General features: G+C 33.1%; 1 protein-coding gene across 1 annotated transcript; it reads right to left on the reverse strand.

Moving 5' to 3' along the window:
• Positions 1-14,667: 14,667 nt before the first annotated feature.
• LOC143059094 (solute carrier family 2, facilitated glucose transporter member 5-like) lies at positions 14,668-111,478 on the reverse strand. Its single transcript, XM_076232581.1, has 15 exons — positions 111,397-111,478; positions 96,918-97,220; positions 96,367-96,491; positions 94,605-94,788; positions 86,344-86,477; positions 82,234-82,341; positions 74,670-74,806; positions 73,300-73,433; positions 71,750-71,890; positions 71,105-71,212; positions 38,342-38,436; positions 20,467-20,682; positions 18,915-18,984; positions 18,146-18,249; positions 14,668-16,520 (listed from the first exon to the last, which is right to left on the reverse strand). The coding sequence occupies exons 1-15, from the start codon at positions 111,470-111,472 to the stop codon at positions 16,356-16,358; spliced, it is 2,100 nt and encodes a 699-aa protein (XP_076088696.1). The 5' UTR covers positions 111,473-111,478; the 3' UTR covers positions 14,668-16,355.
• Positions 111,479-144,179: the final 32,701 nt, after the last annotated feature.

The raw sequence follows: 144,179 nt of genomic DNA on the forward strand, positions 1-144,179 counted from the left end.
TGCCACAAAAACACAACAAAACAAAACAGAAACCACAAACAGATTCCTTACACATAAAACAAGGAGATTACAAACATTTAAGTCCAAGAGAAAAACCAACAGGCTTTCAGTGTGACCCTTCAGATATTGATTCACAATGTCTAGTAGCCACACACAAAATGTAATAACTGCAAACACGACTAGCAGTAGCCCAACACCGGTGGCGAAAGAACTAAACTTGGTTGACAATGATTAGAGAAATGTTGATGAAGATGGTGTAGATTAAATTGATAATGATCCTGATAATAACAAGTCCGAAGAGGAAGACGAGGACGATGAGTGGGGTTCTAATTATGATGATGAAACGAGCAATTACAGAATTACAGTACTGATCCAGTTGAAAAAAAGCACTACGTGGTCTCTGAAACGGCATTATTCCAGTTACTCTCAGTATGACGAGAGTGTAGGTAACAGTCAATGCGTTCCAAAAATTGTTGAATTTAGTAAAAGAACAATAATATTTACATCATCTGTATGTGCTATAAGAATACGTTAACAAGTTGAAATCGCAAAACAGTCATGAAAGACTACCATGGGGAAATCTTTTATTTACAAGTGCAACAATGTTTAGGGGAAATGATACAGCTAAGATTGTAAGATTATTTTATCGAATGAAACTGAAATGCATAGTGAACGCTCGGTTAGAAGACTTCAAACAGCATACTCATCATCTGCTGTTATTTATGATTTCGACTCCCAGCAAGCTTACCTGTTGACTTCCTTGCAAGGTTTGTACATTTCTTCATAGTTACTAATAGTGTTACTTCGTTTCTTTTACGTAAGTCTATTTTAATTTCCATGAATATATGTTCATTCCTATACTTATTTTCTACCATTCTCATCTTAGGTATTTTGTAGCAGAACATAATATGTTTTCTGTACAAACTAATTTCATCGTTTATTATATAAATAAAAATGTTATAATCTTCATGTATTACACTCTTTGATATTGTAGATCCAGATAAACCAGTAGTACTTTGTGGCGATGGAAGGTGTGACAGTCCTTGCTATAGTGCTAAATATGGCAGTTACACCCTGATGGACTTGAACACAAATAAAATATTGGATATTTAGCTTGTTGAGGTTTGCATTAGTTTAACTCCAGTTAGAGTTCTCGATATCAGTTTTAAAATAAGGTATGTATAAATGATTCCAAATTAATACAGTTTAACATGAATACTATTATATTATATTTTTTAAACGGATTGATTGGTGTTGTCCAGTGGCAAGTATTAAATAGATATTACCAAAATCTCCTTTTTTATAAATTATTTTAAAAAATCAGTTCATTGTTTGTTTATTTATTTCCGTCCAATGCAGTAGAGGATCAACCAATACGGAATTGGGAGGACTAGAGAGGGGTTGGTCCCTTCATATGGTAACTCATCATATCGAAGTATCGACACTCTTTACATATAGACATGTACTACCAAGTCATAAATATGGCAGTTCTTATCAAATAGGCAATTTCTATGTATGTTGACGTTTGTTTTTTGTAGCATTACAGTGTTTCTGTCGTGCCGTGTTTCCCTCAGTTTTAGTGTGACCCGGATTTGTTTTTTTTCAATAGGTTTACGACTTCTGAACAGCTGTATCTTTACTACTGCTGTCTTTATTGTGCATATGTGATAACGCTGAGGCAATAGTGCCCCGCTTTACTTTGTTTAACGACTTCGTGGTTTCTTTTTAGATTGTATTCCTTGAACATTGGATTTTTGTGTATCTACATAGTTATACTAGAAATTTTTGTGTATATACATAGTTATACTAGTATTTTGTTTTGTATATACATAGTTATACAAGTATTTTTTTTGTATATACATAGTTTTACTAGAAATTATGTACAGTAAATTTGAAAATTTATTTTTTACAGTCCTACATTTTTGAAATTAACCTGTCACTTCAAGTATTATCATATGATAAGATATTTCCAAGATCTAATAAATAATGAAAATGATATATGCAAATCCGAAGAGTTATTTTCCCTTTGAATAGAAACATGGTTTATCGTAGTCTCTAACATTAAATATGACTAATAGTTCACAAGAATAAGATATAATGTAACACAATGTATATCTATTTTCAAATTATAGTCAAATATGATTAATAGTTCCAAATATATTTTCTGTCATTTGTCATAAAGTAATACAGATCTGCAACTTATCTATCAATTTACAACTTTAAAGGTAATGAAACATATCCTATAATAAAACTAGAGTATTAACTCATTTTTTTTTATACATATTGCACATTCCAAAAATTAGTTTATACAGAATAACAATCAAACCTACCACAAACAATTTATCAAGAAAAGAAAACAAGAGTGTACACGCTGAAATGTCTCGCCTTCTTTACTAATTATTGATTTTATGTTGATATTCCGAAATTTAAAGCTTTATTACCACTGTCACATAAACCAAGAAAACTAAACATTTACCAATGAACCATGAAAATGTGGTCAAGGTCAGATGAACCATGCTAGGCAGGCATGTACAGCTAACAATTCTTCCATACAACAAAAAAAATTGACCTATTGCTTAAAGTTTAAGAAAAACGGACCAAAACACGGAAAAAACTTAACACTGAGCAATGCACCGTGTATATGAGGTCAAGGTCAAATAAAATCTGTACGACTGACAAATAGATCATAAAATATTTCCATACACCAAATAGTAGACCTATTGCATACAGTATAAGAAAAACAGACCAAAACACAAAAACTTAACTATAACCACTGAACCATGAAACTGAGGTCAAGGTCAGATGACACCTGCCAGTTTGACATGTAAACATTACAGTCCTTTCATACACAGAAAATAGTAGACATATTGATTATAGTATCTGTTATATGGACTTGACCACCAAAACTTAATCTTGTTCAGTTATCTATGAAATGAGGCCAAGGTCAGGTGAAAACTGTCTGATGGTCATGAAGACCTTGCAAGGTACGCACATACCACACATAACTACCCTATTACCTATAATAAAAGAGAATTTAACATTACAAAAACATTTTTTTTTTCAAGTAGTCACTGAACCATGAAAATGAGGTCAAGGACATTGGACATGTGACTGACGGAAACTTCGTAATATGAGGCATCCATATAAAAAGTATGGATCATCCAGGTCTTCCACCTTCTAAAATATAAAGCTTTTGAGAAGTTAGATAACGCCGCCGCCGGATCACTATCCCTATGTCGAGCTTTCTGCAACAAAAGTTGCAGGCTCGACAAAATGTCATTTATCATTAATACCATGTCTTTTAACAATCTTTTAAATAAAAAATGATTATTTCCCTTTGTACAGAAATTTATTAATTCATCAAAAATTGAATTCTTTAGAAAGGGCTATAACTGAACGAGTTAGGCTAACATTGTGAAAATTGAAATTGACTTTCAGTTAATTAGTCACAAGAAACAAAATTTATATCAAAATTTGAAAAAATCATAGCGTTTTCATGTAAACATACCTTCATTTAAGGGAATAACTCATATAAGAAGCCATCTGACAGTTTTGAATTATATGGACAATTGGTAGATACCAACATTCTGAACATTTCAGCTGCATTAGATTTTCTCTACGCCAGGTAGTTTCATAATCCGGAAACGGTTTTCCGATGTGTGTTGGACATTTAACATGAACTCTCTCTCTTCCTGTTTAACGATTATATAACCTGCCATGCTTTACTATGTTAGTCAATAAATAGACAATATCTCAAGTCGTACATTTGCGTAGTGATTTTCCTTATTGGCGTGGTGGCAGCGAGATTACGTCCCACGTTCTTCGTACAAATGTGTGTAAGTCATTCCGTAATAAAACATTACTGTGAACACAAGTGAACGACAACAAATATTACCCCAACTTGAAGCATGGCTAGTTCCACCCGGGAACCGAAGCAGTGGTGCTTAACAAAGATTGAAACTGTGAACACTTTTGAAAACTGGCGCCAGAACATTATATACACATTATCTTTAGACAAAAACTTTGCACCTTTTCTTGTGTCTGGTACCAAATGGGAAAAGAAAACAAAAACAACAACTCACAGGGGGTTTGCAAATGATGAAGAAGAAGTCCCAGAAGCCAACAGAAAAACACGAGAGCAAAAAGTTAGCGTGCTAGAGCTTATGTTAGGACAGATTGCCAACTACTGCCCAATAATTTCTAGGAACACTATTGTTAAAAATTCCACATCGATCGACAACATTTGGCAAACCATCCGCCTCCACAATGGTTTTCAGATTACTGGTGCGCATTTTGTTGACTTTGATGCTATCCAGCTATGATTAGATTCTTAAAATATTGAAAAACAATATTTACAACTGTAAGTCCGCATAAATTTACATTCCTTCTAAATATTTGAAATTTTTTACGAAAATTTTCATATTCTGACCTTTTTGGAACTTCAATTTTATTTCAGTATGACGTCCATTTTCACTTCAAACTAGTATACATTTTTGTTTACAGGCAAGCTGAAGAAGGCCTCCGGGTGTGGGAGTTTTTCGCTGCATTAATGACCTATTGGTGGTTTTCGGTCGTTGTCTGCTTTTTGATCGAGTTGTTGTCACTTTGACATATTCTTCATGTCCCTTCTCAATTTTAAAATCAATCTGTAGTAGATCTTAATTGTGCCCGCTTTGAGCAAAACCTATGCTTTACTGATATTTGCCCATGCCAAGGAAGTGGTCTTTGTATTAATAAGTTGACCGATAAGAATGATGAGAATACAAGTGAAAATGAAGTTATGATATTCCGATATCGCAATATTCCGACACCTAAATTGTCTGACATCCCATTGGTCCGACCTGAGATTACTATAACACATAGTAATCTCAGGTCCGACGTTTCGATCATTTAATTGTAATTATGTTAATAGTTATCAAAGGTACCAGGATTATAATTTAGTATGCCAGACGCGCGTTTCGTCTATATTACAAGACTCATCAGTGACGTTCATATTAAAATATTTATAAAGCAAAACAAATAGAAAGTTGAAGAGCATTGAGGATCCAAAATTCCAAAAAGTTGTGCCAAATACGGCTAAGGTAATCTATGCCTGGGATGAGAAAATCCTTAGTTTTTCGAAAAGTTCAAAGTTTTGTAGACAGGAAATTTATAAAAATGACATTATTGATATTCCTGTCAACACCGAAGTGTTGACTACTTGGCGGCTTGTGATACCCTCGGGGACGAAACGTCCACCAGTAGTGGCATCGATCCAGTGGTGTAGATAGTTATCAAAGGTACCAGGATTATAATTTAGTACGTCAGACGCGCGTTTCGTCTACATAAGACTCATCAGTGACGCTCATGTCAAAATATTTATAAAGCCAAACAAATAGAAAGTTGAAGAGGATTAATGATCCAAAATTTTCAAAAGTTGTGCCAAATACAGTGGTAGCGCGTTCGTTCGCGCCCAATACACTTTCGCACCCAAGGTCCGTTCGCACACAATTTTGAATAAAATTCCGGTTGAATAATTAGAAAATCAAGATTTTGGTTTTTAATTGATTTGATGGAAATACTGCTAAGGTTATCTATGCCTAGGATAAGAAAATCCTTTTTTTTTCTTTCGAATATACATATTAACATAAGATAGCCAAATCAAAGGTCCAATAGTAGGATAACCTTGTACTTCGTTTGAAGCGCTGAAAAAAGCTATAAAAAAAGTAAATATATTAGTGCCAAAGTAGTCGAACGTCATAACCAGCGAAATTAAAAGTACAAAATACTTTGTAAAGTGTTGCTTGATTAATTAGATATCTCAGGATACAGGAAGGCCGACCAAAGTAAAATCAAACACAGTTTGACGTACAATGAGTGATCTTATTTTCCTTGTGATGTTTTATATCAAAATTGTCTATTTCTTGATATAAATATACTAGTAGCACTTTTATCATTTTTGTAATGTTACATGTAGTTACATGTACTCTTATCATGTCTGATATAGTGATGTAAACAAAATTGCGGTATGATCCAGACTCAACATTGTGCACTACAATAATAAAAAAAACTAATCTGTCCTATGGTTGTCTGATGTTGACGCGGTTGGGAGGCTTTCAAACTAACAAGAGACCATACATTTCTCCCATTTTAATGTAACGTAACGGTACCCAAATTGCACCTTTTTAGCCAAAATAGCAGAGGAAATCTTACAAAATTTTCGTAGAGACTACACAAGTTGTATTTTTATGATCCGATAGTATGCACGTCTTTCAACATAGGTAAATATATTTAGATATAAACAAAACGTTCACAGTATTTATCAACAGATGAAGTGTTTACTGAATAAAGCAAAATGTACTGAAACGTCGCCATGTGACGTCATCATTTTAAAATTAGCAAATACAATAGGTTTCAAGTATCCATTTCTTAAAAAAGAAGAGTAAGCATAGACAAATGTCCAATTGTTCAAAATATTTGAAAAAAATAACCAAAAGCTCTGTTATTCGACTTTTGACGATGCAAATTTAAGCATGGATGCATTCCTCATTACAGAATTATTGATGGTTTGGAGGTTAGTTCAGACCAATTTTTCTATGATTCCATATGAATTGAAAATCAAATTGGTGTACCTATATAATAAAGAAGGATACGGCTACAAAATAAACACAAAATGAAAATGTGTGTCTTGATCATAAACAAAACGTAGTTGAAAAAACTTTCAAAATAGGTGCAATTTGGGTACTGTCACGTTACAGTTCATCATGGGAGTTTTCTATGAAATTAAAAATACGTCATTTGTTAAATGTTCCACTTGCTTCAATTTTTTTCGGATTATATCAAATTTGCAGATATATGTTTGTAAATACGTGCAATCAGTTGATATGAAGGTCTTGTAAGATTCAAATAATGCAAGGGCGACTACAGATACATTTGTGTGACGTAATGGTTGTTTTTCAAAGACTCCCGAGAGAAAACTTTACGTAAAATACGTTACCGTTAAAATCGACCAAAATAAATTAATACTATCACAGATATATATGTTCCCTACGGTAGTACAGTATTACTATAGTATTGCTTCCTTTTTGCATTTGTTTTGACTCGATTTTTCTACTGGAGGCATCCATGAATTGAAATTGCACCCATGACCTTTGACACCGATTTTAAAAAAATGCACCTTAATTTCTTCTGACGACCGGGATATTTAGAAAGTACACATTCTTACCTTTCCAGTGATATATAGTTTAGCCGTATGTTAGGTAGGTGGATTAGAAATGTAAATTTGGCTCTTATATCACTCGCCTATTGGGCAAGGTGAGCTAAAAATCATTTAATGGTTGTTATGATTCTGTCAGAAAGTATTGAGATTTTCGGATTTCTATTTTTAGATATTTTAAAAATAACTGTGCAATATCATGTTTTCCAACTCCCTTTAAAAATTCAGTTGAACAGGTGACTGAACGAATCAATTAATAAGTTAGATTATAAAAATAATAACATTAGCTTATAATGTTTTTTGAGGTCAAATAAAATGCAACACTTTTTTGTTTGTAATCTTTTATTAATAGAAAACAAGACAATACTGATTCAATCGATGGAATGACCAAGAAATATGTAAAAGTAGACAGAAAAAAAAACTGGCTATGCAAAAACAATTATATAAACAACATTAAAAGGGATATTCAAATTTAAAAGTTGAAAAATAAACTGATAACGCCATGGCTAAAACAGAAAAAAAACAGACAAACAATAGTACGTAAAACACAACAAACAAAAACTGAAATATGGGGAACATGACCCCATCAAGAAACTGTTAACACAGATATATGGCTCGCCTATTTGTGATTTTGATAATGAAAATGTTGAAATTAAAATAGCAATACTTTAATATGTAAGTTATGCAATTATTCAGTCAATGAACCATGACTGAAGGTACATGGCTGAGTAATCTTGCCCAATCTCCATGGAAATGACATGGGCCAATGCTAATACAAATACCACTGAAATCTCGTAAGTTGTTCACTTTATAAACAAACATTAACTTGTAAACTATGTAAAAGTTTCAAAGTCAATGAACCATAATGAAGGTGTGAGGTTCTATAAGTTTCATCCAAATGAAACTTGCAAATTCCAATACATTTGCATACCAAATATCATTGGTTTTACATAAGTGTTTTTTTTCAACTGACCTAATCATAAATTAATACATGTAAACTAAGCAAAAATTTCAAAGTTAATAAACCATGACTGAAGGGGCGTGCCAAATCATCTCCATGAAAATCAGATATGACAATGCTTATACAATGAATACCAAGTTTTATGTACCTAGCACAAGTGGTTCTCCACATAAACTGACCTAAAACTTGGAAGAGCGATATGACCAAACAGGACCAAAAAATAATAGCCAAATCAATTTATGGTCAAACTTTTTCTGAGGGAGTTGAAACCTAAGTCTCTTAATAATTTATAAATTTATAAACAATGAACAACTTTAAAAAGGTTAATTGTTATAAATCATGACAGAACTAAAATTCTGAATACTAAGCTGATGATACCATCTGGACCTGATAATCCATAAGCAGATCAACCCAATTCTGTAAAAAAATTAAAACCACACTTTTGTGCAACCTATATGTGATAAGTTATTTAACATAATAGTTTTTTATGACTTTCTATGCAACCTGCCTTAAAAAAAAGAATAAAATCATAACAATATCTAGCAAAAAATTTCAAAAATATTGTTCCCTTACTTAAAAATGTGAAAAAAATAGATCTTGAACAAGGTTTACAACATGGCCTAGTTCATACTTTCACATTTCCCATTGTAACATGAAATCAGTGAAAATTGTAATTTGGCAAACATTCTGAATAATTCAAATCATAAAAAATATGTGACTAAGTTTTAAAATGTGACCAGAACATCATGGTAAACTATCTTTACCAAAATATTTGACCTGATACAAAAAGGACTAACAGAACACACAGACCAGAAAACATTATATATGAAAAGCATACAGCATTCCTTAGTGTTTATTTATCTGAAGGAATGAATAATTTACAATACTGAGGACCTGCCACAGAGTGCAAGTTGGATAGCCTTTTTCTTTAAATAATCAATGTATAATCAATGACATAATCAATATTTTCAAAACAAAGATAACATCATAGTTGAGATAAAAAGCAGGAGTAACATGTTCAAAATTCGTCAAATTCCAATCAAATCATTAACTATCTCAATCCTTTGAATTACAAAGCAGTGGCCCAATTCACAAACAAATATTACAATCTTAAACATTTCAGTATAACATTTAGCCTTCAAGTTTTTTTATGAAAAGAACCCCAGGGTGTATAAAGGATTTCTCTAAATATTGAACTTATAACATAAAATTTAAAGCTATGCTTATTTCAAAATTGGTATATTCATAACATAAGACAGGATACATAAAAATAAAACATATTAAGACAACAAAGAAAGCAAGATCTAAACATTTTTGAATAATAAATAGACATTTGAATATTTTCTGAATCTCAAACTTAAGGATGTACTTAGACAATGTTAGATGAGGTTTTGGAATAAATGGCAAATGTTTGGGGTTCTTGGTATTTTTCAATACGATACAAGGTAAAATATTTTGTCCCATAACACCTATTTTTCTTTTAGCATTTATATAAGACTTAAGAGCTCATAAAAGGTCATTTCACAAAATTTAAATCTTGGTTTTCTTTCTTTTGATTTGAGACCCAAATAATACCAAAGCAAATATAAGGTAAAAGTCAGAGTCAGCCTTATTCTGCCATATTTTATAAATCAAATATCTCGAAAAGGAGCTCTATGATTTATCAATATTTCTAGCTTATTTTGATCCTTAACTAAAACTCTTCCGGCTTAAAGTTTTAATTTTGAATTCTTTATTTATTTAATTTCACCTTAGACTATCTAAGTACATCCTTAAGCCATAAAATACTAATAGAACATAAAAACAAAATAAATATGCTACTTCTAAAATAAAGCAGGTACAAAATACAACTTGAAAAAAAATCAAATACAAAGCCGTCGATGGAATTCTATGATTGATTGATTGATGTTTAACACAACTTTCAACACTTTTGTCTATGTAATGGCAGTCAGTCTTCATTGGTGAAGGAAGCTGAAGTGCCTAGACATAATCTTCGGACCTTTGGTAGGAAAACTAACAATCCTAGTCATTTAAGATTGGAATAGAGTGCACCTGCCACATGCAGGATTTTAACTCACAACCTCAGTGTTGACAGTTTAGTGATACAGTAGTTCTACTACTTATGAATAAGAAAATTTGGTATAATTGCCAATGGGAAAACTCTCCATCAAAGAACTAATGCATAAAAAGTTAACAATTACAGCCTTCAACATTGACTAAAATATAACACCACTCATCTGAAAAGTCCCCTTGAAACCCTGTGATGATTGATTGATTGTTGTTTGCTTAATGTCTAGAGGCAAATATTTCATAAATGTTCAGGACCAGATCAAATGGACAGTAAATACAATAGGTAGTTCCTTTAGTACAACCTGTCCGAGTTAAAGGTTATGAAAATAAAGACTGCCACTGGAAAAAGAGTGTAAATTGGATTGGGAAATATTGCCGTGCAACAGGCAACCTACAGACCCTCAAAGAGTTTTTAAAATGTAGCACTTTCTGTACATGCGACATGGGATTTAATGTTCCTATTCTAAGTGGATGTGATGGAAAAATTAAATTAAGGAAGTTTACAGTTAAGGATGGTTTCACTGTAAACGTGTCTTTAAAATAACATGCTTCTTATAATATAATATAATAGCCAATCATAAAAACTCCCTTATGCAAAACAAATAACAACTATCTTTAATAGCATCTCCAGTACAATATAAAACTTCAAGCTTATTTAAAAAAAAAACCTCTCTAACAAAACTTAATACATAATCATTAAGAAAGACTTGTAAGTGATACAATATAGACCTTGCAGTTTTTGCTACTATATTTTTAAGATATTTTTTTGGATTTGAGCGTCACTGATGAGTCTTTTGTAGACGAAATACGCGTCTGGCGTATATACTAAATTTAGTCCTGGTATCTATGATGAGTTTTTTTTTATTAAAAATTTTAAAATTGAAGTTTTTGCAAGATCCATGTTCATTGTTACATGTTGGCATTATTGTTTGTCAACATAATATACCAGAATAACTCTCAGTATAAAAATGTTCACAAATATAATGGTTACACATTTTAAAATGTGCATAGAGCATAACATGACAGAATCTTGCCAGAGAGGAAAACCATTGAACACTTTCTGATATAACATTTCCATCTAAAATGTCTACACTTCATTAAAACAAGAGCATACAATTCAAAAATTTGTAAGAGTTCTGCAGAACCCAGTGTCTCACCTACTATTGCTGTTAATGGCAGGCTCAACAAAAATGAGGAAAAAACTTTTTAAAATATTCCTCTCGATACTATTGTTTGATTGTAAGAATTTTCTGTCCAAGTTTGGTAAAAAATCAAGGACAGTTTATGAATTTAATAAATGTTTTTTCCAAACTTTAACTGCAGACTGTATGTAATGTTAACTGAAAGAAAAACTGAGTCCATTTATAAGAAAAATACCGAAAAACAGGTACACAATTTTAACAAAATCTCCTTTTAAATACTAGCTTTTGATCATAAACAAGCATCTGTAAAAGTCTGGTACAAATACAGAATAGTTTAAGAAAGTTCACAAAATTTTAAAAACTTTAAGCACAGAGAGAATATAATGTTTCCTGGCAGAAAAAGTAAGTCTTTTTATAAGTGAAATTACAGAAAAACAGGTACAAAATTTTAACAAAATATCCTTCTAAATACGAGCTTATGATCATAAACAATCTTCTGTCCAAGTTTAGTAGAAATCCAGGATAGTTTAAGGAAGTTATTAAAATTTCAATAACTTAAACCACAGAGTGAATATTTGTGGACAACGAAGATGACAATTGATCCCTATCTCTCATTTTTTCGACAAAAACACAGCAGTTTCAGCATAAATTTAAAATTCAACAGCTGGTTTCAACATTGTAAATTTGATCAAGGAAAATAAAATTAATACCCTATATTTGGTTTGACTTGATAATATCATCAACATTGTATTACAATTTTCTCTTACTGACCTGAATTCAATTGGATAAGATTCCAATTTCAAAAATTAAAACTTTAAATAATAAGTCATGTGCTCACATTTGAAGAAAAAAAAATATGCCCAAATTCAAATAGGAGACAACCAGTATTTTATTTTTCATAAGTCCTTCAATGGTGTAAACTTTCCATTTATACACTAAACCAGTTCACAATTACACAGTACACTATTACACCAAACGAAAACAAATAACAACATTCCCTTTACACCATTCAACTTTCTAATCTGAATCATACATGAATTGCACCAATTAAAATTATCCACAAATGTAAAGTTTTGATGGACCTATTTTAACAAAATAACAAAAACGATTTCACATTCCTTATGCACACTTACATCGTTACCCTGCACACTTTTTATACAGAAGTTTACAACATTCAAGGGCTATAACATTGTTTTGAAATAAAAAAAAAATGCTACCCCGAGCACAGCTTGATACAACCACAGAGGTCCAACCCTGAACAGTTGGGGCAAAAATGGACACAATATTTGAGCTTGATATAGGTCTGAATATGGATTGTAATGAAATATTTGACACATAATTGGTTTCTGACACAGAATAACTGTAGTAAAAAAACTGAGAGTTGTTATATGATTTGAATTTATATTCAATTTAATGCTTTTGTGAAATAAACTGTCTTTGCAAATTCCCCCCCCCCCCCAAAAAAAAAGGACCCCCTGTTTTTTGTTATTCTTTTGTGCAATACACTATATTGCATATTGACCCCCCCCCCCCCAAAAAAAAAAGAAAAAAGAAAAAAAATCCCACTTTTTTTTTTTTTTAAATGTTTTATTTCTGATTTCTTTAATCTTAAATAGGAAAAATATACCTCCCCCCTTTCCATCTTTTCAAAAAAAAAAAAAACACCTTTCTTTCAAGATATGGTCATAATCTCAATTCAAATTTCCAGTGGAGTTTGCAATCATAATTACCCATTTTAATTCATCATGAAAGTCTTGAAATTTTAAGAGCAGTGGTAAGGGTGGTAATCCAACATTGTACACCATTGTTTAATTCTAAATTGTCCTTTAACAAGGATCCTCTGTTTTGCCCCAAATCCTAAACAGTTTGAATCATAACCCCTCAAAGCCAATCCTAACCATCCCTTTGTGGTATGGAAATATGTGGTATGATTTCAGAGAAATCCATACACTGTTCCATAAGTTACTGTCTAGAAAATATGAAAAAATGCTTATTTTGGTCCTTTTCTGGACCTTAATTCCTTAATTGTTAGGACCATAGCCCACAAAATCAATCTAAACCTTCCTTTTGTGGTTGTAAATCTTGTGATAAAATTTCATAGATTTTTTATTTAATTATACTTAAGTTATTGTGTGCGAAAACCAAATGTATTTGGACGACAACATGATACCAATATACTTGATATAAGACTGTAAAATTTGTTGTGGTCGTATTAAAATCTAATTGACGGCCCTATTATCAGTGAATCTCAAAAAATCTAAATTTTAAGATATTAAGCGGAATCATTTTTAAAAGATTGAAATTATGAAGTGCTACAGATAACTTTTTTTTTTTTTTGGAGGGATGAAACTGTAAAAAAAATATGTTTACTGACCAACAACCACATTCATTTGTGACATTATACCATTAAGACAATAAAATGTTTTATGCACAATTCTTTCATAAAAATAAATAGTAGTGACAGGCAAAATTTGATTTCACCTTATCACTTGCAAATAAATACATGTGTATTACAAATTTCCATTCATAAATCATTCCTTTTTCAACTTTTTTCATAACATTTTATATAAAATCATTTTATTCACATAACTCAATCTACAAATCATGTTGATTAAACGAGATCTTTTGAAAATATTACGAGCAAATTGATCATAATAACAAATAAGAGGAAAGATTTAAAATCAAATTTCTTTTAAAAATAAATCCTGGTCATATTGTTGTTTCACATAACAATGTCAAATACATAAACTTTGGTTCTTGTAATAAACATTTGACTAATATACTTCAAACATGATTTTTTTTCCAATTGAAAATTTATTTTGTGTTAAAAAATCATCAAATTATTTCTTTTTTTTTTAAATTGAGGCTATTTGTGGATGACATAGAGTGACATTTTGATGTCTGGTCTTTCAGACCTTTACTAATGAAATATGCCTGATGGTTACATTACTTGCCTTTTATCAAAAAGCTTTATTCATAATAACTATATATGATGATTTTCTATCTTGCTGTTATACAACATAAAAATGCATAAAATATATTGGTCTTTAAAAAGCAAAATTGCATATATATAATGTATTTTGATATGATATAAAATTTAAAAATGAATATGATATGAACTATAGAAATATGAAGCTCTGAAGAAATAAATCATTCAGAGTATCTATTGGGTTAACATTTTGTTTGAATTTTATACTGTGGATCATTATTATTCATTAAATACCAAATTTAGTGGGAACCTTTGGTAAAGGTCAACCACAAATTTAAATGTTAAAATAAGTACACATTTTTTTGGGCTCATATGCAAACTTTTGCAATTCCATGAAATCATTTATAAACAAAAATAATTATTTTCCCTGTTATTCACTAACATTGGTTACCAAATATCCAATTTCCATGTTATACAGTAACATTGGATTATACCACAAATATAAATAAATCTACTGTTATTGATTTATTTCTATAAATATAACAAAAGGTGTGTCATTATTCTTCAAGTAGTATGTTATAAAAAAAAAATTAAATGTTCACATCACATATGATGTTTATAATATTATTTGGGATAAAATCAAACAAGTACAATGTTGAAACAGCAACATATGTTTATAAGTTATCATCTTGAACATATTATTTAAAAGAATAATAACATTGGCCCTAACCAAAGAAATAAAATCTGGCAAGAATAAAAATCAAACTTAATGATATAATGTTATATTAAATAATGACTTATTGCTGTTTTCTTAATACTCAAATTGCAATTCATTCAAATATTTTCAGGTAGTGATAGGTTGTTCAGGCTATAGGCCTACAATGATTAAAAGCAGGAAATTTGGATGTTTTTATTGTGTTTTTATATTTACAACAAGAATGTGTCCACAGTACACGGATGCCCCACTCGCACTATCATTTTCTATGTTTAGTAAACCGTGAAATTGGAATAAATTCTCTAATTTCTTATTAAAGGGAACATGTATACTAAGTTTCAGGTTGATTGGACTTCTACTTTATCAAAAACTACCTTGACCAAAAACTTTAACCTGAAATTTGCACTATCATTTTCTATGTTCAGTGAACCATAAAATTGGGGTCAAAACTATAATTTGGCATTTAAATTAGAAAGATCATATCATAGGGCACATGTATACTAAGTTTCAAGTTGATTGGACTTCAACTTCATCAAAAACTACCTTGACCAAAAACTTTGACCTGCAATTTGCACTATCATTTTCTATGTTCAGTGAACCGTAAAATTGGGGTCAAAACTATAATTTGGCATTTAAATTAGAAAGATCATATCATAGGGCACATGTATACTAAGTTTCAAGTTGATTGGACTTCAACTTCATCAAAAACTACCTTGACCAAAAACTTTAACCTGAAGCGGGACAGACGGACGAACGAACAGACAGACAGACAGACAGACAGACGGACGAACGGACGCACAGACCAGAAAACATAATGCCCCTCTACTATCGTAGGTAGGTAGGGCATAAAAACACACCTCACTTGAGCAAAAATTTCCTTTCCAGATGAGAGAACTATCAAGGAATTTCAGACTTATTTCTAAACATCATATAACCCTTGGAGTTCTATAAGCATTTTAACCTTGATCAATAAAATATTAACCACCACACAAAATATTAACTATAGAATGGTTTTGATTGACACAGTTTGAGCAAGACCTACTTCCCTTTTGTTGCCATGTAGGAGGTCTCTAAGCATGCAAATTCCTTTATAAATCAGCCTTTTTTTTCAAATTGTTATACTGACCAGCAGACTTATTGTAAAAAGCAAGACAATAACATAACATAAACATGTAAAATTATGTGAAAGACTGTTCAAGTTGCAATGAAAAGCAAACTAGGAAATTACATATAAATCAAAATGTAAATCTTAAATAATTTAACTAATTATATATAAATCAAATAAAAAACTTAAATGTAAATATTTTGATAAATTCACCCTAAATGATAAAATATTAAATAATTTACACTTGATCAGCTCTATCAATTTTCAGGAGCAATTTTTTAGTGTTCTTTGGAACATTTCCTGTACTTGTATTATTTTCATGGACAAATTTATACAAAACCATACTACTCATTACTACAAATACAGCATACACAATGAAGGCTAATCCTTTTACTTCTGAACTCTGAAAATGAAAAAAAATAAAAGTTGATAAACAACAGAATTTTTTTTAGATAGTCATAGTATAGTTGACGATGTGTATTTTACTTAAAGTGTAATAGATTTAAATCAGTTGTCTGTAAGACCTACAGTGGAAATTCCCATAACTGAAGTTGGTGCAGCATAAAACATACAGATACGTGTAGGTCACTTATTATCCTAGATCTTAACTCAAAGGTAAAGCATGAATATCATAGACCTTAATATATCTTGAAGATATGAATATTAAAACTCAAAGTTAAATCAATAAATGTTGAGACCTGATATAGCCACTTTCATGAATTAAATCTTCATTCAAGTTTTAAAACCAAAAACTTTAAAATAAGAATTTATTGCTTCTCCATGTTAATTAAGCAAAAGGCAGTAAGGAGATAGAGTCAGATTAGGGTCTCAGGATGACAATGCTTACAGTTATGTAATTAAGAGTGTTATAACATTTCCTTTCAAATATAATTTTTAACGAATAGCACATGACAAAAGATCATTCTAGAAATTAGCAAAACAAAAGAAAGAAAGGAAGTGCTTTAAAATTTTAAACTGCTTAATATATATATATTATTAATATATATATATATATCTTGAAGATATATTAATATATATATATATATATCTTGAAGATATGAATATTAAAACTCAAAGTTAAATCAATAAATGTTGAGACCTGATATAGCCACTTTCATGAATTAAATCTCAACATTTATTGATTTAACTTTGAGTTTTAATATTCATATCTTCAAGATATATATATATATATATATAGTGTCTAAAAATAGCAACAATCAACATTCAATCTATCTAGGTGTGGATCAGTTTGTAAATAAACTGATGCAGTTACTAAATTAAATTATATAAGTGTCTAAGAATGTAACTTTAACACACTAATGAGTGTTATAAAATTAGTTGTTATATTTTATATATTATTCACGCAATATTTCGCTAAACATATTAGCGAAATATTGCGTGAATAATATATAAAATATAACAACTAATTTTATAACACTCATTAGTGTGTTAAAGTTACATTCTTAGACACTTATATATATATATATATATATATGCAACTCTTTGTGAGAAAAAATAGACAGATAAAACTAATACTGTGTTCTATTGATATACATGGAATAAGGTATGAACATATATTTTATTTCTCCTTTGTATTTTCTACAACAAATGGGACTAAGAATGAAGAGTCCCATTAAGTATGTTTCCATATAAGACTTGATCATGTTGAGAGACATGGATAAATTATTTAATTGCAAAGCAATAACTATTTTTAATAGATTTAATAAACTTAAATTGAGCTCGATTTTCATATTAAAGTAACTTCAGTGTTTTCTTAAATAATTAATCTTGTTTGCATTTTCCCTTATTTAAATTTGTACAGATAAAGCAAGTCATATGCGATAATTTTACTTTATATAAATTAGTTGCTAGGCAATCTTCCTTTCACTGTAACATTTTCTAAAATTTCTATACAATGGTTATCAACAAATACATATTTGGAGCGGCCCTCAATTAACTTATCATACCACCATGTCCTTTCACTTAAGTCAAACATGAAATATTAGATTCAAGTAATTAGATATTAACCTGCATGTATGGAAAAGAACTTAAGACTGCAAAATTTACAAGCCAATTTAAGGTCATGGCTCTTTGAAAGTACTTCTCTCCTATCATCATGTATGGCAGTGGACCTAAAATAAGATACATTGGTTATATCATAACAAATTAGTGAAATATTGACATTACACAACAAGAACAAAACAATGTTTTTTTGTCTGACTGTTAATGACATCTTTAAACTAAACTCATTGTATGTTTGAAGTGCACTTATTGAAATTTTAGTTTTAGATACATGATTTTTTATTAGTTGTTATTGGCATGATTTATTTGGTTTACAGTTTGATTTAAAAGAAATACCGACATAGCTAGATTATACAATTAAGTATAGACACAACATTTAAGCTTAAAACAGCCTTGAATTTGAATTGTGATTGAATATTTGATACAGCATGGGTTTGTGACACAAAATAAATGTGGTTAAAGAACTGAAAAATTTGAAATTGAATACTTGATATAAGTTTCATATAAATCTAGCAAGAATTGTACACATGAGTGTCATAATCATCAGAGACCAGACAGACAGACTAAGTATTTCCATGTTCCAGCTGAAGGACACCTACGGGTGCGGGAATTCTAATGCTACATTGAAGACCCATTGGTGGCCTTCGGCTGTTGTCTGCTCCATAATCGGGTTGTTGTCGCTTTGACTCATTCCCCATTTCCTTTCTCAATTTAATCCTAAAGACTTTGTGCAAGGTATAGTAAGGAGTAAAAATTCTTTAAATTTTTACTTTACCTAAACTCAAAGCAAATCCAATCACATACAGATTTATCAATATGGTCCCATAACCTCCTCTAGTTTCTGGCTGAAAGTTGAAGCATATATTGATTAATTTAACACTTTATTAGTATATTCTATTTATTTCTTCTTTCATTTTCAGTATTTTTAGTAATATACATTGATCATTAAAATATGAAAGCTTTAGAAGAGTTTAAATTTAAATTATGTGCTTTATTTTGATATTTTTTTTTTTATAATATTCTTTTTAAACGGACTATGTAATTGCAAAGAATAAAAATATTTTCCTCTTGATACTGTTTTTATTCATATATGCGTTGAAAATGCAGATCAAGGCTTGCATTTAAGAAACAAAATCTCAGTTCGTAACACAGACAAACTTTTTTATAGCTGAACTTGAGTATTTAAGGGACATTTCTTTATATTTTAAAGTTTCCAAAACTATGTTCACATGGTGAATTTGAATACTTGACAATAGGCAATAATTTTATTTTTTCACTGGATGAGCCATTTTCATACAAATGTGTTTAATATACTGTATCATTTCAAGCCTAGCCATAACCTGTCTCCTTGTTTCATTCAGAGTATAAAATCCATTCTCAAGCTACAGTTCTCCATATTTTTTTCTTTTTCTTATCCGACAGCATAATTTAAAAGCTATTCTTCTCATATTTATCTTAAAATTCTATGGTCATTTAATTACACACAAGAGTGCACACACTGAAATGTCTCGCCTTCTTTACTAATCATTGATATTATGTTGACAGTCCTAAATATAAAGCTTTATTACAACTGTCACATAAACTTAACATTAACCAAGAAAACTAAACATTGACCAATGAACCATAAAAATGTGGTCAAGTCAGATGACACCTGCCAGCTAGACATGTACAACTTACAATCATTCCATATACCAAATATAGTAGACCTATTGCATATAGTATAAGAAAAACAGACCAAAACACAAAAACTTAACACTAAGCAATGAACCTGGAAATAAGGTCATGGTCAAATTAAACTTGCACGACTGACATATAGATCATAAAATATTTCAATACACCAAATATAGTTGACCTACTGCACATACTATTAGAAAAAATGACCAAAACTCAAAAACTTAACTTTGATCACTGAACCAAAAAAATTGTGAAAAATGGTCTTTTCAGCGCAATAACTCCTTTAGGGCACATTTAACAATTTTTGATATTTCAACTTATTTGTAGATCTTACTTTGCTGATAATTTTTGCTGTTTACATTTTATCTTTATCTATAATAATTATTATATTCAAGGTAATAACTGAAAACTGCAAAATTTCCTTAAAATGTATAATGTATATTGTATAAAAGGCACAACCTGCATTTAACCCCAATGTTATTTTGATGTTGGCCTTCTTGATTAAAATTTGTAAACTTAAGATACCCTTATGATTGTGGAAAAGTTAAGTTAAATGTGGTGCAGCAGTTTCAGGATTTTTGTTTTTGTTTCAGGCCTTTTAGCTCTATGATGAGCTAAAATAGAGCTATCACTTCTAAATCAAGTTCACTTACTTCTACAAAATTCATTACAAGAGGTAGTCCACCAAAAGCTAAAATCATCATGATTAGGGGCAATATGAGCATGGTTTTCCTGGCAAACTTATTCACCATAAACACAGCAATGGCAGTTATAATAACATTTATACCACTTGTTCCAGTGACAGCTACTTCCTTTTGTTGTGTGCCAACTCCAAGTGTTATAAATATGGAACTGGAATAGCACATAATCTGCAAATAATAACAAGAAAAAATAACAAGAAAAAATAATCAAAGCGCTGTAAGCACTGTAGGCAGTTAACCAAAAACCAAGGCAAACATAATTACGAAAACTGTGGCAATGTTGCTTCAACATTTTTTAAAGATTTAAAAGAACAAACATTAAACATTCATATATAATTGTACATTTATGTTCATTTAATGAATTAATTATTAAGGCAAATAATTCATATTTTATTAAGGTTTTCAATAGCAACGCACATGACCATTCGTGGTCATGAGTCTTTCATGAGTCAGCAGTGGTACAAATTTGCAATGATTGCAGTTCTTCTAGTTGATCGTAATTGTTCGTATTAGTTGACTGTTAGTAGTTCAAGATGACTTTAGTACGAGCTTGTAAAAGTATGAATGGACTTGATTCCCTGGAAAGCAAACTGAGTTTGTGTTATACAGTACAAAAGTTATGAGACACAAATCAGACAAATGTTTACTACTACAGGGATCAATGGTGAGGTCTGACTGACCTGTCCATAGTAAATGTAAACGACTCCCACCTTCACCCCAAATCAACGATGTCTAAGTTTGGAATAAAATGACAGGTGTTAGGGTCTAGCAAAGTGATATGCATATGTGTCACATATGAGATTGACCTTGTATGTCATTCAATCTTTTCTGAAATGACAAACAGGAATGAATATGGTTTAGGCGTTGGTATCTCAATCTTTTGCAAGTTTTAAAAACACACACAAGAGGGTGTGGGGTGACCCTAGGGACTACCCCTATTTTTCATTTGATTCTTTATATTGTCCCATATATGAATATAATTATATGGTTTATGGGTGGGGATCTCGGCCGTTATCAAGTTTTCCAACAGGAGGGGTGGGGGACCCCAGTGACTTCCCCTATATTTCATTCGATTTGTTAAATTGTCCAATACATGAATATATATGGTTGAGGGATGGGGATAAAGGAAATAAAGATATGAATGAATGAATGTTTCTAAGTTATCAAACAGGAGTGGGTAGGGTGACCTTAAGGACCCTCCCTATATTTCATTTGATTAGTGCTCATACATGAATATATATGGTTTAATTTAAAGGTTGGGATCTCGACTCTTTCCAATTTCTCAATAAGGTGACTGCAGTGACTCCCCCTATATTTCATTTAATTTAGAGTTGGGATCCCAACTGTTTCAAAGTTCTTCAACATGAGGGGTAGGGTGACAACAGGGACTTCCCCTATATTTCATTTGATTTGTTATATAGTCTTATACATGAGTATATATGGTAAAGGGGTGATGATCTCGAATGTTTCCAAGTTCTCAAACAGGAGGGGGTACAGTGACCATAGGGACCCCCTTATAATTCATTTGATTTGTAATATTGTCCCATACATAAATATATATATTGTTTAAGATTGTGGATCTCGACCATTATATATTCTAAAACAGAGTGGCCCCACGAACTCCACCTATATTTCATATGATTTGTTATATTGTCCCATACATGAATATATATATGGTTTAGGGGTGGGGATCTTGTCCTTTACCAAGTTTTGGTCATTTTTGTCTCTTGTGGATAGTTGTCTCATTGGCAATCATACCACATCTTTTTTTTTATATAAGAAACTTCCAGCTATTTTAACCGACCTATCAAAATTGAGAAAGAAAAAATACCCCTTGAAATTGCAGTAATATGTTCAACTTGAAAAGCATTTAACATGCATTACCAACATTTATCACTGATGAAAAAAAATTATACTGTTACCAGGAACATATATATTGTTAGATAAACTGTTCCCAGCTGTCACAATGTATTGGATTTTCACATTAAAATTGGTGTACAAAATATTTTCTGCTTTTTCTTTCTTTTTCATACATTGTATAAGTCTTTTGGTTTTTAATTCTAGTGTTTATATTTATTAACATGCATAGATGCATAGATGTATTTTGTAACCTGTCTGGATTTTTTTAGTAGCCAAATCCGGGATTACCCTCATCCGCTTCCGGAATCGGATCCGATATTGTAATCTCGTGGCAGCCATTTTGGTTTCAATGTTGTTTTTGACAGATAGTGAGATACGATTTTACTCGGATTTACACATTATTTATCGGCGATTTTATGTAAAAAGCTAGCGGTAGAACAAATTGAACATGGCTGTCATTAATAGTAATGATGAATATAAGTTTGAGATCGTTTATTAGGAAACTTTGGTAAAAATGTTTGCAAAGTTATTTTTTTATATTATTTCAAGGTCCGTCGGGCATGTCGTGCGTAGCTAGTAACAAAGTAGAAAGTCCGACTGCAAAAGTGGAAGGTCACAGACCTTGGACCACCGCTAATTTAAACCCCTGCGTCCAAATTGAAAAGATACGAAAATTTCGTCTTCTTTTAAATTCAAAATTGCCGCCAACAGTTGAACTTACATATATATACGTAGTTGACTACGTATTGTCGACAAACAATATTCCTACGACTTTTGCAATTTGGGAAATCTTAACTACTTGTCTTTAGAGATTTTCGGCGATTAGATATGTCATACATTTGTTCTTTGACATCTTAGCCAAAAGCTAAGAGGATAATAAACTACATAAGGATTCCTAATGTGCTCTACTTCCTATGTGCAACTTCAAAACTTTTGGGAAAATCGACGATCATTTAAGGTTTTTCTGGTCATATTTTTTTGTAATTCAGAATGAAAAGTATAAAAAAACTGTCCAATAAGTTACAAATAATATAGTAGCCAGCTAGATTATAACAATGGCACGCATTTCAGCATTTATTGGGTAGCACACAAATCCAGAGTGCTCGCATAAGGCAGCTTAACTGCCTAAAAAACCTTAGGCCACGGTTTTTTAATTTGTTGGTTTACGGATTTTCCCCATGAAAAAGTCGGGTCGGTCGGTCGAGAAAAAAAAGAAAAAAAATCATCTTTGAAGACAGAAAAATATGCAAAATCAATATATATTTCACCTTTCTAACAATATGTTTTTATGCTATTTTATCATCATTTCTTAAATTTTAGTTCAATGAAATATTATTGCTCAGCTGTTATAAACATGGCATGACATTGTCTAATAATTTACAGTAAAAAAAGGGGGTGCACGGACAAAGACAAAATTAAATCGTCATTTCAGAAACAAGAAAAACAGATTCGCGTAGCTCTTAATCAATTCCGGAAAACTTGGTGAATAATGATCTTCAAGCACGAAAATTGATAAAGAAGAAAATGTAAAAACCTCGTACGAAAATAAGTTTCAACACACGTGTCAAAAACCTAATAGACTCGTCCACTGGAAAAACGAGATTATCGGGTTAATCTGTTGTCTCCCATTCCCGTTTTTTATCCAAATGGACGATAAATTTTTTATTATCTATGAAACAAGAAAATTCAAAATGATTTGTTAATATTCAGTACTTTAACTAGATGCCTTCACCCTGTCCACATTTGGACAAGTCTATTTCTATGAGATGATTATGCATCTTACAGACTGATGACAAATAAGGGGAAACAAACTTATTGTGTAATTGGTTTTAAACACAATTAAGTTTTGTTACGCAAAATTATTTGCGCAAACGACATTTCAAGGTCAGTTATAATTGATTTGTCTATTTTTAGAAACTTAAACTGGAAGTTTTATTTTTTCACAACAGAAAGTGTTATCAATTTTGTTAGTGATTCATGTATTTCATTTCATAAAAAAAGAATATTTTAATTATTTTTCAGGGATAATGCATTTGTTTGGGTCGGCGCGAATAAAAAAAGCATGAAAAGTCGATTTTATTTTTATTCTGGAAATCGGCAAATTGGGTCGGCAGATCCGTAAACCAACAAATTAAAAAATCCGGGCCTTAGTGAGCGCACTCACATACCCCACGTCCCCACATTGTCATTGGAGAAATAAAATATGTGTAAGAAAAAAAAATTGTATAAGAAAAAAATTGAATCATAATTTCCTGTCAATATGCACATCTACATAGTGTACATGTAAGATATCTGCATAGTTTGATGAAAATCAAAGTTGATTTGAAAAAGTTCTTAAAAAAATTAAAGTGTACTATCTCTATTTTGTCCGAATTGCAAATCCTAGGTTTTTTTTACCAAGATTACTTTAATTCTTAAATTTACAGCAATACAACAAAAAACTAAATGAAATGGGATTCAGTAAGCTTGATATATATCTAAAATATCTGCATAGTTTGATGAAAATCCAAGTTGATTTGAAAAAGTTATTAAAAAAATTAAAGTGTACTATCTCTATTTTGTCCGAATTGCAAATCCTAGCTTTTTTTACCAAGATTACTTTAGTTCTTAAATTTTACAGCAATACAACAAAAAACTAAATGAAATGGGATTCAGTGAGCTTGATATATATGTAAGATAGCTGCATAGTTTGATGAAAATCCAAGTTGATTTGAAAAAGTTATGAAAAAAATTAAAGATGCCTATCTGAATTTTTATATAATAATTTTTATTTTTACATATTGTAAAATTAAATTGTTTCATTTCACAGCAATAAATCAAACTACCTAATAAGCTTGAATTTTGTAAGATCAATATTTAATTTAGTTAGATGGGCTGATTTACACCAGTCAAAACTAAATTTGAAGGTCAAGACTAGTTGAGACAGGTCAAGACTGGTTGAGACTGAGTCGAGACTAGTCAAGACAGGTCGAGACAGGTCGAGCCTTGGTCAAGACCATTTCAGACTACACAGAGATCATCAAGTACTGAATCAGACTAATTAAGTAAAGTCGAGACCTAGTCGAGTACACTTAAGTACAGTTAAGTACAGTCGAGACAATGTCGAGACTAGTCGAGTAAAATGTGTGCTCGATTTTACTGGTCGAGCACAAAAACTGGTCAATTCAGACTCTGAGGAGTTTGTAGTGTGTCTTACAAAGTTTCATGAAATGATGTTGTGTGGTTTCAAAGGAGTTGCGATGACAAACTGTTGCAGAAGTACATTGAAGCAAAAAGTTCAAAGGGGCGTAACTCATAGAAAAAAATTGAATCATAGTTTCCTGTCAATATGCACATCTATATAGTATGTCCTTATTATCTAAAACGGTTTCATGAAATTTTGTTGTGTGGTTTTAGAGGAGTTGTGATGACAAAAGGTTGCAGTAGTATATTGGGCAAATAAGTTCAAAGGGGCGTTACTTCTGAAAAAAAATTGAATCGTAATTTTCTGTTGATATGCACATCTACATAGTATGTCCTTATTATCTTAAAAGGTTTCATGAAATTCTGTTGTGTGGTTTGAGAGGAGTTGCGATGACAAGAAACAGGACTGACGGACTGACTGACGGATGGGTTAAAAACAATATACCCTCCACAACTCGTTGCATGGAGTATAATAACAATTTAAGAAAATAGGGGGAAAAAAAAGACTGAATTCTTTGGTTAGGGTTAGGACAAATACGCTTTAAATTAATATCTTACTCCATAGTTCTTTGATAAAATCAATTTTTTGAAGCTATTTTGAAATCACATGGCTTTTTAGTTTAAACAGTACTTATTGATAAACCAGATGCTCCAGGGCACAGCTTTATAGGACCCCAGAGTTTGAACCCTGAACAGTTGGGGCAAGTAGGGACACAACATGCAAGCTTGATACAGCTCTGAATTTGGATTGTGATTAAATAGTTAACACAGCAAAGGTTTCTGACACAGAATGGATGTGGTCTAATGAACTTAAACATTATTTTTTTTTGCTTTTGAGCAATACACTTTGCTGTTGAATATTAATCCCCTAAAAAAAAAAAAAAACTGTAGAAAAATTCTTTTTAATTTCTGAAATCTGAAATGAGAAAATTTTCACCCCACCATTTTTTTTTCCAACTCCCCCGTTTCCTTATTCCAAAAATAAACTCAATTTAGCTTTTTAATGGAATTTGCAACAATAACTTCTCATTTAAATCTGGGAACAGTATATCTAACATATATGTTCCTGTTTAAATACATCATTTAATATCAAAATATAAAATGACATACAGTCATGGTTAAAATTTATATTGTTTATCATTCTAATATGACGTACTTCTTTAGCTTTGTAAACAACACTGTGATAAAATTCTCGATAAAATATACTTAGCGCAGACTCAGAGATAAACATAATAATGGCTGTTACAATATACTTCCAATGTAAATCTACATGAATTGGAACCTATTTGCAGACCCTTTGCAGATTTTTATTGTTTTAAAAAGTGCAATTAAAAAAAGACAAAATAACTTTTATTCTTATTCATATGCATAATAAAAAGAAGTAACTGCACAAGAGCTCGGGGAAGTCAACAAAATAAAAATAAAATAAAATTCCGCGAAAGTCTATTAATTTTTTTGGCGCATTTAAGTCATTTCAAAACATGACGTTATACAAATGAAACCGCTACAGTTGAAAGTTTTCTGTTACATGAACCAATCAGAATTTGTATGATATTGTATTAAAACTGATTTTTGAGGTAGGTTTTGTTTTATTTTCTATTCTATTGCATTATTCGCATATATTTACTCATTTCAGCAAGTCAACATGGCGGCTCCTTAGTTACAAAATGTCAACTTTGGATTTGACAGAAGCTTATGAGAAAAACATGTAAATTAAAAATGGCAATTGATGGGTTTGATAATTTAAAGAATTAAAAAAAAATTTCTAGCAGTTATTCACGAAATAACCTACGCAAGCTACATATTTATAAAGATATTTGAGCTTTATCTAACAAGGAGTAAAAAAGAACAGCCACACACACAGCATACCCATCCTCGCTTCAGTTTTTTAATGACCGTATTTGTCCTATTAGAATTGAAATATTTCATGGAAGCAATAGATTGTTGGAAATTTACACATGGCCTGGGCCATGATATTCGTTAACATTCGAATATCACATCCCAGGCCATGTGTAAATTTCCAACAATCTATATGGCTTCCATGAATTATTTCTTAAGTAACTTCTAAAAATAAATTTACAGCTATACATCTCAAGACAATCATCATTTCTTAATACATAATTTTCAAGCAGTGTAACAATGCTATGCTGTCAGAAGGGGACAATAAATGGCTGACCCGTGTTAAGAGAGAGCCATATCTCTTGCATGTAAAAGACACCCTTGTAGATTTTGAAAAAGAGTAGGCTAATGCCGCTACAAGGCAGCACTCACACCCGTAAAGTGGAAAGGGATTACTATAAGTTGCAAAACTTGTTTCCCAATCCACTATAAATAAATATGTTTAAACAAAAAGTAAGCAGTATAAAGGAGGTAATCAAGAAATCAAACATATATATAACAGTATTCTTTAAATTTTAGTTGGATTACCTCCCCTTCACTGCTTTTAAATTGTATTAATTGTCCTGCTGACCAGAAAAACCCTTGTTTTGCCCCTAATTATTATTGATTTCAGTCATAACCCCCATAACCATCACTTTGTAGTATGGAAACTTGTGGTATAATTTTAGAGAGATTTATACACTTAAACACAAGTTATTGACCGAAAACTACAAAAATGCTTATTTGGGCCCCTTTTTTGGCCTCTCACTTTTTGAAACCCCTCTTAAAGCAAGTACCCCAAAAAATCAATTCCAGCCTTTCCTTTCTAGTTAGAAACATTGTAGTATAATTTCAGAGAGATCCATAAACTTAATCACAAGGTATTTACTGTAAACTAGAAAAATGCATCTTTTTGGCGCGCCCTTTAATTAGTGGTCCATTATTTCTAAGTGATCAGGGTTATTAACCTCAAACTGAATTCAAGCCTTCCCTTCGTTACATGGAACCTTGTGGTACAATGTCAGGGAGATCTATACAGTTACACATAAGTTATTGTCCAGAAACTACAAAAATGCTTGTTTTTGGCCCCTTTTTGGCCCTTAATTCATAGACTGTTTGCCCCATAACCCTTAAAATAAATCACAACCTTCTACTAAATGGTACTGAACATTGTGGTACAATTTCAGAGCAATTGAAATACTTAAACACAACTTATTGTCTTGAAACTAGATAAATGCTTGTTTTGGCCCCTTTGGGCCCCTAATTCCTAAACCGTTGGGACCATTAGCCCCAAAATCAATCCCAACCTTCATTTTGTAGTTATAAAAATTGTGTTTAAATTCTATTAATTTCTATTCACTGATACTAAAGTTATTATCCGGAAACCATCCGTCTTTGGACGATGACGACGACAACGTGATACCAATTTACGACCACAAAATTTTAAAAATTTTTGCGGTCATATAAAAATTACAAGAATAAACTATTCGATGTCACATAAAGTTCTAGTATGGGATTCGGAAACAAAGTTTGGAAAAACTTATATGAATCCCTCTCCATACATGGCTTTTCAGAATGAATTTGAACTTTATTCTGTCTGGACAACAACAAAAAAACGTAACATTGAAGATTGTAGTATTACTTTGTGTTTTAGTTATTTTGGACAAAATCATTATAATATGGCAATAACAGAATTTCAATAGGAACATCAATTATGACAGACATCCACCAACAACAACCACTGAACTATACAGACTACTGACTTTCAACAGGAACATATAAAATAATGTGGCAGGTCTAAACCTGTTTGTTAGTAAAATCATTTGAAAAGGACTTATGACTAATAACTTATAACAGATCAATTTAAAAAGGCAGTGGCTAGTTTGCCGGCAAAATAGCGATTTATATAGAGTTTTGCTATTTTGCCTGTCTTAATTAAGATTAAAATAGAAGTCATGATAGAAATTAACCAGATGCTCCGCAGGGCACAGCTATATACGACCGCCGAGGTTGAACCCTGAACAGTTGGGGCAAGTATGAACACAACATTCAAGCTGGATTCAGCTCTAAATTTGGATTGTGATTAAATAGTTGACACAGCATAGGTTTCTGACACAGAATGAATGTGGTCTAATGAACTTAAAATATTTTTTTTGCCTTTGAGCAATTCACTATACTGTTGAATATTAATCCTCTCAAAAAAATATTTGAAGAAATTTTCTTTTTATTTATGAAATCTGAAATGAGAAAAATTTATCCCCCCCCCCCCCATTTTTTTTTCACATCCCCCTTTCCCTTTTTCCAAAACTGATCTCAATTCAAATTCCTAATGGAGTTTGCAACAATAACTACTCATTTAAATACATCATAACATATTAAAATGTAAAATAAAGTGCTTGTTATCACTGAATGGTAAAGATTATTTTAATTTATCAGTTGGTAGTAAAAGTGATTATCCATTGTATATTGTATAAAACAATGATTTAGGTTGATTCAACTACTATTATGGACAAAGAAAGATAACTCCAATTGAAAATTTCTTGCTATTGCACAATATTGTGCAATTAGATATTTCTTGCTATTGCGCAATACTGTGCAATTGAAAATATTTGCTATTGCACAATACTGTGCAATTGAAGATTTCTTGCTATTGTGCAATACTGTGCAATTGAAAATTGCTTGCTATTGCACAATACTGTGCAATTGAAGATTTCTTGCTATTGCTGAATACTGTGCAATTGAAAATTTCTTGCTATTGCACAATACTTAATATAATAATTTTGGATCCTGATTTGAACCAACTTGAAAACTGGGCCCATAATCAAAAATCTAAGTATATGTTTAGATTCAGCATATCAAACCAGATGCTCCGCAGGGCGTAGCTTTATACGACCGCAGAGGTTGAACCCTGAACGGTTGGGGCAAGTATGGACACAACATTCAAGCTGGATTCAGCTCTAAATTTGGATTGTGATTAAATAGTTGACACAGCATAGGTTTCTGACACAGAATGAATGTGTTCTTATGAACTTAAAATTTTTGTTTTCTCTTAGAGCAATTCACTATGCTGTTGAATATTAATCCTCTCAAAAAAATGTTTGAAGAAATTTTCTTTTTTATTTATGAAATTTCAAATGAGAAAAATTGAACCCAATTTTTTTAATCACATCCCCCCTTTCCCTTATTCCAAAACTAATCTCAATTAAAATTTCTAATGGAGTTTGCAACAATAACTACTCATTTAAATACATCATAAAATATTAAGATGTAAAAAAACTGCTTGTTATCACTGAATGGTAAAGATTATTTTAATTTATCAGTTGGTAGTAAAAAGTGAATATATATACATTGTATATTGTATATAACAAAGATTTAAGTTGATTCTGGACAAAGAAAGATAACTCCAATTAAAAGAAAATCTTGCTATTGCACAATATTTTGCAATTAGATATTTCTTGCTTACTATTCTGGACAAAGAAAGATAACTCTAATTAAAAAAAAAATTGCTATTTCACAATATTGTGCAATTAGATATTTCTTGCCATTGCGCAATACTGTGCAATTGAAAAGACTTGCTATATTGCACAATACTTAATATAATAATTTTAGATCCTGATTTGGACCAACTTGAAAACTGGGCCCATAATAAAAAATCTAAGTACATTTTTGGATTCAGCATATCAAAGAACCCCAAGATTTCAATTTTTGTTAAAATCAGATTAAGTTTAATTTTGAACCCTTTGGACTTTAGTGTAGACCAATTTGAAAACAGGACCAAAAATGAAGAATCTACATACACAGTTAGATTTGGTATATCAAAGAACCCCATTTATTCAATTTTTGATGAAATCAAACAAACAAAGTTTAATTTTGGACCCCGATTTGGACCAACTTGAAAACTGGGCCAATAATCAAGAATCTAAGTACATTTTTAGATTCAGCATATCAAAGAACCTAACTGATTCATTTTTTGTCAAAATCAAACTAAGTTTAATTTTGGACCCTTTGGACCTTAATGTAGACCAATTTGAAAACGGGACCAAAAGTTAAGAATCTACATACACAGTCATGACAGTTAGATTCGGCATATCAAAGAACCCCAATTATTCAATTTTGATGAAATCAAACAAAGTTTAATTTTGGACCCTTTGGGCCACTTATACTGTTGGGACCAAAACTCCCAAAATCAATACCAACCTTCCTTTTATGGTCATAAACCTTGTGTTTAAATTTCATAGATTTCTATTTACTTATACTAACGTTATGGTGCGAAAACCAAGAAAAATGCTTATTTGGGTCCCTTTTTGGCCCCTAATTCCTAAACTGTTGGGACCTAAACTCCCAAAATCAATACCAACCTTCCTTTTGTAGTCATTAATATTGTGTTTAAATTTCATTGATTTCTATTTACTTCAGTAAAACTAAAGTTATTGTGCGAAAACCAAGAATAATGCTTATTTGGGCCCTTTTTTGGCCCCTAATTCCTAAACTGTTGAAACCAAAACTCCCAAAATCAATCCCAACCGTTCTTTTGTGGTCATAAACCTTGTGTCAAAATTTCATAGATTTCTATTAACTTAAACTAAAGTTATAGTGCGAAAACCAAGAAAATGCTTATTTGGGCACTTTTTGGCCCCTAATTCCTAAAATGTTGGGACCAAAACTCCCAAAATCAATACCAACCTTCCTTTTGTGGTCATAAACCTAGTGTTAAAATTTCATAGATTTCCATTCACTTTTACTAAAGTTAGAGTGCGAAAACTAAAAGTATTCGGACGACGACGACGACGCAGACGACGAAGCCAATGTGATAGCAATATACGACGAAAAATTTTTCAAATTTTGCGGTCGTATAAAAAGCCCAAGAATTCAATTTTTGTTAAAATCAAACTTAGTTTAATTTTGGACCCTTTGGACTTTAATGTAAAGCAATTCGAAAACGGGACCAAAAATTAAGAATCTACATACACAGTTAGATTTGGCATATCAAAGAACCCCAATTATTCAATTTTTGATGAAATCAAACAAAGTTCAATTTTGGACCCCACATTTGGACCAACTTGAAAACTGGGACAATAATAAAAAATCTAAGTACATTTTTAGATTCAGCATATCAAAGAACCCCAAGGAGTCAATTTTTATTAAAATCAAACTAAGTTCAATTTTGGACCCTTTGGACCTTAATGTAGACCACTTTGATATCGGGACCAAAAATTAAGAATCTACATACACAGTTAGATTCGGCATATCAAAGAACCCCAATTATTCAATTTTTGATGAAATCAAACAAAGTTCAATTTTGGACCCTTTGGGCCCCTTATTCCTAAACTGTTGGGATCGAACCTCCCAAAATCAAACCCAACCTTCCTTTTATGGTCATAAACCTTGTGTTTAAATTTCATAGATTTCTATTAACTTATACTAAAGTTATGGTGCGAAAACCAAAAATAATACTTATTTGGGCCCCTTTTTGGCCCCTAATTCCTAAACTGTTGGGACCAAAACTCCCAAAATCAATCCCAACCTTCCTTTTGTGTTCATGAACCTTGTGTTTAAATTTCATTGATTTCTATTTACTTATACTAAAGTTATTGTACGAAAACCAAGAAAAATGCTTATTTGGGCCCTTTTTTGGCCCCCAATTCCTAAACTGTTGGAACCAAAAGTCCCAAAATCAATCCTAACCTTCCTTTTGTGGTCATAAACCTTGTGTCAAAATTTCATAGATTTCAATTCACTTAAACTAAAGTTATAGTGCGAAAACCAAGAAAATGCTTATTTGGGCCCTTTTTGGCCCCTAATTCCTAAAATGTTGGGACCAAAACTCCAAAAATCAATCCCAACCTTCCTTTTGTGGTCATAAACCTTGTGTTAAAATTTCATAGATTTCTATTTACTTTTACTAAAGTTAGAGTGCGAAAACTAAAAGTATTCGGACGACGACGACGACGCCAATGTGATAGCAATATACGACGAAAAATTAGAATTTTTGCGGTCGTATAATAATAGAAAAATATAGAAACATACACGTACTTCAATAAGAAATCTCTATACAACTATGTCTTCTTTAATAATTATTTATACAAAAAGTGCATATTAAAATTGATAATCTTTACAGTCTCTAAAATCATGTCTTTTTAAAACATTTTTAAGAAGTAAAATATTAAAATTGATACTCTTTTCTTTAAAAGGCCTAGGAGGTATAAAAAAAATCTTTAAAAAAAATATACAAAACATATACATAATATATGCAAAGCAAACAAACCCATATACAAAATCGACATTCTGATTAAAACTTAAAAAAATCAAAGAGCTGATAGCTCTGAGGTGGAAGAAGGTGAATAAAAGATAACTTGAATTACCATAAAAGCAGCCCCACTAACCCAGTCTGCTTTGTTCCATTATCGTCATGACGTATATTTTTTTTTTCAAACAAGAATGTGTCATAAGTACATGGATTTCCCATCCGTACAATCATTATCTATGTTCAGTGGACTGTGAAAATTAGGTAAAATCTTTAATTTGGCAGTAAAATTAGAAAGATCATACAGTAGACTCTGGCCAATCGGATACCCAAAATGTCAGCTAAAAATATCCGATTACCCAATATATTAATAATTCAATTAGACATTGAATCATAAGGAACACATGTGTACTAAGTTTCAAGTTGATTGGATTTCAACTTCATCAAAAACTACCTCGACCATAAACTTTAACCTGAAGCAGGACGCACGGACAGACCAGAAAACATAATGCCCATAAATGGGGCATAAAAATAGTATGACTTATTACATACCCGCCAACTTTTGAAAGTTCCCATGGGGGATTTTAGTGCGCGAAAACAATTTTAAAGGTTACAATTTTTAGCGAAGCATTTTGCACGATCTGGATTGTCTAGAAAAAGTGTCATATTTGTAAAATGAACTTATATGCCTTTTTCTTAAGTCTGTTTGCATGATTCTAGCTATATAGTTATAAAATCGGTAGAAGAGATGAACATGTAGCAGCAGACCAGGGTTTATTTTCTTCTGTAAGAATATTAGATGGTTGTTGAAATTTCCAATTTTGAATTATGCACAAAGATGGACCTTTAACAGGTTGGGAACAACACTCCAAATGAGGGATAACCCTCATTGGAAGAACATTACAACCCACTGTAAAAAATGAGCACCTTTATATTCATATTATTTGATGAAACTTTTTACCAAGAACTATGCATCTATCAAGTATTAAATGGTCAAAACAATGACCATAAAGAATTTTGTGATGTTTCTAAACTTATATCTTCTTTATTAATTTGACCCCTCATTTAGAAAAGTTGTTCCAAATATAATGAATTTTCCCACTTTTGAGTAAAAAACCTTAAATTTTTTATTTTTTTTTCAAAAGTAAAATACCCCAAGGGTGACTGGGGTACAGAAATATGGTCACTTGGTCTTCTCCCGACCGTCAGTTAAACGCTTGCCGAAGTGGGGCGTCCGTTTGGCTGTGCGGGATGTATCGAATTCTAACGTCCGGTCCGAATAGGGACGTTAAATCTGATGCATCGTTCCAACCTGTTTGTTGGTCTTTGTGAAAAAAGAATAGTTCATTGTCCTTTAAATGATTTAATTGAATACAAAAATAAAATATGTTACAACAAATATTATGTCAATAAATTAGTGAAAAAAATACTATTTATTATCTTTATGGTAGTACTGCATCATTGAATTTGGTCAATCAGCCATGCTTTTATCCTTAAGCTGTGTAAGAACCTGCTTACAGATGAAAATTCACATGCCATGTTCACGATCCCTCACAACTAGATGTGTACAACAAAAGTTCAAAATCTAGCATGTTAGAATAATCTTCAGAGAAAACATTTTTGATTGGCTTACCACGATTTTCTTACCTTGGGAACAAAATAAGGAACAGATGATTTTGACTAAATCGTGTTTTAGAGTTTTTTTAACGATACCCTTAATATTAATATTTTTTGATAAATGCAAGGACGTATAATAAAGAGAATGAACACAGGTCGAACGTACTATACCGGCAAACTCAGGATGAACAGACCAAGGGTGAACATGTAAACAGGGCGAGTTGTCCCAATACCAAATTCAAGCATGCGTACTACAAATATCTACAGTAAAAACATGCGGTTACAAGTAAACAAATAACGCTCATGTAGATGAGATGAAATCTAACAATTTACATAAATAAAAGCGTACATATTTACAAAAGGGATTGTTTTTCAATCCTAATTTTCAAATTAAATGATTCAGATGCCTAATCATGTGTAAATATCGGTGTCAAGAATCAGAAGTTGTTATGAAATTGTAATGCACAGAAACAAATGCGGCATAAGGAGGTTTAATGATTTCCTAAAGTCGGCACCATTGGCCTTCAGAAGACTTGAAGTCTTCTTCCACCAAAAATATCCTATTAGCCTTATAGTTTTGAAACAAAAAGTAACACCCAACAACCTTACGAGCTTTACAAAACCACAGAAGTGCCTTGCTTTTTGTGTCTGGTCCCAGAAAGGTGCTGCCACTGCAAACACGAACTGAACATAACACTTGTTTCTTTTGCGTCTCAGCATCACTTTTGCAAAATTTGCAGAAATAATTTGCAGATATATACATTTCAGTATTCAACTTTCATAGAATAAATGCTGCCAATAGCTAGATTTGTATGCATCGTGTGTACAATATTTTTTAATTTATCTTATAATATTCTATTGCAAGATTTATTTCATGAATTTTATAGTCGTGGTTTCACGTTTCAAAGTACTCCAAAATTATAGGCTGTAGTTCTTCATATCAGTCGAAAATCAAGTCTGTTTGATAACAAAGGAGTAGGTCTGGTAAGGGCCGATTTTGGCCTCAAATGTTAGGTTCATCTAACGAAATATTTTGGACACTTTTTAAACACTTAAGTGTCTATTTCAATTGATTCAATCAGTTTATGTGAAAGATTTGAACTGATTCAGTCATGAAAAACGTTCCGATTCAAGCTTGAATATGAAAAATCTATCAAATATGCAAAAAATCGTCACTTTTCAGATAGTTTTTGTCAAAAATGAAAGTGGCTGCATCCGTGTTCATCCTCAACCTTTATATATGTTATGTATTATCATCAAATACAGCTTACATTTCAATGTTATGAATGAACAGGAATGCGGCCACTTTCATTTAAGACGGAAACTGTCTAAAATTTTACTAAAATGCTTAAATTGTGAAGATTTTAGTAATTTAGCATGACTTAATGATGTTAGTACCCAAAATATGTGCACTGTATTGTCAAAAACAGCCCATATTTGTGTAGCAGGAACATTCTACTTTCCAATAAATAATTAAAAGATTACATTTTCACAATTTTGTAAAACTGCTATATTTTGTGGCCAAAAAAGGGTCTTACTGAACCTACTCCTTTGTTGTTTTGCATTTTCGAACGTTCTATGTTACAGTCAACCGAAATTAACGTATGTATGATAAAAAAAAAGATGTGGTATGATTGCCAATGAGACAACTCTCCACAAGAGACCAAATGACACATAAATTAACAATGTTAGGTCACCGTACAATCTTCAACAATGAGCAAAGCCCATATCGCATAGTCAGCTAAAAAGACCCAGAAATGACAAACGCAAAACTGAGTGCAGTTCACCAAAATTGATTGACTAGGATTCGGCAAGGCGAACAAAAAGGTTATTGACATCTAGCCTCATATATCATTTGTGCATAAATACAGTTTCCTTAAAAAATATGGTCTAGATTAAAAATCTGAAAATAGAAAAACTCTGTATAAATCGCTATTTTGCTGGAGCCGGCAAAATAGCCTCAAAATAGCCACTGCCATATAAAAATAACAACATAAAAAAACATACACAACACAAACATTAACTTGTAAACTATGTAAATGTTTCAAAGTCAATAGCATAAAAAAAAACATAGCAATAGGCACAGTAAAACTCAGTTTAAAAGAAATCTTGAGTCCAAAGTCTGAACAAGTAACATAAGAAATAATTAGCAAAATGACAATGATAAATAAACTAACAAAGGATTACTGGCAGTAACTGATATGCCAGCTTCAGACCTCAAACTAGACTGATTGAAAGAGTATGTTCTCCTTCAATAACTGACAGATCTATATAAATAATAAAAGAGCATGTGGTATGATTGCCAATGACACAGCTCTCCACAAGAGTCTCTCCATGTGCATGGGCTGCTGGAATGTTGCTACATGTACATAGAAATGGAAAGTTGACAATTGAGAAGCTGAAATCATGTTTATTTAGAGAAATTTATAAATTAGGTTTTTTATGACATCTGACATTAGGCTTTGGTCACCAACTTTCTTCTTTGCTTTCATCAATATCATGTACAAAGTCACAATATGAAAAGTATTTTAGTTTGAAATAAGAATGTGTCACCAGTACATGGGCGCCCCATCTGCACTATCATTTTCTATGTTCAGTGGACCATGAAAATGGGAGAAAATCTCTACTTTGGCATTAAAATTAGAAAGATCATATCATAGGGAACATGTGAACTAAGTTTCAAGTTGATTGGACTTCAACTTCATCAAAAACTACCTCGACCTAAAATTTTAACCTGAAGTGGGACAGACGGACGGACGGACGAACGGACGAACAAACGAACGAACAGACGGATGCACAGACCAGAAAACATAATGCCCATAAATGGGGCATATTAAGCCTGGATCAAGGGAACCACAAGGACAATTTTATAACTGCTATGAATTATGAAACGTTAATGTGTACATTTTAAACGAAAAATTTGCTAATGTCACTTATAAGCATACCTCAACTCATAATTAAGTATTAGAAAACAGAAAATAGGTGTTTGACAACATTGACCAGCACTTACCATTTACAACTTCTCTACTTTTTTTTTATACTTACAATGTTTATTCCACATATTTGTTGACATATCTGCAGCAAATAGCAGGCTAGTTTATTTTTCTTTTTGTCTTGAGGATAAGTACCTGTTACTGCATCTAAAACAGAAGAGTATAATGATTATTTGTATACTTAGAACATCTCTGTGACTGCACCATAACTCCATCCACAAATGTTCTATTAAATAAATGCACAGAATACCAACTTTCCTTGTGTTGCACATATTTTATCTATCCAAGGGTGATAAGTTCTTTAAAACACTTAGCAAATATTTTAGAGAAAATAAAGATTGAGAGGAAATACAATTTCTAATATGCCGCACTTAAAGAACCTAAAATGTGAGCATGCTCACATACCCCTAGCTTCAACATTGACACCGAGCAAACAATATCTCAAGAGATGCCTTAGTGTCACAGACTCATAACTCCTACACAAGTCAATTGATAAAAAAATCTTGTGAATAATTGCACATTTACATATTATGTCCTTATTATCTATAAAGTTAGAGAACTGAAATCAAATTTCATACAGACAGACTATGGTGAAACTATATCTCCCTTCTGCTATGGTGAGGGCAAAAAAATTGTGAATCATAATTTCCAGTCAATATGCACATCTACATAGTATGTCCTTATTATCTACAAAGTTTCATGAAATTCTGTTGTGTAGTTTCAGAGAAGTTGCAATGACAAACTGTTGCAGTAGTATATTGAGGCCAACAAGTGAAAAAGGACATATTGCCCAGAAAGAAAATGAATCATAATTTTCCTGTTGATTTGAAAATCTATATAGTATGTTCTTATTATCTACAAAATTTATGAAATTCTGTTGTGTAGTTTCAGAGGAGGTGCAATGACAAACTGTTATAGTTGTATTTTGAGTGCAAAGGAGCATAACTCCTTGAAAAATTTGAATCATAATTTCCTGTCAATATACACATCTACATAGTATGTCCTTATTATCTATAAAGTTTCATGAAATTCTGTTGTGTGGTTTCTGGGGAAGTTGCAATGACAAGAACAGGACTGATGGACTACAGACTGTTAGACAGACTGATGGGTCAAAAACATTATATTCAACACTTAAAAATAAAAATTGTGTGAGGTATAATTAATATTTCCATTGGATAAAGCTCTTCTATCTATGCTATTAAACGAGAAGACCACATTTTGTGTGTCGCTTCTCTTCCAGACCTGGAGTCATGCAATTACATGCCAAAGTAATAAATTACATATCAATTACATTGCTTTTTAAATGTAATTAAATACATCACAATTACATTGATTTTCAAATGTAATGAATTACATTACAATTACATTACCAATATGTAATTAATTACATTTCAATTACTTTTGTCCAAAGACATAAAATTGCAAGATCTATATCATTTAGAATAAAATCATTGAAAGGACATCAGGTTAGAATAGAAAGAAATTTTTAGATATACATGCACTTTTTAACAGTGAAAACATTTGTACAAAATTTGTTTAAAACGTTTTCAAATAACTAACGTCATTGTTACAATTTATCACCGTTAGATATTTTAAATGCTGATTATTTTATTGCATTTCTTATTTTTATGGGAAAAAATAGATCCAGATTTATACATGAAACATGTTATTCTTAAAATAATTTTCTTACAACTTCAAGTTTCTACTAAAAATGTTAATTTAGATTTTTAAGGTTTTCTTAAGTACCTCATGTTAAATTTGAAGTTACTTTAAAGCTTTCACTTATTACAGAAGAAGTAAATTGGTAGGATTTTTTAACCTTGTCTTTTGTCAAGTTTATTGACTCCATTCTTGTATGTTGTGACTGCTGTATCTAAAATTTTGAAGAAAGTGTTTGAATAATATCCTTCTATACAGATTTTAATGATGGTTTAGAAAATATTGCCTGTGGCATTTTAAATGGCGTGGGACGTTAGCACTTTTTCATAGGACATTTGCGCTTTTGCAATATTTGTTTTTTATGACTATATATATCCTCCTCTTTTATCTGAGCTTGGGACCAGCAAGTTTGACTCTGCAGAGTTAAAAGTTTAAAAATCATTGCATAGCACATTTCTGATATATGTTAAAAAGTTTATACACAGCTAAAACTAGTAAAAGAAAACATTCTAAAGACATTTAAACATGTACAGTCATCACAGGTCATTTTCAGATTGATATCTGAAGCCCAAGGACTGAAAAACATATCTCTTGTTATCTGTTCTGACTGGTATTTTGCCCATTTTTCAAATAAATAATTAAATCATGTTTCTCAATTCTGGGGTGCCGGATATAACAAATCGTAATGTAATTCAGCGACTGTTGTAAAATGAATGGAATCTACTTTTCAAAAAGATTTTTTTAGCAGAATGAGTTTGTAGAACTGTTCATTAAAGTGGGCATGGAAGGATTCTGCACCAATGGTCGTAATAATGACAAATATAAGTTTAATTCATCTACGTAATATTACTTCTAATTAAAAATACAGGCGGACGACTATAGGTAAGAAGCGCAAATGTCCGATGAATTTAATACAGGTGATTCAAAATTTAAAGCGCAAATGTCCATAGTATTTGAAGCGCAAATGTCCTATTGTTTTACAGGTAAAAAAGCACAAACTTGTACCTTCATAATTAGTTATTATAGTGAAAGAAAAAACCTGAGGGTAAGATTATTGTTAATTGCTAGAACAACACATTTACAAATTGTATGTAAATAAATTGGAATTGTTTTTAATTTTTAGATTTGTATGTAAACAAGTGAAAAAATTTATATAATGAATTAATTACAAATAAAGATTATCATACATCCTATAATGATTAATGCAACATCAAGGAATATAATATTTTTCACATCATGATAAATGTTTAAAAGTATTAAAAAAATCAATGTACCAAGTCCATACTGAATGTTGGAAAAATAAAATTTACAAGTTGCATCAGAAAAGCCTAAAATGTTTTAAAATTCCCAGCATCTATTCAAATGTAATTCAAAGTAATTGAAAAGTAGTTCACAATTACATGGCAAAAAGGCATTAAAGTAATTCATTAATACTTTCAATTTCATGTACTTGAAAATATGTTCAATTACACATTACATTGAATTACTTTGAAAACTGTAATTAATTACAGCTAATTACAATTACATTTTTAACAAGAAGTAATTGTAACAGGATGCTGTTACGAAGTCTCCCAAACAAAGCTCCGATAACTCCCCATTCATATGGTCCCATGTTCATTTGATTTGATTTTTTGTCCCATACAAGAATATATATGGCTTACGAGTAGGGATCTCCACCATTTACAAGTTTTCAAACAGGAGGGGGTGGTGGTGACCCCCAGGGACTTTACCTACATTTCATTTGATTTGTTTTATTGTCCCCTACAAGAAAATATATGGTTTAGGGGTGGGGATCTGGACCGTTTACAAGATAATAGTACATACTCAAATTGAACGGGGTAGGGGTGACCCCCAGGAACTTCCATCTAATTTGATGTGATTCGTTTTATTGTCCCATACAAGAATATATATGGTTTAGGGGTGGGGATCTGGACCGTATTCAAACAAGAGGGGTTGGGGTGACCCCCTAGGGACTTCCCTTTTATTTCATTTGATTTGTTTTATTGTCCCCTACAAGAATACATATGGTTTAGGGGTAGGGATCTGGACCGTTTACAAGTTTTCAAACAAGAGGGGGTGGGGTGACCCCCTAGGGACTTCCCATTTATTTCATTTGATTTGTTTTATTGTCCCCTACAAGAATATATATGGTTTAGGGGTGGGGATCTGGACTGTTTACAAGATAATAGGACATTCTCAAATTGAACGGGGTGGGGGTGACCCCCAGGAACTTCCATCTAATTACATGTGATTTGTTTCATTGTCCCATACAAGAATATATATGGTTTAGGGGTGGGGATCTGGACCGTTTACAAGTTTTCAAACAAGAGGGGGTGGGGTGACCCCCTAGGGACTTCCCTTTTATTTCATTTGATTTGTTTTATTGTCCCCTACAAGAATATATATGGTTTAGGGGTGGGGATCTGGACCGTTTACAAGTTTTCCAACAAGAAGGGGTGGGGTGACCCCCTAGGGACTTCCCTTTTATTTCATTTGATTTGTTTTATTGTCCCCTACAAGAATATATATGGTTTAGGGGTGGGGATCTGGACCGTTTACAAGATAATAGCACATTCTCAAATTGAAGGGGGTGGGGATGACCCCCCAGGGCATCCCCCTATATTTCATGTGATTTATTTTATTGTCCTATAATCATTTCTGAAGACTGCATGTATCTATCACTTATAGTTTTCAAGTTATATTCATTTAAAAAATTTTGAAAATAAAATCCCATAGGGTTCTATAGTAAAACCCTCCCTGCTTTCTACCCCCCAAAACACCCCTTAATAGATCCCAATGCACAAACGAAAGATTGATGGCTCACCTAGACATATTAGTCTACCATTTTATGAAATCCTAAGTCAATCTGACAAGCGGTTTTGGAGAAACGCTGCGGACAAGTTCATTTTTTAAAGCGGCGGAAGAAGAAGAAGAATAACTAGATTTGTAATTGCTAGCAATAACGTATGGCACCCTCGTACCCCCATTGCCAGGCGAGCGACAGCCATTTTGGAAATTCCAAAGTCAAAGAGTGCGTCTACACCTGCAGGTTATCATTTTTGCAAAATTTCATTAAGTTTGGAGCATTTTAAAATTTTGGACAATTTTGCTGTTTCCATGGTTACGGCGGCCATTTTGGAAATTCCAACTTCAAAATGCAACTCCGCACATGACAGTCACTATTCCTGTAAAGTTTCATCCAGTTTGCAGCACATAATTTTTTTTGGAAATTTTGAACATTTGTGCTGCAACCATGGTTACAGTAGATAATTCCAAAATTCTAAAAGCAGACATCTCATTGCCACATGTCATGTTATATATCAATACAGTTTCATTAACTTTGGTGCACTACTCTCTGAGAAAATGCAGATTTTATGCATTTTTCCATAGGGTCAATGCAAAACTTGGCCCTAGTTTCCATGACAACGGCGGCCATTTTGAACTATCAAAATATTGTCTTGACATCTTGGTATACTGGAGAACATTTTCATAAAGTTTCATGTCTCTAGAATAAATTTAACATTGATGTTCTGGAATGTTCTGTGAAAATTCAAAGTTTTGACCTTTTTGCATTGTTTCCATGGTAACAACAGATATTTTGGAAATTCCAACGCCAAATTCCACATCTTCCAATGTTGCTCATCGTTACTGTGAAGTTTCATGAAGTTTGGAGCATTTTGATATTTTTGAAATTTTTGGTGTAGTTTCCATGGCAACATAGTAGTTCCAATGAGTGCCAAAATCATCCAACACCTGTATATGGCCGGCACCTACATTGCATCAAAATATAATGTTTCTGAGTGAAAGCATATCCAAACAGTTCACCAAAAGAAAAAACTGGATTTTTTCACATTTGTTCTGTTTCCATGGAAACGGTAGCCATCTTGAACCATTCCATGCTTACTGCAACTCTGCATTTGGGGGTCCTTACTATAGTAGAGTTCCATCAACATTGGTCCATTGGATTTCGAGAAATCACCTGGACAAAATTTGTTGCAAGAAGAAAAATAAGAACTAGATTTGCCATTGCAAGCAATAGCGGATGGCACCCTTCCCCCATTGCCAGGCGAGCGGCAGCCATTTTGAAAATTCCAAAATCATAGAATGCATCTACTCATGTCAATTGTCAATTTTGTAAAGTTTCATTACGTTTGGAGAACTTTGAAATTTTAGAAATTTTTGCTGTTCCCATGGTAACGGTGGCCATTTTGAATATTCCAAAGTCAAACCCCCGCTGCAATTTTCCCCCTCCATTATCATATATACCATCATATACCATTTAATGTCTCTAGAATACATTTAACATTGATGTTCTGGAATGTTCTGTGAAAATTCAAAGTTTTGACCTTTTTGCATTGTTTCCATGGTATCTACAGATATTTTGGAAATTCCAACGCCAAATTCCACATCTTCCAATGTTGCTCATCGTAACTGTGAAGTTTCATAAAGTTTGGAGCATTTTGATATTTTTGAAATTTTTGGTTTAGTTTCCATGGCAACATAGTAGGTCCAATGAGTGCCAAAATCATCCAACACCTGTATATAGTGGGCACCTTCATTGTATTAAAATATGATGATTCTGAGTTTAAGCATATTCAAACGGTTCACCAAAACAAAAAACAGAATTTTTTCACATTTGTTTCGTTTCCATGGCAACGGCAGCCATCTTGATGGTGCCATACCCCACTGCACTATAGAATGTGGTGGTCTACATTATGGTATAGTTCCATCAATATTGTTCAAGCCAATTCCGAGAAATAGAATGGACAAAAAAGTGTGGAAGAATAAAAATAACTAGAATTGCCATTGCAAGCAATAGCGGATGTCACCCTTCCCCCTATTGCCACTAAGCGGCAGCCATTTCAAAATGGTTTAACAGTGAATGCACATATATTCATGGCAATACATCTTTCTGTAAATTTTCAGTACATTCAGAGCATTTTAAAAAAATTAACATTTTTGCTGTTTCCATGGCAACGGCAGCCATTTTGAAAATTTCGAAGTCAAAAGTCTGATCTGTATTTGCCAGTTAACAATAATATCAAGCTTCATTAAGTTCAAAGCATTTTGAGAAATTTTGACTTTTTTGCAGTTTCCATGGCAACGGTGGCCATTTTGGAAATTCCGAAGTCAAAAGTCTCATCCAGACTTGCCAGTCAACAATCATATTAAGTTTGATCAATTTTGGAGCATTTTGAAATTTTTGAAATATTTGGTCCTGTATCCATGGTTACAGAAGAGTTCCAATGATTGTCAAAATCATTCAAAACCTGTATATAGTGGACAACTACATTGTGTAAAAATTTGATGATTTCAAGTTCAAGCATACCAAAATTATTCACCAAACCCTGAGGTTTTTAGAGCATTTTGACACTTATGCACTGTTTCCATGGTAACGGCAGACATTTTGGAAATTCCAACGCCAAATTACGCATCTACCAATGTTGCTCATCGTTACTATGAAGTTTCAAAAAATTTAGAGCATTTCCATATTTTGGAAATTTTTGGTGTAGTATCCATGGCAACATAGCAGTTCCAATGATTGCCAGAATCATCCAAAACCAGTATATGCCCGGCACCTACATTGTATCAAAATATAATGATTCTAAGTTAAAACATTTCCAAATAATTCATCAAAACCAAAAACTGAAATTTTCCATTATTTTTCGGTTTCCATGGTGATGGCAGCCATTTTTTAGTTCCAAAGTTGCACTGCAACTGGAAAGTCAGGGTTCCTTGTTATAGTGCACCATCATTCAGATTGGTTCCTTTGGCTCTGAGAAAACTGCCGGACAAAACTAGGTGGAAGAAAAATAATAATAATAATAGTGAAAAAGAAACAGAGGAATAGCAATATGTCACCCGACATTGTCGATCGGGTGACATAATAACTAGATTTGCCATTGCAAGCAATAGCGGATGGCACCCTTCCCCTATTGCCAGGTGAGCGGTAGCATTGGTAACGGCGGCCATTTTGGAAATTCCAAACTCAAAAGTCAAGTCTACATTAGCTGAGCAACATTTGTTATAAGTTTAAATAAATTTGAAGCATTTTGAAGTTTTTTGTATTTTTGCTGTTTCCATGGTAACGGCGGCCATTTTGAATATTCCAAAGTCAAACCCCCGCTGCATTTTTTTCCCTCCATAATCATATACAATCATATACCATTTAATGTCTCTAGAATAAATTATACATTGATGTTCTAGAATGTTCTGTGAAAATTCAAAGTTTTGACCTTTTTGCATTGTTTCCATGGTAACAACAGCGATTTTGGAAATTCCAACGCCAAATTCCACATCTTCCAATGTTGCTCATCGTTACTGTGAAGTTTCATTAAGTTTGGAACATTTTGAGATTTTTGAAATTTTTGGAGTAGTTTCCATGGCAACATAGTAGTTCCAATGAGTGCCAAAATCATCCAACACCTGTATATAGTGGGCACCTACATTGTATTAAAATATAATGATTCTGAGTTAAATAGTATCCAAATAGTTCACCAAAACAAAAAACTGGATTTTTTCACATTTGTTCTGTTTCCATGGTAACGGCAGCCATTTTTTACCATTCCAATGTCTCTTGCACAACTTCACATGGCGGTTCATAATATGGTATAGTTCCATCAACATGGGTTTGACCAATTCCGAGAAATAGCATGGACAAAATGTGTGGAAGAATAAAAATAACTAGAATTGCCATTGCAAGCAATAGCGGATGTCACCCTTCCCCTATTGCCACTAAGCGACAGCCATTTGAAAACAATTTAACAGTGAATGCAGATCAACGCATTGCGATATATCTTTCTGTAAATTTTCAGTACATTTTGAGCAATGTCAAAAGTTTCACATTTCTTCTGTTTCCATGGCAACGGCAGCCATTTTGAAAATTCCAAAGTCAAAAGTCTCATCTATACATGCCAGTTAATATAAATATTAAGTTTCATTAAGTTTGGAGCATTTTGAAAATATTTGACATTTCTGCAGTTTCCATGGCAACGGTGGCCATTTTGGAAATTCCAACTTCAAAAGTCTGATGCAGTCTTGACAGTCAACAATCATATTAAGTTTCATCACTTTTGGAGCATTTTGAAATTTTTGAAATATTTGATCCTGTATCCATGGTAACATAGCAGTTCCAATGATTGTCAAAATCATTCAAAACCTGGATATAGTGGACAACTATATTCCATTAAAATTTGATGAATTTAAGTTCAAGCATACCAAAGTTATTCACCAAACCCGGAAGTTTTTGGAGCATTTTGACCTTTTTGCATTGTTTCCATGGAAACAGCAGACATTTTGGAAATTCCAACGCCAAATTCCACATCTACCAAAGTTGCTCATCGTTATGTTAAAGTTTCAAAAAATTTGGAGCATTTTCATAATTTTGAAATTTTTGGTGTAGTTTCCATGGCAACATAGTAGCTCCAATGATTGCCAAAATCATCCAAAACCAGTATAGGGGTGGCACCTTCATTGTATCAAAATATAATGATTCTGAGTTTAAGCATCTCCAAATTATTCACAAAAACCAAAAAGTGGAATTTTTCACAATTGTTCCGTTTCCATGGAAACGGCAGCCATTTTTTATGGTCTTAGACCCTACTGCAACCCGAAATTTTGTGTTCCCTATTATACTTAACTATCATTAAGATTGGTTCCATTGGCTCCGAGAAAAGTGGCGGACAAAATAGTTGGAAGAATAATAATAATAACAAAGAAACAGAGGAAAAGCAATATGTCACCCGACATTGTCGATCGGGTGACATAATAATAATAAAAAGAAAAAAAAGAAACGTAGAATAACAATATGTCACCCCAACTCCGTTGAGGGTGCCATAATAATAATAATAACTAGATTTGTAATTGCTAGCAATAACGGATGGCACCCTCGTGCTCCCATTGCCAGGCGAGCGGCAGCCATTTTGAAAATTCCAAAGTCAAAGAGTGCATGTACACATGTAAGTCATCATTTTTGTAAAATTTCATTAAGTTTGGAGCATTTTGAAATTTTGGACAATTCTGCTGTTTCCATGGTTACGGCGGCCATTTTGGAAATTCCAACTTCAAAATGCAATTCCACACATGTCAGCCACTATTTCTGTAAAGTTTCATCCAGTTTGCAGCACTTTACTTTTTTTTGGAAATTTTGAACATTTGTGCTGCAACCATGGTTACAGTAGATAATTCCAAAATTCTAAAAGCGTACATCTCATTGCCACATGTCATGTTATATATCAATACAGTTTCATTTACTTTGGTGCACTACTCCCTGAGAAAATGCTCATTTTATGCTTTTTTCCATAGGGTCAATGCAAAACATGGCTCCAGTTTCCATGACAACGGCGGCCATTTTGAACTATCCAAATATTGTCTTGACATCTTGGCATACTGGAGAACATTTTCATAAAGTTTCATCTAGTTGGATCTTATAACGAAAGAGTTAGAATTTTTGATATTTTAGCTGTTTCCATGGTAACGGCAGCCATTTTGAAAATTCCAAAGTCAAACTGGAAATCAGCACATGCCAGTTAACATTCCTGTGGAGTTTCTTCCAGTTTGGAACACTTTGATTTTTTTCGCATTTGTGCTGTTTCCATGGAAACGGCGGCCATCTTTTACCATTCCATAGCAAGGTGCACAACTTCAAATGGGGTTCCTTATTATAGTTGAGTTCCATAAACATTGGTCTGTTCAATTATGAGAACTCGCGCGGACAAAATGTGTGGAAGAAAAATAAAAATAACTAGAATTGCCATTGCAAGCAATAGCGGATGTCACCCTTCCCCCCCATTGCCACTAAGCGGCAGCCATTTCAAAACAACTTAACAGTGAATGCAGATCTAATGATTGCGATATATCTTTCTGTGAATTTTCAGTACAGTAAGAGCATTGTCAAAAGTAACACATTTCTGCTGTTTCCATGGCAACGGCGGCCATTTTGAAAATTCCAAAGTCAAAAGTCTCATCTATACATGCCAGTTGACAATAATATTAAGTTTGATTAAGTTTGGAGCATTTTGAAAATATTTGACATTTCTGCAGTTTCCATGGCAACGGTGGCCATTTTGGAAATTCCAACTCCAAAAATCTCATGCAGACTTAACAGTCAACAATCATATTAAGTTTCATTACTTTTGGAGCATTTTGAAATTTTTGAAATTTTTGACATTTTGGCTGGTTTCTATGGTAACACAGACCATTCCAAATTTTTAATGGCAGATACTCCATTGGTACATGGAAGGGAACATACCATCAGAGTTTCAATGGATTTGACCTACCATTTTAAGGAAGTAAAAGCCACTTTTGAAGGTTTTTTAAAGCGTTTTGACCATTTTTGCCTTGTTTCCATGGTAACACAAGACATTTTCGAAATTCCAACGCCAAATTGCACATCTACCAATGTTGCTCATCGTTCCTGTGAAGTTTCATTAAATTTGGAGCATTTTGATATTTTGGAAATTTTTGGTGTAGTATCCATGGCAACATAGTAGTTCCAATGAATGCCAAAAATCATCCAAAACAAGTATATAGTGGGCACCTACATTGTATCAAAATATAATGATTTTAAGTTAAAGCGTCTCCAAATAATTCCCTAAAACCAAAAAGTGGAATTTTTCACAATTGTTCCGTTTCCATGGTAACGGCAGCCATTTTTATTGGTCTTTAGACCTACTGCAACCCGAAATTTTTTGTTCCTCATTATAGTTGACTATCACTAAGATTGGTTCCATTGCCTTCAAAAAATCTGCCGGACAAAAATCATTGGAAGAATAAGAATAATAATAACAAAGAAACGGAGGAAAAGCAATATGTCACCCGACATTGTCGATCGGGTGACATAACTAGAATTGCCATTGCAAGCAATAGCGGATGTCACCCTTCCCCCAATTGCCACTAAGCGGCAGCCATTTAAAAATTGTTGAACAGTGAATGCACATATATGCATGGCAATACATTTTTCTGTAAATTTTCAGAACATTCAAAGCATTTTTAAAAATTCACATTTCTGCTGTTTCCATGGCAACGGCCGCCATTTTGAAAATTCCGAAGATGGATGGCAAGTCTTTGCATGCCAAGTAACATTTCCACAAAGTTTAATTCATTTTGGAAGACTTTCCAATTTTTCACATTATTTCTGTTTCCATGACAACGGCAGCCATCTTGGAAATGCCAACCCCCGATTGCACATCTGCACATGGGGGTTAACATTATGGTAAAGTTTCATCATCATTGGTCCATGCAATTCCGAGAAATAGTCTGGACAAAAAAGTGTGGAATAATAATTATAAATAAAAAAAAGAATGGAACAATAACAATATGTCACCCGACCTCCGTCAGGGTGACATAACTAGAATTGCCATTGCAAGCAATAGCGGATGTCACCCTTCCCCTCATTGCCCACTAAGCGGCAGCCATCTCAAAACAACTTAACAGTGAATGCAGATCTATGAATTGGGATATATCTTTCTGTAAGTTTTCAGTACAATAAGAGCAATGTCAAAAGTTTCACATTTCTGCTGTTTCCATGGCAACGTCAGCCATTTTGAAAATTCCAAAGTCAAAAGTCTCATCTATACATGTCAGTTGACAATAATATTAAGTTTCATTAAGTTTGGAGCATTTTGAAAATATTTAACATTTCTGCAGTTTCCATGGCAACGGTGGCCATTTTGGAAATTCCAACTCCAAAAGTCTCATGCAGACTTGACAGTCAACAATCATATTAAGTTTCATTACTTTTTGAGCATTTTGAAATTTATGAAATTTTTGACATTTTGGCTGGTTTCTATGGTAACACAGACCATTCCAAATTTCTAATGGCAGATTCCACATTGGTACATGGGAGGGAACATACCATAAGAGTTTCAATGGATTTGACCTACCATTTTAAGGAAGTAAATGCGACTTTTTAAGATTTTTAAAGCGTTTTGACCATTTTTGCCTTGTTTCCATGGTAACACAAGACATTTTCGAAATTCCAACGCCAAATTCCACATCTACCAAAGTTGCTCATCGTTATGCTAAAGTTTCAAAAAATTTGGAGCATTTTGATATTTTTGAAATTTTTGGTGTAGTATCCATGGCAACATAGTAGTTCCAATGAATGCCAAAAATCATCCAAAAGAAGTATATAGTGGGCACCTACATTGTATCAAAATATGATGATTCTGAGTTTAAGCATCTCCAAATTATTCACCAAAACCCAAAAATTTAATTTTTTACATTTGTTCCGTTTCCATGGTAACGGCAGCCATTTTTAATGGTCTTATGACCTACTGCAACCCGGAATTTTGTGTTCCTCATTATAGTCAACTATCATTAAGATTGGTTCCATTGTCTCCAAGAAAACTGCCGGACAAAATCATTGGAAGAATAATAATAACTAGAATTGCCATTGCAAGCAATAGCGGATGTCACCCTTCCCCCCATTGCCACTAAGCGACAGCCATTTCAAAACAACTTAACAGTGAATGCAGATCTATGAATTGCGATATATCTTTCTGTAAATTTTCGGTACAATAAGAGCATTGTGAAAAGTTTCACATTTCTGCTGTTTCCATGGCAACGGCAGCCATTTTGAAAATTCCAAAGTCAAAAGTCTCATCTATACATGCCAGTTGACAATAATATTTAGTTTGATGAAGTTTGGAACATTTTGAAAATATTTGACATTTCTGCAGTTTCCATGGCAACGGTGGCCATTTTGGAAATTCCAACTCCAAAAGTCTCATGCAGACTTGACAGTCAACAATCATATTAAGTTTCATTACTTTTTGAGCATTTTGAAATTTTTGAAATTTTTGACATTTTGGCTGGTTTCTATGGTAACACAGACCATTCCAAATTTCTAATGGCAGATACCACATTGGTACATGGGAGGGAACATACCATCAGAGTTTCAATGGATTTGACCTACCATTTTAAGGAAGTAAATGCCACTTTTCAAGGTTTTGAAAGCGTTTTGACCATTTTTGCCTTGTTTCCATGGTAACACAAGACATTTTCGAAATTCCAACGCCAAATTGCACATCTACCAATGTTGCTCATCGTTCCTGTGGAGTTTTATTAAATTTGGAGCATTTTGATATTTTGGAAATTTTTGGTGTAGTTTCCATGGCAACATGATAGTTCCAATGATTGCCAAAATCATCCAAAACCAGTATATGCCCGTCACTTACATTGTATCAAAATATAATGATTCTAAGTTAAAGCAACTCCAAATAATTCATTAAAACCAAAAACTGGAATTTTTCACAATTGTTCCGTTTCCATGGTAACGGCAGCCATTTTTTATGGTCTTAAGACCTACCGCAACCCGAAATTTTGTGTTCCTCATTATAGACAACTATCATTAAGATTGGTTCCATTGGCTCTGAAAAAACTGCCGGACAAAATTAGGTGGAAGAATAATAATAATAAAAAAAAGAAACAGAGGAAAAGCAATATGTCACCCGACATTGTCGATCGGGTGACATAATAATAGTAAAGAAACAGAGGAAAAGCAATATGTCACCCGACATTGTCGATCGGGTGACATAATAAGAAAAAAAAGAAACGTAGAATAACAATATGTCACCCCAACTCCGTTGAGGGTGCCATAATAAGAAAAAAAGAAACGAACAATAACAATATGTCACCCCAACTCCGTTGAGGGTGCCATAAAAACTAGATTTGCCATTGCAAGCAATAGCGGATGGCACCCTTCCCCTATTGCCAGGATAACGGCAGCCATTTTGATCATTTCAAAGTCGAAAATCGCATCAAGACATGCCAGTTATCATAACAGTAAAGTTTTACACAATTTGGAGTATTTTGAAAATTTTGGATTTTTTGCCGTTTCCATGGTAACGGCGGCCATATTGAAAATTCCAAAATAACATTTCAACTCTGTACATGCCAGTCAACATTTCTGTTAAGTTTCATAATGTTTGGTGCATTTTATTTTAATGTTTGGTGCATGTTACCTACCCATAAAGTTTCTATGGGTTTAATATCATACTCCATAAGAAAAAGCAGCTTTAATGTTTTTTCCCATAGGGCCAATGTTAAACTTTCGCCCTGTTTCCATGACAATGGCAGCCATTTTGGAACTTCTTAATACTGCATGCACATCAGGTCTAATTAGGTAACATTTCTATAAAGTTTCATCCACTTGTGTCTTATAATGAAAGATTTAGAATTTAGATTTTTTTTCACATTTTGTCAGTTTCCATGACAACGGTCGCCATCTTGGATATGCCATACCCTGTTTGCAAATCTGCACATGCTGGGTAACATTATGGTACAGTTCCATGACAATCGGTTCATGCAGTTCCAAGATATAAGCTGGACAAAAAAAGTGGAAGAAAAATAAAAATAAGAAAAAAAGAAACGTAGAATAACAATACGTCACCCCAACTCCGTTGAGGGTGCCATAACTAGAATTGCCATTGCAAGCAATAGCGGATGTCACCCTTCCCCCCATTGCCACTAAGTTGCAGCCATTTGAGAATCGTTTAACAGTGAATGCACATATAATATGCATGGCAATACATCTTTCTGTAAATTTTCAGTACATTCACAGCATTTTGAAAATTTCAAAGTCAAAAGCCTCATCATTACTTGTCAGTTAACAATAATATCAAGTGTTATTAAGTTCAAAGCATTTTGAGAATTTTTGACTTTTTTCCAGTTTCCATGGCAACGGTGGCCATTTTGGAAATTCCAAAGTCAAAAGTCTCATCCAGACTTGGCAGTCAACAATAATATTAAGTTTCATCAATTTTGGAGCATTTTGAAATTTTTGAAATATTTGATCCTGTATCCATGGTAACAGAAGAGTTCCAATGATTGTCAAAATCATTCAAAAGCTGTATATAGTGGACAACTATATGGTGTAAAAATTTGATGATTTCAAGTTCTAGCATACCAAAATTATTTACCAAACCCTGAGGTTTTTAGAGCATTTTGACACTTATGCACTGTTTCCATGGTAACGGCAGACATTTTGGAAATTCCAATGCCAAATTACGCATTTACCAAAGTTGCTCATCGTTACTATGAAGTTTCAAAAAATTTGGAGCATTTTGAAATTTTTGAAATTTTTGGGGTAGTTTCCATGGCAACATAGTGGTTCCAATGATTGCCAATATCATCCAAAACCAATATATGGCTGGCACCTACATTGTGATAAAATATGATGATTCTGAGTTTAAGCATCTCCAAATTAATCACAAAACCAAAAACTGAAATTTTTCACAATTGTTCCGTTTCCATGGAAACGGCAGCCATTTTTTATGGTCTTAGACCCTACTGCAACCCGAAATTTTGTGTTCCTCCTTATAGTGAATTATCATTAAGATTGGTTCCATTTTACTCCAAAAAACCTGTCGGACAAAAAAAGGTGGAAGAATAATAATAATAACAAAGAAACATAAGAAAAGCAATATGTCACCCGACATTGTCAATCGGGTGACATAAAAAGAAACGTAGAATAACAATATGTCACCCCAACTCCGTTGAGGGTGCCATAATAAAAATAACTAGATTTGCCATTGCAAGCAATAGCGGATGGCACCCTTTCCCCATTGCCAGGCCAGGGGCAGCCATTTAGAATATTTTTGCCGTTTCCATGGCAACGGCGGCCATTTTGAAAATTCGAAACTCAAAAGTTAAGTCTACATAAGCTAGGCAAAATTTGTTATAAGTTTCATTATATTTAAAGCATTTTGAAGTTTTTCATAATTTTGCTGTTCCCATGGTAACGGCGGCCATTTTGAATATTCCAAAAGTGCAATTTTTTCCCTCCATAATCATATATACCATCATATACCATTTAATGTCTCTAGAATAAATTTAACATTGATGTTCTGGAATGTTCTGTGAAAATTCAAAGTTTTGACCTTTTTGCATTATTTCCATGGTAACAACAGATATTTTGGAAATTCCAACGCCATATTCCACATCTTCCAATGTTGCTCATCGTTACTGTGAAGTTTCCAAAAATTTTAAGCATTTCCATATTTTGAAAATTTTTGGTGAAGTTTCCATGGCAACATAGTAGTTCTAATGAGTGGCAAAATCACCCAACACCTGTATATAGTGGGCATCTCCATTGTATTCAAATATAATGATTCTGAGTTAAAGCATATCCAAACAGTTCACCAAAAACAAAAACTGGATTTTTTCACATTTGTTCTGTTTCCATGGAAACGGCAGCCATCTTGAACCATTCCATGCTTCCTGCAACTCTGCACATGGGGGTCCTTAATATAGTAAAGTTCCATCTACTTTGGTACTTTCGATTTGGAGAAATCGCCTGGACAAAATGTGTTGCAAGAAAAATAATAATAAGAAAAAAAAGAAACGTAGAATAACAATACGTCACCCCAACTCCGTTGAGGGTGACATAATAAGAACTGAGCAAAAACAATAAGTCTCCAAACTTTGTTTGGGAGACTTAATTACCCCAGGTCTGTTCTCTTCCTTCTACAAATAATTCATCATACCTTTGTGTCCTATACTGGTGCCATGCACAGTGGTATTTGTCATCCATTATTATGAATATTATTCATGTTATTCAGTTTGGGTTATTTTAGAAGAAAAACAAAAATAATGGCGTCCAGATATTGTTTCCCTCATCAGACAGACTTTTGAGTCATAGACAAGACTTCCGGTTTTAAACCTAATATAGTACTCGGGGACAGGACAATTAATTTTGCGTTTATCTGCATGTATACTATGATTATATTTCTAAAATATATAGTGACTGTCTATATAATATAGTGTGATCGCCGTGAGAAGAAACTTGGAATTGATAGTTTATTTCAAATACTCTTTATTTATAATATATGTTCAAATACTCTTTATTTATAATATATGTATGTTCATGATGTATAGATGTATAGATGTATAGATTCTGCGTACTGATGTTGTTTATCACCTTAACATTGTGTTTTATAGTTCTTTCAATTGTCTTTGTTCTATTATTAATATTACTTTTATTGTTGAATGGTTTTATGTGATATCCGTTTGTCGTGGCTCTGTACTTATACATCTTGTCAATGTGTTTGTATTGTCTTTCATTTTTTGGTGGTGTGTTTTGTATATGCGACTTTTTGTATTTCTTTGGTTCTTATAACGTGACTCTGTACTTTAAAAGATCCTGTCAGTATGATATTGTTCTATTTTATGCCATTATGATATATTTCTATTAGGAATTACAATATACGTTGAACCACAAACGTCAAAGTCATTCAATCGCGTTGTGGAATTAACTATTTGTGGATTCTTATAAATTCTACACAAGAGAAAACGAAAATGGGATCCATCGGGATCCCAATGCAATCCCAATGATATTGTCTGGATAAGCTGGGATAAGCATCTGGAGTCGGGATCCCATTCGGGATAAATATCTGAAACTGGGATCCCATTCGGGATAACTGTCTGAAGCCGGGATTCCAGTCTAGATGAAACGGGATAAATATTGGACACTGGGATCCCAATCCGGGTAACTGTTTGAAGCTGGGATCCCAATCGAAACTGTTTAAAGCCGGGATTCCAATCGGGATAACTGTTTGAAGCTGGGATCCCAGTCTAGTTAAAACGAGAAATTGTATGAACCATAATTATGTTGTTGAAAATATGTGTGTTTTGTTTGTATACATATGTCTCTGATGACATCAAGTACAGGTTATTGGTGTTTATTAACAATGTGTATGATACCAAAGCTGTCAGGTGAAGCCAATCACTTTTAAGTGTCACTTAATATTCAGTTTGACAGATATTTATAAGTCAGAAAAATGCTGAGATTTTCGGGATAAAAATTAATGGCAGGGCGTTCGAGAAATGTCAACGGGTGTTTTGCCAGACAAGCTTGGGCGTTTCTGATGTTCCCCAAGTTCCCATAAGTGCGTTTCTATTAGTTGTCGTCCTGCATCAATGATAAGATAATGATCGACATCGTTAAACGTTGGTTTCTCAACTTATGTAAAATGTAAAAGAATCATGACCGCGTGCTTTGTTTTCAATTGTACTGAACAGTTCGACCCTAGAAAATACTGTCCTAAATAATGCGGCCACTAAAAAAATATAACTTATCTGCATGCACCATGTGCCGATTAATAAAGTATTCTTTTCTTGTATTTAGTAAAAACTGGCAAGTAATTAGTACTTTTATGCGATACCCTTAATTTATATATAATACCGTTACAGAGACAGATCAACTTCTGGCTGATATAATTTGGGGCGAGATTGTCACTTCGACGTTAGTGTACTGGTAAATATGTCATCAAAATCTGATTACACTGATTTATGGAGGCCAATGCAGATGTTTTCAGATAAGTGCATTAATAATTTAATCTTACATGTGTATATGTGTATATAACAGGGCTTCCAAAACGGTCATATATTCCGGACATTTGATTAATGTCCAGTAAAAGTCCGGCTGGGCAAAGCATGAAACGGTCATATAGTACATTTTTGTTTTCAAGGCTTTTTCGGTCATTTTAACATAAGTCACGATCTTTTTGACCCAACCTTTTGCCTTTAACATCTACACATTTCCGGTCATAAAAGTGACATGATGATTTATTACTATCAAAACAATCCCTACTTCAATACTTTCTAATTTTAATCAAGGCTAATTAGTTGTTGGACAGGTGATATCTACCTGTTCAGGTGACAGGTAAACTATGTTCATTACCGGACATCGTATAAATTGATCGGTCTATTCACAATTAGTTTCTTACATTTCAGCGGTTTGTAGCTCATTGATTTAGTCCAAAAGATTAAAATTATAAGAAATTAGTTTATCTACATGATTTGATAAAAAATTTTAAAAGGTTTAAATGAAAAATCGTCAGAACTACGTTGAATGAACTAGAACACGTGCGCGCATGTGCAAAGGTGGGAAATTTAATTATGCATCCTTTATTTCTTCAAAATGCTAAAATTATCATTGATACCTGTATCTTACAGTTCATTTCAAGCATTTTGTTGAAGAAATAACATGGAAAGAGCTTCTTCACTCAGTCATGCTTTGCAAACGTACACGGATTTTACGTATCCGTTTACGGTCCATGTTTTACCATTGTCAAGTCAAGTTTTAGAAAAACGTGATTTTAAAAACGAAAATGAAGTTTTTGACATGTCATTTTGCACAAATAAAGAGTCTATGGCAGATATTAGCACCCTGATGTGCACACTTTAAATGATGCACTGCCAATTTAACAGTTTACAGCCAAACATCCAAAACAAAGTAAAAGTTTAAAATCGTTTTTTTAATTTAATGTCATTATCATTGGAATGGCCATCTGATTACCATAATTGCCTTTTGTGACTTAGTCTTAAGGAATTAAAATCGGGATCAGATATAAAATGTCCGGCTGGCTCAAATGTTTTTTGGAAGCCCTGGTATATAATGATTATAAAAATAATTTATTGAGGAACTATGATTTTAATGGTTTTTATTTGAGCAAATCAACATCAGAACGCATAAAATGTCTGAAAGCATAAACTGAAAATATATTTATTTTTAACATATACAATGAATAAACTTGTTGTCACATAACAGACATAACTAGTAGGTATGTAAAAATTTAATTCAGTTGTGTGTATGTTTATTTGGTGAAAATAATAAGTCGCTAAGTTATTTATCTTCAGGGGATAAAAAAGGGGGAGGGTAATTAATTTGCCAAAAAAATAAAAATAGCCTTCCAAGACTTCATAATTATTTGGACTAGCTTCCAATCTACTGTATAAACATGCAATAAGATTTCTATTGAATTTGTTGCTTCAAAACGTATTGAACAAATGATTCTTTGTGGATTTTTTTGATACTTTTAGGGGATTTAATGATATTTTCAAATGGAGCTGCCAACAGATTGCATGCATATATTCCAGTTACCATAATTTACTCAGCAATACTAGTTGGAAGTACAGAGACAGCAAATTAATTTACAGAAAGGAGAACATGACATGTATCCTTTTGCATAAATAACCTAGGAATCCCAGTGGCAGTACAATTTGAATTGGTGCATGTATTTCCTGCTGGGATTTATTTTTGGGATCCCTCTTTTTTCTGGGAATCCCAGTATATTCCAATTAAAATCCCAGTATATTTCCACTCGGATTTACATCGGGATCATGCTTCTTTTACGGGAATCCTGAAATTTTATCCCAGTGGGATCCCAATTGAAATTCCACAATATCCCAGTGGGATCCCAGTATATTTCAACTGGGATTTACATCGGGAATCCCAGATTTTTTGCAGGATTCCCGAAATTTTATCCCTGTGGAATAAGGTGGAATCCAAAAATTCCAGCCGGGATTCCAGTGGAATTCCAGATTTATTTTCTCTTGGGATAAATAACTTTTGGACTAGTTTAAATCTCGGTCTATTTCTGAAATTTATTCTTACATACTTTTGATTTTTTAACCCTGTATGCTAACGTTGCCTATGTAAATTTTAAAATTGTTTGTATGCACAATGAACTACAAATCTATGTGACGTATAAAATTTTCTGACGTCAGACACACAAATCAATGAATGTGTTTGTAGATAGATGTTTTTGTGTTCTGTTAAATTGTTCCTTTTAAAATTGTTATACGATGATGACTGATGTACCCATATTTTGACTATTTTATTTATTGTGTCTGTTTAGTTAACGCATCAATGTAAGTATAACGGAATTTTATGAGACTGTCATGAAAGTGAGAGGGTTAGCGCTATAAAACCAGGTTTAATCCACCATTTTCTACATTTGAAAATGCCTGTACCAAGTCAGGAATATGACAGTTCTTGTCCATTCGTTTTTAATGCGTTTTGTTATTTGATTTTGCCATGTGATTACGGACTTTCTGAAATGATTTTCCTCTAAGTTCAGTATTTTTGTGATTTTACTTTTTTCATAGTATGCATAAACTTGAAAATAATTGAATTTGATAACAGAAAACAAAAAAATAACAGACTTTGGAAAAAAGGGAGAGGGCTTAAAGTACCTATGACTTTTGGTACCTTTTCTGAAATTCTCTAGACCTTGATAAATCTTTACAAAATGTCATCCTACAACAGTTTTACATACTTTCAACCAAGCTCTAAATGTCCAAGATTTCGCGGGTGTGTTCTAGTAATTACTTAATCAGCACTATAGATTATCAATAACTTGTCCAAGACATTGTTTCTATAAAACTATGATCAAAATCTAGCAAAAATTGTACACATACATTGACATAAAATCACTTTTAATTACAATACAATTTTCCTTTAAATCAATATTTCAAAGGTGTATAACTCTTTAAAATAGTGACACACTGATTTTATTAGCACCTGTTCACAACATTGCTGATATGAACATATAATAATATGACACAGGTTTGATAAAAATCTGCCAAAAATTGCACACATGAGAATCATCTTACATTTTTATAGTTCGTTCTTATGTTGTACATGTACTGTTACACCACTGTTCCAGGTTAGGGGGAGGGTTGGGATCCCCTAACATGTTTAACCCCCTCCACATTCTGTAAGTATGTGCCTGTCCATATTCATGCAATTCAGTGCTTGTCCTTTGTTTGTGTACATGTATTATATATTTGTTTTTGGTTCATTTTTTGAACATAGATCAGATCATTAGTTTTCTCGTTTGAATTGTTTTACATTGTCATTTCGGGGCCTTTTATAGCTGAGTAAGCAGAAGTTTTACTCATTGTTGAAGGCCATTGAGTGACCAATACAGGCATATTAGTTGTGAATTTCTGTGTCATTTGACCGTTTGTGTCATTTGGTCTCTTGTGGAGAGTTGTCTCATTTGCAATCATACCACACCTTCTTTTTATATATTTACAAACCCTTATAGAACTGAAATGTTTGCCACGAATTTGCAGCACACTTGTGGCAAGTTTGCAGGAACACAGAAAATAGTGTTTGCAGATGTTTGCCGCTAGCTGCAAACTTCCCGCTAACAAGGCAGCTTTTTGCAAAAATAATTCAGATAGACTTTGTAAGAAGCTACACAACCAAATGAGGCCTGGTCAAAACAGAACATACTGGAAAGTAGTACCTACTTAAAACTAAGTAGTTCCTTAGCATTGTTGTTAATATCAAACTATGTAGAATACATTGAGTAAGTAAGGCATGCATGCATGCATACAGAACAAGATCGAACATATCTTATGTTTTATCTTTCATCTGATTTTGTCTAAAATAAACTGTCATCACAGAGATATATATGTCTCCCCTTTTAGTAATTTTGATAATGCAAATGTTGATATTAAAATAGCAATACTTTTAACAGTAAAGTTATGCTAATATTCAAAGTCAATGATTTTCCATGACTGAAGGTATATATATATGGCTAAAAAATCTCCATGGAAATGAGATTGATTTGATTTAGATTTTTGGTGTATTAATGCCACTTTTAAGCACCGCATTTAGGCTATTTTGTGGCTGCCATTTTTTATTGGTGGAGGAACCGAGAGTGCCAGCAGGAAACCACAGACCTTCGATAGGAAATCTGACAATCCTAGTCAATTAAGATTGGAGTCAAGTGCACCTGCACAAGCGGGGTTCGAAGTCACAACCTCAGTGTTGACCGGCTAGTGATTACAGTAGTAACTACTTAGACCACTTGACCACTGAGGCCCCCCATGGAAATGTGATGTGTCAATGTAAATACAACTGTATACCAAATACTATTGATCTGTTATAAGTTGTTCCCTTTAAACAAACCTAAACACAAACATTAACTTGTAAACTATCTTAATGTTTCAAAGTCAATAGACCATAACTGAGTGGGTGGGGCCAAATATTCTCCATGGAAATGAGATTTGAAAGTTAACAAGAGGCTCTCAAGAGCCTGAATCGCTCACCTTAATTCTTTTGGTTAAATCTCTCATCAATGATTATTTTGGCTTTTCAATTTATTTAAATGTTTTTTGGATCGTCCTATTTTCTTCAAAAGCCAAAAAAAATAATCATTTTCTCCTATGTTCTATTTTAGCCATAGGAGCTATGTTTCTTGACATACAAGGAAATAAAATATAAAATTTATACTAGATACTCTGAAACTCATTTAGCCTAAGTTTGGCTGAAATTGATACAGCAGTTTCAAAGGAGAAGATTTTTTAAAGTAAGTCAACATGATGAACAAATTGTGAAAAAAGTCTTTAAAGGGCAATAACTCCTTAAGGGGTCAATTGACAATTTTGGTCAAATTGACTTAATTGAAGATCTTACTTTGCTGAACATTATTGCTGTTTACAGTTTATTTCTATCTATAATTATATTCAAGATAATAAACAAAAACAGCAAAATTTCCTTAAAATTATCAATTCAGGGGCAGCAACCCAACAACAGGTTGTCTGATTCATCTGAAAATTTCAGGGCAGATAGATCTTGACCTGATAAACAATATTACCCAGTCAGATTTGCTCTAAATGCTTTGGTTTTTGAGTTATAAGCCAAAAACTGCATTTGACCCCTATGTTTTATTTTTAGCAATGGCGACCATGTTTGTTGATAGATCATAACTTCGGATACAATTTACAAACTAGATACCCTAAGGAACATTCAGTTAAAGTTTGGAAGTATTTGGCCCAGTAGTTTCAGAGGAGAAGATTTTTGTAAAAGATTACTAAGATTTACGAAAAATGGTTAAAAATTGACTATAAAGGGCTATAACTCCTAAAGGGGTCAACTGACCATTTCCGTCATGTTGACTTATTTGTAAATCTTACTTTGCTGAACATTATTGCTGTTTACAGTTTATCTCTATCTATAATAATATTCAAGATAATAACCAAAAACAGCAAAATTTCTTTAAAATTACCAATTCAGGGGCAGCAACCCAACAACAGGTTGTCTGATTCATCTGAAAATTTCAGGGCAGATAGATCTTGACCTGATAAACAATATTATCCCATGTCAGATTTGCTCTAAATGCTTTGGTTTTTGAGTTATAAGCCAAAAACTGCATTTGACCCCTATGTTCTATTTTTAGCAATGGCGACCATGTTTGTTGATAGATCAAAACTTCGGATACAATTTATAAATAAGATACCCTAAGGAACATTCAGTTAAAGTTTGAAAGTATTTGGCTCAGTAGTTTCAGAGAAGATTATTCTTGAAATAGTTTACGACGACAGACGACGACAGACGACGGACGACAGACGACGGACGACTACGGACGCCAAGTGATGGCATAAGCTCACTTGTCCCTTCGGGACAGGTGAGCTAAAAAAGCATACCTGCCAACTTTCACGATTTAGGCGTGTACTACACGATTTTGACCCTCTGTCCCGATAGCCAAAAAAAACCGATTTTAGTAAAATTTTTTTTTATTCCCTATTTTGAACTTTTGAAAGTTTTCCCAAGGGAGACAAATCGTGTCTGACAAATTTCATCCAATCAAAATTTAGTGATCACGCATTCACCAGTTGATTAATGTCGGCATAGTAAACAATCAAAGAATCGAAATTTTGAGCTTGTTGCTTCGTGCAAATACTTAGAGAAATGGGAGAATGATGTCAAGTACAGGGGCTGGTTGCCTAAATCAACGTTAGGATTGTCACATGCCTTTTGTAAAGTTTGCAACAGAGACTTTATAGTTGACCACGGTGGCCTTAATGATGTCTTCAAACATTCTAGTACTGCTTGTGATATTGATCTTTATAATATATGAGGGTTTGGATGGGGTTAAATGATTAAAGAATATAATGCCCTTAAAAAATGAAGATAAGGGAATAACGGGCAAAAAAAAATGAAAATTTGAGAAATGTGGTCAAATTTTTTGAAGATTAGAGAAAAAAGAGGTTAATTTTTTGAAGATTAGAGAAAAAAGGGGTGAAAATTAAATGTTTACAGAACAACAGACCCCCCCCCCCCCCCATTCCAGACCCTCATATATTGTTGTTTTTTTTTGTTATTAAATTATTAAAATTATTACTTTTTTTTTTATTTCTTGACAATGTATCAGACAAACATAAAGTCATCTTACTGGTGTTTATCTCAACAAAAAGAATACAACAATCAAACAATTTAAAAAAAGATAGGTTATAATAGCATCTTCAACTATCACCCCCCAAAAAAGAAGTATGTCAGACACTTTTAGGAGCCAAATCATCACACGAAAAAATGCCGCGAAAAATTCTACCCTCAAAAATGGTGCTGCGCACAAAAACCCCCATGGCCATTTTCAAAAGTTGGCAGGTATGAAAAAGTTAAAAAAAACCACCAAGAATGCGTCCCTAGTACACGAATGCCCCATCTGCACTATAATTTTCCATGTTTAGTGAACCGTGAACATGAATAAAAAAACTCTAATTTGGCATTAAAACATTAAAATTAGAAAGATTATAACATAGGGAACATGTGTACCAAGTTTCAAGTTGATTGGACTTCAACTTCATCAAAAACAACCTCGACCAAAAACTTTAACCTGAAGCAGGACAGAAGGATGAACGAACAGACCCACAGACCAGAAAACATAATGCCCATAAATGGGGTATAAAAAAAGTCTTTTATATTAATAGAAAAAGAAAAGATTGTTCTACTTGCAGTGATTGAGCTATGAAATAAACAAATGAAAAAGTTATATAAAATTCTGGCTTTTTGACTCCGCCAAGCAAGACAAAAACTTATTACTCTAAAATAAAATTTTGAATCATCACCAAAAAGTTTACAAATCTTAAAACAAATATAACTAAGAAGTGTGTAAAGTTTTAGGCAATACAGCCAAACCTGAGTAAACCGGTTTCCTGTCCATTCGGGACGAAAATTAAAGTCCCGTTTTTTTTCCAAATAAAGTCTTTGTTAAAATACTCTTTGTAAACTGGACCCTGCGTTTGTGGAATTCCGGCCTTATGATGCAGTCCCAATACTCTTAATTAAATCAATTATTGCCTGTCAAAACCGGTTTGAATAATTAATTTCAAATGATCAGTATGCAATCAAAACATATTTGTTTATAAAATATATGGCTTTTCAGGATAATCAATTTGCCAGGTGTTAAACTGTGAACTTACAAAATCGTACAGTAGTGAGCTGTATTATTTATCAAAACACTATAAATGTGCTAATTAAACTAAAAGGTAGCCGAAAATATCTCGGATTGAATTTATGTTGTAACTTGAATATTTTTTTCAAGACTTCTACCACGCATATATTACAAACAACTATAGAAAAAGTGCCAAAAAGAGACCTATTGGTACTCATGGGTGACCTAAATGCTAAGGTTGGATCAGAAAGAAAGGGATGGGAGAGAGAAATTGGTCCTCATGGGATAGGAAAAATGAATGAAAATGGTGAACTGTTTGCAGACTTCTGTGCCACCAACAACCTTGTCATAGGAGGAACAATCTTCAAACACAAGAACTGCCATAAGTTAACCTGGGTGTCACCAGCAGGAAATGCAGAAAACCAAATAGACCACATATCTATTTCTCAAAGATTGAGGTCTTCACTGCAAGATGTAAGGACAAAAATAGGAGCAGATACAGCATCAGACCATCACTTAGTTATAGGGTCAATAAAGATGAAACTTTTAGCCCAAAAAAATCAGTTGTCAAAAGAAGAAAGTTTAACTTTGGGAAGCTGAAAATACGGAACATAAGAGAAGAATTTCAAATATCTCTTCAAAATAGATTCTCAGCTATAATTGACCTGGATATAGAGAAGATTGATATTAACAACACATCGGAGCAGACAAAAAATGTAATTCTAGAATCATGCGTGGAAACATTAGGATACATGCAGTATAAACGCAAAAACTGGATGTCAGATGATACATGGGTTAAGGTTGAAGAAAGGAGAAAAGCCAAAGAAAAAGTCTTAAATGCCACCACAAGACAACAAAAAAGACAAACAAAAATCTTTATAGAGAGAAAGACAAAGAAGTGAAGAAGAACTGTAAACAAGATAAAAGAGACTATGTTGAACAACTAGCACAAGAAGCAGAAATTGCGTTTATCAAAGGAGACATAAAATCTCTCTACAACACAACGAAACAACAAAGTGGCAGAAGATCCAACTCAAGTGCTACAGTCAAAGATAAAAATGGCAATGTGATAACAAAAATTGAAGATCAATTAAAAAGATGGAAAGATCATTTTGAAGAAGTGCTGAACAGACCCTGTTCAACAAACCCACCTACCATGGAAGGGAGACAGGTCCTGAATATCAAGACAGGAGATATAACTAAAACAGAGGTCAACGCTGCAATAAAACAACTAAAGAATGGGAAAGCAGGAGGGATCTGGAACATACCCCCTGAAGCTATAAAGGCAATGAATAACATCTGTATTGATAAACTTCACTAACTACTTAACAAAATATGGAATGACGAACATATACCTGATGACTGGCGTGAAGGAATCCTCATTAATGTACCAAAGAAAGGCCACAAATCAATCAGTAGCAACTGGAGGAATTATTTTGCTTTCTAACAAAGTTTTATGTCACATCATCCTACAGAGGTTAAAGAGAGAAGTTGATAAGTTACTAAGAGACGAACAGGCCGGTTTCAGACAAGAGAGATCATGTATTGACCAAATTGCCATATTAAGAATCCTCATCGAGCAAACCATTGAATGGCAGACATCCCTATACTTAACATTTGTAGATTTCGAGAGGGCCTTTGATAGTATAGACCCTCAAGTACTATGCAACATCCTTAATTAGCAATTATGGAATACCCGAAAAAATTATATCTGTCATCCAACAGCTCTATGACGGTTTTACATGTCAAGTGAGCCATGCAGAGACTCTGACAGATCCATTTCCTGTTTCAACCAGTGTCAGACAAGGATGTTTACTTTCCCGTCTCCTTTTTCTGGTAGTGATAGATTGGGTGAGTCGGAAATCATACAATACTCCTTTGGGTATTGAATGGACATTACAGTCATGCCTTGAAGACCTGGACTTCGTTTGCAGACGATATCTGCCAGGTTTCCCATTGCCATGAAGACTCACAAAAGCAAGCAGCCAACCTTGAAACAACTGCAAAACAAGTAGAACTGTACATAAATGCAAACAAAAGACAAAATCCATGAGGGTAAACACAAACCAACTTAACAAAACCAAAGTGAGAGATGCTGAACTTGAAGATGTCCGTGAATTTACATATCTTGGAAGTGTAATCAGTACATCAGGTGGGACAGATGAAGACATCCAATCAAGAAAAAGAAAAGCTCAACAAGCCTTTGCTATCCAAAAACCAGTCTGGAGGAGTAAAGGGCTCAGAACGAACACCAAAATCAGGATCTTCAACTCAAATGTAAAATCTATTCTTCTTTATGGGTCAGAAACTTGGAGACTGACAGCTGCATCTACAAAAACATTACAAGTTTTCATGAACAGGTGCCTAAGAAACATCATTGAAATCAAGTGGCCAAACACAATCAGCAACAAAGAATTGTTTGAAAAGGACAAGACAAGAACCAATAGAAAGAACGATAACAACACGAAGATGGAAATGGATTGGACACACGTAAAAGCAACACAAATGTAACAAGACAGGCACTAGATTGGAATCCCCAGGGCCACCGTAAAAGAGGGGGACCAAAATCCACCTGGCACAGAGATTTAACATCTGATCTTCAGAAAATTGGGAAAACATGGGGTGAAGCAAAGAAACTAGCCAAGGACAGGAAAAGATGGAAAGCAACTGTAGTCGCCCTATGTCCCCCATTGGACGAAGTGAATAAAGTCAAGTAACTTGAATATTTTTTTTCAAATCGCTGATTAAGAAATTTCATCATGTTTTCAAAATCTTGGGTTCCCTGTTATGAACCTCTAAACAAATGACCCTGATAATGAAAAACACCCGGATGACAACAATCAATGTGCAGTGTACACTGTAAGACAATGTTTCAATCGTGATGAAATTTTGTTTGATAATACTCTGGCTTTCAAAACAGCCATGACAACGTTGGAAATTAATGATCATGGAAGTAAAATGAAACTCTCATGTTACAATCCAAACAACATGAGTTTTATGATGCAAATGAAAAACAAAGTGAAAGTGAAATTAACAAGAGGCTCTCAAGAGCCTGAATCGCTCACCTTAATTCTTTTGGTTAAATCTCTCATCAATGATTATTTTGGCTTTTCAATTTATTTAAATGTTTTTTGGATCGTCCTATTTTCTTCAAAAGCCAAAAAAAATAATCATTTTCTCCTATGTTCTATTTTAGCCATAGGAGCTATGTTTCTTGACATACAAGGAAATAAAATATAAAATTTATACTAGATACTCTGAAACTCATTTAGCCTAAGTTTGGCTGAAATTGATACAGCAGTTTCAAAGGAGAAGATTTTTTAAAGTAAGTCAACATGATGAACAAATTGTGAAAAAAGTCTTTAAAGGGCAATAACTCCTTAAGGGGTCAATTGACAATTTTGGTCAAATTGACTTAATTGAAGATCTTACTTTGCTGAACATTATTGCTGTTTACAGTTTATTTCTATCTATAATTATATTCAAGATAATAAACAAAAACAGCAAAATTTCCTTAAAATTATCAATTCAGGGGCAGCAACCCAACAACAGGTTGTCTGATTCATCTGAAAATTTCAGGGCAGATAGATCTTGACCTGATAAACAATATTACCCATCGTCAGATTTGCTCTAAATGCTTTGGTTTTTGAGTTATAAGCCAAAAACTGCATTTGACCCCTATGTTCTATTTTTAGCAATGGCGACCATGTTTGTTGATAGATCATAACTTCGGATACAATTTACAAACTAGATACCCTAAGGAACATTCAGTTAAAGTTTGGAAGTATTTGGCCCAGTAGTTTCAGAGGAGAAGATTTTTGTAAAAGATTACTAAGATTTACGAAAAATGGTTAAAAATTGACTATAAAGGGCTATAACTCCTAAAGGGGTCAACTGACCATTTCCGTCATGTTGACTTATTTGTAAATCTTACTTTGCTGAACATTATTGCTGTTTACAGTTTATCTCTATAATAATATTCAAGATAATAACCAAAAACAGCAAAATTTCTTTAAAATTACCAATTCAGGGGCAGTAACCCAACAACGGGTTGTCTGATTCATCTGAAAATTTCAGGGCAGATAGATCTTGACCTGATAAACAATATTATCCCATGTCAGATTTGCTCTAAATGCTTTGGTTTTTGAGTTATAAGCCAAAAACTGCATTTGACCCCTATGTTCTATTTTTAGCAATGGCGACCATGTTTGTAGATAGATCACAACTTCTGATACATTTTACAAACTAGATACCCTAAGGAACATTCACTTAAAGTTTGGAAGTATTTGGCCCAGTAGTTTCAGAGGAAAAGATTTTTGTAAAAGATTACTAAGATTTACGAAAAATGGTTAAAAATTGATTATAAAGGGCAATAACTCCTAAAGGGGTCAACTGACCATTTCCGTCATGTTGACTTATTTGTAAATCTTACTTTGCTGAACATTATTCCTGTTTACAGTTTATCTCTATCTATAATAATATTCAAGATAATAAACAAAAACAGCAAAATTTCCTTAAAATTACCAATTCAGGGGCAGCAACCCAACAACAGGTTGTCTGATTCATCTGAAAATTTCAGGGCAGATAGATCGTGACCTGATAAACAATATTACCCCATGTCAGATTTGCTCTAAATGCTTTGGTTTTTGAGTTATAAGCCAAAAACTGCATTTGACCCCTATGTTCTATTTTTAGCAATGGCGACCATGTTTGTTGATAGATCATAACTTCGGATACAATTTACAAACTAGATACTCTAAGGAACATTCAATTAAAGTTTGGAAGTATTTGGCCCAGTAGTTTCAGAGGAGAAGATTTTTGTAAAAGATTACTAAGATTTACGAAAAATGGTTAAAAATTGACTATAAAGGGCAATAACTCCTAAAGGGGTCAACTGACCATTTCCGTCATGTTGACTTATTTGTAAATCTTACTTTGCTGAACATTATTCCTGTTTACAGTTTATCTCTATCTATAATAATATTCAAGATAATAACCAAAAACAGCAAAATTTCCTTAAAATTACCAATTCAGGGGCAGCAACCCAACAACGGGTTGTCTGATTCATCTGAAAATTTCAGGGCAGATAGATCTTGACCTGATAAACAATATTACCCATGTCAGATTTGCTCTAAATGCTTTGGTTTTTGAGTTATAAGCCAAAAACTGCATTTGACCCCTATGTTCTATTTTTAGCAATGGCGACCATGTTTGTTGATAGATCAAAACTTCGGATACAATTTATAAATAAGATACCCTAAGGAACATTCAGTTAAAGTTTGAAAGTATTTGGCCCAGTAGTTTCAGAGGAGAAGATTCTTGAAATAGTTTACGACGACAGACGACGACAGACGACGGACGACAGACGACGGACGACGACGGACGCCAAGTGATGGCATAAGCTCACTTGTCCCTTTGGGACAGGTGAGCTAACAAGTGGGAGACTGATGCTACCGAGGTCTACTTGACATACCAGGATATGTAAAACATGGTTAAAATATAAAAAAAATTTAATTCTAGGAACAAACAGTTTCTAAAATTTTTACAGCCAATGAATATGAAGATTCAAAACCAGGATCATACAAATTTTTTATGTTATTGCACTTTGTATTTTAATTTATCAGTCTATACATTTTTTTGTAATTTACAATCTGACAGAACTTTTACATGCAATATATCGGACATCACAAGTCATTTACTTCTGGTCAAAACGGAAACCTGAATAAACTGGCTCACTGTCCAAACCGGACCTTTTTCATAGTCCCGTAGCCAGCCAGTTTATACAGATTTTATTGCAATCATAAATCTTTTTTGAGATACAGCGACACATGTGAAAAAACACACCCCTGTTTCAGTTACAAAGTCCTGTAACTCGAAAAGTTTAATCTTATTTTCACCAAAAAGTATATCGATCGTTTGGCCATCATAGGAAACAACTATATTATGTTTCCTGAAACTAGGATAAGTTGTTCTCAAATTACGATGCAACATGGAAATACACAGGACAGATGTACGCCAGACATTTATATACCATAATATGTCAAAATTCTGATGGACGTATAAAAACCTGATCACTAGAACAATATATGTTGTTTAATTTGACATTTCTTAAAGAAGTTTAGGAAACAAATCAACAGACTCTATGAGATGGATTTTAGGGGGTAGATATTCATCAAATTTACCTGGATCACAGTTTTCTTCTGTTATACAATGAAAGATAATTGCTGCTATGGAAACAATGCTTGGTATAATCGTTAGTCCAAAAAGCACTTTCCAATCTTCTGGGGACCCTGTAAATTAAAAAAGTTTTATAACATGTATAAAGTAATAAAAGGATTGTACAAAGTAACCACTTTATATCCTATTAAGTAATTAGGAAGTCAAAAACTATATATGGTCTAATGACAAAAATGAATCAGTAGTACATGTCCTCTCACATTACATTAAACTAGATACCTAAATGAACCTATATAATACTCATCTGTCTTATATACACTATAAACTTACAATGGACCACTTATGGATCCTTCGGGTCAAATTAAATATTTTAATTATTACATTTTCAAAATGGTCATATTTGCTTGACAAATATGAAATTATAAGACATTGTCTGACTAGGTCAAGCATGAAACTGACATCCAACGTAGTTTTGCCATTTCAACTTTCATGTAATTCAGAAAAATACAGACATGCATGATGTATGGTTGGACAGACGTATATATACAGACAAGCTCTTTATTTTAAGAGGAATTTATGTAGATGTAAGTGAAAGTAAACAATTGATTTGTGCCAAAAGTCACTGATCAATTTTATTTAAATATTTTTACCAAGAATGTTTTCAGAACTCAATACATTTCCAAAGAAAATGCCACATGTAATTGACAGTTGATACCATTTGCTGATAGTATCTTTCATGGAGTCTGGTGCTATCTCCTTCAAAAACTGGAGTCCAGCTTTCAAGCTCATACCTAAAAAATAATATTAAAAATATGTTAAACAAATATCTTAGTAAAGGGTTGAGAAAATATTAAGTTTACCTTTTTCTGTTGTTAATTTCTCATCTAATTTTCTGATATAAACAATAATGATCAGGTCAGATAAACAACTCATCTTCTTTAGTTTTCATACAAAACACAAGTAAATGGGTGAAGGACAAAATCACCAATATTAATCCAATCTAACAATCTCTGCATATTAAGTTAAATGTTTCGCTGATCATTTTTGTTATATAAAATGTGTACCTTTCTTTTACATTTTCGAGATAAAGGTCAAAATGTAAATAAGGAGTCAACTGACAACTTCAGCTATGTTGGCTTCTTTGAAGATCTTTGCCTGATTTTACCAAAAAATCTTACAGCAATAAGAGAAACAATTTCTTGTGTTAACATTTTAGTAGGTCCTTGTACAGTTATTGTCCTTTGATTTTTGTTGTCCATGAATATAGTCCCGAGTGTGGACAGTGTGTTACTTGCCAATTTTTTCTATACCCCTTCCAAATTTCTTTCTTCATGTTTTTTTATCAGAATATTTGTAATTTAATATTAATTAGGTATTCAGTACGGAATTCTCTGACATCAGTGTCCATTTAAAAAATTTCCTATTTGCTGATTTTGGAGCTGAAACTTTTCGGAAAATGTCTATGAGTAAAATACAAACAATGAATTTTTTTCTCACGTTTTTTGGACCATAAAGGGTGTGCACTATACACAAATGCCCACTTTACACCCCAAAAGACGGTTACTTGTGATAATTTTTTGTTGCTAGAGTTTTGTGATTGATTAATTGATGGTGTTTTAACACCACTTTTAAGCTATTTTGTGGCGGCCAGTTTTTAATGTGGAGGAAGCTGGAGTGCCCTGGGAAAACCACAGACCTTTGATAGGAAAACATACTATCCTAGTCAATTTTAAATATTGGACTCTAGTGGACCAGCAGGGTTCAAACTCACAACCTCATGCAGTGTTGATTGACTTGTAATTACAGTAGTGTAACTACTTAGACCACTTGGTTATAGTTTTGTGAATAGAGTCTCTGCTCTTAATTATATAATGATATCAATCTATAATTAATAGCTTTCAAGATAATAGGCAAAAAAACACACAAAAAATTGATAAAAATCCTCAATATAGAGCAATAACTCCTTTGATTAGTCCACTGATGATTTCAGCTATTAGACAGTTGTCATAGGGAACATGTGTACTAAGTTTCAAGTTGATTGGACTTCAACTTCTTTTTTTGGGCACATTTCTTTATAATAAGTCTGTTGTACATGTTGTATATTTATATTTATGTTTAGCAACCCAGTTTGCATAAATAAATATGACATGTATAATATACAATTTCTCAACAAGTACAGTGAAAATAATTTTAAACTCACCACTAGAAAACCCCATAATACATCTGTGTGCAAGTATCCATTCAAATCTGTGTTCTTCAGTTATACAAAATGCTAAAACAGAAGCCACAACTCCAATAATATAGGCTGTTATACATGTTATCCTTGTTAAGTGCCTAAAATGAAAAATGAAAAGATATTTGAAGTATCAGCAATGCCATTTCATTCAAGTACATCAAATGGTTTGAATATTCATTTTATAAAATTTACTGTTTGCAAAAGTATAAATTATTCTAAATTATAGGGATTTTCTGGTAAGTAACAGAAAACCCTTGCCGTTTTTGGCACAACCTTTTTGATCTTTTGGTCCTCGATGCTGTTCAACTTTGTACTCGTTTCGGCTTTCAAACTTTTGTATCTGGGCGTCACACGTAAGTCTTGTGTGGACAAAATACACTTCTGGCGTATTAAACTTTTGAACTTGTTGCCTTTTGTTGGCTGTTGTTCGTGTGATTCTTTGTCAATTGTGTTCTCCAATTTATTTATATTGTAGTCCTGTGTTGTCATTTTGATGTTATATTTCACATGGCCATAAAAGTGCGAGGTTTGGCATGCCACAAAACCAGGTTCAACCCACCATTTTTTCCTTCAAAAATGCCCTGTACCAAGTCAGGAATATGGCCATTGTTATATTATAGTTCGTTTCTGTGTGTATTACATTATTACGTTGTGTCGTTTGTTTTCTCTTATTTTTTAGTGTAAATTCACATTACGATAAGACGTGTCACGGTACTTGTCTATCCCAAATTCATGTATTTGGTTTTGATGTTATATATATATGTTATATTTGTTCTTCTCGTGGGATTTTGTCTATGTGTGTTACATTTTAGTGTTATGTCGTTGTTCTCTTATATTTAATGCGTTTCCCTCGGTTTTAGTTTGTTACCCCGATTTTGTTTTTTGTCCATGGATTTATGAGTTTTGAACAGCGGTATACTACTGTTGCCTTTATTTAAGGTGATATTCTAGAAATATTGGCACCTGATTATAAAGTACAAGCCATTGCAAAAGAGTATACAGTGTGTTTCCTCTTCAGATTTTATTGTATGTTTTTTTCACATACCTTGTTTAAGTCAATATAATCACATTTTTTACAATTCTGACATACACACAAAGGAATTCAACTCTAGTTGTACAGTACCAAACAAGTTCAAGTTTGCTTTTTTACAATGTCCCATTAACTAGGCATTGAAAAATTAATCACAAGATATACCCTTGGCTGATTATTGCTGATCATAATTGTAACCCTTGGGAACCAACAAATGGAGGAATATTGTGTCACACTTGATACAGTGATAGAATCTATATAAATTAAGCCTATCATTTGTACTCAGAATAATTAAGTTATTTACCTATAAATATAACTGCCTTGCAAATTATTCTTTTTAAGGCAATAAATTATAATTGACATCAAGGCACTTCCACCAAATCCTGCACAGGCATATGATGACACTACCCATGCCCAAGGACCTTCCTCAAATCCAGAAATCTGCAATTAAACAGAATTATAAGACAGTGAAGTCAAAACAAAAGTAGAGAATTATTTTTTAATACATTGTATTACAGTATATTGCTTCAGTGTTCTCCCCAGATATTTCATTTAGCATCCTGGTAAACAGGGGAAATTGAAATACCATCTTGTTTCTAAAAATTATAGCATTACATCCATAACATAGCGCAACACTGTGCAATTAAAGATTTCTTGCTATTGTACAATACTGTGCAATTGAAGATTTCTTGCTATTGTACAATACTGTGCAGTACTGTGCAATTGTAGATTTCATGCTATTGCACAATATTATAATGCAATTGAAGATTTCTTGCTATTGCACAAAACTATGCAATTGAAGATTTCTTGCTATTGTGCAATACTGTGCAATTGAAGATTCCATGCTATTGCGCAATACTGTGCAATTGAAGATTTCTTGTTATCATGCAATACTGTGCAATTGAAGATTTCTTAAGCTTGCATTGTGCAATTGAAGATTTCATGCTATTGCGCAATACTGTGAAATTGAAGATTTCTTGTTATCGTGCAATACTGTTAATCTATTATTTAAAATAATATACCCTAGTTGGTGTGTTTCTCCTGCCATATCAGTATTTGTTGCATTTATACATAATCAGAAATAACTCTGTAAAAAACCAAAACATTATGAAAATAAATCCCCTCCAACCTTTTTTATATCCCTTTTGAAATAATTACACCCAAACTCAATGCCAGTCTTCACTTTGTTACATGGAACCTTGTACTACAAATTTAGAGAGATCCAGTATACCAAAACACAAGTTATTGTCTGAACAAGAGGCTGTCACAACGACAGCAAACCGGATTTATTAATATTTATTTGTGTCCTGGCAATATCACAAGAACCATTACTGATGAATGGTGAAAGTGAAAATCCTCAATATCAAATTTGACCTCCATTTTGTCATCAGTATCAACATCTTAAAATTTGAAAAGCTTAGATTGAATGGTTCATGAGTAAATGCAACAACGTGAATGGAAACGCCATTTCACAATCTTTCAAGAACCATAACTCCTGAACGGTAGAAGTCAAAATCGTCATTATTGAACTTGACCTCTAATTTGCCATCAGTAACAACATATAAAAATTTCAAAAGCTTTGGTTGAATGGTTCATGAGAAAATGCACGGACACGACTCGAAACACCATTTTTCAATCTTTCAAGAACCATAACTCCTGAACGGTAAAAGTCAAAATCGTCATTATTGAACTTGACCTCTATTTTGTCATCAGTAACAACATATTAAAATTTGGGAAGCTTTGGTAAAACAGTTCATGCGTAAATGCACGAACACGACTGGAAACACCATTTTTCAATCTTTCAAGAACCATAACTCCTGAACGGTAAAAGTCAAAATCGTCATTATTAAACTTGACCTCCATTTTGTCATCAGTAACAACATATTAAAATTTGGGAAGCTTAGGTAGAACAGTTCATGCGTAAATGCACGGACACGACTGGAAACTCCATTTTTCAATCTTTCAAGAACCATAACTCCTGAACGGTAAAAGTCAAAATCGCCATTATTGGACTTGATCTCCATTTTGTCATCAGTAACAACATATTAAAATTTGGAAAGCTTAGGAAGAACAGTTCATGCGTAAATGCAGGGACACGACTGGAAACTCAATTTTTCAATCTTTCAAGAACCATAACTCCTGAACGGTAAAAGTCAAAATCGCCATTATTGAACTTGACCTTCATTTAGTTGTCAGTAACAACATATTAAAATTTTAAAAGCTTTGGTTGAACGGTTCATGAGTTAATGCACGGACAACATTTGATTCCCGCCCGACCGACCGACCGACCGCCTGACCGACCGCCCGCCCGACCGCCGTACATCCCCAAATCAATAACCGACATTTTTGTCACAAAAATCCGGTTAAAAATGTTTGCTTTTCGTCACTTTTTTGCCCCTTAAGAGACCATTCACTTTCATACAAGAAATTGTTCTGAAACTACAAATTTAATATGATTGTTTTTGGTCCCTTTATGGCCCCTAAATCTGTAACTATTGGTACCGTAACCACCGAAATCAATCCCAACCTTCCTTTTGTGATATTGAACCTTCTAGTAAAATTTCATAGATATCCACTCATTTAAACTTAAGTTCTTGTTCTGAAACTAAATGTGTCTTCATATAACAATGATGATGACCATGCTGACATACCATTACAGAAAAGCAAAAAATTGTTTACGGTTGTATAAAAACATAGTCAAAATCCTCATTTAAATGCAACACTCTTATAGAAGTTGGCTGATGATTCTGGCAATGCACATTCATAATGTCTATCTATCTATTAATGTTCAGCTAGCTATAAACCAGATTTAATCAACAATATTCTAAACAAGAAAATACCTGTACCAGGTCAGGAATATGACAGTTGTTATCCATTTGTTTGATGTTTTTGAGCTTTTGATTTTGCCATTTGCTCAGGGACTTTCCATTTAGAATTTCCTCAGAGTTCTGTATTTTTGTCATTTTACGTTTTAAAGTTTCTAGATATTAGGCAAAAATGCAAAATATTTAATTGGTAACAATTATCATTAAGGGAGTTCGCTTTTCAGTTTCAAAGTAATTAACTTTTCAAAACACTAGTTTATATTGATAGGGGATTAATAAAGGATTAAAAAGAGCAAAAAAAATATATAGGTCATCGTGCTTGTTTTCGAGATATTAGCCATTGAAATTTTGGCAGGAAAATATTCCCGTGCTTGCATTTCCTATCATGATTTTCTTGATAGAGGGTTGCTGCTCACAAGGAAGCTATTAAAGCAAGAGTTCGAAATGGCGAATTTGAAATCATCCCTTCATAAATTTTACGGACGCCATCACGAGTTGGTTGACCGTTATGGAATAACCGTATCACAAATGATATCGGATATGTTCCTAACGTCGTAACTACAATCCCCTTCCCTTACCTGAATGTGACCTACCGAATTAGACTATTTACCGGATTTGTTATCACATAAGCAACACGACGGGTGCCGCATGTGGAGCAGGATCTGCTTACCCTTCCGAAGCACCTGAGATCACCCCTAGTTTTTTGGTGGGGTTTCGTGTTGTTTATTCTTTAGTTTTCTATGTTGTGTCGTGTGTGCTGTTCTTTGTTTGTCTTTTTCATTTTTAGCCATGGCGTTGTCAGTTTGTTTTAGATTTATGAGTTTGACTGTCCCTTTGGTATCTTTCGTCCCTCTTTTTTCTCTCTCTTTCATAGCTTTATCATTGACAAGTTTAAGTTCTCAAAAACTATTAAAAAATAATTAAAATTTTGTAAGACTTTTACAGATGGCTTATCATTATACATGTAAAAGATTTACAAAAAGAAAAATGGGGGTCACCGGGCAAATTTTTTCAAGGCATTCAAATGGATAAATGGATAAAACCAGAGGATTTTGAAAATCTGACAAAAAATCTAAAACGTGACAAGCCAGCTTCCTTAACAGCAAGAATTAACAATTCAATTCATTGTCCTTTGAATTATAAATTTTTATTGGTCTGCACGAGAGTGTGACATTCCAAAAATGTCTCGCTCAGCCATGGGATAGAGTTAATTATCTCCCTCATATTAGCCAATCAAAATCTGGCATTTTAACATGAAGTATTGAAAATTATTTTGACAAATGTTTGCAGATATTATATCCTGCTCATCTTTTTTTTTCTTTTTCAGTTTCTATCTACCTATTTCACTTTTTAAGATATTTAGTAAATCTCACTAAAAAAATTGGTAAAAAATCTTTAAGGGCAATAACTCCAACAAGAAGTTGTGAGACCATTTCCACCATGCTGTCTTATTTGTAGATCTTGTCATGCTGATCAATATTTAGGGAATAGGTTTAACATTTTATTTCAAAATGCAAGAGCAGTATATGGTCATTTGACACATATCCAAGATTTTATTGAAATGTATGGTACAGGTAACAATCTGTTACTATCTGTGAATGCTGACATTGAATCCAAAATTGCCCTTACTGGTGTTAGAGCTCTTGGTTTAGTTGATGTCCATATCAATCGTCCACTATGGAAACTTCTTTATTGTAATGATTTATCTATAACTGACATGTCACAATATTACCAAAAGTTACATGATAGTATATTTCAAATTTAGTACAAGATTCTTCTCTGATGTTTCATAAACATTATCAAATGTTTAAAAATTACCCTCCTGAAAAAGATTTGGTTTGGTTTCTTTGGTTTACATGCTGTGGAAGAAAATAATGAAGAATTGGATGTTTTAACAACACAGGCTTTAGAACTTATATTGGCCAGTATTTTAAGCGTTAGCAGTTAGTCGATCACTTAACTGGAGGGAAGCATTCTGATCCCAATGAGGATTTGATGCTGATTAGTCAATCTGTTCCTAAAACAAACCAATCAAATGAATCAAATTTTGGTCAGTTAGACAGAATTAAAAGATTCAAACCTAACGCAACCACAGCTCACATTGAAGGAATGGTTTTATATGTTAATAATAAAACTTCTGATTGGCTTGACACGCAATGTAATGAGGCTGATATTATGCAAAAGGTATCTAAATTGTTGCCAAAATTTATAGAAAAGTGGCGACCAAGATCCAAAGATATAAAAAAAAAAAAAAAAGAATTGAAATGTTACAAATAAGAGCCGAGAAATCAAAAGAAAGAAAATGAAAAAAATTGCAGAGAAACAAAAGATAATAGATAACATATTAAGATATGGACAATGCAAAACTGAAGCGGATGTAAAAAAACTTCTATCAAAATTTAAAACTCCTCATATGAAATTAGTTGCTTTAAAATTTCAGTTAAAGTATTATAAATGTGTTTTAAGTTTTAAAGCAAATAATGTGTTTTACAAATTTTCATCTGAAGGAAAGGCATTAAGTGTGAACATGTTAAAAAACAATCTTATCAAAATTATTCAAAAACATTCTTCTAATATACATGTTGGTGTAGAAATTGACTTAGATGTCCCTAGGAAAGAAGAACATTTAAGACCATTAACAGAAAGAAATGAATTATTAAAGTCAGAAAAGGACAATTTGAACAAGAATGTGTCCCAAGTACACGGATGCCCCACTCGCACTATCATTTTCTATGTTCAGTGGACCGTGAAATTGGGGTCAAAACTTTAATTTGGAATAAAAATTAGAAAGATCATATCATAGGGAACAAGTGTACTAAGTTTCAAGTTGATTAGACTTCAACTTCTTCAAAAACTACCTTGACCAAAAACTTTAACCTGAGGCGAACGGACGCACAGACGGACGGACGAACGGAGGCACAGACCAGAAAACATAATGCCCCTCTACTATCGTAGGTGGGGCATAAAAATGTCAGGGTTGTAAAAAAACAAAGCGCAGTTTTAAGCAAAAATGGTCTACATAATTCCAACAAAACAAGGAAACGTAAGCTTGAAAATGAAAAGGAAGTAACTTCAGCTGTTAAAAAACATAAGAGAAGCCATGATGTAAAAATCAATGCAAATATGACTTTTATTAGTAATTACAAAGATTTTAAAGTAAATCAGTGGATTGCTGTCGCAGGTCTTTCAGATTGGTACATAGGTCAGGTTGAAGAAATTTTATCAGAAGAAACTGCTACTGTAAACTTTATGGAACGATCTAATACAAATACATGTACATTTAAGTGGTGTTCACCACCAGCAGTGGAAACTACTTATAAATATCAAAACTGTTATTCATTTTTATTTTGATAATGAAATCGGACCAAATGATTCTTCTCTTCGATCATGGAAGCTGGAAAAAAAATGTTTGCAATCAATCACTACCAAATATAGAAATTACTGCTCTAGTTCTAACTAAATGTGAAAGGTTTTTTTGTTGATAGTGTTGTGAAGTTCTTTTTACTCACAGGTCTTATTTATTATTAATTATTAATAAATATGTGGTAATTCAATTTTCTGTTTTTATATGCATCTTTTTTGGAGGTTTTGCATTGAAAAGAATATTTGAAAAAAGGGGACAATTGACAGTACATGCATAATCACAAAAACAAATATATACTAACCAACTACATGTGTTTTGAGAATATACTTTAACAATGTTATATGAAAAGAAAAACTCAAAAAGTCATTATAAACCAAAAAAAATTAAGGATGATATATATTAGCAAATGAGACAACCATCCACCATCTACCAGAGTCAGTGACCGAGATTTATCCGCATACTGATACAGCCTTCAACAATAAGTAAACTCAATACTACAATAATTGTATCAATAAATGTCACTCAGTCAGTGTTTCTTAAATTCAAGCTGTTCAGATTCATTAAAGATGTATGAAGATTTGGTCGTAACAACTTGATATTTTTTTTATTTTTTTTACAATTTCAGAATTTATACTGTTGCTATGGAAACAAAAATACATATATTATTATATTTTGTAAGTATTTTTAACTCGAAAATTGTCATAAAAGTAAACCTCATCTTTTGTAGTTACAGAAAAGTTTCAACATTTTGAATTTTTATCATTTCAGAAGAAATTTTCACAAAAATACAAAATAATGCTTTCTGTTGCCATGGTAACTGAAAATTTTATAATCAAATATCAGAAAACGACAGCAGAAATTGAACCCCTAAACTTGTTTTATCAATAAACTAACAATTCCTATAAAAAAGCTGATTTATGTAGATACTATTGCAAGTAAAAAGCCTTCAAAGCAGTTATTTTCATTTTTTTCTGTTTCGTTACCATGGTAACTATGGATTTTTTTTCAATTTCCAACACAAAAAAAATTCAATTCTTATACTCATATAAGGTTCTTATATATATTTCTTTATATGTATTTAAAATTTTACATCAAAAGGTTGAGGCATTAAAAAGTTCTGTTATTTTCATTATTTGATTTTTGCTTTTTTAACTGTTTTCGGTGCCATCTTACTACATATTTAAGTTATAAATCATAGAAACAGTCTAAAAATATAACATATTCAACACATTCAAAATGTCGTTCCTCAAAAACTATACATCCAATCTCCATGAAATAAAATGTAGTTTTTTTCTTTTTAAAAGATCTTTCAAATGCATTAAAGATAACTTAAATATGACTAATGAAATATTTGGCTGCACCAGTCTAAATATTACTTGTTTGATTTTTGTCTATTTGTTCTAGTTTTGAAGATATAAGATAAAAACACCGAAAATTCTTTAAAGAGCAATAACTCCAATAAGGAGTGATCAGATGATTTCAGCCTTGTGAACTTTTCAACAATATTATCTTGCTGATCAATTTCATTTTGTTAATTAAAGTTTCTATCTATATATCTATCAAAATTTTCAAGATATCAGGCAAAGGTAAAAAAAAAAGAAGTGAAATTAGTCAATAGTCATTTTAAAGACATTATAACTCTAGATCTAATAAGAAGCCAAGATCAAATCATACTCTACCTGAGCTGGCAAATTCACAATAGAGAGGTTAAATCCATACAAAAAAGAACTTCCAACTGTTATACAAAACACATACACTGCCAATTTTAGACTGCATTGCTTTTCTGTCTGCAAATAAAACAAAATACATATATTTTGATATATTTTCATATCTATATTCATTTCATTTTTATTCCTTTTACTGTGACTTATAAAAAAGAAGATGTGGTATGATTGCCAATGAGACAACTATCCACAAAAGACCAAAATGACAGACATTAACAACTATAGGTCACGGTATGGCCTTCAACAATGAGCAAAGCCCATACTGCATAGTCAGCTATAAAAGGCCCGATAAGACAATGTAAAACAATTCAAACGAGAAAACTAACAGCCTTATTTATGTAAAAAAAATGAACGAAAAACAAATATGTAACACATAAACAAACGACAACCACTGAATTTACAGGCTCCTGACTTGGGACAGGCACATACATGGAAATAGCGTGGCGGGGTTAAACATGTTGGCGGGATCCCAACCCTCCCCCTAACCTGGGACAGTGGTATAACAGTACAACATGAGAACGAGCTATAAAAAGCAGTTGAAAAAGGCTTAACTCATCAGCTAGACAAAAATACAAGTGGACGTGGCCGGGTACTTATACATCCCGACACAAAAAGACACTAGGAACAGATCTGAGAGTACTCACAGTTATCTGACAGCTAGTTCAAAGCCACTAACAACTAATAAAAAATCATGCATCTAAGACTAAACTTGACGGTTAGTGTTGCTCTCCAACTATTGCAACTTATTAAAAATTCTGACCAATTTACAATTTGTTTTATAAAACCAAACTGTTCAACTGGTCAACACTAACAGTCAAGTCACTGTAATATTAAACTAAGTATTAACCAAACACAATGACTTTATGATAAATTTCAATTGACCATTTATAACAATTTTTAATGAGTGATCATGAGTCTGATGAATTGTCTTTAATACAGGTTTATACATAATTTGTACTGGTATATAGAAAAGTGTTATTAACTGGCTGTTTCTGTATATGAGTGGCCCTGTTATAGATTCAAGGTTAGCTGTATTGGACCATAGACTCAAAAGAGTTGAGGGCTAATACAGCTGATCGAGAATATATAACAGCAGAGGCGGATTTAGATGGTTTTTCAGGGGGCCTTTTTGTGATTATATAGGGAATCACTGAAGCATGACTGGAGCGGCCCCCCTCTTAGGAAGTCAGTGGGCCCCTACTTATGCAAATTTCTGGATCCGCCACTGAACAGGGCCAATACAGAAATAGCAAGTTCATAACACTTTTATTAAATGATTTTCTACAATTAAACTAAAAGTCTTATCTTGAAATTGAAGAAGATACAGAAATTTGTATCTGAACTTGTATCTGAACTGTCATCTGTTGACATTGTCAGATGTAATTTCTGATTTCTTGTGCAAGAACTTAATCTTATGCTATTACAATTCATTTTATCTAGCAAATATAAATTAGCTTTGAAGAATAAATCAGACAGTTTAACTATTCTTGTCGTTCTCTAGAATTGTCCAAGATCTGATGATTGATCAACAGAAATGAAACAATAAAAATAATCAGAAGTTGTACTAAAAAGGCTGAGAAATATTTCCATTTCAAGACATTTCAAAACATTGAACATCATTTACACATTTTAAGTAAGCTTACCGGTAGGCATAAGAAAATCGAAATCTGAAGTGAACCTTTTAGCCTATTTTTCAGTATAGGCTCTGTCTGAAAAGCAATATTTTTAACTCCTGATTTATATCAACAGGACATTGTCACCAGTATTGCACATGCTGATTTATTCAATATTAGTGCTGATTTGCTTACATCATTCAATTAGGGGGGGGGGGTCTTCCCAATTGTCTCACTTTTTGAAATTACAGGTAAAAAAGTGAAGAAATAGTTGGGAATTGTTTTGATAATGATTAATTTGTTTTAATAGTGTGTGAAGCAGTTAATTTCAGGTAAATAATCAGTGTAACTTATACATGTTATAAAATATGAAGAAAAAAGCATGATTTTTTTTTATTTTGCACATAGTAGGTACAATGACAAGTGTCAGTAACTGTGAGTACTCTCAAATCTGTACTTGGTGTCTTTGTTGTGGGGATGCATAAGTAGCCTTGAATCCACATTTACTCTGTGTTTTTGTTAGATGTTGTTCTGTTTGACCCAATATGATGAGATCAGCCTTTTTCAACTGATTTTTATAGTTCATTCTAATGTTGTATTGTTACAACACTGTCCCTTGTTAGTGGGAAGGCTGGCACTATTAATTAAGTTTAACCTGGCCACCTTTTGCATGTGTCTATCCCAAGTCAGCAGCGGGTAATTTAGTGGTTGTCATTTGTTGATGTGTAACCTACTTGTTTTTCATTCATCATTTTGTACATAAACTAGGTCATTATTTTTTCTAGTTTGTATTGTTTTACATTTTTCATATCAGGGTCTTTTATAGCTGACTATGCTGTATAGGCTTTGTTTGTTGCTCATTGTTGAAGGCCATATGGTTCTTCTTTATAGTTGTTGATTTTCTAAATAACCTAACATTGTAGATATATTGGGAAAATCAGAAATATTATATATTTTTTTTAATAACTATTAATCTTATGATTGAAATTTTTTTTTTTTTAATACATTTATAAAAATTAAAATTAAAATAAAATGTGCAATAACTAATTCTTGTTTATTTAGCAAAAATAAAATTAATTAGTAGATTTTCATCCAAAGTTTTGAAAAAAATGGGGCGGGTGGGAGGATTTTATTTTTTAAATTTTATTCAATTTGAAACCTTCTTGTGGCGTGAACTTCATATATATGCAAGTGTTATAATTACAAAATTTAGCTTATACCATGTAAATCTTTAAACATGTATAAAGAATCATACATAATTCTTGAATAAACATCTCTGATTTGCAACGTGGACTGTTCTACATGCAATTGAACAGGCACTTGTTTCTATCCATAGGAAGGTCGACTATCCATATAAATAGAAGCTTCTATTTATATGGATAGTCGACCTTCCTATGGATAGAAGCAAGTGCCTGTGTGCAATTGCTACTTTAGAAACATATTTTCAGCAAACAGTAAAACCATGGAGAAATTCTCTATTCATTTGACTACCAACTCCAAATTTATTTTGCTCTCTAAGCGATGGTTTGTAGTCCCCATAAACTTATGCAAATGCAATGGTATGCAGCACAAGTATTATGAATAAAATGAACACTCAAACAAGTGTTGCCAGGAATAGTAAAGTTGGCGCTTTTAAGATTCTCAAGTTACAATGTATGCAAGAAGTGACGCATATATAATTACATTGTAAATGGTATTTTGTGTTTTTAAACAAAAACAATAGCCATAGGTAAATCTAAGGGTTTTCTAGTACACAATGTGTATGTTTGCCGACTTTTTGAACTCTTTTTTTTCTACCAATTTGTTCCACGATTCTTGCACTTTGGAAATCATTCACAGCCCAAATTTGCTTACACAAAGTCAATGTATTATTAAATAAATCCACAATTTTCTGATGAAAGAAATTTCCAATTTGTGACATACCGCGATTTGCCTTGGACACAGCGTATTTAATACTCGTACCCCGAATATTTCTAGCTGCGGAACCGTAGCTCTTAGGTCCTTATGTTATTTTTTGACTATTTGCAGACCGCAAAATCAAAAAAATTTAAAAAAGGACCATAAGAGTTACGGTTCCGCAGCTAGAATATTTCATGCCCTTCTGGTAATCTTTCTATATTCTCCGTAGATGATACTGTCATCATTGAGCAGCAGATTTTGTCAACATAATCGTTCTCGAAACAAGAAATATGAAAACCGAAATTTTATAAACAGGAAGTTCGAATGAAACGAAATTATTGACGGTTACCGGTAACGGAAATGAACAAAATCTGTAAATTTTGCAAAATAAAAAAAAATCAGGGCGGGACGATTTCAGAGGGGCGGGCGGGGATGAAAATCTATCAATTAATTTTAATTGGCCTTATCTGAATCCTTTATGTACATATTATTATCTGAAAAACAAATCTACTTATTGCTTATGTCTGACAATAATTGATATAGTTTTACTTACCCAATATTTTTGAGTTGCTTCCTCAATGTTGAAAATAAAAAATGCAAGCAAAATGAGTACAAGGATAGCTGAAAAACTGATAATGACAAAAGTAACACCATATTCTGTCTGAGAATAGTTAAATATACCAGTATCTAAAAATAAATTGAAAAAATTCTGTATCATTTATAAATGTCAAGTCAATGGACATCATACTACATTTTGTACACACATGCAAACTTTCCTTGGTGCCTTTCTCATACTTGTGATGGTTTTTTTCAATTTACAATTATTGATGATGGAAATGCAGGAAAGTGAAACCCTTCTTAAGTCCAAAGTGATAATTCCCATATTACTATAAATTCAGAAATTACTGCCACTTCTAATTTAGTAATGGAATAACAGAATGTCTACACAAGTATCGCATTAAAAAGAACTAAAATCAGATACATTATATCTGTATGTAGCTCTTCCTTAAATTGCAATAATCAAACTAGAAATTTTGTGAATTGTTCAAGTCACAATAAAAAATACATGCAATGATTTCTGAAATTACAGTCTCATATAAGAGGGGGCAGGACCCTTTTCAGGACGTCGGGATCAGGTGTTTTTTAAGCACAGGATTTCAGGATTGATCCTTTTGGGATCCAGGAATACTTTTTTCGAAGTTTGGGATGTTGAGATTTAAAATTCATTAAACGGATAGTAGCTACGATTTTCATTAAAATTACTTTTTTAATCTATATGCCGGATTTTGTACAAAAAGTTTAATAAATATGATTAAAACAACTACTGGTTACTTTCCATTTATCATTTAGAAGATTTTTAACGTGTTAAAACACCTAAATTTATTTCTTGTCTATAGATAATAATTCGATGTTTAAGCCCAACCCTTATTCATATGACCTATGTTGATCTGAACTCTTCAGTTCCCAATGCGCAATCACACATTGTGCCTCAAAGGGAAACTTGTCGAACAGGGGAATGTTATCGCGGAAATGGTACGTGAATTTACAGTTTCTGCGAGAAAAGAAACAAAAAAGAGTTGCAGACAAATTATTGTAAATTAAAAATTAAAAAACGGCAATGACATCGGTAATTAAAATCACTCAAAACACCTGCAACGCAGGCTAAGTCAAACAGAAGTAGCCGACGGTTTGCGTAACTTGTTTACATTACTTAAAAATTCCAGATTATGTGAAAATAAATCGCAACATGTTCATCATTGTCAAAAATATGTTAATAAATTTACGGGCAGGAATCTCCCACCTTAGAAAAAATTAGAAATCAACTTCCTACAATTTAGTATTATTCTTCACGTGTATCCTTCATGGAGGCCCCTATTCAACACACAAACACGTGTATACGTTATCGGCATGGTTTGGTCATACAAATGTAATAACAAGTGTATAATAATGCCATTGTTAGAAAATCTTGGGTTGGAATCCCATCCCTAGATTTTCCATGCAGTTCAACTTTTTCCATGATAAAATGATGGAAAATGATGGAAATTTTGTTTTTTTCCATGAGTTTCCATGGAATTTCATGGAAAAATAATTCATGTCAGATGGAAAACTTATATGTGTTACTTTTTCCATCATTTTCCATGATAAGATGGAAAACTTTCCATGGAATTCCATGGAAAAAATACTTTTTGGATGGAAAATGGGATGGAAAGTAGACTAATAAAACTTTGTAGATGGAAAAGAGGATGGAAAGTGGACTTAGAATATTTTTGAGATGGAAAAGAGGATGGAATCTTGACTTAGAATATTTTTAACATGGAAAAATTATAGAATCTTAACTTAGAATATTTTTGAGATGGAAAGTCATGGAAAAAATGTACACAAATTACATAATTAATTCTTTATCATCAATTAGACAGTGAAAGAAATGTTAAGTGTCATCTGGTTTTCATTGGTCTTTGTGTAGAAGACAGGAAATGATATGACCATACAGTGTGAGGCCAAATGTAGGGTAGAACATGGATTTATACATTTTTGTGCAATTATTATTACTTAAAACATAAAAATGGTAAATAAATAATAAATGGACAATCTTTTATTAAAATATATATAAAATATTCAAGATTTTGGTAAATAACAGTATTCAATTGTGACTCTTTTAAAAGAAATAAGATAACTCCTCATACATCCCCCAACACATTGAAAATTTGAACTTGCAATGGATATACAGGCAACAAATAAAGATGTCTTCTCTCCTGAACAAAATGCAAAATTTATATTGGACTTAGATTAAATAGTTCCAAATAGTTCTTGACATCGAATAGTGCAGATTTATTCTCTGATGACTTGCATTGACTGTTGGATTTAGAGCATATTTTTTGGTAAGTACACTGAATTAGATTCTACCATTTTAAGTGTGTGCAAGCTCCTTTAGTTCAACATAAAAACATCATGAAAACACCTATAGTAGATTTTTCACTTATAATTATAATGATTGGGTATTAAGACAAGACAAACTGTATATGGTGTATTATAATAACTAATAATCCACTAATGAAGTAATTTGGTTATAAAATTTAAGATCCGTTGAAATTGGTTGCCAATGAGAAATAGATCCATAAAAGTAAAAAAAAGTGTATCTTTACAGCAAACTGCAGATCAACACTAAGTTCTAAACATATGGAAAATACCAATGAAGACATTTATATACAATAATTATGGAAAAAAATATTTAGAACAAAGACTAAAGTTGTTAACCATTATTAATAATGTCATTATTTAAAGAATATCTCTTTATTTATAACAGTAAAATTATTTTTAGGTATCATGAGGAAGAAATGAAACTCCAATAAAATGGTTAATGCTGTTCTACAAGATAGATCTACTGAAGCCTGGTGCTGACATAAGTGACATTTATAACCTTAATTTCTTGATATAAAGGCAGTGCAAACATATACCAGTATTGAAAGTTTTTCTTGTTTGTTGTATTTATCATAATACATTAAATGAGTTTGAATTAAAGGTTAAAATGATGTTTGAGTCTATTGCTTATTACTGACCATTGTAAGACTCAAAAGACCTTACCAAACCGAAAAAAGCATGGCACCTAGTTTTTTTTATCTTCATTATTACAGATATTGTTAAACAGGGTATATTGTCAAAAGGTTAATTTGAGCAATTCATTTTAAAAGGAAATGATGGAAATATTTCCATGGAATTCCATGGAAAAAGAAATTCTATGTAATATATTTCCATGGAATTCCATGGAAAAACTTCATGGAAAATATTTTCCATGGAATTCCATGGAAAATGTTTCAGATGGAAATATTATTAATTCCTTTTTTTCTCTTTTTATTTTCCATGGATTTCCATGGAAAACAGGTTCCAATACTCCATGGAATTCCATGGAAAAATATTCCATGGAATTCCATGCAGTTTTCCATGATAGATGATGGAAAATCTAGGGATGGGAAAATATGCCGGTTTTTGTTATATTGTTTATTTACATAATTTGATAAATGGCGTCAAATATGTACCTTTAATATAAAGTAATTATCAAATACGTAAGAAAACAAAAAGCACGTGTTCATATCTATTTATATCTTGGTAGCTCACTTGCTGTGTCGGCAAAGTTCGTGAAGTAAATTCGATGCATAATTAATGAGATGAATAGGCACACAACACGATATGAATTATCAATTATTAACACTTCTGTAGTTTATGAAAACATTCTAGCGATCTTATTGCTTATTTTTAGTACATATCTTTGATTTTTGCAGCTTAAAAACTTGTTCATAATTTTTTCAAAATCGTAGCTACTATCCCTTTAAATTCGGGACCTCAGGATTTCATGTTTTCAAGCCTGGGATTTCAGCATCAGAGTTCTAATGTCTCCTACGTTGCACATATTTTATCTGTCCAAGGTACAAGGGCAATAACTAAAATAAAATGCATGCTGCGGTCAGATTGATACGGCCGCAGAGGTCAAACATTTGGGTCAAGTATGGACACATTATTTAAGGCTAAAACAGCTCTGAATTTGGATTGTGATTGAATATTTGACACATGCACAGGTTTGTGCTTCAAAATGAATGTGGTCAAAGAACTGAAAAATTTTATATTTGACATTTACCTAAATATGGTCCAATATCCAAAATCTATGTAGATGGTTAGAATCAGCATATATATCAAATAACCGAAAAAAATCATTTTTTTATGAAATAAAACAACAGTTTATTTTACTTTATATTAATTACACCATTTCTGTTCAAAAGGAAATAAATCAAAATATAAAGAAGAGACCATTGAATGGCATAGAATTTAACAATGTTAGGTTATTTTACACAATTTCTGTTCAAAGGGAAATAACTAATTAGATAAAAATAAAAATAACTGAAAGGTCTACAACCCAACAACGAAAAAATCTTTAAAATTGGAAATAAGGAATATACTATTCCACATTCGTTACCTCTATCACACGTAAATTGTATATTTATGTCAATGAATAGGTCTGGCGCATGAACATATTTGTTGGTTAACGCAAAAATATGTTCTCAATGAAATTTGCTATCAATGTCGTCTATTGAAAAATAACCACCGTCAAGATCAACTGCGGGAAGTAACCAATCATATCAACATATACCCTAATATGCAAATCATATAAGAATTATTAACTGATATCCTGTGGCGTTCAAGTTGAAATTGTTGGCGATAAAAGGAAAATCACTGTATGCACTTGTGCACTTTTAACATATTTAATAACAACTTAATTTTTCAACCTGGCATTTTAAAAATTAAAATTTTGCAGATTAAACCTGATTTTCAAGTTTTTTTGTTATTTGAAAAGTGCTTTGCATTATTTGCCTCAATTTATCTACAACCTTGATCATGTTGATCATTCTAAAGTATTTATAACTTTTTGTTTATTTTACAATCTTCACCACATATATAATTATATGCATATTTTTGTTGAAGATAGATACCATACATGTTTTATTATAATGATCTGTCAGTGTCAACAGCTTATATTGTATAAACACACAACGCCCCCCCCCCCTTCCTTCCCCCCAAGAAAAAAATCAAAACAAAACAAAACAAAACAACATTATTATTGATGCAACAAATTTGAACATGTACTTGTAAACACATGTAGTGACAAATGTTTTGTTGTTATTTTCGCTACAAATATATCATTCATAAATATAAATAAATACATAATAAATAAAAGTTTCTGCATAATCATATATCATGTATATGTGTCATCAATTAAAGACTGGAAATTCTATAAATAAACAGCTGCGCCATAATACACCATCACATTTTCGAAGAATAATGTTTAATTACTTTTCAATGTCATATTTGAAATTTATGAAAATCAAAAGGGAGCTTACATCAATAGATATAAACAATTCAACAAAGTTTCATGAGAACTAAATTAGCTGAAAGCATTAAAGAGTTATTGTCAGAAAACTAAAAAATCCCCTCTTTTTTAATGAATAAAACCTTATAACTCGGAAAAGTAAAATCTAAAATTTATAAAATTCTAAATAGAGCTTACATCAATACAAATAAACAGTTCACCAAAGTTTCATGAGAACTGCTTAAAGCATTTTTGAGTTAGTGTCGGAAAACTGGAAAATCCCAATTTTTTTATAAATAAAACAAATAAATAAAAAATAAAACCCTGTAACTCAGCAACGTAAAATCTAAAATTTATAAAAATCAAAAAGGGAGCTGACATGTCAATAGATATAAACAATTCACCAAAAGTTTTATGTAAATTGGTTAAAGTGTTTTGGGGTTAATGTCAACGACAAACAGATGAACAACAGTATACCATAATACGTCCTGTAAACAGGTGTTTATAAATTAACTTAACTCCAACTATCATAACATAGAATAACATATTTAATCTTGCATATATATGTATCTTTATATATGATCATGCACACAGTGATGAACATACAGTTTTGAATTATCTTTCTTAGGCCTAAATTAAATTATTGTTTGTTTCCCCAATCCCGACCCTGCCAAGCCAGGTGTGGGTAGGTAGGTAGGGAAATAATTTTATTTTTCTAAAAAGCTTGAACATTATCAGACGATCCAGAAAGCCTGAAAATCTAAAATGAATAAAATAGTATTTGACTTAGTTTTGACAATAAAATATGATGAGTAGCACCAATTTTGCAGGGTCGGTCAGGATTGGGGAAACAAACAATATTTTATTTTAGGCCTTATATCATAAAATTTATTGTTAAAATAGTTCCCACTTTATTGTAAAAGATGGAAGATAATTTTTCAATTAATTATGTAACAATTTTCTTAAAGGCTAACTTAACACAAGGTATATGTATCATGCAGTGAGCTCAATCTACAAGAATAAATATTAAACAGATGCTTTACAGGGCACAGCTTTATACGACCACAGAGGTTGAACCCTGACCGGTTGGGGCAAGTATGGACACAACATTCAAGTTGGATTCAGCTCTAAATTTGGATTGTGATTAAATAGTTGACACAGCATAGGTTTCGGACACAGAATGAATGTGGTCTAATGAACTTAAAATATTTTTTTTGCCTTTGAGCAATTCACTATGCTGTTGAATATTAATCCTCTCAAAAAAATGTTTGAAGAAATTTTCTTTTTATTTATGAAATCTGAAATGAGAAAAATTTAACCCCCCCCCCCCATATTTTTTCACATCCCCCTTTCCCTTTTTCCAAAACTGATCTCAATTCAAATTTCTAATGGAGTTTGCAACAATAACTACTCATTTAAATACATCATAAAATATTGAAATGTAACAAAAGGTGCTTGTTATCACTGAATGGTAAAGATTGTTTTAATTCATCAGTTGGTAGTAAAAGTGAATATACATTGTATATTGTATAAAACAATGATTTAAGTTGTTTCAACTACTATTCTGTACAAAGAAAGATAACTCCAATCAATTGATAATTTCTTGCTATTGCACAATATTGTGCAATTAGATATTTCTGGCTATTGCGCAATACTAATACTGTGCAATTGAAAATAACTACTATTCTGGACAAAGAAAGATAACTCCAATCAATTGATAATTTCTTGCTATTGCACAATATTGTGCAATTAGATATTTCTTGCTATTGCACAATACTGTGCAATTGAAGATTTCTTGCTATTGCTGAATATTGTGCAATTGAAAATTTCTTGCTATTGCACAATACTTAATATAATAATTTTGGATCCTGATTTGAACCAACTTGAAAACTGGGCCCATAATCAAAAACCTAAGTACATGTTTAGATTCAGCATATCAAAAAAGCCCAGGAATTCAATTTTTGTTAAAATCAAACTTAGTTTAATTTACCCTTTGGACCTTAATGTAGACCAATTTGAAAACGGGACCAAAAATTAAAAATCTACATACACAGTTAGATTTGGCATATCAAAGAACCCCAATTATTCAATTTTTGATGAAATCAAACAAAGTTTAATTTTGGACCCCGATTTGGACCAACTTGAAAACTGGGCCAATAATCAAAAATCTAAGTACATTTTCAGATTCAGCATATCAAACAATCCTATGGATTCAATTTTTGTTAAAATCAAACTAAGTTTAATTTTGGACCCTTTGGACCTTAATGAGACCAATTTGAAAACAGGACCAAAAATTAAGAATCTACATACAGAGTTAGATTCGGCATATCAAAGAACCCCAATTATTCAGTTTTTGATGAAATCAAACAAAGTTCAATTTTGGACCCTTTGGGCCCCTTATTCCTAAACTGTTGGGAACAAAACTCCCAAAATCAAATCCAACCTTCCTTTAGTGGTCATGAACCTTGTGTTTAAATTTCATAGATTTCTATTTACTTATACTAAAGTTATGGTGCGAAAACCAAGAATAATTCTTATTTGGGCCCTTTTTTGGCCCCTAATTCCTAAACTGTTTGAACTAAAACTCCCAAAATCAATCCAACCTTCCTTTTGTGGTTTTAAACCTTGTGTCAAAATTTCATAGATTTCTATTTACTTAAACTAAAGTTATAGTGCGAAAACCAAGAAAATGCTTATTTAGGCCCTTTTTGGCCTCTAATTCCTAAAATGTTGGGACCAAAACTCCCAAAATCAATCCCAACCTTTCTTTTGTGGTCATAAACCTTGTGTTAAAATTTCATAGATTTCTATTCACTTTTACTAAAGTTAGAGTGCGAAAACTAAAAGTATTCGGACGACGACGATGACGACGACGACGACGCCAAAGTGATATCAATATACGACCAAAATATTTTCAATTTTTGTGTTCGTATAAAAAATTTATCATGTATGATTACCTGAGCAATTCACTGTTGTGTCTTGATTAATTGTAATATTTTTCTCAAAACCAATATCACATATCAGTTCAACTTTTTCCATACATTCTCTACTCAGTAACTGGTGCTCAAAAGTTATTGCATACAACTTGTTTTGGCGGTGGGGCTCGTGCAAATAATGGATAGAGAATTCCTTTGATATTCCCTGAAAAAAAAAGTAAAACTGAATATAAAATTCACCAGTTACAGTGACTTGCCTGTTAGTGTTGCTATCTGACTATTGCAAGGCCAATATTAAAATATCTTTGATTCCCCTCTCCCGACTGAGGTTGTTAGGGTATCATGGGTAGGTAAGTAGGCAAATTATTTTATTTCATTCCTTGATATGGTTTTCTATATTATATTTGTACAAAATTCAACAGGTAAGGCTCAAGTCAAGAAAAGTGGGGTATTCCCTGTATACTAATTCAGTGTACACCCCAGTTTTCTGGTGTTAAAAAAAAAACAGTATACAGGGACCTCCTTTTTTCCCTATTCATTTAATGTAATGAAATTTACAAAAGCGCACATCTACTTGTGATAACAATTAATGAATGGCTATTATCTATTTTGAATTTATTGAACCATAAAACTAATTTTTGACTCTTCACATTGAATAATCCGGTTCTGTGAAATATAGTACGGCAAATATATACCGGTACATACTATCCGCAAAACACAGATAGATTTTCACTCCTGTGGAAAAAATCAACCTGTGAAATACCATGCCGGAAAAAATTACCGGGACAAATTATCCTCAGGATAAAATATCACAGAGGAAGAAATAAACCGTTACATAGACACTTCAATTCAAAAATACCTTGATTTAAAACGCTCATTGACTACAGCATCGGAAAGGTATCACCAAAACCCAACGCTCCTTGACTACAGCATCGGAAAGATATCACCAATAACCAACGTAGTAAAAAAAAAAAATAGTGGACAAGAATGGCCAATCAAATTTTTCGGGTCGCATGATTTTACCGGGTCGATCGGTGGGGGAAACAAACAATATTTTATTTTTGGCCCAACTCATTCAAAATTCTGACCAAATTGCAATTTGTTTTATAAAACCAAACTGTTCAACTGGTCAGAATTTTGAACTACCTGTTCAGTCAAATTGTGAAAGTGCAAGGTGATAAAATAAAACATACTTACAATCCTATAAGACTATATGAATAACAAAGAAGCTAAATTCATTCAAGTATGGACATCACAAAATGGCAACTAATTACATAACAATTAATCATGTTATAATTATGTCATAATGAAATTATCACAATTTGAAAGATTAATCCTTATTCTTTCTTTTGGTACCTCATTTATAAAATTTAAAGAAAGATGAGTGGAATTACATTAGTTTAAAGATGTCTGATTGGGGATGAAAAATCTTTGTATTGTGCTTCCTAAAACATCATATATTTGGTAAAATATGTGTGAAATAACAATATTTAATTGATAAGTTTCCATGGGGAGATAACCGAAAACATTTTTCTTTTCAATAAAAACTTTTTGAAAGAAAAAATGATTATCTCTCCATTGAAACTTCCTACAAATATATTGTAATTTCACATATATTTTACTAAATATAAAATGTTTTAATTCACATAATGTCTAATTCTTGTAAATATAAAAGACATTTTGAAAGAAAAACTATATGAAAGCTTAGTTTGAACATTTTTATAGAAATTCAAAACTACATGTATTGTAATATTAAATGATGATTTCCATATATTATACATACCTTTAATGAAATCCAACATTTAGGAACAGGGTAAACTTTATCAAAATACATTTTCACAGTAATGCTGATAAAACCATCAACTGCTTTTTTTTGAACAACCGTTACATTGTTGGACTTTGGGAGATCTGTAAATATTCAAAAACAATTTATAGAAATAAGAAGATGCGGTATGAGTACCAATGAGACATTACTCTTCATCCATTGTCATTTTGTGTAGTTTCTTTTGTTACTTATTCTGACATCAGACTCTGACTTCTTTTAAACGGAGTTTTACTGTGCGTATTTTTGTCTGTTTGTTTGTTCTACATTAGCTAGCGGTAAAGAGGGAGATCTCAAAAAACATGTTTAACCCCGCCATATTTCTGCACCTGTTCCAAGTCAAGAGCCTCTGGCTTTTGTTACTCTTGTGTGATTTTTAATTTTAGTTTCTTGTGTATATTTTGGAGTTTTAAGTAGGATGTCCATTATCATTGGAAGAAATTTAAATGTTCTTGAAATTAGAAAAGAGAAAAAAAATTAAGCTTTAGACATATTCATCAGTTTTAACTTACATGTATACTTGCTCTCATTAAGAACAAACTTAAAACTTGCTTCTTCTGCACCATAGGAGCACTTCATAGTATGCTCCAAATCATCTTCTGAGAACTTGGCAATCATTAATATTAATTTGTTGGACTCAATAGAAACCATGTACTTCTGGGATAAACTTGGATTTACATCACCATTGCTTGACACCTTAATCAAATCTTTATGAATCTGCCAAGTCCCATTTAGAAAATGTTCTCCAATGATAGAACATTGAAGGTTAACATCATTTCCAAATAATATGCGATCTTGTTTTTCTACCAGCTTAACTGAAAATACATTTGTACATTTATATGTTACAGTTATTATTAAGACTCTAGTGTGCACAAACTGAATGTCTCACCTGCTCTACTAATATAATCATTGAATTGTATGCTGAAGGTCTGTGAGATCAAGGTCTTTATACCACAAATAACACATATATCTCACATTATCAAAGATCCATTTAAGTACAATCAAGGTCTGAATAAGGTAGCTCCAAAAAATGTCAGTCAAAATGGACACATAAAAATAATGATATACTGCAAAAATAACATTGATCAAGGGGATGGTCAATGCAACTTTGTTTAAAAATGAAAAAAGATAAAAATACAATGAACAGATAGATATATCATGTTTAAAGGAGGGGTATTTTCTAAAAATACCAGTCGAGAGAATGTTTAATTTTGCGAGCCTTAAGGCGAGGGAAATTCATTCTCAAGACTGGTATTTTTCACAAATACCCCTCAAGAACATGCTATTTCTGTTTAATTACACCGAATGTCTAAAACTCATTGATGATCGTGACGTTACAAGCGTCCAGTCGGATAGAGTATTTTTTTGGCAAATACCACAGAGAGGGTAAAAAAGGCATATCCTTTTTGCAAATACCTCGGCAACGCTAACCAGGTGCTCCGCAGGGCACAGCTTTATACGACCGCAGAGGTCGAACCCTGAACAGTTGGGGCAAGTATGGACAAAACATTCAAGCGTGATACAGCTCTGAATTTGGATTGTGATCAAATTTTGACATTACATGGTGTTTTTTTACACAAAACAAATGTCAAGATTTTACAAATCAATTAAAGATTTCTTCTTCAAACTTTTTAAATCTAAAATTAAATAGTTGACACAGCATAGGTTTCTGACACAGAATGAATGTGGTCTAATGAACTTAAAAGGTTTTTTTTGCCTTTGAGCAATTCACTATGCTGTTGAATATTAATCCTCTCAAAAAAAATTTTGAAGAAATTTTCTTTTTATTTATGAAATCTGAAATGAGAAAAATTTAACCTCCCCCCTTTTTTTCACATCCCCGTTTCCCTTTTTCCAAAACTGATATCAATTCAAATTTCTAATGGAGTTTGCAACAATAACTACTCTTTTAAATACATCATAAAATATTAAAATGTAAAATAAAGTGCTTGTTATCTCTGAATGGTAAAGATTGGTTGGTAGTAAAATTGAATATACATTGTTTATTGTATAAAACAATAAAAAAAACTTCATCAGCAACATTTTATATTGGCAAATTTCCAATGAAGTTATTTACATAAAGTTATTGGCAAATAAAAATAGAAAATGACATCATAGTCATGTCTGGCAAATGTCCAACATACATTATCTAAAAACATTTTAGATAAGATAAGGAAAAAAAGCTTCATCAGCAACATTTTATATTGGCAAATTTCCAATGAAGTTATTTACATAAAGTTATTGGCAAATAAAAATAGAAAATGACATCATAGTCATGTCTGGCAAATTTCCAACATATATTATCAACTACTATTCTATACAAAGAAAGATAACTCCAATTGAAAATTAATTGCTATTGCACAATATTGTACAATTAGATATTTCTTGCTATTGTGCAATACTGTGCAATTGAAAATTTCTTGCTATTGCACAAAATTTACTTGATATGGAATCCTGATTTGGACCAACTTGAAAACTGGGCCCATAATCAAAAATCAAAGTACATATTTAGATAAAGCATATCAAATAAGCCCAAGAATTTAATTTTTGTTAAAATCAAACTTAGTTTAATTTTGGACCCTTTGGACCTTAATGTAGAAAATTTGAAAACTGGACCAAAAATTAAGAATCTACATACACAGTTAGATTTGGCATATCAAAGAACCCATTTATTCAATTTTTGATGAAATCAAACAAAGTTTAATTTTGGACCCCCATTTGGACCAACTTGAAAACTAGGCCAATAATTAAAAATCTAAGTACATTTTTAAATTCAGCATATCAAAGAACCCCAAGGATTCAATTATTGTTAAAATCAAACTAAGTTTAATTTTGGACCCTTTGGACCTTAATGTAGACCAATTTGAAAACGGGACCAAAAATTAAGAATCTACATACATAGTTAGATTCGGCATATCAAAGAACCCCAATTATTCAATTTTTGATGAAATCACACAAAGTTCAATTTTGGACCCTTTGGGCCCCTTATTCCTAAACTGTTAGGACCAAAACTCCCAAAATCAAACCCAACCTTCCTTTTATGGTCATAAACCTTGTGTTTAAATTTCATAGATTCCTATTTACTTATACTAAAGTTATTGTGCGAAAACCAAGAATAATGCTTATTTGGGCCCTTTTTTGGCAACTAATTCCTAAACTGTTGAAACCAAAACTCCCAAAATCAATCCCAACCTTCCTTTTGTGGTCATAAACCTTGTGTCAAAATTTCATAGATTTCTATTCACTTAAACTAAAGTTATAGTGCGAAAACCAAGAAAATGCTTATTTGGGCCCTTTTTGGCCCCTCATTCCTAAAATGTTGGGACCAAAACTCCCAAAATCAATACCAACCTTCCTTTTGTGGTCATAAACCTTGTGTTAAAATTTCAATGATTTCTATTCACTTTTACTAAAGTTAGAGTGCGAAAACTAAAAGTATTCAGACGACGACGACGCCAACGTGATAGCAATATACGACCAAAAAATTAAAATTTTTGCGGTCGTATAAAAATGAAAGATATTCATTAATGATAGCAGTAAATTGGTGAAAAATACACTGGCTATCAACCAATCAAAACCCAGGATTCTAATACATAAGGTGTAATTATGTCTTAAAATCAGCCGATTTCTATTTTTACGCAATATTTAAATCTTTTTTTGTAAAAACAATTTGGAATAAAAGAGAATTTTTAGGCAATAAGCACAATCAGAATATTTGGCGATCAAAATATTTAGTGACACTCCCTAAAAGTAGAAACGGACAATTTTATAGATCGGTCAAAAAGGTTGTGTATGAAATACATTTTGGATACATTGAAGATGAAGAACATTTTATATACATTTTTATTTTGTTAATATAACATGTAGAGTTCTATTATCATGATAATAAAATTTTGTTGTAAAAACAGCTTAAATATATATATATAGTTTCAATTTGATTTTGATTTCTTAGAAAACCTAGATTTATTGAGTAACAAACTGAATCTACAGATATATAATTAACAATTATAAATATAATATATGAAAATCAACATGAATCTGATAAATCTGAAAACAATTAGATCCCACATACTAGGTGTTAGCATAGATGTGGGTATTACATCTATGGAATTTAAAAGTTAACATTGGTTAAGTGATTATCCTTACATTCAGAACACCAATGCTTTCTGATTCAATCATGCAACAGTTATGCTTGCTTTCAGATGCTTGACATTGACATAGGAGAAACAAAATGAGCATCATGAGTATGTATATATTTAAATTGAATGGTAAATGGTGTAAATAAATCTCTCTTGTATCTCGTGGAACACTAGATATATTTCTTGATGAAAAGGAAATGCATATATTGGTTGATGAAAAGAAATGCATATGTCATCATATTAGTTTGTTATCAAGTTGAAAACGTAGACAGTCCCACAATCACAACACTGTAAACCATTGAACACAAGAATGCATTTCTTTCCTATGAAACATTTCAAACTAACTCGGGTTTCAAATCCTCTTTTGACTTTCCTTTCATTAAATACTGTTCTGTTTTTCAAAATATCCATAAAAGCCTGTTGAAAAAAATTATTGGGAACCTAATTAAGGAATAACAGTACTGTAGTTGCATGAAGAGTTGCCACCGTCAAATGTAGATGTGATGGTCGCAAATGCAGTTTTACTGGCGACACGTAGCAGAGACAGTAAAACGGAGATTTGCAATCGTCAAATCAAAATTGACGGTGGCAACTCTTCAACTACAGTACTGTTATTTCGATTCTAATGCATTACAAAAAGAACCAGATGCTCCGCAGGGCGCAGCTATATACGACCGCAGATGTTGAACCCTGAACAGTTGGGGCAAGTATGGACACAACATTTAAGCTGGATTCAGCTCTAAATTTGGATTGTGATTAAAAAGTTGACACAGCATAGGTTTATGACACAGAATGAATGTGGTCTAATGAACTTAAAATATTTTTTTTGCCTTTGAGCAATTCACTATGCTGTTGAATATAAATCCTCTCAAAAAAATGTTTGAAGACATTTTCTTTTTATTTATGAAATCTGAAATGAGAAAAATTTAACTCCCCCTCCCTCATTTTTTTTTTCACATCCCCCTTTCCCTTTTTCCAAAACTGATCTCAATTCAAATTCCTAATGGAGTTTGCAACAATAACTACTCATTTAAATACATCATAAAATATTAAAATGTAAAATAAAGTGCTTGTTATCACTGAATGGTAAAGATTGTTTTAATTTATCAGTTGGAAGTAAAAGTGAATATACATTGTATATTGTATAAAACAATGATTTAAGTTGATTCAACTACTATTCATGCTATTCTGGACAAAGAAAGATAACTCCAATTGAAAATTTCTTGCTATTGCACAATATTGTGCATTTAGATATTTCTTGCTATTGCGCAATACTGTGCAGTTGAAAATATTTGCTATTGCACAATACTGTGCAATTGAAGATTTCTTGCTATTGCGCAATACTGTGCAATTGAAAATTTCTTGCTATTGCACAATACTGTGCAATTGAAGATTTCTTGCTATTGCTGAATACTTAATATAATAATTTTGGATCCTGATTTGAACCAACTTGAAAACTGGGCCCATAATCAAAAATCTAAGTATATGTTTAGATTCAGCATTTCAAAAAAGCCCAAGAATTCAATTTTTGTTAAAATCAAACTTAGTTTAATTTTGGACCCTTTGGACTTTAATGTAGACCAATTTGAAAACGGGACCAAAAATTAAGAATCTACATACACAGTTAGATTTGGCATATCAAAGAACCCCAATTATTCAATTTTTGATGAAATCAAACAAAGTTTAATTTTGGACCCCGATTTGGACCAACTTGAAAACTGGGCCAATAATCAAAAATCTAAGTACATTTTTAGATTCAGCATATCAATGAACCCCAAGAATTCAATTTTTGTTAAAATCAAACTAAGTTTAATTTTGGACCCTTTGGACCTTAATGTAGACCAATTTGAAAACGGGACCAAAAATTAAGAATCTACATACACAGTTAGATTCGGCATATCAAAGAACCCCAATTATTCAATTTTTGATGAAATCAAACAAAGTTCAATTTTGGACCCTTTGGGCCCCTTATTCCTAAACTGTTGGGACCAAACCTCCCAAATAAAATTATTTCCCTACCTACCTACCCACACCTGGCTTGGCCGGTTCGGGATTGGGGAAACAAACAATACTTTAATTTAGGCCTCGGGACCAAAACTCCCAAAATCAATCCCAACCTTCCTTTTGTGTTCATAAACCTTGTGTTTAAATTTCATTGATTTCTATTTACTTATACCTAAGTTATTGTACGAAAACCAAGAATAATGCTTATTTGGGCCCTTTTTTGGCCCCTAACTCCTAAACTGTTGGAACCAAAACTCCCAAAATCAATCCCAACCTTTCTTTTGTGGTCAAAAACCTTGTGTCAAAATTTCATAGATTTCAATTTACTTAAACTAAAGTTATAGTGCGAAAACCAATAAAATGCTTATTTGGGCCCTTTTTGGCCCCTAATTCCTAAAATGTTGGGACCAGAACTCCCAAAATCAATCCCAACCTTCCTTTTGTGGTCATAAACCTTGTGTCAAAATTTCATAGATTTCTATTCATTTTTACTAAAGTTAGAGTGCGAAAACTAAAAGTATTCGGACGACTACGACGACGACGATGACGCCAACGTGATAGCAATATACGACGAAAAATTAAAATTTTTGGGGTCGTATAAAAAAATACGATAAAACTTTAAAAAATGTCTAAATTTGACAAATAGAAAAAAATCGGCGAAACTTCATGAAAGATTTTGGCACAAAGACGTCATGGCTAAACATGACGTCATACAAATGAAAACTTACAAACTGGAGGTTATTACATTACCAGTACGCTTCAAATTGGGATAAAATTACATTAATACAGTGAATTCAGAGGTTGGTGTTGTTTTATTTTCAATTATGTAGTATAGTAATCGAACATTTGTTGATTCAATCAATTAAAAATGGTGTGTCCCTCCTAGCCTGGTCAACTGTGGATTTGACAGCAACTTTTAGCCAATGAAAAAAATTGTTACATCCAAATTGCATTAGAATCACAAGTTATACATGTTATAGATAATTGTTTACCTTAAGCAAACTATAAAATTTGTTTTTGTTTTCTATATTTATTAAAATATTAACACCATCGGACACAATTAAGGTTAGTTAGAACAAGTCAAATTGGTAAAAGGCCTGATTGCCAATAATGTTCAAATCAGAACCCAATACATTTAGGTTGTTTATTTTCATATCTTATCTTATGTACAATAATTTATAAAAAAATAAACTTCTACAAAATATATGAAACACATAAAAAAACAAAATCAACAACATCATAACCACAAACAAAAACAAACAAGAGGCTGTTAGAGTAACAGCAAACCAGGTTGACCTGCAAAGGTCAAACCCTGAACAGACTTTAACAATTATGAAGACACAATTACATTCAAGCTTAAACATATTAAAAAGTAAATGAAAATTAAATCACAAAAATACTAAACTCTAATGAAAATTAAAAAAAGAAAGTCCCTAATCAAATGGCACAATCAAATGATAAAACACATAAACTAGAGGCTCTCAAGAGCCTGTATCGCTCACCTGAATCTACTTGGGTTTTTGAAATCATATAAAAAAATATAAAATTTGGCTAAAAGTGACAACACAACCTCATTTATAAGGAAAGGAACATGTTTAATTTCATTCAAAAGTCCCCCACTGGCGGTCATCTTGGATGACGGATCGGCTACAAAGTAACAACACTTGGTCAGCACCTCATAAGGAACATTCATGCAATGTTTGGTTTTATTCCATTCAGTGGTTCTCTAAAAGAAGTCATTTGTATGCATTTCCCATAGGGTCCTATGTTAAACTAAGTCCTCCGCTGGCGGCAATCTTGGATAATGGATCGGCTACAAAGTAACAACACTTGGTCAGCACCACATTAGGAACATTCATGCCATGTTTGATTTCATTCCATTCAGTGGTTCTCTAAAAGAAGTCATTTGTATGCATTTCCCATAGGGTCCTATGTTAAACTAAGTCCCACGCTGGCGGCCATCTTGGATGATGGATCAGCTACAAAGTAACAACACTTGGTCAGCACCACATAAGGAACATTCATGCCATGTTTGGTTTCATTCCATTCAGTGGTTCACTAGAAGAAGTGATTTGTATGCATTTCCAATAGGGTCCTATGTTAAACTAAGTCCCCCGCTGGCGGCCTTCTTGGATAATGGATCAGCTACAAAGTAACAACACTTGGTCAGCACTCCATAAGGAACATTCATGCTATGTTTGGTTTCATTCCATTTAGTGGTTCTCTAGAAGAAGTCATTTGTATGCATTTCCCATAGGGTCCTATGTTAAACTAAGTCCCCCGCTGGCGGCCATCTTGGATGATGGATCGGCTACAAAGTAACAACACTTGGTCAGCATCCCATAAGGAACATTCATGCTATGTTTGGTTTTATTCCATTCAGTGGTTCTCTAAAAGAAGTCATTTGTATGCATTTCCCATAGGGTCCTATGTTAAACTAAGTCCCCGGCTGGCGGCCATCTTGGATGATGGATCAGCAACAAAGTAACAACACTTGGTCAGCACCTCATAAGGAACATTCATGCCATGTTTGGTTTCATTCCATTCAGTGGTTCTCTAAAAGAAGTCATTTGTATGCATTTCCCTTAGGGTCCTATGTTAAACTAAGTCCCCCGCTGGCGGCCATCTTGGATGATGGATCGGCTACAGAGTAACAACACTTGGTCAGCACCTCATAAGGAACATTCATGCCATGTTTGGTTCCATTCCATTCAGTGGTTCTCTAGAAGAAGTTCAAAATGTAAATTGTTAACGACGACGACGACAGACGACGACAGACGACGACGCCAAGTGGTGAGAAAAGCTCACTTGGCGTTTCGGGCCAGGTGAGCTTAAAAGGACATCATAATGGTCAGATCTTTAAAAGTACAGAGCTACGTCATTTATGTACCAAAGTAACACAAAAAGTCACTCGTAGAAAATTAACACACTGGTAGCAAAAATGAAAGATAGTACAAACAACACATTAACGGGATGTAATATTTGTACAGAGCCACGTCAAATGGATATCACAGAAAAGAGAGCAAACAGCATTATAAGGTTTGTGACACAAAATGAATGTGATCATGTGTTTCCTCACAGAATAATCTAATATAATTGAAGAATAAAATTCAAAATGACATTTGCATAAAGCAAAAATGTATAACACATCATTCAATATGTAAATGCACTTAACCTCTATTATGATCCTTATATTCATAAATATGACAATATTAAAAGAACGGTCAACTGTACATTGACATGTTTCTATGAGCACCTTCGATGAACAGCTCAACAAATTCTTTATATATAATAATATAACGGAACCCCACCATTTAAACATGTATAAAAGCAATATATCTAAATCCAAATTAACAATAACCCATTTCACAACTTCTCTAACCAGCTGTCTAATGTTTTGAATAGATTTGACTCTGATTCAATGCAGGGGGAACTCCTAAAGGTGAAAGAAAAGAAATATATATAAAGAAAGAAAAGAGCAATTCCATCATTTTTAGAATTAGTTTATAACTTTTTACTTTTCCTTACCCATATATCATTTATGGAATTAAAGCAAGCACATATCAAAAATATAAAAGAGTTAAAAAAAAAAAGGTGAAAGGAACCCATCAAACAGGTGATTGATAAGTTCAAAACAATTACCATGATTAAGTCATTTTAAAATTCATCTCTGGCCCTAAAATGCATAAAAGATGTATGATAAATAACATGTTATGTATCAGAATCAATTTCAAACATGATCAGTGAAATGAAGATGTTGTTCTCTCAAATTTTTGTACTATTTTCACATTTATTGAGCAATGTGAGAAAAATATTTCTCCTCATTAGTGAAATATCTGTTCTTAGCAAATGATGGGTCCAAATTTAGTTATGACTTTAAATTTTTCTTGATTTCTTTAGAAATGTTACGATATTTCTTCACTCTCAACAGTTAAATTTATATATTTAAAAAGCTCTGCAAGGACTCACGCTTTTTATTTTAAAATTTAACTGTCTTTATTGCCAGTGGAGAAATATCGTAACACAATTGTAACATTTATGGAATCTATATTACTCTCATGCATCCTCATGAAAAAGTTAGTTGTTTATGTGGTATGGGCTTTGCTCATTGTTGAAAGCCGTACGGTGAGCTATAGTTGTTAATGTCTGTGTCATTTTGGTCTCTTGTGGACAGTTGTCTCATTGGCAATCATACCACATCTTCTTTTTTATAGAAATGAAAATAAGTATTATCACAGATCTTAGTTAAAGAGCTTGGTCATTGTATCCTAAATTAAATTGTTTATTATAACATATAATTTTCTTTAACACAAGATCAGGCTGTGCACACTCCAAAAGTTTTACAGATTGAATTTGATGGTGAAAGTTTTTGAAACATAGCCTCCTACATGCATCAGAATTTAGAAACAGTGACTTTGGAGATCAAGTGCTTGTTCCCTGGTCAATTACAAAATCTAATTTGAAAAAAATGATCTTATTAGTCTCAACTATTCCTTTCTTATCCATACATAGTCATATCAATCACCTCAAATATACATCTTTCTAGTTAGAATTTCTAAAAATACATATATTAATAATATAGCATAATTCTATAAGACTATTCATAAGGGGTGTTAAGGGACCTTGACTATACCCATGATGGTCTAGCACAGTTGGTAATTGCATGAGAGAAAGTTTAATAAAAGTAAACCAGATGCTCCTCAGAGCACAGCTTTTATACATGTTATATGACTGCAGAGGTCGAACCCTGAACAGTTGGGGCAAGTATGGACACAACATATTTAAGCTTGATACAGCTTTGAATTTGGATTGTGATTAAATAGTTGACACAATATAGGTTTCTGACACAGAATGAATGTGGTCCGAGAACTTAAACTTAAAAACTTAAAAATTTTAAATTGGACATTTACCTATTACAGTCAAACGATCAGAATATTTACATGCTAGATCATTATAATAATTATAATAATATGATATTAAATATGTAGTTGTGTATTTTTATATTGTTTGTTGAGGGCAACAAAAAGAAAACTAGGCAGATTTGTAACATGTCAAAAAATTACATTAGAAATTTTTGAGTTATCCCTCTTGTATTAAGTTCAGCATTTGAAATTTTGTAACATGTCAAATTTTTCATTAGAAATTCTTAAGTTATCTCTCTTTGTATAGAGTTAAGCAATTAAATGAAATTAAATAAAATTGGAAAAATTTAAAAAAGAGAAAAGATAAATTTTATATTAGCATTTATATATTTTATCAAATCATATTTATGATACAGTTTGATTATTTTGTCCAGATATTATTTAAAGGCATTTCAAAGTATTATTTACTTCATTCTAGTAATTAAAGAACCTTTGTGAGCACGCTTACATACCCCACGTCTTCATATTGTCACTGGAGAAACAAAATCTCACTTCGCAAGTAAAATCAACACAATCAAGCGAGAGGAGTCAACAGTATAGTGAGGCAAATAAGTTCAAAGGGGCGTAACTCCTAGAAAAAAAATTGAATCGCAATTTCCCTTCGATATGCACAACTACATATTATGTCCTTATTGTCTGAAAAGGTTTCGTGAAATTCTGTTGTGTGGTTTGAGAGTAGTTGAGATGACAAACTGTTGCAGTAGTGCATAAATTCCAAGCGCGAGGAGTCAACAGTATAGTGAGGCAAATAAGTTCAAAGGGGCGCAACTCCTAGAAAAAAAATTGAATCGCAATTTCCTGTCGATATGCACAACTACATAGTATGTCCTTATTATCTGAAAAGGTTTCTTGAAATTCTGTTGTGTGGTTTGAGAGGAGTTGCGATGACAAACTGTTGCAGTAATACATTAAAGTAAATAAGTTCAAAGGGGCGTAGCTCCTAGAAAAAAAATTGAATCGCAATTTCCCGTCGATATGCACAACTACATAGTATGTCCTTATTATCTGAAAAGGTTTCGTGAAATTCTGTTGTGTGGTTTGAGAGTTGCGATGACAAACTGTTGCAGTAGTACATTAAAGTAAATAAGTTCAAAGGGGCGTAACTCCTAGAAAAAAAATTGAATCGCTATTTCCCGTCGATATGCACAACTACATAGTATGTCCTTATTATCTGAAAAGGTTTCATGAAATTCTGTTGTGTGGTTTGAGAGGAGTTGCGATGACAAACTGTTGCAGTAGTACATTAAAGTAAATAAGTTCAAAGGGGCGTAACTCCTAGAAAAAAAATTGAATCGTAATTTCACGTCGATATTCACAACTACATAGTATGTCCTTATTATCTGAAAAGGTTTCGTGAAATTCTGTTGTGTGGTTTGAGAGGAGTTGCGATGACAAACTGTTGCATTAGTACATTAGAGTAAATAAGTTCAAAGAGGTGTAACTCCTAGAAAAAAAATTGAATGGCAATTTCCCGTCGATATGCACAACTACATAGTATGTCCTTATTATCTGAAAAGGTTTCGTGAAATTCTGTTATGTGGTTTGAGAGGAGTTGCGATGACAAGAAACAGGACTGACGGACGGACTGACGGATGGACAGACGGGTCAAAAACATTATACCCTCCGCAACCCGTTGTGTGGGGTATAATAAGTGTACAGGTAAAAACTGTTCACTACATTGTATGTTTTACTATTGATAAATAACTGATCGACAGTTGTAGTTGTGTCTCAGTTTTGTGAACAAGAATATTTGAAGATTTAAGGTTGGTGTGTTTTGTAAATGTTTATAATGATTTTGAATATGACTGTTTGATATAAAAGAGTTTTATAAAATACAAAAAAGAACAAAAATATGATATGTACATGTAAATAACATTCTATATTTTTATCTGAAGTTTTGCAAATGCAAATATGATTTTGAAATTTGTTTAATCATTTGAATTTGAAATATAGTTTTATTGAACTTATTGATAGGCATTCTTGAGAAATATTTATACTATGAAAGATGTGTTTACATTTTAAATATAAAAGGTTCTGATAAAATAAATATTGTTCACAGGTAGATCTATGTGATTTTCATACTAGAGGATGATATTATTGCAGTAAAATTGTCTGCCATTTCCTGATTTAGGGTATGTATATTGAATTGTTATTATGTGCCCTTGATTGATATTATGATTATGTTTAGTTAATTTTTGATATTTCTAATTGAAACATTATTGATTATTCATAAACAAATGTTGTTGACTTTGAAGACTTTCTCTTGTGTTCATATTTGGATTTGAGAAATGTTATGAATTGTAATATTCAGAAAGGGAGATAATCGTGTTCTTATAGCTTTTATATAGCTTTGTATAAATTAATGTTTCTATTGTATTTAATTGATATTTGAAAAAGCAATCTTTATTTCAAGTTAAAGTTAATTGAATTTATATCTGCATTTCATTAGTCTTATGATGTTTTGTGTTTTTCTATTTTTCCTCAAATATTGAACTATTCAGCGTTGCCAATAATTAATGTTATTTTCGATATATGTATAATGTGAATTTGAATATATGAATACAATATAATAAATTCATGAACCTTACATTAGTGCTTTCATAAGCCAGTTTTATCGTTTTCAGAGGTTACATATATTATAACAGTTAGCCTGGCATAACGGCCCAATCTAGCTGCACGTCCCAAGGGCCAGGTGGGGAACAAATACCACATGATCGATTCAGTGCCAGTAGACTCTGAATCTAAAGTGAGGCTGAATAAATATTTGCATAAATTTTGATGTTTGATGTAAACCAGCAATTTCAAACCAATGATTAAGAAACATTGCTTCTGATTCAATTAATTTTACTCTCAGATTGACCAGTCCCCATTGTCAGTAATATAATAAAATAAATATATATTAAACAGGATAAATAAATACTAGTACCGTAATTGATGATCAAGGTATGAATTGGTGAACAAAGGAATTGTTTTGTTGTGAGTTATGCATCAAATTAGACTTGAAATAAGCTTGATTTTTTAACTAAAAAAACACTTGCTATCATTAAGCATTGTTATCACAAGTAGAATGTGCACTTTTGCAGATTTCATTACATTAAATGAATAGGAAAAAAAGGAGGTCCCTGTATACTGTTTTTTTTAACACCAGAAAACTGGGGTGTACACTGATTTAGAACACAGGGAATACCCCACTTTTCTTGACTTCAGCCTTACATGTTGAATATCGTACAAATTCAATATAGAAAACCATATCAAGGAATAAAATAAAATAATTTGGCTACCTACCTACCAATACCCTAACAACCTCAGTTGGGAGAGGGGAAACAAAGATATTTTTAATGTTGTCCTTATAAGTAATATATACGGAAAAAAAGAAAATAAATTCCCTTCTAGATATATATATTTATTAAGCTTTTGATCATAAACAAGAATCTGTTCAAGTTTGGTACAAATCCAGGATAGTTTAAGAAAGTTATTAAAATTTGAAAAACTTCAGCTACAGAGTGAATGTAATGTCATGAATGTTAAGTAGCAGAAAATCTAAGTCCTTTTATGAATAAAAATACAGATGAACAGGATTATTTTTTTAAATCTACTTCTGGATACTATCTTTTGATCATCATGATTATGAACAAGTTATTTAAATTTCGAAAACTTTAACCAAAAAGTGATTATTTGTGGGCGCCACATCTGCTGAACAAAGCTGACAGAACGTAGGATCGCTATGTCTTGCTTTTGCAACAAAAGTCCAAGGCTCGACAAAAAAGTATGCTAAACCGATGTATTCATTGACAAAGTTTTAAAATTGTACATGTAGTTTCTGTCTGAAGGATCGGGTTGTTGTCTCTTTGACACATTCCCAATTTTCATTATCAATTTTATCATAATAATATGCATTGAATATCAAAACTTAAGTTAAAACTTACCTTTATATGTTGCATCTACTGAATATAAACATGACAAAAGTAATATAGCTATTTGATGTAGCTTGAAATATTCCATTATTGCAACCTGAAATATAAAAAAAACTCCTTTAACAAGAATGTGTCCAAAGTACACGAATGCCCCACTCGCACTATCATTTTCCATGTTCAATGGACCGTGAAATTGGATAAAAAATATAATTAGGCATTAAATTTAGAAAGATAACATCATAGGAAACATGTGTACTAAGTTTCAAGTTGATTGGACTTCAACTTCATCAGAAACTACCTTGACCAAAAACTTTAACCTGAAACATGCACTTTCATTTTCTATGTTCAGTGGACCGTGAAATTGGGGTCAAAAGTTTAATTTGGCTTTAAAATTAGAAAGATCATATCATATTAAGGAACGATGTGTACTAAGTTTCAAGTTGATTGGACTTCAACTTCATCAAAAACTACCTTGACCAAAAAACTTTAACCTGAAGCGGGACAAACGGATGAACGAACAGACGGACTAACGAACAGACGGACGAACGAACGGACAGATGAACGAACGGACAGACAGACAGACAGATGGACGAACGGATGCACAGACCAGAAAACATAATGCCCCTCTACTATCGTAGGTGGGGCATAAAAATCAATTTTATTTTGGAATCCTCTACAATCATGACAATAATCTTAACTGTAAACAACAAAATGTAAATTTGTGTTATAAAGACCCAATATTTTAAATATGTTCCATTTTATAGAGGTTTAAGCATTTCTTTTACTTTTTGTTATTGACATTCATTAAAAGTCTTTATTTTTTCAAGCTACTGCAATTATCAACTTTATCTAACAGGTACATCTAAAAACTGTTCAGGACTTCCTCAGGGCACTCAGGACATACAAAGTGCACTCAGGACCCTTTATACTAGTCATTGTATTTGCACACAGGATGGGTGAATATATTCATTACATGCTACTTATTTAAGTGTTAAATTTTGGTAGAATTTGAAATCGAACTTGGATAGATACATGTATATGTTCATTCTTATAAAAATAATGAGGGCACATGTCACTGATTACACAACTGAGGGAATAGGAGGGGTCCTGATCCCGAAATCCTGGGCTTAAAAACATGAAATCCTGAAATCCAGGGCTTAAAACCATGAAATCCCAAGGTCCCGAAATTCGAATAAAGAATTCCCAGATCCCAAAAGGGTTCAATCCGGAAATCCCGAGCTGAACAACACCAGATCCCGGAGTCCTGATGAAGGTCCTATCCCCCCTCACAACTACTGAGCTGTGAATTATCCAAACAAAATTAATTGGATTATCTTTATTGTTGTTCATTGTTGTTAGTACAGACTGTTATGTTTAAAATTAATAACACAATGTTTTAAGTTTTCCGGGATTGTTTAATGTAATTAAATTTCAATTATGCAAAGTGAATTTTACGTTTATGGAGAAAAAAAAAGAAAAAAAACATTCAATGTACTTTTTTCAGTTTATTTTCGTCAAAGAAAAAAAATATAATAGCCTTTCAACATGTCATAATTATTTAGACTAGTGGGTCAGCATATGATTTGCTTTATAAAATACTGAATCTATTCTGTGTATCTTCATGCCCAATATACTGAGACAAATATACCGCATGAAAAAAATATTTGGAATCAAAACGGAAAACCACAAATATTATAGAGAGCGAAGTTGGTCTTTTTTAGAGAAAATATACCATGCATACACATAAGACAGATGCATTGGGGAATTATGAGCTGTCGGAATAATGGGCTGTGGGAATAGTGGGCTGTTGGAGTAATGGGCTGTCGGAATAATCATGATAATGGTTGTTGGAGTAATGGGCTGTCGGAATAATCATGATAATGGTTGTTGGACTAATGGGATGTCACTGGTCATCCTATCAACACAGACATGACAGATGTTGATATGATCTGATAATTTTAGAAACATAATTAGTCCCTGGATCATTAGTATTCTATATTTAAAGCTACAATAAAATTAAATCACTTCTTCTAATAGTGATTAATTTGTACATTTTGTACTACTCAAATAAGTGATTATACAAGAAAGACAACTCTTACTTCTAACCTTTATGGAAATGATGTTACTTGAATCAGTGATTTAGAAAATCACTCATTTAAGTAAGTCCCCTAAGATGTACAATCTTACTAACAAAATGTAAATGAAGAGAAAAGTAAAACAATAGCTACTCACTTAGATATCAAAATAATCCATTTGAATATGGATAAATCTTCCAACACTTGAAATCCTTTTTTACGTGGATGAATTAAAAAAGTTGATTTTGTTTGTTTACAATACATGTACTAGTCATGCTAGTGGCTTTACATCACTTTGAGATTTTACATTAACACTACACACATCTACAGTTTGCCATGCAGGGAAACTGGATGATTGTTGTAAAGGGAAGTTTAAAACATTAATAATAAAGTACAGTAAAACCATGATTATCCCTACATGAAGTGTTTGTAATGTAGCATGTTAACATTTTGTATTGACTAGTGAGTACATATTTATTGATTTTTCTGTAATAAATTAGAAATATTAAAATTCAAATTAAATAAATATCAGTTAAAAAAAGCTCCCTAAGTATGATTTCCCTGACTGTTACATTGTTAGTCAAAATTGCTGTACATTTTTACTACATGATTGTGTAAGTAAGCATAATTTCATACCACTGTGTTTTATTCAGGGTAATTTTTTCACTAGAAAATATTGGATGTAAATAGTGTGTAATCATTCCTGGTTCTCCCCCCTAAATCCACCTCTGGTTAGTGTTGCATTCCTTTTGTAATTTAGTAATTTTGTCTGAAAATTGGTTTCATTTAACTTGAGATATATTTTCTTACAGGGCCATAACTACATTGAGGCAAATGCCTCATGTAGGGCATTTCAAAACAAAACTCTCATCTCAATATCAAATTGTGTTCAGGATGAGTGCCTTGCAAGAATCAAGTTCTGTTCTCCCTCATTTTTCGGAATCAATGTTTCTTATTTATTGGTCTATTGTTTATTGATTGCCCTTCTCGTATTCTGTTAGCAGTGGCGGATCTAGAAATTTTCATAAGTGGGGGCCCACTGGCTGCCTAAGAGGGAGCCTGGTCCGGTCATGCTTCAGTGATTCCCTATATAATCAACCAAATTTTTTTCTCAAAAGGGGGCCCCCTGGCCCCCCCCCTAAATCCACCTCATGTTAGTGTTGCATTCTTTTTGTAGTTTAGTAATTTTGTTATTAACTTGATCATGAGTTTAACAGTCAGGGGACTTACCGAAATAAGTGATTTTTAAATAACTTATTTGAGTAGCAAATTCGAGGTTTTGTCACAATTTGGGATTTTGTAGTTTTTTCAAAATTTTAAACACATACATGTAGGTTTAAATAACATCTTTTAATTAGTAAAATTTAAAAAATATGAACTTTTTGCTTCTTTTAAGTAGCAAGGTTTAAGCCTTTGATGCTATCATTTACCTGAAAATTCTATTTTATTTGAAACAAGAGGCTGTCACAACAACAGCAAACCAGATATATTAACATTTATTTGTATCCTGCCAATATCACAAGAACCATAACTGATGAACGGTGAAAGTGAAAATCGTCAATATCAAATTTATTATTTCATTATTGAACTTGACCTCCATTTTGTCATCAGTATCAACATATTAAAATTTGAAAAGCTTAGGTTGAATGGTTCATGAGTAAATGCACAGACACAACTGGAAAAGCCTTTTTTGTCGAGCCTGCAACTTTTGTTGCAGAAAGCTCGACATAGGGATAGTGATCCGACAGCGGCGGCTACGGCGCCGGTGTTAGCTCACTTCTTAAAAGCTTTACATTTTAGAAGGTGGAAGATCTGGATGCTTCATACTTTGTATATAGATGCTTCATGTTACGAAGTTTCCGTCAGTCACATGTCCAATGTCCTTGACCTCATTTTCATGGTTCAGTGACCACTTGAAAAAAAGTTCAAATTTTTTGTAATGTTGAATTCTCTCTTATTATAAGTAATAGGATAACTATATTTGATATGTGCATGATGTGCGTACCTTGCAAGGTCCTCGTGTCTGTCAGACAGTTTTCACTTGACCTCGACCTCATTTCATGGATCAGTGAACAAGGTTAAGTTTTGGTGGTCAAGTCCATATCTCAGATACTATAAGCAATAGGGCTAGTATATTCGGTGTTTGGAAGGACTGTAAGGTGTACATGTCCAACTGGCAGGTGTCATCTGACCTTGACCTCATTTTCATGGTTCAGTGGTTATAGTTAAATTTTTGTGTTTTGGTCTGTTTTTCTCATACCATATGCAATAGGTCTACTATATTTGTTGTAGGGAATGATTGCTAAGTGTACATGTCTAGCGGGCAGATGTCATGTGACCTTGATCTCATTTTCATGGTTCAGTGGTCAAAGTTAAGTTTTTGAGTTTTGGTCTTTTTATCTAATGCTATATGCCATAGGTCAACTATGTTTGGTGTATGGAAATATTTTATGATCTTTATGTCAGTTGAGCAGGTTTTATTTAACCGTGACCTCATTTTCACGGTTCATTGCACAGTGTTAAGTTTTTGTGTGTTTGGTCTATTTTTCTTAAACTATAAGTAATGTGTCAACTATATATGTTGTATAGAAGCATTGTTAGCTGTACCTGTCTGCCTGGCATGGTTCATCTGACCTGGACCTCTTTTTCAAGGTTCATTGGTCTTTGTTTAGTTATATAAATCTTGGTTAATGTTAAGTTTATGTGACAGTTTGTAATAAAGCTTAGCTTTATACTTAGGACTATCAACATATCAATGATTAGTATAGAAGGCGAGACATTTCAGCGTGTGCACTCTTGTTCAATCTTTCAAGAACCATAACTCCTGAACGGTAAAAGTCAAAATCTTCATTATTGAACTTGACCTCCATTTTGTCATCAGTAACAACATATTAAAATTTGGGAAGCTTTGGTTGAACAGTTCATGCGTAAATGCACGGACACGACTGGAAATGCCATTTTTCAATCTTTCAAGAACCATAACTCCTGAACGGTAAATGTCAAAATCGTCATTATTGAACTTGACCTTCATTTTGTTGTCTGTAACAACATATTAAAAATTGAAAAGCTTTGGTTGAACAGTTCATGAGTAAATGCACGGACAACATTTGGTTGCCGTCCGCCCGCCCGCTGTACATCCCTAAATCAATAACCAACATTTTTGTCACAAAAATACGGTTAAAAATGCTATAATAATGGCTTTACATAATGAACTGATACTTTCTTCAAAGATTTTTCACAGCAGTGGGAGTATTTTTCCTGTGAAGTTCAAGGTTTCATCTTTCAGATTATGTAATAAAATTCTACTGTTCACGATAAAAATTTCACTGTTCGGGGGGTGTTGAAATTAGTGGGGGTTATTAAAGAATGATACTTAAAGAAGTGATTTTTGGGAAGGAAATTGAGGTCTGATACTTAAACAAGTGATTTTTATGTCATTATCCTAGATACAGTACAAGGTCATCACCTGAAATGACCTGGTCATCCTAGACAACACAGATGTTGGTTCTGATAAGTTTAGAAACATAATTAGTCCCTGGATCATTAGTATTCTATATTTAAAGCTACACTAATATTAAATCACTTCTCAGGGGCGTAGCTAGAAAGAAACGATGTGCAAGCAACTACTGCAAAAAATTTTGGGACCCTTTTAAGCAGGAAAATGGGTTTTTTTTCGGTTTTCGGTCATAGGACAGTTGAAAGAGGAGCTACATATAGATAGGACTTATAAACAATTTATGAATGTAAAACTATTCACAAAGCATCTGAATAGAGTAAATCATGGTTAATTGAAAACATACTACACATTTTTCTGATACAGAATTTACTCAAAATTGTCCAAAATCTGCTCTTAGTGTCTAGGCAGAAACGAGCTTCTCTATTTATTTGTCAATATTCACACTGAAATCCAGATGAATATGCAGTAATGCTAGCGATGTTAACCTGTCATTGTTCATTGTTGATCGTACATTTGATTTCAACAGACATAGCACATTGATAGATCTCCACGGTAGCACTCGCGAGATGTTATAAACCAGTGTACGTGCTTGCCATCGAGCGACCTCCCAATTGAATTCGTCAAAATTACATACCAAGTAAGTTTCGTATGTCTCAGACAATGTTGAGATTTGTTCGTTTGTTATATTTCCTACAACACGAGGAAGCAGATACGGCACAAAGAAGCAATTTTCTGATAATACCAGACCCGACTCCACTGTCCAGTTCCATTATCATATGGTCTATAAATGCAAAATATAATGAGACTTCCCAATACTGTTTTGGCGTGTTTGCAGGATGAGTGGCTCTGGTAGTCCGTTAGCTGCAGAACCGTAGCTCTTAGGTCCTTATGTTATTTTTTGACTATTTGCGGTACGCAAAATAAAAAATAAAATAAAAAAGGACCATAAGAGTTACGGTTCCGCAGCTAGTAGTCCGTCGAACACATCGCAGTGGCATAATTTCAATGATATCGAAGGGTTCTGATAAATCTAATGCCGATTGGTACATCTCATTCCAAACAGATAAACCGTACTCTGTAAAATGTGCTCCGAAACTACATGTATTAGACTGAGTATAACAAATTCAAATCTTGTAAAAGATACAAGTTACTGTCCGATTTTGTCATGCATGATCTCAAATAAAACTTCTATTTTGAAACCAAATGCCGTTATTTATAATGACATTTCATCAAATAAAAAAGTGACAACATATATGTGTTTCCTTTAAAATTTAATTTTTTTTTGCATTCCAAACCGATGTGCACGCAACTGCGTGTTAGCGTATAGGGAACTACGCGTCTGCTTCTTCTAGTGATTAATTTGTACTACTTAAATAGGTGATTATCATGATTATTAAAGAAAGACAACTCTAACTTCCAACCTTTATGGAAATAATGTTACTTGAATCAGTGATTTAGAAAATCACTTGTTTAAGTAAGTCCCCTGACTGCAAAAACAGAAGCCACCAACTTAACTATGTGAATTACATTTTTGCTTTATCATGCATATTGGTCTTTTGATGTTGTACCTAGAAACTAGTGGCGGATGCAGAAATTTTCATAAGTAGGGCTAACTGGCTGACTAAGAGGGGGGCCGCTTCTGTCATGCTTCAGTGATTCCCTATATAATCAACCAAATTTTTTTCTCAAAAGGGGGCCCGGGCCCCCTGCCCCCCTCCCCCCTAAATCCGCCTCTGCACTGAATCTAAACATTTTGCTTTGAGACCAAAATATTGTCAAAAAATTATTTTAAAACAGAACTTCCATTTTTAGATTAAGAAAGGGTCTGGGGAACACCCAGAAAGCATGATAATTTTTGCATCATTTGTTCTATAGCTTCTTGGGCCTTCGACGGGTCCAAAACCCTTCAGAAAATAGAAAATAAATAACCGATCCAAAACAAATCCTCAAAATGCAAAATTTCATAAAATTCTGTAAGATCTGCTGCTTACGTACCTGCTTTCTTAATAGACAATCCGTACAATAATGATATTCAGCAAGAATTTCAAAATGTCCTTGAACTCGGAGGGTCTCGCCAATTATCGACAAGAAGCGACAAAAAGTGTCAAGAAGCGACAAGAAGAATAATTTTAGCGACAAAGCTTGTTAAATACCTACAGAAAGTTAAACACGAACCGCCAACTGGAAGACTTCTTCTTCTTCTTTTGGTTTCTAGCGATCCTTCAATTATTGAAGATTATTCGCCGGGCGTCGACTATAAAATTTATAATTTACACTAATTTAGCAACAAAAAAATCAAAAATAACAAAATCAAAAAATCAACATAACGTATGTACATTTGAAAAAATAAGTTGTGATAAAACTATATACATTTGATAACAGAATAGTTAGGGATAGAATATGGGGATTAGAGCAGATTCTGAGATCATACTCTTGAATCCCTCTACCGTACTGCATGATACTATTTGTTGTGGCAGATGATTCCAATTTATAACTGTTCGTGGATAAAATGAATATTTATTACAGTCTTTAGATGTTTGTATTTGCCTAAATGAGTGTGTATTGCTATGTCTGGTTCTATTGTCAAGTGGGATCAAAAGATTATGTGTAGGAACTGCAACAATTTCATGAATAATTTTGTAAAAGAAAACAAGTCTGTATCGTAAACGCCTAATTTCGAGTGGGTACCAATTTAGGTCTCAGCTGTCATCATTTCAGTAACTGAGCTGGTGTTATGGAAGCGGTTGCATGAGAAGCGTGCTGCTCTTCTCTGAACTTTTTCAATTTGTAAATTTTGTTGTTTTTGATGTGGGTCCCAAATTGTTGAGCAGTACTCTAATTTTGGTCGGACAAGAGCTTTATATGCATGAGCTTTAACTTTCGGTGATGCTATTTTTAGGTTTCTACGAATAAATCCAAGGGACTGGTTTGCTTTTGATGTCATGTTATCTATATGTTTGTCCCATTTTAAGTTTGATTGAAGAGTTAGGCCTAAATATTTTGTAGAGTCAACTTTTTCTAAAGAGTGATTGTGTAATTTATAGGTAAAGTCTAAAGGTTTGCGTTTCTGAGTTACACTGAGAATGTTGCACTTGTCAGGGTGGAAATGCATGAGCCAGTCCTGCTCCCACCTGCCGGCCGCTTCTAAGTCAGACTGTAATTTAAGTGTGTCATCTGGTTTTTTAATTTCCCTATAAATAATGCTGTCATCTGCAAACAATCTTAATGTACTGTGTTCAATATATTCTGCCAAATCATTGATGAAGATTAAAAATAAAATTGGACCAAGCACTGTGCCTTGGAGTACCCCAGATGTTACAGGAATTTTATTTGATGTTTCACCTTCAAAGACGAAAAAGAATACCCGTTATCCTATCAGACAGCAAAGGATTCTCCCTGCGAAATAACATTGTAGAACAGTTTGACAATAATATTGTATGGTGGTGTAAGAAATCAGTCAAAGTTGAACAAAGTTATAGCTGGCTGTTAAAAAAGAATATTGCCAACAAAATTATATCAGCTTGGAGATATTGCCCTCTACATCTGGCTAGGTACATGCAACCTTACTACAAAAACTCCAGACTCAAAATATATAAACCTTACATCAGAAGAAACAAGCTCCATTGAACATTTAACAAAACATCTGGAAAACTTCAAAAAACTTATTGCTGAATATCCACAGGTCAAACTTACATTTCTAGAAATTCCAGTATATTCTATCAAGGCCTACAACCAACATCAAGGACATACTGAACCCCTCATATTTAGAGATCAAGACAAAGCATTAGCAGAGCAAATACATATTGTTAACCAAGAGATTCGAAATCTAAACCAGTCAATAAATACACACTCTCCAGATTTCTCAGTATTTTTAAAAGCCAGATCACAACACCGCACTCGGTCACATAGAGATACTTGGGAATACTTTAACTTCAACCTTTATAGAGACGGCATCCACCCTAGCCAACATCTAGCCCAAGTCTGGCTACGAGAAATTGCAAAACGTATCAAAATTGATTGCTGGGAATAGGAATAACTTGAAAACTCCATTGATAAATAGTTGCTGCTGTGGTCTGCATGGAATGCCAAGCTAACCTACACAGCAACTAGCTATTCAACAACAAATTACAAGTGTCAACCTAAATCATTATTGATATCAGCTAATTCAAGCCATCTACCTAACACCACCAATACCTATTACAACAACCGCTTACACTCGAATACTTATATTATACTAAATTATATGTGCAGTCTGCCTGGAATGCCAAGCTAACTAGCACAATAATTAAAAACAGTATACTAATATAATAGCAGGCGAATCCATTTCAAGCATGGAAATAAATAAGGTAGCGAGACCGTCAAGATTAAGAAACCCTCCAGTGATATACACGCCAAGTAGTATATACCAAGGAAAATCACAGCAAATGTCGTACAACTTAAATGCAAGAAAAGCGCTAGATAAGAAAATGGACGCTGCTGAAAGGGAACTGGAAATAGAAATAACATTGAAAGCTGGAACCTTAGTCATCACTTGTAATGCAGGGACATATGAAGCACTCAAACATGCCATATACAAATACTATAGCGAATCCAAAGAGCTAAGTTACAAACTACATACAAAAACAAGTAAGGCCAATATAGGCAGCTCTAGCAATCAAATCATGACTGTTGAAGAGTCGTTATCAATCAAGTTTAAGAACACAGCTAAATCCAAACGACAACTATACCGCATCAACATGTTCAACACAACATGCAAAATAGATGCTAATGGGTATATGCTACAGGACTTTATTTCCAAAGACTTGCTCAACATCTGTGAGGACTTCAAAGCTGACAAATCCTACAAGAATATAAACATGCAAATCAAGAACATCTGTTTAAGTGCTAAAGAGCAGTTAGATAAAGCAAATGGTCTAAGCAACAGTGGAAAAACTGTAGACAAAGGGACAATCAAACCAGCTGATACTGCAGTACATACTTCAACAACATGTGAGATCAACCCAAACCAATACAATCTGCTCAAAAATAGACCAAACCATAATGACAACACATTACAGCAGATGGCAATAGAAGAAATATCTACATGCTCAAGGGAAGGAGGAGAACCTACTAATCCAAAAATACAGAATGACAAAATCCTAGGAATTGATGAGAGCCGAGAAACCTCTAAGACCGAGGAAAACAGTGAATGCCAAGGATGTGAACAACCGATATCAAATACATCAGCAATTGAGTGTTCAGCATGCAAACTCTGGTTTCACATGGAAAACCACATATATGACTCATTTACATGCTCCTATTGCAAAACACTAGATCTAACAATACCATTTGAAGATAGACCATACCAAGAAGAGACTCTACCAAAGCAAATTATGAACAGCACTCATATAGAAGTCTCAAATGAACAACCAAATTTAACTACCCCCCAAACCAACATTCATAAAGAAAACAAACTAGAAGGAGGGGTAACCAACAGATCTGAACACCAGGAAGATGAAGTACCAACAGCTCCACAGATCTCTAGAAACTCTGAACAAAGCAATACGGCTCCTCTAATTTATGATGCAAAAACTAAACCAAAAAGAGCCAAGAAAAGAGATACAGAGCAAATCATAGAGCTACAACTTGCTGAAAGTAAAGCAAAAATCTCAAACTTGGAAGAGCTAAACAAAGAATATAGGACCACCATCGATATGCTATCAGTCAAGCTAGGCATACCTTCGCCTGTGGGATATAGCAATTCACATCCAACAATGACACATGCTACTAGTATCAGTGCGCTAGAATCCAAAATGGAACATCAAATTGAAAAACTAAGGATGGATTTCCAACATCAAATGCAGATTATGAGTCTTGAACTCAGACATACTTCAGAAATTAATGAACTGAAATTGAAACTCCAGTTAAAGGAGACAGAATGCAACAATATTATGCAAAACTCAAGTCTTGGAGCAAACAGCAATACTTACACAATACCAAGTAATAACTGGTATGGATTTTCAATGCGCAATACTCAACAAACAAATCCACCACCAAATTGGTATGGAATGCCAGGACATAATACTCATGCTACTAATCAGCCAACTCCACCGCCAGTATATCAACATATGAGACCACAAGTAGTCATCAACCCGTATGGTAGACAGCCTTACCAAACCATGCCAGCCACAAATCTCCAACACCCTTCAATACCATCATTTATCCAGAGGTCACATCATCCTCAACATACAGGGAATAGTCATATACATAATCAAAGGCACAGGGCAATGCATGAACAAATACCAACACAAATGAACAACAAGGGTACAAAACAACAGCAGAAGGTCATCAACACGCTAGAAAAACCACTGCAAGAACAAAGAAAGGTACAAGATAAACCTCCCTATAAACCAACTCAAACAGATAACTCAACAGATATTGGCATCCCTACAACGGCTAATGAACCAAACCACCAGCACTCTACAACTACCACCAATAGAGAAAAACAAAAAGAGAAGCAAACCCAGGAGACAAATAAACACTCTACTGAACAGCATTTTTTAGGGGTAGGCAGAGCCTCAACAGTGGACTGGCTAACCAAAACGCCAACATCACAATAGGAACTCTAAACATCCAGAATATAAAAGGCAACTCCATTTACCTACAAACTATTTTGAAATCACTAGATATACTCTGTATCCAAGAACACTGGATCCTATCACTGGAAAAGAATATCATAAAAAATATCAACAAAGACTTTATATCTTACGTCAAATCCGTTGATGATGAAGATCCCATAATAGATCATAAAACAATCAGAGGGTATGGAGGAACGGCAATTTTTTGGAATAAAGATCTAGAGAAATCAATAAATATAATGCCTGATGGTAACAACCGCATCCAAGTAATCACAATCAACAGCAGTCCACTGAAAACATGTCTAGTTAATGCCTATATGCCATCCTTACAAGTAGCAGGAGATCTTGACTATAAAGACACATTAGATCAGATCTCAGAAATAATAGAAAAATACAAAGACTCTTACCAGACAATTATTTGTGGGGACATGAATGCTTCATTACACAGAGATAACAGAAGACGTGACCAAAATTTAAAGGAGTTCATGAGCAACAACAATCTATCTTTAGCCAACAGATATCCAAAGGCTCCAACATTTTTCCATCACAATGGGAAGTACACCTCCCAAATAGACTACATAATGTTCCCCGAAACTACAACTGGGATACTAAACTCCAATATAGTCATAGAGGACAGACATCCTACGAACACCTCAGATCACACTCTCGTGACGGCTAATATACCCATGAAGATCGACAAAACCTCAACTCAACTAGTCAAAATCTACACTAGACCAAATTGGGCAAAATGTGATAAGAACATATACACATCAACGTTAAAACAAGAGCTGGAATGCGAAAGCCGAGGAAAAGAAAGTAGTGTGGAGGAACGTATCAAACTTCTTGAAAAATCAATTCACAAGGCAGGAAAAAAATCCATACCCAAATATAGACAACTCAAAAGTCTAAAAACAGTAGGCAAGTGTATTTGGAACAGAAAAATAAGCGAAGCATCTAGAGACTCAAAGAATGCCCACACTGTATGGAAAAGGAAAATGAATAGTCATCAAAATGCTGACATGGAAAAAATCAATCTGACTATCAAAAAGCGAAAATTAAGGCAGCTACAAAGACAAGCCTACGCCTCCAAGAAAGAAAAATTTATCAACGATATCATGCAAGCCTCCCAGAAAGACAGCAAAACCTTTCATAAACTTGTGAAACAACAAAGATCTAAACATGATACCAACACAGATATACTATATATTGGAAACAAAGCGTTCGAAGGAGAAAAGATTGTATCAGCCTGGCAAACACATTTTGAAACACTGGGAACACCAAACTTTGATGAAAATATTTTTGACCTGGAGCGTTTAGAATTATCAAAATTACAAAATAACATCATACCGGAATTGGACATTCAAAAAGAAGAAATAACAAAAGCTACACCAACAGAAATTGAATCTGCAATTAGAAAATTAAATACAGGAAAAGCTTCCGATGAGAACGGCATCGTATCGGAACACTACATACATGCCATTGATGTAATCACTGATGAAATAACTGACATTATAAATCAAATTTTTGAAGAATTAGACGTACCTCAGAGTCTAAAAAATGGAATTTTGACACCTGTTTTGAAAAAGAAAAAAGATAAAACTATACCTGGAAACTACAGATGTATTGTTGTCACTAGTATATTCTCCAAGATATTCGAAACAATCATAAAAGACAGACTAGAACCTGAGCTATTTCCATCACAAAATAATCTACAGAGGGGATTCACAGAAGGCGCATCAAGCCTATTTACAGCTTTTATAGTCTCTGAAACAACTATGCTATACAAGTTCCTAAAGATTGTACTAGAGCTATTAACATTAGACGCAGAAAAAGCTTTTGACACTGTTACCCATGAAATAATGCTGAACAAAATGTTCCATGATGGGATTAGAGGAGATATGTGGGTATTACTGAAAAACATCTATACCAATATGACACTGCAAGTTAAATGGGGAGACCAAACAACCCAACATGTCAACATACAACAAGGAATACGTCAAGGAGCTAAACTATCTACTCTCCTGTACAAAAGGTATAACAACACTATCCTAAATGCAATCACAGGCAGTCACCTTGGAGCAAAGATTGGTACCATCTGCGTAGCCTCACCAACCTGTGCGGACGACATCGCCTTACTAGGGGAACCGCATGATATACAAGCAATGCTCAATATTATTGAATTCCATACAAAGAGAGACATGGTGAAAATAAACCCAGAAAAATCAGAAGTCCTATGCACATCTAAAGGAAAGAATTACCAACAAAAAGCATACACCCTTGGTGAAAAACAAATCAACAGAGTAGACAAGCTAAAACATCTTGGTATTACAAGGAACGTCAAAAGCAAAGTAAACACAGATGAAAGGCTAAAAACTGGTAGACAAACCATATATGCACTTCTAGGATCTGGCCTACATGCACGTACAGGAATGTGCCCGTTAGTACTCTACAAAATCTGGAAAACATATGTAGTCCCAAGATATCTCTATGGTCTGGAAGTACAAATCTGCTGATATATATGAGCTGGAAAAACTACAGAGGAAATTATTTAGACAATTTCTCAGTCTACCTGAAAGGACTGCATCCTCTGCCCTATATATTCTCCTAGGAGCTGAACCAGTTGAAACTGTACTAGACAGAAATATGCTTTCGTTATTCCTTACAATCTCTCGGCTAGATAATGCAATAGAAAAGAAAATCCTAAAATGGGAACTTGAAATCGGAAAGGACTTCACAGAATCCTTCATAAACAGAATAGACAAAATTTTAAATAAATACAGTCTGCCAAATCCAAAAGAAATTTTAGAAACCCGCCATCAAAATACAAATGGAAAAACATGCTGAAAAAAGCCATAAATACATACTGGTCAAATATCTGGAAAGAGGAATGCTTGATAAAAACAACGATTAAGTACTTGACAATCCAGGAAAATCCTACTGAAAACCCACATAATATCTGGAAAGCTGCCAGAAACAATCAGAATGACATTCGAAAAGCAGAATTCAAAAGTAGACTAATAACTGGAACCTACATGCTACAAACAACTAAAGCAAAATTTAGCAAAAATCAAATTTCAGGAATATGTGAGCTATGTACCAAAGCTGAGGAGGACATTAAGCACTTTCTGCTGGATTGTGAGTCTCTGGAGAGTGTTCGTCTAAAACAGATGAACAAACTTTTATCTCTAACCGAGTTGAAAGGGGGAGGTGATAAAGCTATTTATAAAGAGGAGGATGTACTTCAAATTATAATGGACTGCTCGAAGCTATCAACAACTAGCCTATCCCACCTAAAAGCAATTGACCTGATAGAAATAGAAAAACAATCTCAAACTTTCTGTCACCAAATGCATAAGGAGCGCACCAAAATACAAACACGATGATACATGAAGTAGAGGCTGAAGTGAAACCGCTGAATCATCCAAGTACTTTTCTTCAAGACCCTCAGCAAAGTGAATTTACATTTAAACAACAACACTGTTATTGTATCCAGCTATATAAACTGCATATATATATATATACAAAACGGAAAGATGGACCAAACAGTCTGCATGGAATGCCAAGCTAACTGCCCCCATCTACGACTAGATTAGCTGCTTACATCTAATTATATGCTAAGACCTTGGCAGAAGTTCACCTTTTACTTAAATTTTACGATATATACGAAAGTTTTCAGTTTTTTGTTCTTTTACTAGCTAAAGATAATTTTTTATTTTTTAATTGGTTACCTTATCTATTAAAAGCAATTACCATACTGCCATATTTTTAATCCCATTTATATTCTTTTTTGTTTGAACTACTTATTTTTACCTTTTACCCTTTGATTTTATCATTTTTCTGTCACATTTAAATCTTTTAATTCCTTAAACATATGATAGTAACGTCTCATAAAAAGGGATCAAAACTGTTTTTAAAAATCATAAACTCTAACCTAGGTAGAATCATAAATGATGTAAATAGCACATAATTTTAAACTATTGTTCTTAAAATTCACAGTTTTACCTGTATATAAGGTTTTTTTAAAACTTAAGCACCACACCTCACTGTAAATATCTGTAAATATTTTAAAACCATATATCCCCAAGTGGGAGTGCTCCGATATATAACGGAGGAATCTACCTGAACAGAACAGAACAGAACAAGCAGACAAGCAGAGTATCATATAATTGCGTCATTAAAGGAGTGTACGGATTGTCTATTAAGAAAGCAGGTACGTAAGTAGCAGATCTTACAGAATTTTATGAAATTTTGCATTTTGCAATTTGTGAGGAAGATAGGGATTGTGTATTTTTTTTTTTATTATTAAATATAAAGAATATGTTTAAGATAACTGTATGTATCTGTTTTCAGAAAAGTCAGAGTATGAATAAACGAATGGAAAATGAAATGGAGTGGGCATAACAGAACACAATCTTTTTCATTCATTTGCTTAATGCTAACTCATACATGTACATGGTAATTAAAACAAGAAAAATAAAAACAAATATAACTGCATGCTTGGTTTTTTTTTTTAGAGAAATGTACAAGTTCTAGATTCTGTTACAAAGTAAATTTTAACGAAAATCAAATAGCATTTTATCAATAATTATTTGTTAGGAAATGTCAACCCATTTTTCCTGGACCGGGGGAAAGCATTAGGGGAAGGGACGGGAAAGGGGAGGGGGGAGTAAAACAAATTGTTGATTTCCCTTGAATATAAGGGAGCTACCATTTGATTTTTATGGGGGGGGGGGGGGGCTAGGATGAAAAATTTTGTCCTGCATTTTTTTTTTAGCTGTAATCTCTGTCCTGCCTTTTTATTTTTCACTCAGTTCGGTCCTGCCTTTTTTTTTTTTAGTTTATCCTGACTTTTTTTTACCTAAATTGTCGCCCCCCCCCCCCCCCCCCCCCCCCCATAAAAATCAAATTGTAGCTCCCTAAGAGGCCGTGGAATGAAATGTGAAACATGACATTCCATTTAAAAAAACATATCGTGTAAGTTATCAAAAAGTAAATAACGATGTATTATATTATAACCCAAAACAAATGTGTACTATTCCAATCAACATGTAAATGTATTTTACATTAAAGCTTTTGCATAGAGACATTACACACCCACCGATAAGCAAGTTTTCATAAATCACGCACGTGGAGGCTGGTATTAATTAACGGACAGTTAAAGAAGTCTTATCAAGCTGTGACAATTTCCGCACTAGATAAGAAGTTTCAGTAGCAATAAAAGGTTTTTCAACTTTCCTTTGAAGGATTTGGCATCAGTCGTTTTGCGCCAATTACTGTTTTTCAGGGAAATCATTTGCGCCAAATTTTTCAACTTAGTGTTTTCCAAATGTATCAATTGCGCCAATATTCGGAACTCATTGCGCCAATTTACCTGTACACATATCTATGATCATAAAATATTAATGATTAATATTTATTCTTATTTTTGGCTTAAAAAGTATTATGTTCGGAGATATTTCACAATGAAGATGAGCATCTGGAGAGAAATGAAGTTAAAATGCATTAGACAGTCCATATGTACAGAGACAGATATTCCAAAAGAGAAGAAATTAGAAGCTTTGGCTGATTATGTTTTAGCCACATATGTTGATGACACAGGGCATTGTTCATACCATTCGTATGGGCCGAAATAGCCTGGGGTCCTGGCTAATCTTGTGCAGCTAGATTGGGCCGGATGCCAGGCTAAGGCCGAAACTCTATCTACCGCAAGACGTACCAGTAATGGAGCGGAAGCATTCCACAGGAATTATTATGAACTGTCTTATGCAGCTCATCCTTCAATGTATGTCTTATTGGACAATAAAGTGAAGTTACAAGCTACTACATATATTAAATGGGGAAGTACCCATGCAGCAGCAGTAAGAAGAAAGTATGTATTGCAGAAAAGCAAACATTTGCCGTGTAAACTGCCGGTACCAAGTCCGAATAAAGGAGGAGGGAAGTCATTTTTCTTCTAATTGGCGCAATCGTATGTTTTTTTTTTTTTTGACGCAAATGATACCATGTAATTTTAAAACAGGTGGCGCAACCGTAGCATTGGAGAAAAAAAGTTTTGGCGCAAAATGTCGCTTTTTTTGGCGCAAACAGATCTCTCCCAAGGATTTATTGAAACAAAAACATAAAATATTATTTCCTTTCTAACTTGCAGTACAATTCATTCATCAAAAATGTGTAGGACTTAAACATATAAGTAGAAACTGTCATTGTAATTAAAAAATTGAGAAATTACATTTATAATTGTATGTATTGTAAATATGAAATAAATGTCTTAAACTTATATTACATATTACTAGTCCCATCATACATTGCTGTTTTTCCTGCCTCAATAGTTATTGTTACATTCATAATTAATCAGGTCCTTACCCAACCATGCATTTCGGTAATTAGTCTCCAATGTAACAATAATATTTTTATTATTGTTACATTTCCATGTAACCGTAGCCAGTACCTTTATAAAAAGTGGGAAAAGAGGGAATGAACCATAACAATACACTCAATGCGGAACATCAAATGAGATTATCGAGGCGCGTGTTCCTTGTTTTATTGCTACAATACCATCCAATTAACACCTTCAACTTTGTACACGCGTCAGACTATACAATCATTGCCACGGTAAAAAGTGAACACCTGTTGAAAACTCAAGATTGTCACTAATTTCCTTTAATCTTCAATATGCATAAGCGTGGTAAATATCGTTAAATGAGGCAATACACAAAATAAAATGTGAATAACATATTCACATTTTAATTTTGTTTTCCTCTTGTTTGATTTCAGTTCTTTGTATTTCACAATTTAAAAAAAAAAACAAATTATAAGATACATAGAACATAACATTGCACAAGTAAAAGTAATATCATAATACGACAGGGTAAACGTAAAACTTGCTGTTATAAATAATAATAAATGATAAAAAAAGTTTTAATTGTTTTTCTATCAATATTAACTTTCTTGTCGCTAAAATTGTTGTCTTTTGCATATTTTTTAAATATTTATTTGGAATAAGTAATTTTAACAAAAAGAAAATGTTTTCTTGTTGCTAATTTAGTTTCTTGTCGGTTCTTGTCGCTAAAATTTTTCTTGTCGCTAATTAATGAGACCGAACTCGGAGACGCTGCGCATATATGTCATATGTCTGTATATTTTGAGAATTTCCCCCTGGATTTTCTTATATATAATTTTAATCTAAAACGAATATTAAAGCATCATATTATATCATAAGGCTTACTGAGTGTATAAAAAGTAAATATTTAGTACCTTCTTAATAATCGGGACTATAGATCTCTGTAGACGTCGTTAATATATTATAGACGTACCCAATAAATAAACAACAAATGGATGTTTTTAACGACATTGACTGTATACAGTGAGACGTCTATCTATTTATAGCAGTCTAGACGTCTATCTATTTATAGCAGTCTTTTTCACTGAAGCGAATATGAGGCCCCTCATGGGGGGGGGGTCCTAGTAATCACATAATCACCATTTTTTTGCCAATATAATCACATAATCATTAAATATTTGCTTATCTTTAGTAATCAAATAATCATAAACTAAAAATACAGTCCTAGGTAATCAAATAATCATGAAATATTTGGCTTAATAATCAAATAATCATTAAAAAAACGGCCAAGTAATCACATAATCAAAAACCCCATGAGGGCCCTCGAATATTGCTTAATTAAACTAGTTGACAACCTCTTTTTGGATGTAATAATACTTATAGCATGAGGGATTCTACAACAAACCCATGTACATACTGTAAAACCTCTCACTGTGGGAGTTCGATAGACACGGGGATCTATATAGAGAGATTGCTAAAAATAAACTAGTTAAATATTCATGTGTTTTGAGATGTCCTTCCAAAACTGTCACCCGAGATGAGACAACTCGGAAGGTTAATAAGAATACCTTAGTCTGAGCATGGCATAGACGGATACAAGGGGGGAAAAGGGGGGGGGCTTACGTAGGAAAAATTTGGTTGATTATATAGGGAATCATTGAAGCATGTCTGGAGCGCCCCCCCTTAAAATTGAATTGAAAAGATCGAGCTCAAAATCTTTGTTGATAAGCGGAAGAAGGGATCCCGTAGACCGCCCTACGTCACGATTCATGAATTATGCATATTTTATTTATAGGCTATTTATAAACGATTCTGAAAATACTTATTCTAAAAATAGAATATTCTCAACATGTACAACTATTAAAAAAAACCGATTCAAAATCATTATCTTTCATGAAACACGGTGAATTTGCTTTATTTATTTTTTTATCACATGAAAAAAAAAGGAAAATGTACCGCATTACAGTAGCATATCATATATACAGATTCCTTTTTAAAATACACATGATACATTTCATATAGATACATGTATGATCAACATTAGTATTTAGTGCCTTAATTATGTTGTAAAGACCTGCAAATGTCACATGCACGTGGTCTCATGGCTTTGGATATACTATGGAGTTAATAATATTTTTATTATCCGTTTAAAAGAGTATTTTTATGTAGGCAAATTGAAAAAAAGATGTAGCTCACACATGATAAACATGTTACACGTACTAATGCTTTACAGGAGTGTGAGAGGGTGTTTAAACTGGTCTGCGTTTAAAGAAACGAATCTATAATCTGACCCCCTGTTGTCTGACCATTCTACTATAGCTGGACGTTCTATATATCTATAGGAACCATTGTTACTTGTTTACAATAAAGCTACTGTTAGGGCGTTCTACAGGATCCCCTGGTCGTTCTACATGATCCCCTGTTGTCTGAACCTTATATATCTACTACAGAACGTTCTATAGGATCCCTCCTTATATTGTTTGTTTATCATGTATACACTAAAGGACGTTCTACAGGATCCCCTGGGCAGTCTACAGGATCCCTTGTTGTCTGAATATTACTATATCTACTATAGTATAGAACGTTCTCTATAGGAACAAGTTTTTGGTCAGGATTCTTCTGAAAAAGCTCATACCAAATTTATGAAATATATTCTTGGTGTAAACAGAAAGTCAAGTAATATAGCTGCATGTAATGTCAGAGATTGGTAGATTTCCTATGTATTTTACTATAATTTTATCAATGCTAAAATATTGTCATAGACTGGAACGTTTGAAAGAAGGATTATTATTTGATGCATTTCCAAAATATGTTGTAAACATACAGTTACATAGTTCTAATGTAAATACATGGTATTCTAGTATAGATTATATTCAGAGGGAGATTGAATTATCAAATTTTAATTGACCAATCAATTGGTTCTTTATGTCAGTATGTTAAAAATAAACTATGTAATTCTTTCATATTTTGGAATAAACTGAAGTATCAAACAATTAACTCCGAAAAAGGGAAAAAAATGTTTTAAAAAAGAAAGATATTTAGAATTACAGGACTTCAAAAAAAAAAAACCAGTCAATTTGTATATTAAGAATAAGCGCTCATTTAAAAATTGAGACAAACAGATATTCAAAACAACATATAGAAAGATCTGAGCGTCTTTGTTCTAATTGCTCATTCGGTAAAGTTGAAGATGAGCTTCATGTTTTATTAGAATGCCCTCTTTATGATATTCAAAGGGACGATTTTTTCCAAGACATTTCTAACAATTGTTATAATTTTATAAATTTAAATAAATCTTCTAAATTTTTATGGCTCTTGACCCAAGAAAATGTTACTCTATGGAAAAACTGGGCTGTTATATTGGTGACTGTTTTGAAATAAGGAGATCAGGTATGAACACTGACACTAAGTCAAGTAAACAGTTTGAGAATAAATACATATATAATGTAATTTTATTATTCTTTTATTCACAATATATATGAGTTTTTGGCTTGATTCTGACCAATGCTTATATTCCAAATATATATGTATATGCCTCTATATTTGTTGTTGTTACCAATTATGTAAATCAATTGTATCTGATTTTATGCCCTTTATGGGCCCTGTAATTTTGGGGAAAATTTTATATAGGATCCCATATTGTTTGTTTATAATGTATATACTAAGCGTGTTCTCCAGATCCCCTGTTGTCTGAACATCATATATAAACCACAGAACGTTCAATAGGGTACCCTATTAGTTGTTTTTGATGTATCTACTAGGATAAGAGAACGTTCTAAAGAATCCCCTGTTGTTTGTTTATCATGTTTATACTAGAGGACTCTCTACTGGATCCCTTGGTCGGTCTGTGGAATCCCCTGTTTTCTCAACATAATATATAAACTATAGAACGTTCTATAGGATACCATATTGTTTGTTTTTTATGTATCTACTAGGCTAAGAGAACGATCTACCGGATCCCCTGTTGTTTGTTTTTCAAGTGTATACTATAGGGCGTTCTACAGGATCCCCTAGTCGGTCTACAGGATCCCTTGTTTCTCAACATTATATATCGACTATATGACGTTCTATATGATCCCCTGTTGTTTGTTGTTCAGGTTTATACTATAGGGCGTTCAACAGTATCCCCTGGGCGGTCTGCAGGATCCCCTGTTTACTCAACATTATTATCTACTATAAGACGTTCTATAGAATCCCCTGTTGTTTGTTTTTCAAGTGTATACTATAGGGCGTTCAACAGTATCCCCTGGGCGGTCTGCAGGATCCCCTGTTTACTCAACATTAATATCTACTATAAGACGTTCTATAGAATCCCCTGTTGTTTGTTTTTCAAGTGTATACTATAGGGCGTTCTACAGATCCCCTAGGCGGTCTACAGGATCCCCTGTTTTCTCAACATTATATATCTACTATATGACGTTATATAGGGCCCCCTGTTGTTTGTTGTTTTTGTTTATACTATAGGGCGTTCTACAGTATCCCCTGGGCGGTCTGCAGGATCTCCTGTTTTCTCAACGTTATATATCTAAAAGAGGGACGAAAGATACCAAAGGGACAGTCAAACTCATAAATCTAAAACAAACTGACAACGCCATGGCTAAAAATGAAAAAGACAAACAGAAAAACAATAGTACACATGACACAACATAGAAAACTAAAGAATAAACAAAAATAGGACGTTCTATAGGGTCCCCTGTTGGTGTTGTTCGTGTTTATTTTATAGGGCGTTCTACAGTATCCTCTTTTGTCTGAACATTATGTATCTACTATAGAACGTTTCATAGGATCCCATATATTGTTTGTTTATTATGTATATACTAAAGGGCGTTCTACAGAATCCTCTGTTTTCTCAACATTATATATCTACTAAAGGATGTTCTATAGGGTCCCCTGTTGTTTGTTGTTCATGTTTATACTATAGGGCGTTCTACAGTATCCCCTGGACGGTCTGCAGGATCCCCTGTTTTCTCAACATTATATATCTACTATAAGACGTTCTATAGGATCTCCTGTTGTTTGTTGTTCATTCACTGGGCGGTCTACACGATCCCCTGTTGTCTGAACATTATATATATACTGAAGGACGTTCTATAAGACCCCATATTGATTGTTTTTCATGTTTATACTATAGGTCGTTCTACAGGATCCCCAGGGCGGTCTACAGGATCCTCTTTTGTTAAAAATTATGCATCTGAGAAAGGAAATTCTATAGGTCCCCCTGTAGTTTGTTTTTCATGTATATACTATAAAGCTTTTATGATCCCTTGGGCGGTCTGCAGGATCTCCTGTTTTCTCAACGGGTAACGGTTATATATCTAAAAAAGATGCTCCGCAGGGCGTAGCTTTATACGACCGCAGAGGTTGAACCCTGAACGGTTGGGGCAAGTATGGACACAACATTCAAGCTGGATTCAGCTCTAAATTTGGATTGTGATTAAATAGTTGACACAGCATAGGTTTCTGACACAGAATGAATGTGTTCTAATGAACTTAAAATTTTTGTTTTCTCTTAGAGCAATTCACTATGCTGTTGAATATTAATCCTCTCAAAAAAATGTTTGAAGAAATTTTCTTTTTTATTTATGAAATTTCAAATGAGAAAAATTGAACCCAATTTTTTTAATCACATCCCCCTTTCCCTTATTCCAAAACTAATCTCAATTAAAATTTCTAATGGAGTTTGCAAGACTAACTACTCATTTAAATACATCATAAAATATTAAGATGTAAAAACACTGCTTGTTATCACTGAATGGTAAAGATTATTTTAATTTATCAGTTGGTAGTAAAAAGTGAATATACATTGTATATTGTATATAACAAAGATTTAAGTTGATTCTGGACAAAGAAAGATAACTCCCATTAAAAAAAAATCTTGCTATTGCACAATATTTTGCAATTATATATTTCTTGCTTACTATTCTGGACAAAGAAAGATAACTCTAATTAAAAAAAAATTTGCTATTTCACAATATTGTGCAATTAGATATTTCTTGCCATTGCGCAATACTGTGCAATTGAAAAGACTTGCTATTGCACAATACTTAATATAATAATTTTAGATCCTGATTTGGACCAACTTGAAAACTGGGCCCATAATAAAAAATCTAAGTACATTTCTGGATTCAGCATATCCCAAGATTTCAATTTTTGTTAAAATCAGACTAAGTTTAATTTTGGACCCTTTGGACTTTAGTGTAGACCAATTTGAAAACAGGACCAAAAATGAAGAATCTACATACACAGTTAGATTTGGTATATCAAAGAACCCCATTTATTCAATTTTTGATGAAATCAAACAAAGTTTAATTTTGGACCCCGATTTGGACCAACTTGAAAACTGGGCCAATAATCAAGAATCTAAGTACATTTTTAGATTCAGCATATCAAAGAACCTAACTGATTCATTTTTTGTCAAAATCAAACTAAAGTTTAATTTTGGACCCTTTGGACCTTAATGTAGACCAATTTGAAAACGGAACCAAAAGTTAAGAATCTACATACACAGTCATGACAGTTAGATTCGGCATATCAAAGAACCCCAATTATTCAATATTGATGAAATCAAACAAAGTTTAATTTTGGACCCTTTGGGCCCCTTATTCTGTTGGGACCAAAACTCCCAAAATCAATACCAACCTTCCTTTTATGGTCATAAACCTTGTATTTAAATTTCATAGATTTCTATTTACTTATACTAACGTTATGGTGCAAAAACCAAGAAAAATGCTTATTTGGGTCCCTTTTTGGCCCCTAATTCCTAAACTGTTGGGACCTTAACTCCCAAAATCAATACCAACCTTCCTTTTGTAGTCATTAACATTGTGTTTAAATTTCATTGATTTCTATTTACTTAAACTAAAGTTATTGTGCGAAAACCAAGAATAATGCTTATTTGGGCCCTTTTTTGGCCCCTAATTCCTAAACTGTTGAAACCAAAACTCACAAAATCAATCCCAACCGTTCTTTTGTGGTCATAAACCTTGTGTCAAAATTTCATAGATTTCTATTGACTTAAACTAAAGTTATAGTGCGAAAACCAAGAAAATGCTTATTTGGGCCCTTTTTGGCCCCTAATTCCTAAAATGTTGGGACCAAAACTCCCAAAATCAATACGACGACGCCAACGTGATAGCAATATACGACGAAATTTTTTTCAAATTTTGCGGTCGTATAAAAAGGACGTTCTATAGGGTCCCCTGTTGGTGTTGTTCGTGTTTATTTTATAGGGCGTTCTACAGTATCCTCTTTTGTCTGAACATTATATATCTACTATAGAACGTTTTATAGGATTCCATATATTGTTTGTTTATTATGTATATACTAAAGGGCGTTCTACAGGATCCCCTGTTGTTTGAACATTATGTACTTACTATAAAACGTTCTATATGATCCCCTATTGTTTGTTTATCGTGTATATACTAAGGGGCGTTCTACAGGATCCCCTGGGCGGTCTACAGGATTCCCTGTTGTCTGAACATTATATACATACTAAAGGACGCTCTAGAGGATCCCTTGTTGTTTGAATATTATATATCTACTATGGGACGTTCTGTAGGTTAGACTGATGTTTGTTTTTTATGTATATATTAGAGGGCGTTATATATATGCGCCCATGGGCGGTCGATGTGATCCCCTGTGGTTTAATAGTTGTGTTTCTGTATAGGGCGTTCTATAGTATCCCCGGGGCGGTCTATAGGCTCCCATTGTTTGGTTATCATGTATTCACTAGATTTATCTACTAGAGAGCGTTCTATGGGATCCCTGTTGGGTCTAGAGGATCACCTGTTGTGTTATAATCGTGTATCTGCTATAAGGCGTTCTATAGGTTACCCGGGGCGGTCTATAGGATCTTCTTTTGGCTGTTAATGATGAATCTATAACAGGTTGTTCTTAGGGATCCCCTGGGCACTCTATAGGACCCCGTATTGTTTAATAATCGCATATTTGCTATAGGGAATTCTTTGGGATACCCGGGTCGGTCCATAAGATCCTCTGTTGTTTGTTCAACATGTTTCTTCTAGAGGGTGTTCCATAAAATCCCAGGGTCGGTCTATAGGAGCCCTGTAGTTTTTTCATCATGTATCTATTAGAGGGCGTTATATATATGCTCTCATAGGCGTTCTTTATGATCCCTTGTGGTTTAATAATTGTGTATCTGCTATAGGGCGTTCTAAAGGATCCCCGGGCCGGTCTATAGGATCCCCTGTTGTTTGTTCATAATGTATCTATAACAGGTTGTTCTATACGATCCCCTGGACTGTCTATAGGATACCCTGTTATTTGTTCATCATGTATCTATAACAGGTTGTTCTATACGATCCCCTGGGCGGTCTATAAGATCCCCTTTTGTTTAATAATCGCGCATAATCTATAGTGCGTTCTACAGGATCCCCGGGTCTGTCTATAGGATCCCCTATTGTTTATCCCTTGGCGGTCTATATGATCCCCTTTTGTTTAATAATTGCGCATATTCTATAGTGCGTTCTATAGGATCCCTGTGTCTGTCTATAGGATCCCTATTGTTTAATAACCTTGCATCTGCTATATGGCGTTCTATGTTATCCCTTTCAAAGGTCGAGGGGGCATATCGTTATTGGTTGTTTTTTTTCTTTTTCTTTTCTTTTTCCCCATAATTTTAGTGTCCCGACAAATTCTCGGAAAAGGATAGACACATTCATCTTTATGGAATTATGGCATAATGTAAACCATAAGTTGTGCTTTTTAATAAGGGGATGGTCCAAGATGGTCTCGATTACTATAAACACTGGTCAACAGTATTTTGTTTTAATGTTTTTTGTATATAATTTTAGTATTCCTGAGCATAGAACCATGATATTCAATATACAAAGTAGGTGTCGACAATTTGTATGATCATCAGAACTACATGTACCTAGCAGTAGGTAGTTGTGTTTTTTTAGCAAAAATTTTTATTTCAAAATTGCTGACGGTAACCTAGCAATTGCAAGGTCGTCTGGCAACTTGATAACAGTATGACATCTGCCTTTGCTCGCAATGACAATTCTATTTGTTTTCGTATTCTTATGGATTTGTACAGACAGGAGAAAAGAAATTGACCCGTCTTTTAATATCCCTTTCCGATATATTTATGATGTACTGTCTATTAATGATAATAGATTCAATGAGTATATATGGCAAGCCGTTTTACTATTTATTCTAACTTCAAGATAGCTCATATAATATATCATGATCAGATATTTCAAATGATATATAAAATCTCTCTCTCATATATAATATACAAGATAGCTCATATAATACATAATATATAAGATATTTTATATAATTTACTCTTTATAAGATATCTTGTCAACTTTAAAAGATAGCTTTTATACTTTATAGGATATCTTATTAATTCAATAAGATATATTATACACTTAAGAAGATATATTATACACTTAAGAAGATATATTATACACTTAAGAAGATATATTATAAACGAAATGAAAAAAAAAAGAAACGAACAATAACAATATAATATGCCCCCTTTGAAAGGGATAACAAAGAACGTCCTATAGCAGATGCAGAACTATTAAACAAGAGGGGATCCTAAGACCGACCCGGGGATCCTATAAACCGCCCAGGGTATCGTATAGAACACCATGTTATAGATACATGAACAACGAACAGGGGATCCTATAGACCGCCCTGGGGATCCTATAAAACGCCCTATAGCAGATACACGAATATTGCACAACAGGTGATCCTATAGACCCACCAGGGGATCCCATAGAACGCTCCCTAGTAAATACATGATTACTTGACAACGAACGGAATCCTATAGAACAACCTATAGCAGATACACAATTATTAAACCACAGGGAATCCTATAGACCGCCAAGGGGATCCTGTAGAACGCCCTCCAATAGATACATTATGAACAAACAACAGGGCTCCTATAGACCGACCTAGAGATTCTATGGACCGACCCGGGGATCTTAAAGAACGCCCTATAGCAGATGCATGATTATGAAACAATACCAACCAACAGGGTATCATATAGACAGCCCAGAGGATCTTAAAGAACGTCGTATACTAGAAACATAATGAAAAAACAGCAGGTTATTCTAAAGACCGCCCCGGAGATCCTATAGAACGCCCTTCAGCATGCAGATACACGACTATTACACAACAGGGGATCCTATAAAACGCCCTCTAGTATATACGTAAAGTAGATACATGTTTAAAAAACAGGGGAACCTATAGAAGGTTCTATCCTAGATGCATACAAATCAAACAGGGGATCCTGAAGAATATAAAATGCTCAAACAACAGTAGATCATGTAGATGGGCCTATAGTATAAACATGAAAAACAATCAACAGGGGATCCTAAAGAACGTCCTATGATAGATATATAATGTTGAGAAAACAGGGGATCCTGCAGACCGCCCAAGGGATCATAAACGCCCTATAATATATACATAATAAACAAAGAACAGGGGAACCTATAGAATTTCCTATCTCAGATGCATATTTTTTCGCCCAGCGAATCCTGTAGAACGCCCTATAGTAAAAACATAAAAAAACAACCAACAGGGCATCCTGTAGACCGCCCAGGGGATCCGGTAGAACGCCCTTTAGTATATAAATAATAAACAAACAATATAGGGGATCCTATAGAACGTCCTATAGTAGATATATAATGTAGACAAAAGGGGATCCTGTAGACCGCCCAGGGGATCCTATTGAACGCCCTTTAGTATATACATGATAAACAAACAAAAAGGGATCATGTAGAACGTTCTATAGTCAATATAAAATGTTCAGACAAAAGGGGATCCTGTAGACTGCCTAAAGGATCCTATTGAACGCCCTTTGGTATATAAATGATAAACAAACAACATGGGATCCTATAGAACGTCTTATAGTAGATGAATAATGTTGAGAAAACAGGTGATCCTTTAGAACGCCCTATAGTATAAACATGAAAAACAATCAACAGTGGGTCTTATAGAACGTCCTATAGTACATATATTATGTTGAAAAACAGGGATTCCTGCAAACCACCCATAGTTTCCCGCAGACCGACTTAGGGATCATATAGAAAGCCCTATAGTATAAACATGAAAAACAATTAACAGGGAATACTATAGAACGTCCTATGATAGATATATAATGTTGAGAAAACAGGTGATCTTGCAGACCGCCCAAGGGATCATAGACGCCCTATAACATATACATAATAAACATAGAACAGGGGAACCTATAGAATTTCCTATCTCAGATGCATATTTTTTTAACAAAAGGGGATTCTATAGACCGCCCAGGGGATCCTGTAGAACGCCCGATAGTATAAACATAAAAAACAATCAACAGGGCATCCTGTAGACCGACCAGGGGATTCGGTAGAACGACATTTAGTATATAAATAATAAACAAACAATATAAAGGATCCTATAGAACGTCCTATTGTAGATTTAAAATGTAAAGACAAAAGGGGATCCTGTAGACCGCTCAGGGGATCCTATTAAACGCCCTTTAGTATATACATGATAAACAAACAACAAGGGATTCTGTAGAATGTTCTATAGTAAATATATAATGTTCAGACAAAAGGAGATCCTGTAGACTGCCTAGGGGATCCTATTGAACGCCCTTTAGTATATAAATGATTAACAAACAATAGGGGATCCTATAGAACGTCTCATAGTAGATAAATAATGTTGAGAAAACAGGTGATTCTTTAGAACGCCCTATAGTATAAACATGAAAAACAATCAACAGGGGGTCTTATAGAACGTCCTATAGTACATATATAATGTAAAGACAACAGAGTATCCTTAAGACCGCCCAAGGGATCCTATAGAACGTCTTATAGTAGATATATTATGTTGAGAAAACGGGATACTGTAGACCGCCCAGGGGATCTTGTAGAACGCCCTATAGTATATAAATGAAAAACAAACAACGGGGGATACTTTAGAACGTCTTATAGTAAATATATATTTTTAAACTAATGGGGATCCTGTAGACACGCCCAGTGGATCCTGTAGAAAGCCCTATAATATAAACATAAAAAAACAATCAACAGGGCATCCTGTAGACCGCCCAGGGGATCCAGTTGAACGCCCTTTAGTATATAAATAATAAACAAACAATATAGGGATCCTATAGAACGTCCTATAGTAGATATATAATGTAAAGACAACAAGGGATCCTGTAGACCGCCCATGGTATCCTGTAAACGCCCTATAGTATAAACATGAAAAACGATCAATAGAACGTCCTATAGTACATATATTATGTTGAAAAACAAAGATTCCTGCAGATTGCCCAAAGTTTCCTGCAGACCGCACAAGGGATCATATAGAAAGCCCTATAGTATAAACATGAAAAACGATCAACAGGGGGTCTTATATATAGAACGCCATTTAGAACATATATAATGTAAAGACAACAGGGGATCATGAAGACCGCCCAGGTGATCCTGTAAAACGCCCTTTAGTATATACTTGATTAACAAACAATAGGGGATCCTATAGAACGTCTCATAGTAGATAAATAATGTTGAGAAAACAGGTGATTCTTTAGAACGTCCTATAGTATAAACATGAAAAACAATCAACAGGGGGTCTTATAAAACAGAGATTCCTGCAGACCACCCAAAGTTTCCCGAAGACTGCCCAAGGGATCATATAGAAAGCCCTATAGTATAAACATGAAAAACAATCAACAGGGGGTCTTATAGAACGCCATTTAGTACATATATAATGTAAAGACAACAGAGTATCCTTAAGACCGCCCAAGGGATCCTATAGAACGTCTTATAGTAGATATATTATGTTGAGAAAACGGGATACTGTAGACCGCCCAGGGGATCTTATAGAACGCCCTATAGTATATAAATGAAAAACAAACAACGGGGGATACTTTAGAACGTCTTATAGTAGATATATATTTTTAAACAAATGGGGATCCTGTAGACCGCCCAGTGGATCCTGTAGAAAGCCCTATAATATAAACATAAAAAACAATCAACAGGGCATCCTGTAGACCGCCCAGGGAATCCAGTTGAACGCCCTTTAGTATATAAATAATAAACAAACAACATAGGGATCCTATAGAACGTCCTATAGTAGATATATAATGTAAAGACAACAGGGGATCCTGTAGACCGCCCATGGTATCCTGTAGAACGCCCTTTAGTATAAACATGAAAAACAATCAATAGAACGTCCTATAGTACATATATTATGTTGAAAAACAAAGATTCCTGCAGATTGCCCAAAGTTTCCTGCAGACCGCACAAGGGATCATATAGAAAGCCCTATAGTATAAACATGAAAAACAATCAACAGGGGGTCTTATATATAGAACGCCATTTAGAACATATATAATGTAAAGACAACAAGGGATCCTGAAGACCGCCCAGGGGATCCTGAAGACCGCCCAGGTGATCCTGTAGAACGCCCTTTAGTATATACTTGATTAACAAACAATAGGGGATCCTAAAGAACATTTTATAGTAGATATATTATGTTGAGAAAACAGAGGATCCCGTAGACCGACCAGGGGATTTTGTAGAACGCCCTTATAGTATATACTTGAAAAACAAACAAAAGGGGATCCTGTAGAACGTCTTGTAGTAGATACATAATGGTGAGAAAGCAGGGGATCACACAGACCGACCAAGGGATCCCGTTAAAAGTCCTCTATTAGATACATCAAAAACAAACAATAGGGTATCCAATAGAACGTTCTATAGTTAATATATAATGTTCAGACAAAAAGGGATCCTGTAGACTGCCTAGGGGATCCTTTTGAACGCCCTTTAGAATATACATGATAAACAAACAACATGGGATCCTATAGAACGTCTTAAAGTAAATACATAATGTTGAGAAAACAGGTTATCCTTTAGAACGCCCTATAGTATAAACATGAAAAACAATCAACAGGGGGTCTTATAGAACGTCCTATAGTACATATATTATGTTGAAAAATAAAGATTCCTGCAGACCACCCAAAGTTTCCCGCAGACCGTCCAAAGGATCATATAGAAAGCCATATAGTATAAACATGAAAAACAATCAACAGGAGGTCTTATAGAACGTCCTATAGTACCTATATTATGTTGAAAAACAGGGATTCCTGCAGACCAACCATAGTTTCCTGCAAACCGCCCAAGGGATCATATAGAAAGCCCTATAGTATAAACATAAAAAAAACAATCAACAGGGCATCCTGTAGACCGCCCAGGGGATCCGGTATTACGCCCTTAAGTATATAAATAATAAACAAACATCATAGGGGATCCTATAGAACGTCCTATAGTAGATATATAATG

The sequence above is a fragment of the Mytilus galloprovincialis genome, chromosome 14, assembly GCF_965363235.1.
Source record: "Mytilus galloprovincialis chromosome 14, xbMytGall1.hap1.1, whole genome shotgun sequence".
Classification (NCBI taxonomy): Eukaryota; Metazoa; Mollusca; class Bivalvia; order Mytilida; family Mytilidae; genus Mytilus; species Mytilus galloprovincialis.

Bases quoted from the DNA above. Each gene is read 5' to 3' on its own strand.
- LOC143059094 (XM_076232581.1), bottom strand. From the start codon at position 111,472: ATGGAATATTTCAAGCTACATCAAATAGCTATATTACTTTTGTCATGT. The intron at 20,683-38,341 runs GTAAGTATAAAA...TATTATTTGCAG, and splicing joins AAATATGTGGAATAAACATT to ATTATGTGCTATTCCAGTTC. The intron at 18,985-20,466 runs GTAAGTGAACTT...TTCAACTTTCAG, and splicing joins TTGTAATGAATTTTGTAGAA to CCAGAAACTAGAGGAGGTTA.